The sequence below is a fragment of the Conger conger genome, chromosome 16 (genome assembly GCF_963514075.1).
Source record: "Conger conger chromosome 16, fConCon1.1, whole genome shotgun sequence".
Lineage (NCBI taxonomy): Eukaryota > Metazoa > Chordata > Actinopteri > Anguilliformes > Congridae > Conger > Conger conger.
The window spans coordinates 3,558,582-3,702,760 of NC_083775.1; the positions used below are offsets into that span (position 1 = coordinate 3,558,582).

At 42.4% G+C, this 144,179-nt stretch overlaps 7 protein-coding genes across 7 annotated transcripts in view; all 7 read right to left on the minus strand.

The window, feature by feature from the left end:
• Positions 1-3,711, minus strand: part of LOC133114958 (uncharacterized) — a 4,012-nt gene extending 301 nt beyond the window's left edge. Inside the window, exons 1-3 of the mRNA XM_061224658.1 lie at positions 3,158-3,711; positions 1,894-1,977; positions 1-639 (exon numbers count right to left, since the gene is read on the minus strand). The exon at positions 1-639 is cut by the window's left edge and continues 301 nt beyond it. Of these exons, the coding sequence (XP_061080642.1) occupies positions 1-639; positions 1,894-1,977; positions 3,158-3,711 (1,277 nt within the window). The remainder of the gene's footprint in view (positions 640-1,893; positions 1,978-3,157) is intronic.
• A 9,121-nt stretch (positions 3,712-12,832) lies between these two features.
• Positions 12,833-21,843, minus strand: LOC133114959 (uncharacterized). The gene is made up of 5 exons (XM_061224659.1): positions 20,997-21,843; positions 17,528-18,127; positions 17,287-17,322; positions 16,690-16,785; positions 12,833-13,781 (listed from the first exon to the last, which is right to left on the minus strand). The coding sequence occupies exons 1-5, from the start codon at positions 21,824-21,826 to the stop codon at positions 12,833-12,835; spliced, it is 2,511 nt and encodes an 836-aa protein (XP_061080643.1). The 5' UTR covers positions 21,827-21,843.
• A 13,132-nt stretch (positions 21,844-34,975) lies between these two features.
• On the minus strand, positions 34,976-78,744 carry LOC133114960 (uncharacterized). Its single transcript, XM_061224660.1, has 8 exons — positions 78,331-78,744; positions 74,543-75,422; positions 58,414-58,526; positions 50,262-50,858; positions 45,731-46,645; positions 39,660-40,259; positions 38,822-38,917; positions 34,976-35,900 (listed from the first exon to the last, which is right to left on the minus strand). The coding sequence occupies exons 1-8, from the start codon at positions 78,363-78,365 to the stop codon at positions 34,976-34,978; spliced, it is 4,161 nt and encodes a 1,386-aa protein (XP_061080644.1). The 5' UTR covers positions 78,366-78,744.
• A 179-nt stretch (positions 78,745-78,923) lies between these two features.
• LOC133114962 (uncharacterized) lies at positions 78,924-80,554 on the minus strand. The gene is made up of 4 exons (XM_061224662.1): positions 80,537-80,554; positions 80,122-80,220; positions 79,169-79,768; positions 78,924-78,963 (listed from the first exon to the last, which is right to left on the minus strand). Exons 2-4 carry the CDS (start codon positions 80,133-80,135, stop codon positions 78,924-78,926), a joined length of 654 nt encoding a protein of 217 aa, XP_061080646.1. The 5' UTR covers positions 80,136-80,220; positions 80,537-80,554.
• LOC133114963 (apolipoprotein L3-like) lies at positions 80,138-83,465 on the minus strand. Its single transcript, XM_061224663.1, has 2 exons — positions 82,679-83,465; positions 80,138-80,256 (listed from the first exon to the last, which is right to left on the minus strand). The coding sequence occupies exons 1-2, from the start codon at positions 83,463-83,465 to the stop codon at positions 80,138-80,140; spliced, it is 906 nt and encodes a 301-aa protein (XP_061080647.1).
• A 13,067-nt stretch (positions 83,466-96,532) lies between these two features.
• LOC133114965 (uncharacterized) lies at positions 96,533-108,072 on the minus strand. The gene is made up of 3 exons (XM_061224667.1): positions 108,002-108,072; positions 101,098-101,694; positions 96,533-97,490 (listed from the first exon to the last, which is right to left on the minus strand). The coding sequence occupies exons 1-3, from the start codon at positions 108,070-108,072 to the stop codon at positions 96,533-96,535; spliced, it is 1,626 nt and encodes a 541-aa protein (XP_061080651.1).
• Positions 108,073-114,467: 6,395 nt separating this feature from the next.
• LOC133114966 (apolipoprotein L3-like) lies at positions 114,468-120,895 on the minus strand. Its single transcript, XM_061224668.1, has 3 exons — positions 120,882-120,895; positions 119,406-120,002; positions 114,468-115,425 (listed from the first exon to the last, which is right to left on the minus strand). The coding sequence occupies exons 1-3, from the start codon at positions 120,893-120,895 to the stop codon at positions 114,468-114,470; spliced, it is 1,569 nt and encodes a 522-aa protein (XP_061080652.1).
• Positions 120,896-144,179: the final 23,284 nt, after the last annotated feature.

The window sequence follows — 144,179 nt, forward strand, 5'->3', positions numbered from 1 at the left end:
GCCGCCATGTTGGGGACGTTTCGGGCAGCTTTGACTTCCTGAGTCACCACCTTGACTGCACTCGAGGCCACCTCTTCGGCTCTGACCACCTTTACGGCAGAAGCACAATCCACTAAGACGTCTATCCCTTTAGCCACGCCACCCATGGTTTTGGAAAAATTCACAACATCTGTCGCAACATCCAGCCCATCTGGCCCCATGTTGGGTACAGTGCACCTGGCCGCTTGCTCCAGACACTCCAGCATAGTCTCCACATCTTCAAAGTAGCTCTGGAAGATTTCATTGATCTTCTTCCCATGGTGAGTGTTGACCGATAATTCGGTGATACCTGTAGTTAAGCTGTTCACGCCACTGGTGACCCCCAGCCCAATGCCAACCAGCATGAGGGCCAGCGATGCCCCCGCCGTGACAGGGGCCAGAGCCAGGCCCACGATGGACACAATGCCTCCTGCGAGGCCTACACTGCTGCCTGCCATGCTGGAGATGCTGGCCCCCATCTTCATCCTGTCCAGCTGCACAGCTTCTTCCTCCAGAGCCTCCAGGAACTGCTGCATCCTGGAGCAGCGCTGGCTGAACAGGCCGATGAACCGCTGGGCTGATCCCCTGAACAGGTAGGTCATCCTGAAGTGCCGGTCTAATCTGAAGGGGAGAGGTTTCACTATGACCCAGGGCTCCAAGACATTTTACTTTTCACAACAGATCACTGGGTAATTTCTCCCTCACTCCCTTCTTGTGAACAAGAGTACTTCCCTTTGTATTACATTTATTAGCATCATATAATAAAAATAAGTTCACAATCTTTAATTACATAGAATGCAGTCTGTAAGTATTTGGACAGTGACAAAGATGACCATCAAGAGAAGACTTTGTAGTGATCTGGAACTAAGTGTTATGGAATGCTATGTTATGAAAGAAGACTGTGGGGAGAAAAAAAGGAACAGCTCAAGATCCGAAAGCCCACCACCTGATCTGTCAAACATGGTGCAGGTATTATGGCTTGGGCATGTATGGCTGCCACTGGAACTCGCTCACTGACACCACTGCTGAAGTATACAGAGACTTGTCTGCTCAGATCCAAGCAAATGCATCAAAACTGATTGGACAATGTTTCATCATGCAGCAGGACAATGTGCCAAAACATACAGCCAAAGCAACCAAGGCCAAGTCAATCACCTACTCTCAACCCATTTGAGCACATATTTAATTTGCTGAAGATCAGACTGAAGGCAAATCGGCCCCAAAACAAGCAGGAGCTGAAGAGGGCTGCAGTACAGGCCTGGCAGAGCATTACCAGGGTAGATACCAGCACCTGGTGATGTCTGGGTCATAGACTTCAGGCAGTCATTGATTACAAAGAATTTGTAACAAAATATTGAATATGATGACTTTATTTCAGCTTGTGCTAATTTGTCCAATTACTTTTGGTCTCCTAAAAATGGGGGAACTATGTGTAAAAAGGGCTGTGATAGCTACACCGTTAACCCAATATGGATGTAAAAACCCTGAGATTAAAGCTTTGCTTTTATTTCAACTGTTTGTCCAAGTACAGAGTACTCACAGACATCAAAAGCATTGAGATTAACGATAGGTCTATTACAAATATGCCAAGACTGCTCCACGACTTCCGCCAATATGTTCTGTGACAAACACACAGCCTTACTTATAAGTTATAACGAGACTATGGATCAATGCCAGGATGGTTGGAGTTAATGGACTTTGCCATGAGGAAAAGTATAAATGCAAACAGTTACACTTGAACTCACTACATCAGGAACAAGCCGTTATCAAACAAACAAATCACCTGTGATAACTGCACCTATATCACACACAATGAGTTTACTGTAAAATGTCTCTGTCGACATTAAACCTCAGTCAGGATCAGGATGTACTTACCTGATGCTCCTCAGATGAGTCAAATGTTCATACATGTTCTTAATGGCTTTGTTGGTCAAATTGGGGCATGGGGCTTTCTTTGTCCTAGGAAGAATGAGAAAAATCTGGCACTGTATGAGACGAATGAATGAATTTAAGCGTGTTTGGTGAGTATAATGGATTCAAAAATAATGTTTGATTTTATAGTATTATGGATATTAGTGTTACATTAAATACTGCATGTGCAATGTCTTAAGAATGTAAAACTGATAACTGATCTGGTCTGTATGCATTGAGATGCAGAACACAATATCTATCCACCTATGCACAGGGGAAAGGCTTCAACTGGTGAATTTAATGAGGGAAATATTTCTGCTTACCTATAATTCATTCCAAGAAATGATATACTTCCTGAACTGGAGAAAAGGAGAAAATATCAGCTGTGAAAGTTGTGTCCTGTCCAGCTAAACCGATTTCCTTCAGTGATTCTAGAGTCAGTCAGCACTCTACAAATGCCAACACCATTATCTACCTCTGTCTTGGTAGATAATGGTGAGATATAGATCACCTGACAATTGAAGCTTCATACTCCATTTTGTTTTTCTGGTAGAGCCATTTAAAATTTGCCTGTGTGACGATGAAAAATGCATCACTGCACAAACTGAGAACAAAACCGTTGTAAGGAAAAAAAAAAATATATATAGATATATTTGGAAATTTGTATTTTGAGGTAATTTCATATGTAGAATTCTTATCTGGTCTCAGAACAAATGCATCGACTTTTGTATCCCTTCCTTAGGGACCAATTGTGGTAGGTATATCTCAAAAATTAAATTGTATTTTTAGTGCAATTTCATTTCTTAATAAGAGGAATCTGAGAGGACTTTCTCATTCTGTAAAGATAAAACACATTACTAATAACATTAGCTGGGACATAATGCATGGACATTTTTAATTTGACCTGCCCGGAAACTAATGTCATAAATTTCATCTGACCCTCCACTTTGACCAATTCAAGTCGACTCCTTCAACTCAGTCAATTTTTCTAGAAATTTTTAGCTGGTACTCAGTAGATTTTGTTTATACACCACTTGCAGAATGGGACAGCTCACGATTTTTTCTCATAATCAACATTTAATTTGGCATTTAATGCTTAATAAATGAATAAATAATCAAATAAATATAAAACATTTTAATGACATTGTGGCTAGGTAAAAGTGGAAAGTATCAATGATCTGCTGGGGAATCAAGGAGTATGTTGATATGATTGAAACATTAAAAATACCTTTTCTGGAGCATCTCACACAGCTCCTGGGATACTCTCAAGTATTTGTCCAGCTGGAAAGTCAGCAGGTCCACGTTCACCAGGCTGGGCCGAAAGAATTCTCCGTCGTCTCTCTTGAAATGGATCAAAAGCGGACAGGCTCGCCTGGCGGCGGTGATGACTGAACGAACGGCATCAGCGCTCACCCCCTCGGGGAGCTGGCACACCGGATTCTCCTCCTCGAAGAAGGAGAGCGACGTGACAGCCAGCATCTCCACAGCCTCCAGGAACAGGGTCAGCTTCTCAAGCCCCTTCAAGGTGTCTTGGAGCAGGCATCCCAGCTCCTTCTCCAGGTTCTGGGCCCTGCTCTCCGCGGTTAACTGGGTCACCTTGTTCCACATATACTCCCAGACGGCCTTCATCTTGTTTTTTGATTTTAGGAAGTGGTCAGTTGTGAGGTTGATCATCTCCGCTCTGTCAGTGATGTCTCGCATCATCTCCAGCTCTGTCTTTCTCTGTTGGAGCCATTTTGAGTGTCTGTCGCAGAACTCCTGCACCGTGTGAATACAGCTCATGGTGTCTGAAATGTAGCCAGCAGTCAGCTGATCCAGTTCCTCTCTGCAAGGCAATAAGAACTTACATTGTTGATTCACATCAACACTCTTTCAGTCATATTGGCCAGTTCCCCTACCTCCAACCAGTGTTTCGGAGAGCACTATTTCAACTTTAGGCTGTATTTAAACAATTATTCGGTGTAATGATTAAATTTGTGTCCTTGTATTCAGCTGTACTTCAGTCCAGACATGGGAAGCTGCCTGAGAATTGCAAGTCTTGGTCCGGACGTATTCCAGAGCTAAACTTGAGGTGGAGAAGTTGTGGTCAGCTTCTGTGAATCCTTTTTAGTTTACTATTTATTTACATTTCTGGTGTTTTTCATTGATCCCAGATCTGGTACAGATCTCGTTTCATTCTGAAACACAGAGCACAAAAGGATGAGTTAACTGGGAATATTGGACACCTTTACTTATCTCACCGTATATGGGCCATGATTATTGTCTGGAGCTCTTGTCCAGCGCTGTCCAAACTCGAACTTCAGCAAAGTTGAGCAGCCTCGTCTGACTGGAATCTTGTTCTGCCACCTTCCGTAATAAAATATGAGCGAGTGCAGAGGAAGTTTAATGTCGTTGACAAGAAAAAGAGCATGAAAATGAAACCTGGATGCAACAAAACATGATCCGTTCACTGAAATAACATTATACTACAGTGGCAAAAACACAAAAACATTTAATGTCATATTCAACTGAAGACCAAGAGCAACAGTGATATCTATTATTTATTATATTATTATTGTACACCACACTACTTTGTCTTCTGTGCTGTAGGCTATATGTATTACAAGAGCGGCCTGTAGCGTAGTGGTTAAGGTAAATGCCTGGGACCCACAAGGTCGGTGGTTCAATCCGCAGTGTCACCACAATAAGATCCGCACAGCCGTTGGGCCCTTGAGCAAGGCCCTTAACCCTGCATTGCTCCAGGGGGGGATTGTCTCCTGCTTAGTCTAATCAACTGTACATCGCATCTGCCAAATGCTAATAATGTAATGTAATGTAAGTTTCCTCGACTGCACACAAATCTGAGATGAACTTACTTCTCCACAGCTGTGGTAGCAGTTTCGGTCCCCTACAAGTCCGCTGTCTGAAAGTTCAGGCAATTACTTTCCTTTCATTCCTCTTCTTGTATTCAAATGAAAAGTTGAAAAGCAACAAAATCTCCTATAGGTTACTGATACTTCTTATGTTACACTGCACTATTGTAGAATAAACATTGTCTCCTATGCAAAACATTGACTGTCCCATGTAAGATATTGGAAGAAAGTTTCCTCGCACAATCTCGTATATGATACTGCAACTTTGGGCTGCAATTTCCGAGAAACTGTGCTGAAAATCTTGACTCTCATCCAGACCCAGCCTTTTCCTTCCTTCAGTGACGCCTGGAAGGCAGCTTCTGTAGGGTGTGTGTGTGTCCCCTTTGTCCCCTTTGTCCCCTGGAGCAATGCAGGGTTAAGGGCCTTGCTCAAGGGCCCAATGGCGGTGCAGATCTTATTGTGGCTACACTGGGATTAGAACCACCGACCTTATGTGTCCCAGTCATGTACCTTAACCACTACACTACAGGCCACCCAGCCGTGCCAATAGCCACAATAAATGGAATGTTCACACATCTTTTAATATTACTCCGTGTGTGTAGATCACATTCATCTACTTAACATTATCATCTCGCTGCTAATAGCCTGCCAAAGTAATGCAATCACCTATATGATACTGCTACTTTACGCTGACCTCTGAAAGTGAAACTTGTATTTCTGTTATTGACTTTTTTAGGTTTTGATTTCCGAGAAACTCTGCTGTTACCAGAAAACCGCTAATGTTAATTATCCTCCAGACCCAGCCCTTTCCTTCCTTTCGTGATGCCAGGAATGCAGCTGCTGTCCCTAACACTGCAAACAGCCGGTCGGCCAGCGGGTTCAGCTCAGCCAGCCGCAGATCATCTGTATATACCTCTTTGCAGGCCGTTCTTCTTTAATGTATTTGAATTAAATCTGTATCTACGTCACTGAGCTTTGTTCGTTTGCGAATCTGGTGCATACCAACCCATTTTTGTAATCATAACACTTATTCTCCATACACAAAGACGAGGCAGACGTGAGCAGTGTAATCATTAATCATCAAATCAGGTATTTGCTATATAAAGTCAGTATGTACATTCTCCTTGTAGGGTGTGTTGGGGAGGAGAAGGGATTAGAAACTGTGAGATGGTCTATGGGTTAGGGGCGGGGGGTGAGGTTATGGGTGCAGGATAACCAGTTAGCCGGATATTAATTTGAGGGTCTTTAAGGGTTCTTACTTCTCCCCTTGGGCCAGGCTTCTTTCCAACCATGAACTCCCCAGTGGGGGGAGCAGTTCAGCACAGACCCGCTGGGTCTGCCAATGGGTTGATGAGTATGGCGGTTTACATTTCCAGTTTACTTAGCTATATTCTGTTGTTCATTGTGTTACTTATGTTTCCTCCTGAGTGATCGGACCGATCCATATAATTTTATTTCACCTGTGGGTTAGCAAAATGAGTAGCCATGCCACTCTTTCTACATTGCTTTAATATTGTATTTTCAGGGGGTGTCTCGGTGGCGCAGCCTGTATAGCACTGACCCCATGCTCATTGTGAGCCGCGACGTTGGCGGTTCGAATCCGACCGTCCGACCGTCCGACATTTGACGCATGTCTTCCCCTCTCTCTCGCTCCCATTCTTCCTGTCTCTCTATACTATATACTGTCCAATAAAGCTGAAAAAGGCCAAAAAATATATATTTTTTTCTTCATGGTCATATTGTCAATAATAATAATAAGAATTCACTGCAACTCACCCATTGCTTACAATCTCAACGAAAGGTATTTATATTTAATTATACAAGGGATAGGTCGCGTTCCAGTCGTGCCAATATCCATGATATACGCACAGCTAAATGGAATCTTCCTACATCTTTTAATATTAATCCGCCTTTGTAAATCACCGTTGTCTACTTTGTAACCGAAATTAACCTAACGTTGTCATTATTTTGCCGCTAGTAGCCTAGCAATTAAAACAAAATGAGTGATTTTAAAGTGTCCTATGACCTACTCTGAGATTTGGAAAGGAGTAAGAAAGGTACAAGATAAATAACTCAGCAAACATCCACAGATCGAAATACCAGCAAGACCACCAAACCTCGGCAAAGAAAATGATGACCCATAACGACTCTATGAGTTATTTCATTAACTGCACGTTATGTGACAGTGCCCAGATAAACGTCTACAATAAAGACAAATTACTTGTGTGTCAATGTGTAGGGGAAAATTCACAGAACGAAAGATCTCCCTCCTAAAAGCATGATAACCAATCACAAGTCAAAATCAGACTCCGCCTTAGTGAGCAGGCTGGTTCCTCCAAAACTCTCGACGATGTGTGCTAAAAGTTTATCAATATATCTGTATTAAAGTATGATATGTACCCTGTATAGTTTCAAACTGATTAACTGCTAAATTGTGCTAGGATTACACAGTGAGCCCAGCCAGCTGGCAGGGGGGGGCCGTCTTGAACTGTGTAGACCAAACTGTCAAGAACACGGATATGACTGTACAGCTGATTTCTCCAGGACTCTCGATGTTTTATGCCAGGAGTGTATCTATTTGACCTAGAACATTAATTATAGCTGAGCTTATGAAAACGCAAGAAACCACAGTGAAAACTGTTGAAATGAGAGCAAAGAATGCTACGTACATTTACTCCCTTAGAAGAGAATAATTAATCAAATGTTTAGTATGTCTGTAGATTAGAAAAGTATATTAGAAGTGAATATTAATGAAATGTTTAGTTTGTCTGTATATTTTCAATGATTCCTGCTGCTTAGTTCGTCTTATAAAAGCGAAAGATACAGAGTGACGTGTATGGATGACGTGTTAGAGGGAGGGCATCCAGAACTTTCTGAGGTCTGGTAGTTGGCCAAGAGCAGGTGCGGGGTGAAGTGAGGACACGTAGTTGTTAGAATGCCCTGAACTTTGTACAGAGTTGGCAGAGCATAAGGACCGTTGGCAATTTGCCACAATGACGTTGTGGGAGGAGCGTTGGGAGGAGTTACGATAAGAAGAGTGTGGGTGATTTGCCAGAATGAGGTTTGAGGAGGAGTTGTAGGTGGAGTAACTGTGTATAAAATGGGTGTACAAATGCCAGTCGGGGTTCAGTTCTGGAGAGCTGATCCGGCTTTATGCACGTGTGCTAATAAAGTCTGATTTTCCTGAAGATCTTGCTGCCTGGTGTCGTCTTTTCCCTCGCGAAGATGTTTTTCGACAAATTGAAGATTTGGACTCTGTCGTTTCCTAGACACGACAAATGTCGTCAGGTGTAACGTAAACTAGCAAGCTAGCTAGCTAACGTCTGTGCGGTGGGGATACATTATTTCAATGGCGTTGCTTAGCTAACGTTAGTGCAGTGGGGATTGCTAGTAAGTTACCTGAGGTTAATACCTTGCTTAGCTAGTGGAGTGGGGATACATTATTGCGAGCTAACGTTAGCAATACCGTTGCTTAGCAACTGTCCGGTTCCCCAAAGATGACAAGAGTTAGTCCAAATTCCCTCTTTCTTATAATCAGGAGTCTGGCAGCAAGGTGCTGAATAATAGGCTTTTATTCCATGAGATATAATCAAGTTACAAAAGCCGTGGTGTCTGCAGAACAACCCAACAATCCACCCGGCACACTGTCATTATATATGATTGTGAGGCCTCTGCTCCTCCTTTCTTCAAGGCGTGGTCTCGTCCTATCCTGGTGCACCACAGTTGTTTACTTGCTTCTGATTGGTCTCTGGTCACATCCCCTTCTGCTGTGATTGGCTTACACATTCTCATAGACTTATTAGGAAATACTTGTGGCTACATACTTGTGGCGCAACCTGACTTTTCCATTACGTATTCATCTTTTGGCTAACCACTCCCCCTAATACTTTGAGCTTAAGAAAATATTGGTAGTTACAGTGCTCAGTGAGCATATATGAAAAATAATAGGCAAGGCAAGTTTATTTATAGAGCATATTTCATAGTGCTTTACAGAGAGCATACAAATACAGAACAAAAAAATAAAAGTGTATAAAAAATAAGAATAAAAATAAGTGTATATATAACACAATGAGAATAAAAATAAGAATAAAATCATAAAAATAAGATATAAAAAGTAAAAGAGTAAATCAGAGTCATTCGGTGTTCACTCATAGATACTGCAGGACATGAACGTTTTTAGCCTAGTTTTGAGGCCTGTTTGAGTTCTACAGGGAGTTTATTTGAGATGCACGAGGCAGAATGACTAAAAGCTACCTCACTGTGTTTTGTTTTCACTCTTGGAGTGCTTAATACAGTGGTTCTCACACTTTTTTTGTCAGGCCCCCCATCGAAACTACAAAGATTTTCAGCCCCCCCCCCCATCATAATGCAACCCTCTTTCTATGAATGCTAATCAATAATATTGTAAAATGTTTGCACTTAACGATGTTGAATAATGGAACACAAGGTAGTTTAAAATTTTATACAGAAAAACAACACTAAGAAAAACATTAATTTCATTTTTTCTTTCAGCTTTATATCTTTGTTTCAGTTTAATAGTGAAAAAAAAACAGAAGTTAAACTTTTTAGAATAAAAAACCACAGTGACTGTGAATTGATACAGCGCACAAGCAGTTAACAAGCAGTCAGTCCTTGTTGCTGTCAGCGGCCTCATCCACTTGCCGTGCGAAGCATTTCTTTTATTTAGTCAATGAGCTGTTCTTCCAAGTCATTTGATTTGTCATGTCTACGTCTGGACTTGGCGTCATTGGATGGCGGAATAGCCTTTAATTTCACTGCACTTGCCTCATCGAGCATAGTTCACGCCATATCTAATGCAGCGGGGAAGTATCAACGAACAGATCTTCTTTTTTTAAAAACATATTTTTAAATGAATGAACTGAGCCGAGGCTTTTCATTTGGCTCTCTCCCCAAATGCTAAGATCAGCCCGCCCCCTTAGCCAAAGACAGTGCTTTTACTGACTTGCAGTGTCAGGACAGCATTCTGTGATTAAGCTGATAGGCTTACCGAAATGCCAATCAAACAACCACATATGAACGAGCGTACGTACCTACGTCAGCGAGCCGTGGAGCCACTGAGCCGGTGAACTAGTTTGTGAACGAAGAGCCATTGATTGAGTGAGTCAAAAGAGCCATTGAATGACTGAACGAATGAGTGAGCCAAAGAGCCATTGAATGAGTGAGTCAAAAGAGCCATTGAATGACTGAACGAACGAGTGAGCCAAAAGAGCCATTGAATGACTGAACGAACGAGTGAGCCAAAAGAGCCATTGAACGAACGAACGAACGAGCCATGAGCTGGTGTTGAACTGAAAGTACAACACAGTTGAGCCGTAGGGCGTAACGTTAATGCCGTCAGCAGACATTCTGTGGACCAGCTGGATAGTTATGATATCACAGATAATATTTCGCTAAATCATGTTGTCTTTTAATTTTCTGTAATATAGTCTGCTAGGCTATGCAATAAAAGTGATGAATGGTTTTGAAAAGACCACAACGTACCATCTGATACACAGGTTTCTGCCCGTATCTCTGCTTGCCTGAGTGACATCCAGAGCTGGATAGATAACCACTATCTAAAGCTCAACCCAGGCAAGACTGAAATGATATTCATCCCTGCTAATACCTCTCCCCACCTGGATCTCTCCATTTCCCTCGGGGATACCACACTCACGCCATCACCCAGTGCAAGGAACCTCGGCGTGGTCATGGACAGCAGACTGTCCCTTTCCGAGAACATTGCGGCGGTGACCCGGTCATGCAGGTTCTTCCTATACAACATATGGAGAATCTGCCCCTTTCTCACCCCCTACTCGACCCAGCTCCTGGTCCAAGCGATGGTTCTGTCCCACCTGGACTACTGCAATTCCCTCTTGGTTGGCTTCCCAGCGTCCGCCATCAGACCCCGCCAACTTATCCAGAATGCAGCAGCTCGTCTGGTCTTCAACCTTCCCAAATACTCACACGTCACCCCCCTGCTTACTTCCCTCCACTGGCTGCCTGTCATGGCTCGCATCAAATTCAAAACATTGGTGCTAGCCTTCCAAGCAGTTAAGGTGTCTTCCCCAGCTTACCTACAAAAAATCATCAGACCCTACACCCCTGCCAGACCTCTTCGTTCAGCCTACACAGGCCGCTTGGCACCAACCCCTCTCCGAACCTCCACCTCACGCTCACGACTACTGTCTGTTCTGGCTCCACGGTGGTGGAATGAACTCCCCGTTGAGGTCAGAACTGTACAATCTCTCCCCACCTTCAAGCGCAAACTGAAGACGCACCTCTTCAAGCAGCACCTCTCCCCATCCCTCCCTACCTCCCTGTGATCCTTAATTGTTGTCTTTGTGATTTACGTAGTGTTTCGGTATTTTTAGTTGGCTAGGTAAGCAGTATTTGAATAGTTAAGTTTGGTCACTCTTGCTTTGTTTGTTTATTTGTTGTTTAAAAAAATAAAAAAAATAGGCCCTGGTCCTTATCTTTGTTGTACGGGTAGCAATTGAAATTGTACTTCCCTCTAGGGTCTTTCAGCGCACTTAGCCCTGGTTATGGGAATGCACTTTGTTGTACGTCGCTCTGGATAAGAGCGTCTGCCAAATGCCAATAATGTAATGTAATGTACATCATGTCATTTTATTTTTGTAGGTAGTATAGGCTGCAATAATAGGCTATATTTCAGGTGTTGTCTTAATTGCATTAAAGTTTAATTTTAGGTAATGTTACATTATATACAATTGTAATTGTAGCCTATGTAATTTAACTTTAACATCAATGTCGCATAGCTTACAATTTCTTAAGAAACCTGAAATGAAGCTTTGGAAGATGTTTATTAATGCTATTCAAAAAACCTGCTGATGTATTATTTTGGCTACTAAGCAGATGGATTTTTTGCACTAGGCTATCATCCATACTGCATAGCATAATTAAACAGATCAATGTACTGACCAGCTGCCCACATAGCAAGTGTAGCCGGACCGGATCTGTGCCGGTACCAACTTACTTTGGGCCAGATCCAATCGCTTACTGTCTGGGTGCAATCCAAAAAGTAAAAATATTGCGTTAGTTTTATTTTCCTCGGATTAATAGGCAATGCTACAACAGGGCAACAAGTGGCGTCAACAAATGCTGTCTAAAAGAGGGGAAATGATTCTGGTTATTTCACCAGTTACACTTTGGTGGCAGTTTACACATTATACTAAATTAATATTAAAAGGGGAATGAACAAATCTTTTGAACGAACGTAGCCAAATGATCCAGCTCTCCTAAATGAACGAACGTTCCCATCACTAATTGTCTCTATTGGTCAGTTTGCATTCCAGCCGTGTCAATATCCATGATATGCACAGGGCTAAATCGAATATTCACACATCTTTTCATATTACATATATTAAATTCCACATTACAAATGTGAATGTGTTTTACCCCATCTTGTGCATTTTCCTCCACATTGCATTTTCTATTGCCAAAATACTATTCTTAAAGCAAATATGCAGCACCTCAGTAAAACCAGCAGGCAATTAACTTCATTCATTCATTCATTATCCTAACCCGCTTGTCCTGAACAGCATCACAGGGGGGCTGGAGCCTATCCCAGAATACATTGGGCAATAGGCAGGAATACACCCTGGACAGGTCGCCAGTCCATCGCAGGGCACACAAACCATTCACTCACACACTCATACCTACAGGCAATTTAGACTCTCCAATCAGCCTAACCTGCATGTCTTTAGACTGTGGGAGGAAACCAGAGTACCCAGAGGGGGCCCACATGCAAACTCCGCACAGAGAGGCCCCGGCCAACAGGGATTCAAACCCAGGACCTCCTTGCTCTGAGGCGGCAGTGCTACCCACTGCACCATCCGTGCCGCCTGGCAATTAACTTGCCTCTCATAAAAACTTTACATTGATGTATTTATGAATTCATCTCAAAGTTGGATTTCAGAAATAACTACTCACTCATCGTTTTCTGCAGAAGCCACAATTTAAGATACAATTTGATCGTAACATTGTTATGAAAATGAGGCCCCAGGTGTCAAAACAGTTGCAGTTGTTACAGCCTAACAGGATTCTTCATGCGAGGTATAAAATGGCCTCTGTAGGACCTCCTCACTCGTTCCGAAGCTCGATAACCCAGTGGACAGAGAGCCAGAGATCTTCTTCCATGCATCCAGCTCGGTCTTACACAGACTGGCCCTCCCGCGGATGACCTTTGACACATCGCTCGTGTCCTTTTTGTCCACATCGCTCTTGCACAAATTTGCCAGGGTCTTTCCTTCTTTGCAGATTAAATAGAGGTCCATCCCCATGCAGCAGACATTGCTGCCGATGATCCACACAAGTTCACATGTGCTTAGTGCGGAGGGAGTGCCCTTAGCCAACTGCCTGATATCGGTGAGATTGGCTGCCATGTTGGTGATGTTTCGGGCAGCTTTGACCTCCTGAGTCACCACCTTGACTGTACTCGAGGCCACCCCTTCGGTTCCGAGGGTGGAAGCATCCGCGATGACATCTATAGCTTTAATCAGGGAATACGTAGTTTTGGCGGCCTTCAGAGCAGTAGCTACAACATCCAGCACATCTGGCACCGTGCTGCGTATAATGGGACCGGCTGCTTTCTCCAGACACTCCAGCATAGTCTCCACATCTTTAGAGTAGTCCTCAAAGGTTTTTTTGATCTTGTTGCCATGGCAAATGTTGACACAGATTTCGGTGATACATGTAACTATGCCGATTATGCCACCGGCGATCCCCAGCCATGAGCCGACATTCAACAATAACACAATGGTCACAACAGACACAACGGACAAAATGCCTCCCACAAAGCCCAGAACACTGCCCAAAATGCGGAAGATGCTGGCCCCCATCTTCATCCTGTCCAGCTGCACTGCTTCTTTCTCCAGAGCCTTCAGGAACTTCCGCACCCCGGAGCAGTGCTGCTTGAACAGGTCGGTGAATGGCTGGGCTGATTCCCTGAACAGGTAGGTCATTCTGAAGTGCAGGTCTACTCTGAGGGGGAGAGGTTTCACTATGAGCCAGGGCTCCAAAACGGTTTACTTTACACAACAGATCCCTGGGTAATTTCTCCCGCACTCCCTTCTTGTGAGCAAGAGGGCTTCCATTTGTATTACATTTATTAGCATCATATAATAAAAATCACAAGTTCACAATCTTTTCTTACATAGAATGCAGTCTGTAAGTACTTGGACAGTGACAAAGACGACCATCAAGAGAAGACTTTGTCAACATAATGTCAGAGGGCTCACCACAAGATGCAACCCCTGGCAAGCCTCAGAAATAGACATTAATAAAAAAGCCTGTGGAGACCAATAAGACTGGGGAGAAAAAAAGGAACAGCTCATGATCTATACCATACCACCTCATCTGTCAAACATGGTGGAGGTGTTATGGCTTGGGCACTGGAACTGCTGTGGCAGTCATACATGCCCAGCAGTGGTGATGTCACTGCTGATAGCAGCAGCAAGACAAATACTGACATATACAGAGACATCTTGTCTGCGCAGATCCAAGCAAATGCATTGGACATCGCTTCATCATGTAGCAGGACAATGATCCAAAACATATAGCCAAAGCAACCAAGGCAAAGTCAATCACCTAATCTCAACCCAATTGAGCATGCATTTCACTTGCTGAAGACCAGACTGAAGCCCCAAGAACAAGCAGGAGCTGAAGAGGGCTGCAGTACAGGCCTGTCGGAGCATCACCAGGGTAGATAGCATCAGGTGATGTCTATGGCTCATAGGCTTCAGGCAGTCATTGATTACAAAGAATTTGAAACAAAATATTCCATATGAACACCAGTGTTGATACCCAGTGGTCCTTCCCTTGTTACAGTAACATCTGGCACTCCATCAAAGACTCAAACCTCACAATATAGAAAATATTTTTCCAAAACAAACTTGAAAAAAATGGACAAAACGCAGTATGTTTTATTTTGTAAATTGAGCAGGCACTTTGGGCAGCCTCTAACCTAGTGGCTAAGGTACTGGGACCCGGAAGGTTGATGGTTCAAGCCCCGGTGTAGCCACAATAAGATCCACGCAGCTGTTGGGCTGTTGAGCGCATTAATTAGTCTGATCAACCGCTTGTAATAACTCTCTTCTTTCTTTTCCCAGAACAACTTTCTAGACCCCCATCAGTCCGGCTTCAGACCTGGACACTTGACTGAGACCACTCCTCTCCGTCAGTGAATCACTCCATGCCGTGCAAGCAGCCTCCCTCTCCTCTGTCCTCATTCTTCTAGATCTCTCTGCTGCCTTTGAGACTGTGGATCTCTCCATCCCCCTGTCCTCCCTGTCAGCAACAGGGATCTGTGGCACCACCCTGAACAGAAACTCTCTGGTCGCTCCTTCCAGTTTGTCTGGGCTGGTACAGTATCGACACCTCGGCCCCTTGCCACAGGAGTTCCCCAGGGCCCGGTCCTAGGCCCGCTTCTTTTCTCCTTTTACACTAGATCCCTTGGCCCTGTTATTACTGCTCATGGTCTGTCCTACCACTGCTACGCTGATGATACTCAACTCTTCTTCTCATTCCCACCATCTGACACACAGGTTTCAGCCCACATCTCTGCTTGCCTGAGTGACATCCAGAGCTGGAAGGACAACCACCATCTAAAGCCCAGTTTAAGACTGATATTATCTTCATTCCTGCTCTAACCTTTCCCCATCTGGATCTCTCCATTTCCATAAGGGACACCTCAGTGACGCCATCACCCTGAGCAAGGAACCTTGGCGTGGTGATGGACAGCAGACTGTCCCTCTTTTGACCCGCCTGGACTACTGCAACTCTCTCTTGGCTGGCCTTCAAGCATCTGCCATCATTCGTGCTAGATTTCCAAGCAGTTAAGGGGTCAGCCCCAACTTACCTGCAAAATATCATCAGACCCTAAGCGCCTGCCAGACCTTTGATTGGGCACTACAGGACGCCAAGTGCCTCCCCCTCTCGAAACTTCCACCTCCCACTCACGACTACTGTCTCTTCTGGCTCCACAGTGGTGGAATGAACTCCGAGTGGAGGTCAGAACAGCAGAATCTTTTACCACCTTCAAGCGCAGACTGAAGACGCTCCTCTTAAAGCTGCACCTCTCCCCTGCCCCTCCCTAGCTCCCTGTAAACCTTAAATGCTGTTGTTTTCTTTACTTGTGTAAGTATGATACCTTTGCTAATTTTGTTTGGCTAGGTAAGCTGTTTATTGTTCATATATTTGCGTGGTGCGGTGTATACATTTTTTATTTATTATTTAGTTATTATTTATATAATCCATTAATCAAATAGGCCCTAGACCTTATCTTTGTTGTACTGTAAGCAGTTGAAATTGTACTTCCCTCTAGGGTCTTTCAGCGCACTTATCCCTGTTTATGGGTATGCACTTTCCACTTTGTTGTATGTCGCTCTGGATAAGAACGTCTGCCAAATGCCATTAATGTAATGTAACTGTAAGTCGCTTTGGATAAAAGCATCAGCTAAATTACACATTACTATTATTATTATTATTATTATTATTATTATTATTATTATATTATTACTCTATTTAGAGAAACATTCTGTTAAATTAAAGGTGAAAACTCATGTGCTTTCTTAAATTTTTCTGTGCTGTTCAACAAATTTGCTGTGACTGTTCCACGTCTTCAGCCAGTATTTTTGTGAAAAACACACAGCCTGACTTCTAATTAATCATGAGGCTATGGATCTGTGCCAGGGTGCTTGGAGTTAATAGACTTTGCCATTACGAAAAGTATAAATGCAAACAGTTACACTTGAACTCACTACATCAGGAACAAGCTGTTATCAAAGCAAACAAATCACCTGTGATAACTGCACCTGTATCACACACAATGAATTTACTGTAAAATGTCTCTGTCGACATTAAACCTCAGTATGGATCAGGATGTACTTACCTGATGTGCCTCAGGTCAGTCAAATGGTCAAACATGTTCTGAATGGCTTCGTTGGTCAAAATGGGGCATGGGTCATTCTCAGAGGCATTCTCTGCCCTTGGAAGAATGAGAAAAATCCGACAATGAATTTAATGGAGTGAGTGAGTGAGTATAATGGATTAAAAAGATAATGTTTGATTTGAGAAGTATTATGTACACTCAGTGAGCACTTTATTAGGTATTTATTAGACTTATTTTTTTAGACTTCTACTGCTGTAGCCTATCCATTTAGAGTTATGATGCATTGCATGTTCAGAGATGCTCTTCTGCATACCACTGTTGTATTGTGTGGTCATTTTGTGCTACTGTCACCTTCCTGTCAGCTTTGACCAGTCTGGACATTCTCCTCTGACGTCTCTCATTAACAAGGCGTTTCTGTCTGCAGAACTGCTGCTCATTAGATTTTCTTTCATTCTTTGAACTCTAGAGACTAGTGTACATGAAAATCCCAGGTCTGTATACATTAAGAGATGCAAAAAATATACATAATCACACAAGCAGAAACACTGAGGAAAGGCTTCAACTAGTGAATTTATTGGGGGAAATATTTCTGCTTACCTATAATTAATTCCATGAAATGGTATACTTCCTGAACTGGAAAAAAAGACAAAATATCAGCTGTGAAACCAGCTATTCTGCACTCTACAAATGCCAAAGGGCCATGCCATGTCAGCTCCATGAGGTTTAAATAATCAAATATATAACATTTTAATGACGTTGTGAAGTGGCTAGGTAAAAGTGGAAGGTATCTGCTGGGGAATCAAGGAGTATGTTGATATGATTGAAACATTAAAAATACCTTTCCTGGAGCATCTCATACAACTTCTGGGAAACCCTCAAGTATTTGTCCAGCTGGAAAGCCAGCAGGTCCATGTTCACCAGGCTGGTCTGAAAGAATTCGCTGTTGTCTCTCTGGAAATGGATCAAAAGCGGACAGGCTCGCCTGGCGGCGGCGATGACTGAACGAACGGCATCAGCGCTCACCCCCTCAGGGAGCTGGCACACCGGATTCTCCTCCTCGAAGACGGAGAGCGACGTGACCGCCAGCATCTCCACAGCCTCCAGGAACGGGGTCAGCTTCTTAAGCCCCTTCAAGGTGTCTTCGAGCAGGCATCCCAGCTCCTCCTCCAGCTCCTGGGTCCTTCCCTCTGCAGTTACCTCAGTCACCTTGCTGCACATATACTCCCCGAAGGCCTTCATCTTGTCCTCTGAATTTAGGCAGTGGTTAGCTGTGGGGTTGATCTTCTTCGCTCTGTCCATGATGACGTCTTGCATCCTCTTCAGCTCAGACTTTCTATGTAGGAGCCACATTGAGTGTATGATGCAGAACTCCTGCACCGTGTGAATATAGCTCATGGTGTCTGAAATGTAGCCAGCGGCCAGCTGATCCAGTTCCTCCCTGCAAGGCAATAAGAACTTACATTGTTGATTCGCATCAACACTCTTTCAGTCATATTGGCCAGTTCCCCTACCTCCAGCCACTGTGTCGGAGAGCACTACTTCAACTTAATTATTTGGTGTAATGATTCAATTTGTGTCATTGTATTCATCTGTACTTTAGTGCAGACACGTGAAGCTGCCTGAGAATTCCAGTATTTTATTATTTCCAATGAAGTTTCCTTTTTAGAAGCATATTTACAGTCATATTTATCCCAGATCTGGTACATGCCTGTTTCATTGTCAAACACAGAGCACAAAAGGAAGACACTGTATGAGTTAATGGGGAATATTGGACACCTTTACTTATCTCACCATGTATGGTCCATATGATTATTGTCTGGAGCTCTTGTCCAGCGCTGTCCGAATTCGAACTTCAGCAAAGTTGAGCAGCCTCCTCTGACTGGAATCTTGTTCTGCCACAGTGAAGTGCAAGTTCAAGTTTATTATCACTGACAAGAAAAAGAGCATGAAAATGAAACCTAGGTGCGACAAAACATTATCCGTTAACTGAAATAACATGAAACTATAGTTGCAAAAACACAAAAATATTCAATGTCACATTCAATTGAAGACCAAGAGCAACACATTTTCCTATAGGGTAGTGATATCTATTATTTTATGCCACACAAAATTTTATTTCATGCTGTAGGCTACATACAATATATTATTTCATTAAATACATAATTGGAAGAGTTTCATCGACTGCACGCAAATCTGAGATGAACTTACTTCTCCGACGGCTCTCTCGGCAACAACACGGCTGTGGTAGCGGGTTTGGTCTTTTGCGCAACCTCAGCTGAAACCCAAGTTTAATTTCCTGCTAATCTGTTCATCCACATCTCTGCTTACCGCCCACTTGCAGTTGTGGTTTCTCATGCAGTAGCCGACATCCTGTTGAAACAGAAGACAGCACATTCCTCCCCAGCAACTGAGAGGTTTTTTCGGGCCAAATCTCAATCCAATTGAATATGATTACTTGATTTCATCTTGTGCTAGTTGGTCCAATTACTACGGAGATCAAAATTTTGGTTCTTGTCAGCTGCTGTAACCAGATGTTTGACGACTCCCTGACACCAGTGTTGATACACAGTGGTCCTTCCCTTGTTACGGTAACAACAGTGACAACTGGCACTCCATCAAAGACTCAAACCTTACCAAAGACAAACTTACATTTTACATTTACATTTTTGTCATTTGGCAGAGGCTTTTAATCCAAAGCGTGTGTCTAGGTTCTTCCACAAGTTAAAGCATCACATCCATAACTAGTAAAATACACATGAAGTGTTGTTCTAAACATACAGTCATCACAAGTACAATTTGTTAAATTGCCCTTATCTTCCACAGGACGGCAGGCAGCGATCCATGCCATCCTTTTCCCGTCTCTTTGATTGCTGCCGTACTTTTTATTGTCCGGTTCAGTCGTTCCACCATTTCTGGTCCTTCCATCCGCTTGCTTCTATCCCAGAGCGCAAACGTATGTCAGTTCTCCCACCCAGAACCGTAGGTGGAAAATCTGGCAGCCGAAGGGCTGGTGCTTGAGACAACTGCTCTTTTAATCCAGTGAAGGCCTCTTCCTCTTCAGGCCCCCACTCCAATTTTTCACTTCCTGGTTTCCCTCCTTTCAGCATCCTCTGCAACGGCGACACCAGCTCCCCCAAAGTCTTGTACAGATGATCTGTAGTAATTGGCTAGGCCCATAACCTGTCTCAGTCCAGTTACTGTAGTACTGCAGTTACTGCAGGGCGGCCTGTAGCGTAGTGGTTAAGGTACATGACTGGGACCCGCATGGTCGGTGGTTTGATCCCCGGTGTAGACACAATAAGATCAGCACAGCCGTTGGGCGCTTAACCCTGCATTGCTCCGGGGGAAGAATGTCTCCTGCTTAGTCTAATCAACTGTACGTCGCTCTGGATAAGAGGCTCTGTATTTGTCTTGCACATCAGCTGAGGGAGTCACTCCGTAACCGGACTATCCTCTGTTTATTGGGACACCAGTAACCGGACTATCCTCTGTTTATTGGGACACCAGTAACCGGACTATCCTGTTTATTGGGATACCGGTAACCGGACTATCCTGTTTATTGGGATACCGGTAACCGGACTATCCTCTGTTTATTGGGACACCAGTAACCAGACTATCCTCCGTATCAGAGTAAAAAGTCCCAATAGTTATGTGAAATGAACATACATTTGTAATAAATGAAAAATAACAAAACACTTAAATCAAATAAATATTAAGTAGGTTAAACATTTTCGTTAACATTTTCTTTAAGCACTAAAATATATATGGTAATCAGCTCAATGGTTTTATCAGTCCTTTATTCACGGCCCCTCACTAATCACTAAACTACTAAAAACTATGCAAAACGTAACTATCTGCATCATAAAATTGCATATTTGTAAGTTGTGCATGACGGAGATAACGTTGTTTTCATGATAATTAGACTAGCTAGCTTGCTCGCGAGTACCGAGGCTAGTAATGACGAAATTAGAGCATGAAGGTCGCAACTGGCAAGACCTCGTGAGCTACTACATAGTTTTCTAACTGATATATAATATCAAATTCACCGTAAGCAAACTGTGGCTGGCTGGGGACGTGGGGCTTTTAAGTTGTATTTGGAAGTTGTATGTCGGACGATGATTGACTGAAACTGACAAAACCATATGGGGGGGTTGGACAGCGGAGAACTAATTTAATACAGTGTATATTTATGTGGATACTACTACACATTTCCCTCTTTATATTTGATAGACTTTCAATAACAAATGAATGAAAAATAAAATACAACTAATACCAGCCAAAGAAAGCCAAGTAACTTTAAAGTGTGCCTTTTTTGTGCCTGGTAAAATGGCATCCGTAGGACCTCCTCACTCCTTTCGAAGCTCAATCTCCCGATGCACAGAGAGTGATAGATCTTCTCCCATGCATCCAGCTCGGTCTTCCACAGACTGGCCCTCCTGCGGATGACCTTTGACACATCGCTCTTGTCCCCATTGGCCAGGCTGATGCTGTCTTTGTAGATGAAGAAGATGTCCACGCCAATGAAGAAGGCGTTGAGGGCAATGAACCCCGCCCTGGCAGACTTGCTTAGGGTGAGGGGAGTGCCCTTAGCCAACTGCCCGAGATCGTCCGCCATGTTGGGAATCTTTCGGGCAGCATTTGACTTTGAGGCCAACTCTTTGGCTCTGAGCACCTTTTTGGCGGAAGCACAATCCACTAAGCCATCTATCCCTTTAGACACGGAATGTGTGGTTTTGGCTAAAGTCACAACACGTGTCGCAACATCCAGCCCATCTGGCACCGTGTTGGGTATAATGCACCTGGCCACTTGCTCCAGACACTTCTGCATAGTCTTCACATCTTCAGAGAATCTCTGGAAGATTTCATTGATCTTCTTCCTGTGGTGAGTGTTGACCGATAATTCGGTGATACCTGTAGCTAAGCTGCTCAAGCCACTGGTGACCCCCAGCCCAACGCCGACCATCATGAGGGTCAGCGATGCCCCCGCCGTGAAAGGGGCCAGAGCCAGGCCCGCGATGGATGCAATGCCTCCCACGAGGCTCACACTGCTGCCCGCCACACTGGAGATGCTGGCCCCCATCTTCATCCTGTCCAGCTTCACAGCTTCTTCCTCCAGAGCCACCAGGAACTGCTGCATCCTGGAGCGGCGCTGGCTGAACAGGCCGATGAACCGCTGGGCTGATCCCCTGAACAGGTAGGTCATCCTGAAGTGCCGGTCTGATCTGAGGAGGAGAGGTTTCACGATGAGCCAGGGCTCCAAAACATTTTACTTTACACAATAGATCTCTGGGTAATTTGTCCACTCCCTTCTTGTATTACATTTGTATTACATTTATTTCCACAATATGATAAAAATACATCCACAATTTTTATTGACATACAATGCAGTCTGTAAGTACATGGACAGTGATGAAGACGACCATCAATGTCAACATAACGTCAGAGGGCTCACCACAAGATGCAAACCCCTGGCAAGCCTCAAAAATAGTATGGCCAGGTTACAGTTTGCAAAAACGTACATTAAAAAACCTGTAAAGATCTGGAACAAAGTGTTATGAATAGATGAGACAAAGATTAAACAAAAAAACTAAACTTTCTTTCTATAATGGACTTCATTAATTAAGATAAGCTAAGCTAAGATTAATTAAGCTTGAGACTAAATGCAACAGGCTGTCAATGTATTTGTTCCAACCAGCCAGAAACTGACCAAAAAAGTTATTTCAATCATTTCCCACTGCTGCACAGTGATTTATTAAAATCACTTTTTAGTTTTTCAGTGATTTTCCACGACTTCAGCCAATATTTTCTGTGACAAACACACAGCCTTATTTATAAGTAATCACGAGGCTATGGATCTGTGCCAGGGTGGTTGAAGTTAATGGACTTTGCCATTAGGAAAAGTATAAATGCAAACAGTTACACTTGAACTCCCATTTTCTGCTGCCCTGCTTCTGCTCTTTTCCAATTTTACCACTTTTACCATCCATAACCATTACGTTAATGGCATTTGGCAGACGCTCTTATCCAGAGAGACATACAGTTGATTTTAGACTAAGCAGGAGACAATCCTCCCCAGGAGCAATGCAGGGATAAGGGCCTTGCCCAAGGGCCCAACGGCTGTGCAGATCTTGTTGTGGCTACACCGGGATTAGAACCATTACATTACATTACATTACATTACATTATTGGCATTTGGCAGACGCTCCTATCCAGAGCGACATACAGTTGAGTAGACTAAGCAGGCGACAATCCTCCCCTGGAGCAATGCAGGGATAAGGGCCTTGCTCAAGGGCCCAACGGCTGTGCGGATCTTATTGTGGCTACACCGGGATTAGAACCACCGACCTTGCGTGTCCCAGTCATGTACCTTAACCACTACGCTACAGACCGCCCTCACTACATCAGGGACAAGCCGTTATCAAAGCAAACAAAACACCTGTTATAACTGCACCTATATCACACGCAATGAATTTACTGTAAAATGTCTCTGTCGACATTAAACCTCAGTCAGGATCAGGATGTACTTACCTGATGCTCCTCAGATGAGTCAAATGTTCATACATGTTCTGAATGGCTTTGTTGGTCAAATTTGGGCATGGGGCTTTCTTTGTCCTAGGAAGAATGAGAAAAATCCGGCAATGAATTTAAACGTGTTTGGTGAGTATAATGGATTCAAAAATAATGCCACCAACAATCATTCCACGGTCAAAGTCACATAGATCACATTTTATCCCCGTTCTCATGGTTGATGTGAACATTAACTGAAGTTCCTGACCCATATCTACATGAATGTATGCATTGCACTGCTGCCACACAAATGGCTGAATATTATACCAACTTATTCATGTGACATTTTTGTGATTAAAAATGTTCCAAATAAAGTGTTCAGTGAGTGTATATTAGTACTGTATGTATAATGTGTCATGAATGTAAAACTAATAACTGATACGGTCTGTATACATTAAGAGATTCAAAACACAATATATATTCACACATGCAGAAACACAGGGGAAAGGCTTCAACGGGTGAATGTATTGGGGGAAATATTTCTCCTTACCTATAATTCATTCCAAGAATTGATATACTTCCTGAACTGGAAAAAAACAGAAAATATCAGCTGTGAAAATTGTGTCCAGTCTTCCAAAACCGATTTCCATCACTGATTCTAGAGTCTGTCTGCACTCTACAAATGCAAAAGGGCCATTCCATGTCAACTCCTCGAGGTAGCACCACTCTTTTTCTTGATAATGTAAGGGAGCGGGATCCGAGGTCCAAACGCGACCAAGTTGGGTTCTACAAGTCACAAGACGTGAGATAACCGCTGAGTGTTTTCTGGGGACGTCCCAAGAGACCAGGGACGCCCCCAGAGGAGGACGGGGTAAACCATAAAGGGACTCCCCGGCAATTTCGGCAATGAAGAGAACAACCTATAAGAACCGGTGGACAATTTTAATCTAAGACCTTTGAGGGAAAACTTATGACAGAGGTAGCCTACGCAAACTGTGCCAGGGAGGAAAACTACGCAGGCTCCCAACAGCAATAAAGCATACCTAAAACCTGGGAATGGCAAAGTGAACACGAGACAAACGAGACATCCCGTCTCCTAATCCACTGACAGAGTGGGAACACTGGCCCTAATACTAGAATACACAGAATTCAATTTGACTGAGGAAGCAGTCTTACCAACATCCATCCATTATCTGAACCCGCTTATCCTGAACAGGGTCGCAGGGGGGCTGGAGCCTATCCCAGCATACATTGGGCAAAGGCAGGAATATACCCTGGACAGGTCACCAGTCCTTCACAGGGCACACACACCATTCACTCACACACTCATACCCACAGGCAATTTAGACTCTCCAATCAGCCTAATCTGCATGTCTTTGGACTGTGGGAGGAAACTGGAGTACCAGGAGGCAACTCACGTGACTACAAGGAGAACATGCAAACTCCGCACAGGCAGACGGGGATTCAAACCCAGGACCTCCTTGCTGTGAGGCGGCAGTGCTACCCACTGCACCATCCGTGCTGCCCAGTCTTACCAACATTTACAATTTAATTTTACTGAGGAATCAGTCTACCAACATTGTTCTGCCATTATTTTCACAATTTATGATGTTTTAAGTCATTAATGTTGTATTAGAGTATTTGCATCACACACACTCAGTCAGTAACAGTTCTACGGAGAACCGGACATTTATTTTGAAGTGTGATAGCGGGTTGCATGTTTGTTTATATCCCTAGTAATGGTAGCTACTGCAGCAGAAAGATATGGTCGCTCACACGGTGAACATTGTCAACTTTCTCACGCTCACAAAAGCAATGGCTGTAAGTTTCACAGTGTGTTTCATGATATAAACAAACATGCATACGTAGCATAAACTTGTATAAGGTAAAGTTTGATGGTTTATTCTACTGGATAGTTAATCAGTTATTGTAATGTGTGGACTCGCGTGTACATGCTAGCAATTGATAGCAGGCTAGTCTATTGTTTATGTGAATGGGCTCATTTTCAGCGCGTAGTTTACGTTCATATATCAATAGCTGGATGCAATGCCGATTATTAGTATCGTAATTTGATGTACAAGACAACTGAGTTTCTGTATTATTTCTGTTACAGTTTCACTCTTGGTGTTTCACCCTACACTGAGAAAAATAAAGGAGCAAGGCGCTCATATCCTGGCTCAAGGGAAAATACCTGAGTTTGGCTTGCTGTTTAACTGTGCTAACGTAGACTAGGCTACATAACACATAGGGAGAACAGTACAAATATTTACAACTTAATTTGACCGAGGAAGCAGTCTTACCGACATACATTTTAATAAACGACAATATTTACAATTTAATTCTCCTGACGACACAGGGTTACTTTTAAAAAGGAGACGGGAATACATGAAACACATTAACCCACTAATTTAACAGGAATACTAACACAGAGGTAGGAAGTGTACACAAAACAGTGACGGGGACCTCAAGTCATGGAACCCCAAGCTTATCGGTGAGTTCGCAAAGCTCTCCTCTGAGAGGGGTGATACTCCCAACAACCATGCACACCACTTGAATTTAGGAAAGTCAGCAACCACAGAGATTCACCAGACGGTCAACTAGATTCAACAGACCGTGCAGGAGACTTACGAGGAAGCGAGCTAAAAACATGAGCAGCACCAAGGGTCTCCCGCACGGAGCCCTGGGCTAACGGGGGTTCACAAAGCTCTCCGCTGAGAGGGGTGAACACTCCAGAACACGTGTCATTAACCTTAGTGTGACGCATAACAGATCGGCACTAAGAAGGAAACGAGAAAGCAAAAGCCACCCGGGTATGAGGTTCAAGCGAACGTAACCCGACTACACCATCCGCCACCGGTTACAAACAGCGACTTAGTGCTGTATATCCAGTGACCGACAAAGACGACACAACCACGAAAACAATGCATTGCGACAAAACGCAATACCTCCCTATACTAAAGTAAATGTCAGATGGCTGCCAAATGCATAAAAAATTCCATCTAGTGGTGCAGAAAGGTAATGTCGAGCCAAATCCCTACCAGAACCATGACAGATAATGCTGAGACATAGACCTCCTGAGAATTGAAGCTTCATACTCCATTTTGTTTAGCCATTTAAAACTTGCTGGTGTGACGATGAAAGACATGTCATTACAAAAAATGAGGTCCAAAATTTAAGAAATTTGTATTTACAGGTAATCTAATATTTAAAATTCATATCTAGCCTACATCTACTTTTGTATTGGAGATATTTGGTTACTGGTGACCATTTTGCTAGGTCATATCTCCAAAAGTAAACAGTATTTTTAGTGTAATTTTATTTCTAAGTCATCGGAGAGGACTTTCTCACCGTGTAAGGATAAACACATTACTAATAATATTAGCTGAGATATGACCCATGGAAAACATTTATTTGGCCATTTCTGGCTCATTTAGAGCTGACCAATGTCAGAAATTTCATCCGACCCTCCAAATTAATTGAAGTTACATCCTTCATCTTTCATATGTAATACCCAACGCTAACCCAACGACGGAATTTAGCGAGGGCTGAAGGTATCAGCGTGCTCGTCCTTCTGGTGTTGCTGAAAGAATACTAATAGGGTTAAAAATTAGTGGCCCCTATGCAGACAGTCTAGATCAGCCAATAAACAAACCACGATACAAAGGCAGTAGTACCACTCTGCCTTCCGCTCTTTACTGGTCCGGGCTGACCCAGAATCTCCACAATAGGGCCAATAGATTCACCTTCGTTTATCTGACTCCATTTTAGAATAATAATTTAGATTAGTTATCCACATTAGTGGATGTCGTATTTATAATTTTGACTTGATCGCTAAAGAAATCCTGTACTGAGATTTACTCTCCGAACAGTCCTCTGCTGGTACCACCGCATGTCAAATCGGGCGTACTGTGCACGTCTCACGAACTGACTAGCTATCTGTAGTCATCAGAGGTCGCAGGAATAGCTACTCTTGGGTATATCTGTTTACAGCCTAGGGACCCAAGCAGACCAACCTAGCTACGGCTGTGCTCGACATGAATGAACTACCACGCGGAGGCGAGGGATTTACCAACATAGGTCTACGGGTGCTATATGCCGTGATACATTAAGTGGAAATATTCATCCTCCAGTTCGAGCGGGTAAACCACGCATTCCCTGTATAACTTTGAGTGTCAGTAAGCGAAACCAAACAGATCAAGTTTTAACAATTTATTTTACCAGGCAGGTTACATACACGTAATTACATTCTAGTTCCAAATCAAAAAACATCACAACGGAAACCAAATTTTAATATTACTCCGTGTGTGTAGATCACATTCATCTACTTAACATTATCATCTCGCTGCTAATAGCCTGCCAAAGTAATGCAATCACCTATATGATACTGCTACTTTACGCTGACCTCTGAAAATGAAACTTGTATTTCTGTTATTGACTTTTTTAGGTTTTGATTTCCGAGAAACTCTGCTGTTACCAGAAAACCGCTAATGTTAATTATCCTCCAGACCCAGCCCTTTCCTTCCTTTCGTGATGCCAGGAATGCAGCTGCTGTCCCTAACACTGCAAACAGCCGGTCGGCCAGCGGGTTCAGCTCAGCCAACCACAGATCATCTGTACATACCTCTTTGCAGGCCGTTCTTCTTTAATGTATTTGAATTAAATCTGTATCTACGTCACTGAGCTTTGTTCGTTTGCGAATCTGGTGCATACCAACCCATTTTTGTAATCATAACACTTATTCTCCATACACAAAGACGAGGCAGACGTGAGCAGTGTAATCATTAATCATCAAATCAGGTATTTGCTATATAAAGTCAGTATGTACATTCTCCTTGTAGGGTGTGTTGGGGAGGAGAAGGGATTAGAAACTGTGAGATGGTCTATGGGTTAGGGGCGGGGGGTGAGGTTATGGGTGCAGGATAACCAGTTAGCCGGATATTAATTTGAGGGTCTTTAAGGGTTCTTACTTCTCCCCTTGGGCCAGGCTTCTTTCCAACCATGAACTCCCCAGTGGGGGGAGCAGTTCAGCACAGACCCGCTGGGTCTGCCAATGGGTTGATGAGTATGGCGGTTTACATTTCCAGTTTACTTAGCTATATTCTGTTGTTCATTGTGTTACTTATGTTTCCTCCTGAGTGATCGGACCGATCCATATAATTTTATTTCACCTGTGGGTTAGCAAAATGAGTAGCCATGCCACTCTTTCTACATTGCTTTAATATTGTATTTTCAGGGGGTGTCTCGGTGGCGCAGCCTGTAGAGCACTGACCCCATGCTCATTGTGAGCCGCGACGTTGGCGGTTCGAATCCGACCGTCCGACCGTCCGACATTTGACGCATGTCTTCCCCTCTCTCTCGCTCCCATTCTTCCTGTCTCTCTATACTATATACTGTCCAATAAAGCTGAAAAAGGCCAAAAAATATATATTTTTTTCTTCATGGTCATATTGTCAATAATAATAATAAGAATTCACTGCAACTCACCCATTGCTTACAATCTCAACGAAAGGTATTTATATTTAATTATACAAGGGATAGGTCGCGTTCCAGTCGTGCCAATATCCATGATATACGCACAGCTAAATGGAATCTTCCTACATCTTTTAATATTAATCCGCCTTTGTAAATCACCGTTGTCTACTTTGTAACCGAAATTAACCTAACGTTGTCATTATTTTGCCGCTAGTAGCCTAGCAATTAAAACAAAATGAGTGATTTTAAAGTGTCCTATGACCTACTCTGAGATTTGGAAAGGAGTAAGAAAGGTACAAGATAAATAACTCAGCAAACATCCACAGATCGAAATACCAGCAAGACCACCAAACCTCGGCAAAGAAAATGATGACCCATAACGACTCTATGAGTTATTTCATTAACTGCACGTTATGTGACAGTGCCCAGATAAACGTCTACAATAAAGACAAATTACTTGTGTGTCAATGTGTAGGGGAAAATTCACAGAACGAAAGATCTCCCTCCTAAAAGCATGATAACCAATCACAAGTCAAAATCAGACTCCGCCTTAGTGAGCAGGCTGGTTCCTCCAAAACTCTCGACGATGTGTGCTAAAAGTTTATCAATATATCTGTATTAAAGTATGATATGTACCCTGTATAGTTTCAAACTGATTAACTGCTAAATTGTGCTAGGATTACACAGTGAGCCCAGCCAGCTGGCAGGGGGGGGCCGTCTTGAACTGTGTAGACCAAACTGTCAAGAACACGGATATGACTGTACAGCTGATTTCTCCAGGACTCTCGATGTTTTATGCCAGGAGTGTATCTATTTGACCTAGAACATTAATTATAGCTGAGCTTATGAAAACGCAAGAAACCACAGTGAAAACTGTTGAAATGAGAGCAAAGAATGCTACGTACATTTACTCCCTTAGAAGAGAATAATTAATCAAATGTTTAGTATGTCTGTAGATTAGAAAAGTATATTAGAAGTGAATATTAATGAAATGTTTAGTTTGTCTGTATATTTTCAATGATTCCTGCTGCTTAGTTCGTCTTATAAAAGCGAAAGATACAGAGTGACGTGTATGGATGACGTGTTAGAGGGAGGGCATCCAGAACTTTCTGAGGTCTGGTAGTTGGCCAAGAGCAGGTGCGGGGTGAAGTGAGGACACGTAGTTGTTAGAATGCCCTGAACTTTGTACAGAGTTGGCAGAGCATAAGGACCGTTGGCAATTTGCCACAATGACGTTGTGGGAGGAGCGTTGGGAGGAGTTACGATAAGAAGAGTGTGGGTGATTTGCCAGAATGAGGTTTGAGGAGGAGTTGTAGGTGGAGTAACTGTGTATAAAATGGGTGTACAAATGCCAGTCGGGGTTCAGTTCTGGAGAGCTGATCCGGCTTTATGCACGTGTGCTAATAAAGTCTGATTTTCCTGAAGATCTTGCTGCCTGGTGTCGTCTTTTCCCTCGCGAAGATGTTTTTCGACAAATTGAAGATTTGGACTCTGTCGTTTCCTAGACACGACAAATGTCGTCAGGTGTAACGTAAACTAGCAAGCTAGCTAGCTAACGTCTGTGCGGTGGGGATACATTATTTCAATGGCGTTGCTTAGCTAACGTTAGTGCAGTGGGGATTGCTAGTAAGTTACCTGAGGTTAATACCTTGCTTAGCTAGTGGAGTGGGGATACATTATTGCGAGCTAACGTTAGCAATACCGTTGCTTAGCAACTGTCCGGTTCCCCAAAGATGACAAGAGTTAGTCCAAATTCCCTCTTTCTTATAATCAGGAGTCTGGCAGCAAAGTGCTGAATAATGGGCTTTTATTCCATGAGATATAATCAAGTTACAAAAGCCGTGGTGTCTGCAGAACAACCCAACGATCCACCCGGCACACTGTCATTATATATGATTGTGAGGCCTCTGCTCCTCCTTTCTTCAAGGCGTGGTCTCGTCCTATCCTGGTGCACCACAGTTGTTTACTTGCTTCTGATTGGTCTCTGGTCACATCCCCTTCTGCTGTGATTGGCTTACACATTCTCATAGACTTATTAGGAAATACTTGTGGCTACATACTTGTGGCGCAACCTGACTTTTCCATTACGTATTCATCTTTTGGCTAACCACTCCCCCTAATACTTTGAGCTTAAGAAAATATTGGTAGTTACAGTGCTCAGTGAGCATATATGAAAAATAATAGGCAAGGCAAGTTTATTTATAGAGCATATTTCATACAGCAATGACAATTCAAAGTGCTTTACAGAGAGCATACAAATACAGAACAAAAAAATAAAAGTGTATAAAAAATAAGAATAAAAATAAGTGTATATATAACACAATGAGAATAAAAATAAGAATAAAATCATAAAAATAAGATATAAAAAGTAAAAGAGTAAATCAGAGTCATTCGGTGTTCACTCATAGATACTGCAGGACATGAACGTTTTTAGCCTAGTTTTGAGGCCTGTTTGAGTTCTACAGGGAGTTTATTTGAGATGCACGAGGCAGAATGACTAAAAGCTACCTCACTGTGTTTTGTTTTCACTCTTGGAGTGCTTAATACAGTGGTTCTCACACTTTTTTTGTCAGGCCCCCCATCGAAACTACAAAGATTTTCAGCCCCCCCCCATCATAATGCAACCCTCTTTCTATGAATGCTAATCAATAATATTGTAAAATGTTTGCACTTAACGATGTTGAATAATGGAACACAAGGTAGTTTAAAATTTTATACAGAAAAACAACACTAAGAAAAACATTAATTTCATTTTTTCTTTCAGCTTTATGTCTTTGTTTCAGTTTAATAGTGAAAAAAAAACAGAAGTTAAACTTTTTAGAATAAAAAACCACAGTGACTGTGAATTGATACAGCGCACAAGCAGTTAACAAGCAGTCAGTCCTTGTTGCTGTCAGCGGCCTCATCCACTTGCCGTGCGAAGCATTTCTTTTATTTAGTCAATGAGCTGTTCTTCCAAGTCATTTGATTTGTCATGTCTACGTCTGGACTTGGCGTCATTGGATGGCGGAATAGCCTTTAATTTCACTGCACTTGCCTCATCGAGCATAGTTCACGCCATATCTAATGCAGCGGGGAAGTATCAACGAACAGATATTTATATTTTTAAATGAATGAACTGAGCCGAGGCTTTTCATTTGGCTCTCTCCCCAAATGCTAAGATCAGCCCGCCCCCTTAGCCAAAGACAGTGCTTTTACTGACTTGCAGTGTCAGGACAGCATTCTGTGATTAAGCTGATAGGCTTACCGAAATGCCAATCAAACAACCACATATGAACGAGCGTACGTACCTACGTCAGCGAGCCGTGGAGCCACTGAGCCGGTGAACTAGTTTGTGAACGAAGAGCCATTGATTGAGTGAGTCAAAAGAGCCATTGAATGACTGAACGAATGAGTGAGCCAAAGAGCCATTGAATGAGTGAGTCAAAAGAGCCATTGAATGACTGAACGAACGAGTGAGCCAAAAGAGCCATTGAATGACTGAACGAACGAGTGAGCCAAAAGAGCCATTGAACGAACGAACGAACGAGCCATGAGCTGGTGTTGAACTGAAAGTACAACACAGTTGAGCCGTAGGGCGTAACGTTAATGCCGTCAGCAGACATTCTGTGGACCAGCTGGATAGTTATGATATCACAGATAATATTTAGCTAAATCATGTTGTCTTTTAATTTTCTGTAATATAGTCTGCTAGGCTATGCAATAAAAGTGATGAATGGTTTTGAAAAGACCACAACGTACCATCTGATACACAGGTTTCTGCCCGTATCTCTGCTTGCCTGAGTGACATCCAGAGCTGGATAGATAACCACTATCTAAAGCTCAACCCAGGCAAGACTGAAATGATATTCATCCCTGCTAATACCTCTCCCCACCTGGATCTCTCCATTTCCCTCGGGGATACCACACTCACGCCATCACCCAGTGCAAGGAACCTCGGCGTGGTCATGGACAGCAGACTGTCCCTTTCCGAGAACATTGCGGCGGTGACCCGGTCATGCAGGTTCTTCCTATACAACATATGGAGAATCCGCCCCTTTCTCACCCCCTACTCGACCCAGCTCCTGGTCCAAGCGATGGTTCTGTCCCACCTGGACTACTGCAATTCCCTCTTGGTTGGCTTCCCAGCGTCCGCCATCAGACCCCGCCAACTTATCCAGAATGCAGCAGCTCGTCTGGTCTTCAACCTTCCCAAATACTCACACGTCACCCCCCTGCTTACTTCCCTCCACTGGCTGCCTGTCATGGCTCGCATCAAATTCAAAACATTGGTGCTAGCCTTCCAAGCAGTTAAGGTGTCTTCCCCAGCTTACCTACAAAAAATCATCAGACCCTACACCCCTGCCAGACCTCTTCGTTCAGCCTCCACAGGCCGCTTGGCACCAACCCCTCTCCGAACCTCCACCTCACGCTCACGACTACTGTCTGTTCTGGCTCCACGGTGGTGGAATGAACTCCCCGTTGAGGTCAGAACTGTACAATCTCTCCCCACCTTCAAGCGCAAACTGAAGACGCACCTCTTCAAGCAGCACCTCTCCCCATCCCTCCCTACCTCCCTGTGATCCTTAATTGTTGTCTTTGTGATTTACGTAGTGTTTCGGTATTTTTAGTTGGCTAGGTAAGCAGTATTTGAATAGTTAAGTTTGGTCACTCTTGCTTTGTTTGTTTATTTGTTGTTTAAAAAAATTAAAAAAATAGGCCCTGGTCCTTATCTTTGTTGTACGGGTAGCAATTGAAATTGTACTTCCCTCTAGGGTCTTTCAGCGCACTTAGCCCTGGTTATGGGAATGCACTTTGTTGTACGTCGCTCTGGATAAGAGCGTCTGCCAAATGCCAATAATGTAATGTAATGTACATCATGTCATTTTATTTTTGTAGGTAGTATAGGCTGCAATAATAGGCTATATTTCAGGTGTTGTCTTAATTGCATTAAAGTTTAATTTTAGGTAATGTTACATTATATACAATTGTAATTGTAGCCTATGTAATTTAACTTTAACATCAATGTCGCATAGCTTACAATTTCTTAAGAAACCTGAAATGAAGCTTTGGAAGATGTTTATTAATGCTATTCAAAAAACCTGCTGATGTATTATTTTGGCTACTAAGCAGATGGATTTTTTGCACTAGGCTATCATCCATACTGCATAGCATAATTAAACAGATCAATGTACTGACCAGCTGCCCACATAGCAAGTGTAGCCGGACCGGATCTGTGCCGGTACCAACTTACTTTGGGCCAGATCCAATCGCTTACTGTCTGGGTGCAATCCAAAAAGTAAAAATATTGCGTTAGTTTTATTTTCCTCGGATTAATAGGCAATGCTACAACAGGGCAACAAGTGGCGTCAACAAATGCTGTCTAAAAGAGGGGAAATGATTCTGGTTATTTCACCAGTTACACTTTGGTGGCAGTTTACACATTATACTAAATTAATATTAAAAGGGGAATGAACAAATCTTTTGAACGAACGTAGCCAAATGATCCAGCTCTCCTAAATGAACGAACGTTCCCATCACTAATTGTCTCTATTGGTCAGTTTGCATTCCAGCCGTGTCAATATCCATGATATGCACAGGGCTAAATCGAATATTCACACATCTTTTCATATTACATATATTAAATTCCACATTACAAATGTGAATGTGTTTTACCCCATCTTGTGCATTTTCCTCCACATTGCATTTTCTATTGCCAAAATACTATTCTTAAAGCAAATATGCAGCACCTCAGTAAAACCAGCAGGCAATTAACTTCATTCATTCATTCATTATCCTAACCCGCTTGTCCTGAACAGCATCACAAGGGGGCTGGAGCCTATCCCAGAATACATTGGGCGAAAGGCAGGAATACACCCTGGACAGGTCGCCAGTCCATCGCAGGGCACACACACCATTCACTCACACACTCATACCTACAGGCAATTTAGACTCTCCAATCAGCCTAACCTGCATGTCTTTAGACTGTGGGAGGAAACCGGAGTACCCAGAGGGGGCCCACACAAACACGGGGAGAACATGCAAACTCCGCACAGAGAGGCCCCAGCTGACGGGGATTCAAACCCAGGACCTCCTTGCTCTGAGGCGGCAGTGCTACCCACTGCACCATCCGTGCCGCCTGGCAATTAACTTGCCTCTCATAAAAACTTTACATTGATGTATTTATGAATTCATCTCAAAGTCGGATTTCAGAAATAACTACTCACTCATCGTTTTCTGCATAAGCCACAATTTAAGATACAATTTGATCGTAACATTGTTATGAAAATGAGGCCCCAGGTGTCAAAACAGTTGCAGTTGTTACAGCCTAACTGGATTCTTCATGCAAGGTGTAAAATGGCCTCTGTAGGACCTCCTCACTCGTTTCGAAGCTCGATAACCCAGTGGACAGAGAGTGAGAGATCTTCTCCCACGCATCCAGCTCGGTCTTCCACAGACTGGCCCTCCTGCAGATGACCTTTGACACATCGCTCTTGTCCCCATTGGCCAGGGTCTTTATTTCTTTGCAGATGAAAAAGATGTCCATGCCCATGCAGAAGAGATTGCTGCCGATGATCCACACAAGGTCACATGTGCTTCGTGCGGAGGGAGTGCCCTTAGCCAACTGCCTGATATCGGTGAGATTGGCTGCCATGTTGGTGATGTTTCGGGCAGCTTTGACCTCCTGAGTCACTACCTTGACTGTACTCGAGGCCACCTCTTCGACTCCGAGGGTGGAAGCATCCGCGATGATATCTATAACTTTAATCAGGGAATACGTAGTTTTGGCGGCCTTCAGAACAGTAGCTATAACATTCAGCACATCTGGCACCGTGCTGCGTATAATGGGACTGGCTGCTTTCTCCAGACACTCCAGCATAATCTTCACATCTTTAGAGTAGTTTTCAAATTTTTTTTTAATCTTTTTGCCTCGCCAAAAGTTGAAACCGATTTCGAAGCAACATATCAATATGCCGATTATGGCGCCAGCGATCCCCAGGCATGAGCCGACATTCAGCAATAACACAATGGACATAGTGGACAGAATGGACAAAGTGCCTCCCACTAAGCCCAGAACACTGCCCAAAATGCGGAAGATGCTGGCCCCCATCTTCATCCTGTCCAGCTGCACTGCTTCTTTCTCCAGATCCTCCAGGAACTGCTGCATCTTGGAGAAGCTCTGGCTGAACTGGTCGATGAACTGCTGTGCTGATCCCCTGGACAGGTAGGTCATTCTGAAGTGCTGGTCTAATCTGAGGGGGAGAGGTTTCACTATGAGCCAGGGCTCCAAAATGGTTTACTTTACACAACAGATCCCTGGGTAATTTCTCCCGCACTCCCTTCTTGTGAGCAAGAGGGCTTCCATTTGTATTACATTTATTAGCATCATATAATAAAAATCACAAGTTCACAATCTTTTCTTACATAGAATGCAGTCTGTAAGTACTTGGACAGTGACAAAGACGACCATCAAGAGAAGACTTTGTCAACATAATGTCAGAGGGCTCACCACAAGATGCAACCCCTGGCAAGCCTCAGAAATAGACATTAATAAAAAAGCCTGTGGAGACCAATAAGACTGGGGAGAAAAAAAGGAACAGCTCATGATCTATACCATACCACCTCATCTGTCAAACATGGTGGAGGTGTTATGGCTTGGGCACTGGAACTGCTGTGGCAGTCATACATGCCCAGCAGTGGTGATGTCACTGCTGATAGCAGCAGCAAGACAAATACTGACATATACAGAGACATCTTGTCTGCTCAGATCCAAGCAAATGCATCAAAACTGATTGGACATCGCTTCATCATGTAGCAGGACAATGATCCAAAACATATAGCCAAAGCAACCAAGGCAAAGTCAATCACCTAATCTCAACCCAATTGAGCATGCATTTCACTTGCTGAAGACCAGACTGAAGCCCCAAGAACAAGCAGGAGCTGAAGAGGGCTGCAGTACAGGCCTGTCGGAGCATCACCAGGGTAGATAGCATCAGGTGATGTCTATGGCTCATAGGCTTCAGGCAGTCATTGATTACAAAGAATTTGAAACAAAATATTCCATATGAACACCAGTGTTGATACCCAGTGGTCCTTCCCTTGTTACAGTAACATCTGGCACTCCATCAAAGACTCAAACCTCACAATATAGAAAATATTTTTCCAAAACAAACTTGAAAAAAATGGACAAAACGCAGCATGTTTTATTTTGTAAATTGAGCATGCACTTTGGGCAGCCTCTAACCTAGTGGCTAAGGTACTGGGACCCGGAAGGTTGATGGTTCAAGCCCCGGTGTAGCCACAATAAGATCCACGCAGCTGTTGGGCTGTTGAGCGCATTAATTAGTCTGATCAACCGCTTGTAATAACTCTCTTCTTTCTTTTCCCAGAACAACTTGCTAGACCCCCATCAGTCCGGCTTCAGACCTGGACACTTGACTGAGACCACTCCTCTCCGTCAGTGAATCACTCCATGCCGTGCAAGCAGCCTCCCTCTCCTCTGTCCTCATTCTTCTAGATCTCTCTGCTGCCTTTGAGACTGTGGATCTCTCCATCCCCCTGTCCTCCCTGTCAGCAACAGGGATCTGTGGCACCACCCTGAACAGAAACTCTCTGGTCGCTCCTTCCAGTTTGTCTGGGCTGGTACAGTATCGACACCTCGGCCCCTTGCCACAGGAGTTCCCCAGGGCCCGGTCCTAGGCCCGCTTCTTTTCTCCTTTTACACTAGATCCCTTGGCCCTGTTATTACTGCTCATGGTCTGTCCTACCACTGCTACGCTGATGATACTCAACTCTTCTTCTCATTCCCACCATCTGACACACAGGTTTCAGCCCACATCTCTGCTTGCCTGAGTGACATCCAGAGCTGGAAGGACAACCACCATCTAAAGCCCAGTTTAAGACTGATATTATCTTCATTCCTGCTCTAACCTTTCCCCATCTGGATCTCTCCATTTCCATAAGGGACACCTCAGTGACGCCATCACCCTGAGCAAGGAACCTTGGCGTGGTGATGGACAGCAGACTGTCCCTCTTTTGACCCGCCTGGACTACTGCAACTCTCTCTTGGCTGGCCTTCAAGCCTCTGCCATCATTCGTGCTAGATTTCCAAGCAGTTAAGGGGTCAGCCCCAACTTACCTGCAAAATATCATCAGACCCTAAGCGCCTGCCAGACCTTTGATTGGGCACTACAGGACGCCAAGTGCCTCCCCCTCTCAAAACTTCCACCTCCCACTCACGACTACTGTCTCTTCTGGCTCCACAGTGGTGGAATGAACTCTGAGTGGAGGTCAGAACAGCAGAATCTTTTACCACCTTCAAGCGCAGACTGAAGACGCTCCTCTTAAAGCTGCACCTCTCCCCTGCCCCTCCCTAGCTCCCTGTAAACCTTAAATGCTGTTGTTTTCTTTACTTGTGTAAGTATGATACCTTTGCTAATTTTGTTTGGCTAGGTAAGCTGTTTATTGTTCATATATTTGCGTGGTGCGGTGTATACATTTTTTATTTATTATTTAGTTATTATTTATATAATCCATTAATCAAATAGGCCCTAGACCTTATCTTTGTTGTACTGTAAGCAGTTGAAATTGTACTTCCCTCTAGGGTCTTTCAGCGCACTTATCCCTGTTTATGGGTATGCACTTTCCACTTTGTTGTATGTCGCTCTGGATAAGAACGTCTGCCAAATGCCATTAATGTAATGTAACTGTAAGTCGCTTTGGATAAAAGCATCAGCTAAATTACACATTACTATTATTATTATTATTATTATTATTATTATTATTATTATTATATTATTACTCTATTTAGAGAAACATTCTGTTAAATTAAAGGTGAAAACTCATGCGCTTTCTTAAATTTTTCTGTGCTGTTCAACAAATTTGCTGTGACTGTTCCACGTCTTCAGCCAGTATTTTTGTGAAAAACACACAGCCTGACTTCTAATTAATCATGAGGCTATGGATCTGTGCCAGGGTGCTTGGAGTTAATAGACTTTGCCATTACGAAAAGTATAAATGCAAACAGTTACACTTGAACTCACTACATCAGGAACAAGCTGTTATCAAAGCAAACAAATGACCTGTGATAACTGCACCTGTATCACACACAATGAATTTACTGTAAAATGTCTCTGTCGACATTAAACCTCAGTATGGATCAGGATGTACTTACCTGATGTGCCTCAGGTCAGTCAAATTGTCAAACATGTTCTGAATGGCTTCGTTGGTCAAAATGGGGCATGGGTCATTCTCAGAGGCATTCGCTGCCCTTGGAAGAATGAGAAAAATCCGACAATGAATTTAATGGAGTGAGTGAGTGAGTATAATGGATTAAAAAGATAATGTTTGATTTGAGAAGTATTATGTACACTCAGTGAGCACTTTATTAGGTATTTATTAGACTTATTTTTTTAGACTTCTACTGCTGTAGCCTATCCATTTAGAGTTATGATGCATTGCATGTTCAGAGATGCTCTTCTGCATACCACTGTTGTATTGTGTGGTCATTTTGTGCTACTGTCACCTTCCTGTCAGCTTTGACCAGTCTGGACATTCTCCTCTGACGTCTCTCATTAACAAGGCGTTTCTGTCTGCAGAACTGCTGCTCATTAGATTTTCTTTCATTCTTTGAACTCTAGAGACTAGTGTACATGAAAATCCCAGGTCTGTATACATTAAGAGATGCAAAAAATATACATAATCACACAAGCAGAAACACTGAGGAAAGGCTTCAACTAGTGAATTTATTGGGGGAAATATTTCTGCTTACCTATAATTAATTCCATGAAATGGTATACTTCCTGAACTGGAAAAAAAGACAAAATATCAGCTGTGAAACCAGCTATTCTGCACTCTACAAATGCCAAAGGGCCATGCCATGTCAGCTCCATGAGGTTTAAATAATCAAATATATAACATTTTAATGACGTTGTGAAGTGGCTAGGTAAAAGTGGAAGGTATCTGCTGGGGAATCAAGGAGTATGTTGATATGATTGAAACATTAAAAATACCTTTCCTGGAGCATCTCATACAACTTCTGGGAAACCCTCAAGTATTTGTCCAGCTGGAAAGCCAGCAGGTCCATGTTCACCAGGCTGGTCTGAAAGAATTCGCTGTTGTCTCTCTGGAAATGGATCAAAAGCGGACAGGCTCCCCTGGCGGCGGTGATGACTGAACGAACGGCATCAGCGCTCACCCCCTCAGGGAGCTGGCACACCGGATTCTCCTCCTCGAAGACAGAGAGCGACGTGACCGCCAGCTTCTCCACAGCATCCAGGAACGGGGTCAGCTTCTTAAGCCCCTTCAAGGTGTCTTCGAGCAGGCATCCCAGCTCCTCCTCCAGCTCCTGGGTCCTTCCCTCTGCAGTTACCTCAGTCACCTTGCTGCACATATACTCCCCGAAGGCCTTCATCTTGTCCTCTGAATTTAGGCAGTGGTTAGCTGTGGGGTTGATCTTCTTCACTCTGTCCATGATGACGTCTTGCATCCTCTTCAGCTCAGACTTTCTATGTAGGAGCCACATTGAGTGTATGATGCAGAACTCCTGCACCGTGTGAATATAGCTCATGGTGTCTGAAATGTAGCCAGCGGCCAGCTGATCCAGTTCCTCCCTGCAAGGCAATAAGAACTTACATTGTTGATTCGCATCAACACTCTTTCAGTCATATTGGCCAGTTCCCCTACCTCCAGCCACTGTGTCGGAGAGCACCACTTCAACTTAATTATTTGGTGTAATGATTCAATTTGTGTCATTGTATTCATCTGTACTTTAGTGCAGACACGTGAAGCTGCCTGAGAATTCCAGTATTTTATTATTTCCAATGAAGTTTCCTTTTTAGAAGCATATTTACATTCATATTTATCCCAGATCTGGTACATGCCCGTTTCATTGTCAAACACAGAGCACAAAAGGAAGACACTGTATGAGTTAATGGGGAATATTGGACACCTTTACTTATCTCACCGTGTATGGTCCATGATTATTGTCTGGAGCTCTTGTCCAGCGCTGTCCGAATTCGAACTTCAGCAAAGTTGAGCAGCCTCCTCTGACTGGAATCTTGTTCTGCCACAGTCAAGTGCAAGTTCAAGTTTATTATCACTGACAAGAAAAAGAGCATGAAAATGAAACCTAGGTGCGACAAAACATTATCCGTTAACTGAAATAACATGAAACTACAGTTGCAAAAACACAAAAATATTCAATGTCACATTCAATTGAAGACCAAGAGCAACACATTTTCCTATAGGGTAGTGATATCTATTATTTTACGCCACACAAAATTTTATTTCATGCTGTAGGCTACATACAATATATTATTTCATTAAATATATAATTGGAAGTGTTTCATCGACTGCACGCAAATCTGAGATGAACTTACTTCTCTGACGGCTCTCTCGGCAACAACACGGCTGTGGTAGCGGGTTTGGTCTTTTGCGCAACCTCAGCTGAAACCCAAGTTTAATTTCCTGCTAATCTGTTCATCCACATCTCTGCTTACCGCCCACTCGCAGTTGTGGTTTCTCATGGAGTAGCTGACATCCTGTTGAAACAAGACAGCACATTCCTCCCCAGCAACTGAGAGGTTTTTTCGGGCCAAATCTCAATCCAATTGAATATGATTACTTGATTTCATCTTGTGCTAGTTGGTCCAATTACTTTTGAACTACGGAGATCAAAATTTTGGTTCTTGTCAGCTGCTGTAACCAGATGTTTGACAACTCCCTGACACCAATGTTGATACACAGTGGTCCTTCCCTTGTTACGGTAACAACAGTGAAAACTGGCACTCCATCAAAAACTCAAACCTTACCAAAGACAAACTTACATTTTACATTTACATTTTTGTCATTTGGCAGAGGCTTTTAATCCAAAGCGACTTACAAGTGTCTAGGTTCTTCCACAAGTTAAAGCATCACATCCATAACTAGTAAAATACACATGAAGTGTTGTTCTAAACATACAGTCATCATAAGTGCAATTGTTTTTTGTTTTTTTTGACAAGAGGGATAGGGATATCAGAAAGGGGGGCGGGGGAAATCAGGAGGTAGGACTAAGGTACAGTTTGAAAAGGTGTGTTTTTAGTCTGCGTTGAAAAAGGGGGAGGGATTCTGCTGTCCTGACAGTGGTAGGCAAGTCATTCCACCACAGAGGTACCAGAACCGAAAACAGGCGTGAACGTGCAGCTCGACCGCCAGGTGCTCGTAGTGAGGGAACCATAAGGCGACCAGAGCTGGCAGACCGGAGTGGTCTAGCTGGGGAGTAGGGAGTGATTAAGGATTGTATGTAAGGTGGGGCAGTCCGCTTAGCAGCCTGAAATGCCAACACTAGGGCCTTGAATCAGATGCGTGCGGCAATAGGAAGCCAGTGGAGGCCACTAAGGAGCGGGGTGATATGAGCCGACCTGTGCTGACTGGTGATCAGGCGGGCTGCAGCATTTGGGACCAGCTGGAGGGGCTTGATGGCACACGCTGGGAGACCGGCTTGAAAGATATAAAAACAGACACGTTTTATTTTACTTTTTCTTGTTTTTCTTGTCTCTCTCTTGGTAGATAATGGTGAGATATAGACACCCTTACATTTGAAGCTTCATACTCACCAGTGTAAATGGTAAATGGCAGGCATTTATATAGCGCCTTTATCCAAAGCGCTGTACAACTGATGCTTCTCCATTCACCCATTCATACACACACTCTCACACACCGACGGCGATTGGCTGCCATGCAAGACCCCGACCAGCTCGTCAGGAGCATCTGGGGGTTAGGTCTCTTGCTCAGGGACACTTCGACACAGCCCAGGCAGGGGATCAAACCGGCAACCCTCTGACTGCCAGACGACCAGTGTGATGCCAGGAAGGCAGCTGCTGCCTCCAACACTGCAAACAGCCGGTCGGCCAGCGGGTTCAGCTCAGCCAGCCGCAGATCATCTGTACATTCCTCTTTGCAGGCCGTTCTTCTTTAATGTATTTGAATTTAATCTGTATCTACGTCACTGAGCTTTGGTAGATCGCAAATCTGGTGGAATTTTTCACGTTCTACAAGTTGCCACCTTCCAGGCGTCTCTGAGACAAGGAACGTCCTGAGCCACTCCCACATATCAAACATACTTCTCATGCGCAGTAATGCAGTTGACTTTACAATGTTACCGGCCTTCTCTTTTTTCTAAGGTTTTTAATCTCCTCTCCCTGTCTGTTCTTTCCTATAGGTCTACAGACCGTTCGTTCTCTATATACGCCAGATTAGCAGGCTGTAACAAGAACATTTTAGAACTTCTTACACGTGTTGAGAAAATGAAAGGAAAACATAGGTAAATAACTTGAAGGGATTAAGAAAAATCCAGGCGTTCTCAAAAAACTGCACATCGACATTTCAGATTACCATTTTATTACATTCAGCATTTGACTGACTCATTTTTAATAAATTTAAAACAAAAAAAAAACATGTTTTCACTTTATTGAGTGTAATAATATTACAGCAATTTAGAAAGAGTAGTATGGGTACTGATTTTGCTTACCCAGCCAATCCAAATAAACTACATTCTTAACAAATTAAATGCAGAAATTAACGTTCCAGTACACAATATATTTCTCTGAAAGACAGTCAAATAATTTCATACTTATTACATTGGACTTTATTTTCTGACTTGAGTGGATATGACAGGCACTGTAAATATGTTGGCAGAAACATTCATGAGAAAAAACATTCATAGGAATATACTGCATATGATTTCACTAAAGAATACACTTGAAGATTTTTCCAAGAAAAGAGATTAAATGGTTTAATTATATTATCTTTTTGTTGAGAAATAGTACAAGCTAGCACATTTACAAACATTAAATTGCCACATTGCAAATGTGAATGTTTTACCCCATCTTGTGCATTTTCCTCCACATTGTATTTTCCATTGCACTTTTCATGTCTGAAATTGATTACCAATTGCCAAAATGCTATTATTATTATTATTATTATTTTAAAAAATAGATTTTGGATGTTTCCCTTTTTCTCCCAATTTGGTAGCCAACTGTACCCTTTCTAATCCAAATAGTGTCTAATCCAAATAGATCCGCTAACCGTGACAAGTCCCTTTGGAGGGATTTGATTGAGGGTTTTAAATTTATTAAAGAGATTAACAAAGTCAGGTTGAAGCACGAGAGGACACAAATGGCAATTGGCAAAGTAGAAATTCCGCTTGATACGTGTTAGATTCTATCTAGCTTTGAGGCAAATTAGGCAGTAGGCACTTTTCGGGGTAGGAAAAGGCGAACTTTACCTTATGTTATGTTACGTTATGTTTCTTAACCCACTTATCAGTAGGTCAAGCTAAATTCCTGAAGAATTACTCATTGCCAAGGAAATAGCACACAATATAGGGTTAACCATAGATAATGAATATAAGCATCTGTCATTCATTTTAGCTTACATTTACATTTTTGTCATTTGGCAGACGCTTTGAATCCAAAGCGACTTACCAGTGCATAGGTTCTTCCACAAGTTAAAGCATCACATCCATAACTAGTAAAATACACATGAAGTGTTGTTCTAAACATACAGTCATCATAAGTACAATTTGTTAAATTGCCCTTATCTTCCACAGGACGGCAGGCAGCGATCCATGCCATCCTTTTCCCGTCTCTTTGATTGCTGCCGTACTTTTTATTGTCCGGTTCAGTCGTTCCACCATTTCTGGTCCTTCCATCCGCTTGCTTTTAGCCCAGAGCGCAAACGTATGTCAGTTCTCCCACCCAGAACCGTAGGTGGAAAAGCTTTTCTGCATCTGGCAGGCGAAGGGCTGGTGCTTGAGACAACTGCTCTTTTAATCCAGTGAAGGCCTCTTCCTCTTCAGGCCCCCACTCCAATTTTCCACTTCCTGGTTTCCCTCCTTTCAGCATCCTCTGCAATGGCGACACCAGCTCCCCCAAAGTCTTGTACAGATGATCTGTAGTAATTGGCTAGGCCTATAACCTGTCTCAGTCCAGTTACTGTAGTACTGCAGTTACTGCAGGGCGGCCTGTAGCGTAGTGGTTAAGGTACATGACTGGGACCCGCATGGTCGGTGGTTTGATCCCCGGTGTAGACACAATAAGATCAGCACAGCCGTTGGGCGCCTAACCCTGCATTGCTCCGGGGGAAGAATGTCTCCTGCTTAGTCTAATCAACTGTACGTCGCTCTGGATAAGAGGCTCTGTATTTGTCTTGCACATCAGCTGAGGGAGTCACTCTGTAACCGGACTATCCTCTGTTTATTGGGACACCAGTAACCGGACTATCCTCTGTTTATTGGGACACCAGTAACCGGACTATCCTGTTTATTGGGATACCGGTAACCGGACTATCCTGTTTATTGGGATACCTGTAACCGGACTATCCTCTGTTTATTGGGACACCAGTAACCGGACTATCCTCCGTATCAGAGTAAAAAGTCCCAATAGTTATGTGAAATGAACATACATTTGTAACAAATGAAAAATAACAAAACACTTAAATCAAAGAAATATTTTGTTGGTTAAACATTTTGGTTAACATTTTCTTTAAGCACTAAAATATATATGGTAATTAGCTCAATGGTTTTATCAGTCCTTTATTCAAGGTCCCTCACTAATCACTAAACTACCAAAAACTATGCAAAATGTAACTATCTGCATCATAAAATTGCATATTTGTAAGTTGTGCATGACGTAGATAATGTTGTTTTCATGATAATTAGACTAGCTTGCTTGCTCGCGAGTACTGAGGCTAGTAATGACGAAATTACAGCATGAAGGTTGCAACTGGCAAGACCTCGTGAGCCACTACATAGTTTTCTAACTGATATATAACATAAAATTCACCGTAAGCGAACTGTGGCTGGGGACGTGGGGCTTTTAAGTTGTATTTGGAAGTTGTATGTCGGACGATGATGGACTGAAACTGGCAAAACCATATGGGGGGGTTGGACAGCGGAGTATTAATTTAATACAGTGTATTTTTATGTGGATACTACTATACATTTCCCTCTTTATATTTGATAGACTTTCAATAACAAATAAATAAAAAATAAAATACAACTAATACCAGCCAAAGAAAGCCAAGTAACTTTAAAGTGTGCCTTTTTTGTGCCTGGTAAAATGGCATCCGTAGGACCTCCTCACTCCTTTCGAAGCTCAATCTCCCGATGCACAGAGAGTGATAGATCTTCTCCCATGCATCCAGCTCGGTCTTCCACAGACTGGCCCTCCTGCGGATGACCTTTGACACTTCGCTCTTGTCCCCATTGGCCAGGCTGATGCTGTCTTTGTAGATGAAGAAGATGTCCACGCCAATGAAGAAGGCGTTGAGGGCGATGAACCCCGCCCAGGCAGACTTGCTTAGGGCGAGGGGAGTGCCCTTAGCCAACTGCCCGAGATCGTCCGCCATGTTGGGAATCTTTCGGGCAGCATTTGACTTTGAGGCCAACTCTTTGGCTCTGAGCACCTTTTTGGCGGAAGCACAATCCACTAAGCCATCTATCCCTTTAGACACAGAATGTGTGGTTTTGGCTAAAGTCACAACACGTGTCGCAACATCCAGCCCATCTGGCACCGTGTTGGGTATAATGCACCTGGCCACTTGCTCCAGACACTTCTGCATAGTCTTCACATCTTCAGAGAATCTCTGGAAGATTTCATTGATCTTCTTCCTGCGGTGAGTGTTGACCGATAATTCGGTGATACCTGTAGCTAAGCTGCTCAAGCCACTGGTGACCCCCAGCCCAACGCCGACCATCATGAGGGTCAGCGATGCCCCCGCCGTGAAAGGGGCCAGAGCCAGGCCCGCGATGGATGCAATGCCTCCCACGAGGCTCACACTGCTGCCCGCCACACTGGAGATGCTGGCCCCCATCTTCATCCTGTCCAGCTTCACAGCTTCTTCCTCCAGAGCCACCAGGAACTGCTGCATCCTGGAGCGGCGCTGGCTGAACAGGCCGATGAACCGCTGGGCTGATCCCCTGAACAGGTAGGTCATCCTGAAGTGCCGGTCTGATCTGAGGAGGAGAGGTTTCACGATGAGCCAGGGCTCCAAAACATTTTACTTTACACAATAGATCTCTGGGTAATTTGTCCACTCCCTTCTTGTATTACATTTGTATTACATTTATTTCCACAATATAATTCAAATACATCCACAATTTTTATTGACATACAATGCAGTCTGTAAGTACATGGACAGTGATGAAGACGACCATCAATGTCAACATAACGTCAGAGGGCTCACCACAAGATGCAAACCCCTGGCAAGCCTCAAAAATAGTATGGCCAGGTTACAGTTTGCAAAAACGTACATTAAAAAACCTGTAAAGATCTGGAACAAAGTGTTATGAATAGATGAGACAAAGATTAACCGAAAAAACTAAACTTTCTTTCTATAATGGACTTCATTAATTAAGATAAGCTAAGCTAAGATTAATTAAGCTTGAGACTAAATGCAACAGGCTGTCAATGTATTTGTTCCAACCAGCCAGAAACTGACCAAAAAAGTTATTTCAAACATTTCCCACTGCTGCACAGTGATTTATTAAAATCACTTTTTAGTTTTTCAGTGATTTTCCACGACTTCAGCCAATATTTTCTGTGACAAACACACAGCCTTATTTATAAGTAATCACGAGGCTATGGATCTGTGCCAGGGTGGTTGAAGTTAATGGACTTTGCCATTAGGAAAAGTATAAATGCAAACAGTTACACTTGAACTCCCATTTTCTGCTGCCCTGCTTCTGCTCTTTTCCAATTTTACCACTTTTACCATCCATAACCATTACGTTAATGGCATTTGGCAGACGCTCTTATCCAGAGAGACATACAGTTGATTTTAGACTAAGCAGGAGACAATCCTCCCCAGGAGCAATGCAGGGATAAGGGCCTTGCCCAAGGGCCCAACGGCTGTGCAGATCTTGTTGTGGCTACACCGGGATTAGAACCATTACATTACATTACATTATTGGCATTTGGCAGACGCTCCTATCCAGAGCGACGTACAGTTGAGTAGACTAAGCAGGCGACAATCCTCCCCTGGAGCAATGCAGGGATAAGGGCCTTGCTCAAGGGCCCAACGGCTGTGCGGATCTTATTGTGGCTACACCGGGATTAGAACCACCGACCTTGCGTGTCCCAGTCATGTACCTTAACCACTACGCTACAGACCGCCCTCACTACATCAGGGACAAGCCGTTATCAAAGCAAACACCTGTTATAACTGCACCTATATCACACGCAATGAATTTACTGTAAAATGTCTCTGTCGACATTAAACCTCAGTCAGGATCAGGATGTACTTACCTGATGCTCCTCAGATGAGTCAAATGTTCATACATGTTCTGAATGGCTTTGTTGGTCAAATTTGGGCATGGGGCTTTCTTTGTCCTAGGAAGAATGAGAAAAATCCGGCAATGAATTTAAACGTGTTTGGTGAGTATAATGGATTCAAAAATAATGCCACCAACAATCATTCCACGGTCAAAGTCACATAGATCACATTTTATCCCCGTTCTGATGGTTGATGTGAACATTAACTGAAGTTCCTGACCCATATCTACATGAATGTATGCATTGCACTGCTGCCACACAAATGGCTGAATATTATACCAACTTATTCATGTGATTATCTAAAGTAAAAATGTTCCAAATAAAGTGTTCAGTGAGTGTATATTAGTACTATATGTATAATGTGTCATGAATGTAAAACTAATAACTGATACGGTCTGTATACATTAAGAGATTCAAAACACAATATATATTCACACATGCAGAAACACAGGGGAAAGGCTTCAACGGGTGAATGTATTGGGGGAAATATTTCTCCTTACCTATAATTCATTCCAAGAAATGATATACTTCCTGAACTGGAAAAAAACAGAAAATATCAGCTGTGAAAATTGTCTGTCTGCACCCTACAAATGCTAAAGGGCCATTCCATGTCAACTCCTCGAGGTAGCACCACTCTTCTTCTTAATCATGTAAGGGAGCGGGATCCGAGGACCAAACGGGACCAAGTTGGGTTCTACAAGTCACAAGACGTGAGATAACCACTGAGTTTTTTCTGGGGACGTCCCAAGAGACCAGGGACGCCCCCAGAGGAGGACAGGGTAAACCATAAAGGGACTCCCCGGCAATTTAGGCAATGAAGAGAACGACCTATAAGAACCGGTCGACAATTTTAATCTAAGACCTTTGAGGAAAAACTTATGACATAGGTAGCCTACGCAAACTGCGCCAGGGAGGAAAACTATGCAGGCTCCTACGTGTCATTAACCTTAGTGTAACACATAACAGATCGGCACTAAGAAGGAAACGAAAAAGCATAAGCCACCCGGGTATGAGGTTCATGCGAACGTAACCCGACTACACCAGTGACCGACAAAGACGACACAACCACGAAAACAATGCATTGTGACAAAACGCAATACCTCCCTATTCTAAAGTAAACGTCAGATTGCTACCAAACTGGGAAACCGCACTCTACTGAAAAGACACATAATGGCACCAAGACCAATATCCACCTACAGATAGAGGAAATATTGACCTCCCCTGACACTTGATCAAAACTGTAGGCAGTCTGAACCAATCTTAATTACCAGCGGGTCTCAGTATTCCTGGGTCCACTTCAAGTTAGCCTAAAGCTCCTTACTTCCCAAAGGTAGCTATTAAACAAGACGAAGCTGCGACCGGGGTCTCAAACTCCCAGAGGAATCCCATCTTCCTACGGTCTCTAACATTCGTGCACCAAAATAAACGTGAAAGTGAAGACTATCCTCGTTACCCTAAGTTGACAGAGAATTGCTACGTGTTTAGCTCCCAGAGACTCCATCATAATAGGTCATAAAGAATCGTCAGTCACACCTCACATAATGCACAAATGAAAATAAAATAACATGCTATGGTGAATGCAACAAACAAAGAGAAACAGGACTTAAAGCACGCAGCTAACCTTGATCAGTAATCAGATCCTACGCAATTATAACCATTTATCAGCGCGAGGACATTGATTACCTAATTGCCATTCATTGCCAAAGTGACATTAATTACCAAAAAAGGCCGGAATGCGTCAAGGATTCCATCAAGGTGTGATGCTTTGACTTCTGGTAGAACCTATGCACTTGTAAGTCGCTTTGGATTAAAAGCGTCTGCCAAATGACTAAAATGTAAATGTAAAAATGTGCAGAAAGGTAATGTCTGGAAAAACTAGCCAAATCCCTACCACAACCATGACAGATAATGCTGAGACATAGACCTCCTGAGAATTGAAGCTTCATACTCCATTTTGTTTAGTCATTTAAAATTTGCTGGTGTGACGATGAAAGACATGTCATTACAAAAAATTTGTATTTACAGGTAATCTAATATGTAAAATTCATATCTAACCTTCATCTACTTTTGTATTGGAGATATTTGGTTACTGGTGACCATTTTGCTAGGTCATATCTCCAAAAGTAAACAGTATTTTTAGTGTAATTTTATTTCTAAATTAGAGTCATCTGAGAGGACTTTCTCACTGTGTAAGGATAAACACATGACTAATAACATTAGCTGAGATATGACCCATGGAAAACATTTATTTGGCCATTTTTGGCTCATTTAGAGCTATGATTGAAACATTAAAAATACCTTTCCTGGAGCTTCTCACACAGCTCCTGGGAAACTGTTAAGTATTTGTCCAGCTGGAAAGTCAGCAGGTCCACGTTCACCAGGCTGGGCATAAAGAATTTGCCATCGTCTCTCTTGAAATGGAGCAAAAGCGGACAGGCTCCCCTGGCGGCGGTGATGACTGAACGAACGGCATCAGCGCTCACCCCCTCAGGGAGCTGGCACACCGGATTCTCCTCCTCGAAGACGGAGAGCGACGTGACCGCCAGCATCTCCACAGCCTGCAGGAACGGGGTCAGCTTCTCAAGCCCCTTCAGGGTGTCTTGGAGCAGGCATTCCAGCTCCTCCTCCAGCTCCTGGGCCCTGCTCTCCGCGGTTACCTGGGTCACCTTGCTCCACATAAACTCCCCGAAGGCCTTCTTCTTGTCCTCTGAATTTTGGAAGTGGTCAGTTGTGAGGTTGATCATCTCCGCTCTGTTCATGATGTCTTGCATCCTCTTCAGCTCAGACTCTCTCTGTAGGAGCCATTGTGAGTGTATGATGCAGAACTCCTGCACCGTGTGAATAAAGCTCATGGTGTCTGAAATGTAGCCAGCAGCCAGCTGATCCAGTTCCTCCCTGCAAGGCAATAAGAACTTAGATCTTCGATTTCACATTGACACTGTTTCAGTTACATTGGCCAGTCCTCATAACTTCAACCACTGTATTAACTTGTGTATTCTCCCGTTGGTATTGACTCTGTATTGGATGATGGAACTCTCCATCAGTAACAAGGACCAAACAAGACATATTGGTAATTTTACACTTTATTCATTGAACAAACAGTTAGTAGCTTCAGTAGCGTTTGGAAGAACCATACGCAGTTACAACAGCCTGGCACCTCAATACCAACGAGAGAATACACTGTTTGACATTGGCAGGGAAATTAGGTACATTTAACTTGGGACCCCACCCACATAATCAGCTGTGTTGCTCATCCCACAAATGCATGATCCTAACAAATGGGACATTATTGTAAAGGCCAATTAACTGGCTTTCCAAGTACATATGATACAAAGCTAATAATACAGTGACAACAGAAATATGATCGACCAAACACAAATTTCCAAACATATTTTTTTGTTTTGTTTATTTATCCCAGATCTGGTAAATGCAATGTATTCTCAAACGCAAAGAGCACAAAAGGAAGACCCTGTGTGATTAAACTGGGAATATTGGACCCCTTTACTTATCTCACTATGTATGGGCCATGATTATTGTCTGGAGCTCTTGTCCAGCGCTGTCCGAACTCGAACTTCAGCAAAAGTGAGCGGCCTGGTCTGACTGGAATCTACTACCTTCCCTAATAAAATATGAGCGAGTGCAGAGGAAGTTTAATATCGCTGCCTTAACTGAAATAAACATTAAACTACTAGTGGCAAAAACAAAAACACATTCAATGTCACATTCAAATGCCTCTGCCATGCCACTCTTTCTACATTGCTTTAATATTGTATTTTCTTCATGGTCATATTGTCAATAATAATAATTCATATTAATTGCAACTAACCCATTGCTTACAATCTCAAAAAAAGGTATTTATATTTAATGATACAACATTACATTATTGGTATTTGGCAGAGGCTCTTATCCAGAGCAACATACAGTTGATTAGACTAAGCAGGAGACAATCCTCCCCTGGAGCAATGCAGAGTTAAGGGCCTTGCTCAAGGGCCCAATGGCGGTGTGGATCTTATTGTGGCTACACTAGGATTAGAACCACCGACCTTGTGTGTCCCAGTCATTTACGTTAACCACTACACTACAGGCCACCCCAAGGGATAGGTCCGGTCCATTGTCTCTATTGCTCAGTTTGCGTTCCAGCCGTGCCGATATCCACAATATACGCACGGCTAAATGGAATGTTCACACATCTTTTAATATCACTCTGTGTGTGTAGATCACTGTTATCTACATAACATTATCATAATCTTGCTGCTACTAGCATACCAAAGTAATGCAAGCACCTGTATGATACTGCTACTTTGGGCTGGGCTATGAAAGTGAAACTTGTACTTCTGTTTTTGACTTTTTTAGGTTTTGATTTCCAATAAACTCTGCTGTTACCAGAAAACCGCTAATGTCCCAATAACCCAGCCCTTTCCTTCCTTTCGTGATGCCAGGAAGGCAGCTGCTGCCCCCAACACTGCAAACAGCCGGTTTCGACACAGTCCGGGCGCGGATTGAGGTGCCAACCCTCCGGCAGCCAGATGACTGCTCGCAGCACCTGAGCCACTGTCACCCCAACAAAGTTAGCGGCCTTGTCTTTTAGTTGCAGAACAAGACTACTCTAAGGGTAATTTTCTAAATTGATTCTTAATTGACAATGTGTGTTAACATAAAGACAATCACGTGATTACAAATAACCTTTTAGTGATAATCCTTATTACTATTAGATCACTTTCTGAATTAAGTGCTTACTATGAGTCTTTCTCTGTCTCTCTCCACCAGACAGACAACCTTTCACCTTAATGTCTCTGCTTCTCAGCTAGCACATTCTGGTCTTACAGCAAGGTCAACAAGGGGTATTCAGAAGACAAAATACTGATAAATGTTAGTGGCCAGCTTCATGTCCTTTTGTTTTGGTAAAGCCCCCCCTTCAGGAAAAGTGTGTATAAGAGTCTTACTATGTCTGATTCAAATCAGAAAGCCGGTAAGCTTTCTCATTTCTGTCATTTCTTTGCAAATAAATACGAAAGTTAAACTCAGAGAATAGCTATTGTTGTGTTTTTACTGGATCTGTTTCATCAGATGATGCTCACCTGTGATATCTTATTTGTGCATGTTAATTAAGAAGGGAATTTTTCCCTGCACAGTTTGGCGACGAGGATGGGATCGCTAATGTGGTTCTTCCCTATACAGAACAGTCTCGGAGTCTGTGACACAGACAGACAGTGTACACTGCCAGTCCCTTGAACTGAAAAACCCACCCCACGAAGGGATTGTAAGCAATCACCTATGGGGAAGGATGATGGTATCCGGTCCAGTTCTGAGACATTTATGTGTGGGGTAACCAATACCCGATCCTAAAAAAAAAAGAACACTCAGGTGAGGCCATAGTAAATCACTAAAAGGTACCACGTTTGACTTGGGGCTGACGAGAGTGATTCAAACACGAGAGCCTGTATGGCATCTCCTGAGCCGGCGTGCTCTTACTAACACTCTAGGGACTGGGTCCCAAGCACTGAGAGTATTAGAGAGTGATTAGTAGTAATACTAACACTCTGGGACTGGGTCCCAAGCGCAGATAGATGGAGTAGTTGTAATTGTAATAATAGAGAGGCCTTATGAGTAAATACGTATAAAAAAAAAAAAGAACTGAGCTCGAAAGTAAATTGCCTTGTTGTGTAATATGGTATGTTTTGTTGTCCATGAGAGTGCAAGCTGAAAACAGGCCAGTGTGATAGAGGCGTTGTGTAGCGGGTCTGTGTGTGTGTGCGCGCATGTGTGAAAGTGTCGACATTGGAGACAAATTGTCTTCTAGACTCTCATTAGATCAGGTGCACCTGAAAAAAAAGAAAAGAAAAAAGAAGCTAATTAAGTTAATTAAGTTAAAAAATAAAACATTTAAATAAAACTTGCGCGTTAAAATAAGTAAAAAGGAAAATTATTAATAACAAGGTACAGACTGGTAGTGGGGTGAGGTAATAACCATGAGCTCAAAGAGTTCAAAGAGGCAAGACCCAGAATTTACGGGTCCTATGAAAATAATGCATGACACAACACAGGGGAGTGTTGTCAGTGTGTTATCAGCACTGGAGAAGTGCTATCTGCAGGAGATCACTTCCTTTTAACAAAATTAGTATTCAAATCAACATCCTTGCATCGAAATACTAGCAAGACCACCAAACCCCGGCGAAGCAAATTATGACTCATAACAATGTTATGAGTTATTTCAAGAACTGCACTTTCATATATCAACAACAAAGCTAGCTAACGTTAGTGCAGTGGGGATACATTATTGCTAGTAACGTTAGCTAACGTTAGTACCATTGCTTATACAACGGATAGGTCCGGTCCAGTCTCTCTATTGGTCCGTTTGCGTTCCAGCCGTGCCAATATCCACGATATAAGCAGGGCTAAATGGAATGTTCACACATCTTTTAATATGACATATATTAAATTGCCACATAACAAATGTGAATGTGTTTTACCCGGTCTTGTGTATTTTCCTCCACATTGCATTTTCTATTGCCAAAATGCCTATTCTTGAAGAAAATATGCAGCACCTCAAAGAAACCAGCAGGTGTCCGATGTAATCCGATTTCCATCACTGATTCTAGAGTCTGTCTGCACTCTACAAATGCAGAAAGGCTATTCCATGTCAGCTTCATGAGTTTGCTCCACAGCAACTCTTGTTTTTTTGTTTAGTTTTTTTCTCTGTCTTGGTAGATAATGGTGAGATATAGACCTCCTGACAATTGAAGCTTCATACTCCATGGGGCGACATGGCTCAGGCAGTAAGAGCAGTCGTCTGGCAGTCGGAGGATCGATTGCCGGTTCGATCCCCTGCCCGGGCTGTGTCAAAGTGTCCCTGAGCAAGACACCTAACCCCCAAATTCTCCTGACGAGCTGGTCGGGGCCTTGCATGGCAGCCAATCACCATCGGTGTATGAATGGGTGAATGGAGAAGCATCAATTGTACAGCGCTTTGGATAAAGGCGCTATATAAATGCCTGCCATTTACCTTTTTTTTTTATTTTTTTGCCGGTAGAGCCAAAGGGTTCTTACTTCTTCCCTTGGGTCAAGCTTCTTCCCAACCATGAACTCCCGAGTGGGAGGGTAGGTGTTAACAAACTAGCAACCCTCCAACTGCCAGACGACCGCTCCCATGGCAACACTGATTTCTGCATGAGCCACTATTTCACTACATCTACACTCTCATTTGGAGAGTGAGCATACATTCTACAAACATTCAACAACAATCAAAACTATACATTCTGGGGACATTCACCTCACAGAGCTTCTAGGTGATGGTTAGTAACAATTTGTTGGTGCACAATGAAGGCAGTAGGCAGACATTGTTCTAATGAGACAGACAGTATATACACAAGACAGTACTATTCACACCTGGTTAAACATTTGCAATGAAAGTACACTACGTGGCAGTTTTTAAATTCTTGTTCTGGGTTTTGTGATGGTGGTTGTAAAAATGAAAATACAGGTACCTCCATAAAATTACATTTGCTAGTTTTGTTTGGCCAGGTAAGCAGTTTATTCATACATTTGCATGTTGCAGTATTATAAAAACAATATTAATTAATTTATTAGAAAATCAGATGATCAAATAGGCCCAAATCCTTATCTTTGTTGTACATCGCTCTGGAGAAGAGTGTCTGCCAAATGCCATTAATGTAAAATCATAAAAACAGACTATTACTCAAACGAACACCCTTATCTAATCAAAACACTTATTCTCCATACACAAAGACGAGGCAGACGTGAGCAGTGTAATCATTAATCATCAAATCAGGTATTTGCTGTATAATGTCAGTATGTGCATTCTCCTTGTAGGGTGTGTTGGGTAGGAGAAGGGATTAGAAACTGTGAGATGGTCTATGGGTTAGGGGCGGGGGGTGAGGTTATGGGTGCATGATAACCAGTTAGCCGGATATTAATTTGAGGATCTTTTAGGGTTCTTACTTCTTCCCTTGGGCCAGGCTTCTTCCCAACCATGAACTCCCCAGTGGGGGGAGCAGTTCAGCACAGACCCTCTGGGTCTGTCAATGGGTTGGTGAGTATGGCGGTTTACGTTTCCAGTTTACTTAGCTATATTCTGTTGTTCATTGTGTTACTTACGTTTCCTCCTGAGTGACCGGACCGGATAATTTTATTTCACCTGTGGGTAAGCAAAATGAGTAGCCATGCCACTCTTTCTACATTGCTTTAATATTGTATTTTCTTCATGGTCATATTGTCAATAATAATAATTCATATTAATTGCAACTCACCCATTGCTTACAATCTCAACAAAAGGTATTTATATTTCATGATACAACATTAAATTAATGGCATTTGGCAGAGGCTCTTATCCAGAGCGACATACAGTTGATTAGACTAAGCAGGAGACAATCCTCCCCTGGAGCAATGCAGAGTTAAGGGTCTTGCTCAAGGGCACAATGGCAGTGCGGATCTTATTATGGCTACACTGGGATTAGAACCACCGACCTTGTGTGTCCCAGTCATTTACCTTAACCACTACACTACAGGCCACCCCAAGGGATAGGTCCGGTCCATTGTCTCTATTGCTCAGTTTGCGTTCCAGCCGTGCCGATATCCACAATATACGCACGGCTAAATGGAATGTTCACACATCTTTTAATATCATTCTGTGTGTGTAGATCACTGTTATCTACATAACATTATCATCATATCGCTGCTAGGAGCCTACCAAAGTAACGCAATCACCTATAAGATACTGCTACTTTGGGCTGGTCTCTGAAAGTGAAACTTGTATTTCTGTTTTTGACTTTTTTAGGTTTTGACTCTGCTGTTACCAGAAAACCGCGAATGTCCCAATAGCCCAGCCCTTTCCTTCCTTTCGTGATGCCAGGTAGGCAGCTGCTGCCCCCAACACTGCAAACAGCCGGTTTCGACACAGTCCGGGCGCGGATTGAAGCGGCAACCCTCCTGCAGCCAGATGACTGCTCCCAGCACCTGAGCCACTGTCACCCCAACAAAGTTAGCGGCCTTGTCTTTTAGTTGCAGAACAAGACTACACAGGGGAGTGTTGTCAGTGTGTTATCCGCGCTGGAGAAGTGCTATCTGCAGGAGATCACTTCCGTTTTACAAAATTAGTATTCAAATCAACATCCTCGCATCAAAATACTAGCAAGACCACCAAACCCCGGCGAAGCAAATTATTATTAACGCTGTTATGAGTTATTTCAATAACTGCACTTTCATATATCAAAAACAAAGCTAGCTACAGTTAGTGCAGTGGGGGATATATTATTGCTAGTAACGTTAGCTAACGTTAGTACCGTTGCTTATTCAACGGATAGGTCCGGTCCAGTCGCTCTATTAGTCCGTTTGCGTTCCAGCCGTGCCAATATCCACGATAGACGCAGGGCTAAATGGAATGTTCACACATCTTTTAATATGACATATATTAAATTGCCACATTACAAATGTGAATGTGTTTTACCCGGTCTTGTGCATTTTCCTCCACATTGCATTTTCTATTGCCAAAATGCCTATTCTTGAAGAAAATATGCAGCACCTCAATGAAAGCAGCAGGTGTCCAATGTAATCCGATTTCAATCACTGATTCCAGAGTCTGTCTGCACTCCACAAATGCAAAAAGCCCATTCCGTGTCAGCTCCATGAGTTTGCTCCACAGCAACTCTTGTTTTTTTGTTTTGTTTTTTTCTCTGTCTTCGTAGATAATGGTGAGATATAGACCTCCTGACAATTGAAGCTTCATACACCATGGGGCGACTGTGGTTCAGGCAGTAAGAGCAGTCGTCTGGCAATCGGAGGGTTGCCGGTTCGATCCCCTGCCTGGGCTGTGTCAAAGTGTCCCTGAGCAAGACACCTAACCCCCAAATTCTCCTGACGAGCTGGTCGGGGCCTTGCATGGCAGCCAATCACCGTCGGTGTATGAATGGGTGAATGGAGAAGCATCAATTGTACAGTGCTTTGGATAAAGGCGCTATATAACTGCCTGCCATTTACCATTTTTCTTATTTTTTTGCCGGTAGAGCCATTTAAAATGTGCCCATGTGACAATGAAAAAATGCATCACTGCACAAAATGAGAACCAAAACGTTGTAAGGAAAAACCATATATCTTTGGAAATTTGTATTTTGGGGTAATTGCATGTGTAGAATTCATATCTGGTCTCAGAAAACATGCATCTATTTTTGTATTGGAGATATTCGGTTACTAAGGACCAATTTTGGTAGGTATATCTCCAAAAGTAAACATAGTATTTTTAGTGCAATTTTATTTCTAAATAAGAGTAATCCGAGATGACTTTCTCATTCTGTAAAGATAAAACACATTACGAATAACATTAGCTGAGATATGACCCATGGACATTTTTAATTTGGCATATTTAGGCCCGCCCGTAAACCAGAGTCAGAATCAAGGAGTATGTAACGCTGTGATTTGATTGAAACATTAAAAATACCTTTTCTGGAGCTTCTCACACAACTCCTGGGAAACCCTCAAGTATTTGTCCAGCTGGAAAGCCAGCAGGTCCACGTTCACCAGGCTGGGCATAAAGAATTTGCCGTCGTCTCTCTGGAAATGGACCAAAAGGGGACAGGATCGCCTGGCGGCGGTGATGACTGAACGAACGGCATCAGCGCTCACCCCCTCAGGGAGCTGGCACACCGGATTCACCTCCTCGAAGACGGAGAGCGAAGTTATTATTAGTATTATTATAATTATTATTATTATTATTATTATTATTATTATATTTTATTTTTTTCAATAAAGACTCCTTTTCAGAAGCATTTTTACACACACAGACACACACACACGAAAAAAAGCGCGAAAATGAAACCATAGGTGCGACAAAACAAACATTATCCGTTACAAACATTAAACTACAGTGGCAAAAACACGAAAACTTTCAATTTTACAATCGAAGACCAAGAACAGCATATTTTCCTATAGGGTAGTGGTTTCTATTGCTACAGCAAGACACTACATTGTCTTGCTGTAGTCTACATTTTTTATTTTATAAAATATATCATTGGAAGAGTTTCCTCGACTGCACGCAAATCTGAGATGAACTTACTTCTCCGAAGGCACTCTCGTCAACAACACGACTTTCGGTTTATTACAAATTCGCTGTCTGAAAGTTTAGGCACTTACTTTCTTTTCATTCCTCTTCTTGTATTCAAATGAAAAGTTGAAAATCAACCAAATCTCCTATAGGTTACTGATACTTCTTATGTTACACTGCACTATAGTAGAATAAACATTGTCTCCTATGCAAAACATTGACTGTCCCATGTAAGATATTGGAAGAAAGTTTCCTACATCAATCTTAGATTTCGGTTTCAAACTTTTATACTGTTGGGTATTTTACATAAGTGCGCCTCTCCGCAGACCCCCAAAAGGAAACAGAGTGTGTTTAACATTGTTGACGCAGGGTCAGCAAGATTTGATGAAAAGACAGTGCTCGTATTCTGCCACCTCAGTGGAATGCTCCCAAAACTGTTGTTTCATTGTGCGACCTATGTCATGTTATGAAATGATATAGAATGAATATGTTCAATGTTATTTTTGTGATGATCGTTTTACCAGTTTAAGTGCCCTTCATGAGCAGTCAGAAGCAGGGTTGGGGTAAGGAGTGCCACTCCCTAATGGGATCAGATCCAGAATCATTGAAAGCTGAATGGGCAACACGCTACGGTCATCTTTTTTGACACAATCCTGCACAAAAACGAACAGATGAAATCAGTGCTTCTGCTTATTCTAAACTAAAAAAAAAAAGGTTTTCCTTTCAGTCCAGAAAGGGGCATCAACATTACCCGCCCTCTTGTGTGTGTCAGAGCGTAGCACCGACTATGCCACTCCGTGTTCATCATGGGAATTTGAAGTTTTGTTTTTCTAGTGTAACGGGAACCCAGGCAGCAAAGGAGACAAAATTCTGCCTAAATGGTTTTTTTTATTTTTTATTAATTGCCCTTATGGGACCACTCGTAGATTTCATATACAAAGGAACAAAGCAAGCTTCTCTCCTATTTGTATTAGATGTTGTTTCATGTTGAAAAATACCTTTTCAGGGTATTCATTTATTTGATCAAGAAATTAAATGCTCATTTAATTTTGGCAAACGAAAAAAAAATTGGCAGACAACCATCTTTGTAAGACATGAAAAACAATTAAAATTAGCATTGGAATGTCTTGATAGTCTTTATTATCAGGACTTATCATTAACATAAAACATGTGAATTATTTGCTTTAAAAGACAAACCTAGTGGTATGGTAGAATTGCGCAAAGATCAAATCTCATGTTTAGGAATTAAACCCCTAGTATATGAGTAAAAACATGCGATGTAACTCATATCGCCAAGGTTAAATGTATTTTTGTCCAATGGATTCAGAATTATATTAGATCAAAATACAAATCATGGTACTTGGTACAGGGTACATCCTAGAATTGCCAATGATGTTGGTGCCATATAATGTTTTCCTGGTACCGATTTTGATGTTACAGTCCCTATGAAGTTATTCGATTTTCATAAACAAGCACTGTTGTCTTGGTTAATCGTGTATATCCGCAATCTTCCCCTTCATAGATGTTTAATTCGGTATAACAAAGATATATCTATATAAAATAACATTTTATTTTGATAATTAGGTTAAGAATGTCATGTTATTGGTAACACAATTGATTCATAACAATGGCCATTTATTTAGTACTTATTCAGAAATTATAGAAATACAAAAGTCCAGTACCTATTAAAGAATATGCAATTGCATATGATGCTATGCCATCGGGACTTATTAAATTCTTGGGAAATAATGGCATCTTTGATTTAAAGCCAAATTGCGATTTAAGATTCACAAGACGAAACATGTTTTGATAATTCCCTTTGCAAAAATGTGCCAAAACCCTACAACACATATGGTAAAGAGTTTTTGGAATTCACATAATAAAAATATAGGCTACATTGGAAAGACGTTTCATAAAATGTATCTTGTGTTACCAATAAGGTCCGAGAAAATTATTAATCGCATTTATCCTGTAAACCAGATAATTGCAAGGTTTGGGAAGGATTTGTTATACTTTATGATGGAAAAAGATATGGAAATATAACATTTGCTACATTGTGAATGTATTAATAATTTATGGGAAATTACATATTCATATATATAAATCATTATATATAAATTCGTTAAAGACGAAACCAAACTTTAAATAATTCAAAAAGGAAATGTGATACAATTCATACTTTAAATTCTAAAGCAAAACAGATTGGATCATCGTGAAGCCTTAAATCGAAATCTCAATTAAATTTTTATGTAAACTATGTATTTTAAAAAATACCTTTGGAATGTGCCCCATGTACACAGTCATTTTTTCATTTTTTCTTTTTATACAATATAAGATAGATGCATGCAGAACTATGTCAAAATATATACGTTACAAATATTTTTATAGTTTCATACTGCTGAGATTGAGAACGGTTCACAGATTGCAAATAACACTACGATATTGAGAAAAGTATCACCTGGCAGCTATTTTACAGCCAACCAAATCAGATACCCCTAAAAGAAAACGGTAATTACACAACAGCGACGGCGATCTCGGAGATCCTATGTACAGGGATGGCAAAGCGCATAAGTGCAGTACTGGCCAATACAATAATATAAAAATGCAATGCTGTGCCTATGCACAAGCTAGGTAAGAAACACTATGTAACTTATTATATCACGCCTAGCTACTATGGGGGACGTATACGATTAGCCTACCATTGTAGGGACCAATTAGCTCAACTGTAGAGTGAATTCTCTAAAAGTAGGCCTGGATTTACCTGGAAAAGGGTGTATCCCCGAGTTTAAGCAGCACAAATGGGCATTTTAACAAAACAGCGTAATACAAATATATACCAACACCATGATGTTCATGGGATAACTGACAGTTGATATACTGACGTATTGTTTCACAATCTGGATGTTGAATAATTACATTTTAAAGAACGGGACAAAAAACGATTAAAGGACGTTTTATTTGGTATCAAGAAAGAGCTATTCCAATGCACTCTTCTTTAGAAGTTCTTCATACGTTTTTAAATAAATCTCTTATTAATAGTGCCATGCCATATATAGGACCGTAAGAGATGTCGGCAGGATAAATTACAAGTTTAATTTAAGTTGTCAAGTTAAAGTTAAAGTTAAAACCGATGCAACCCGTGCAATTTATATAGGATAATTAAAATGGATAGCAATAAAGTATTTAATAATGCAACGACTATAAACAAATAAACGCAATAAATGAGATCATGACATGCCGAAATGTTTAATTTAAATTAGTTAAACCATTTTCTTATCATCTCGATGGCATATTAGCCATACACGCTGTCGTAACTTTCTTCCAGGCGCACCTTAAAAAAGCTTAAGCATGCGCACTGAATCATACGGATCTCCAACTAGCAATATGATGGTGAGGTCAAAATAAATTATTAAAAACATCATATCTTTGTCTATGTGATAGAAATAGCCACCTCGAAAAAACAATACGTGATTTTTACTTTAAATTGGTACAATTCGCAGAATTAACAACAATATATGAGTCGAAGTATTTTCGATTTGCTGTCAAAAATGAGTGGGGGATGCATATATTAGCAGAGGGTGACTTTTACCGTCTTGGTGATGAGGCAGATTTATAGATTGTTCTAACTCGAACCATACACCTGCATTAGTTCCACCCAAGACGAAATGCCCCTAAAATGCGAACGTGAGTGGGTCGCCAGGTGAGCGTCTTCTGTGGTTCTGTCCGTCGCCTCTCCCGCTCTCAGTCCGTCGGTGACAACGGAAAAGTGGTTCTCATTAAAGGGGAATCAGCTCCCTCTAGTGGCCAAGGGGCGGTATATCGTCCCTATCTGTTGATACTTTTGAGCACCGGTGTGGACGCAGGCTTTTGTTCCAACCAAGCAGTTACACACCCAATTCTACTAGTCAACCATTAGAGCAGGGGTCAGCAACCCAGGTCCTTGAGAGCCACAGGGTGTGCTGGCTTTCGTTGTTACTTGGCATTAATTCATCAATGAAAGCCGTTGATTACACAGTTAACTCACCTCACCTGGTTTCTTGGGTCTGAATCGGTTGCTAATTTTAAGGTGGAGGCGAACGCCAGCACACCCTGCGGCTCTCCAGGACCAGGGTTGCCGACCCCTGCATTAGAGGCTCTGCTAAGGACCTTGATCAGTAGAAACAGGTGAGGAACTTCTTGGTTGGAACAAAAGCGTGCACCCACACTGGTGAGATTGAGTATCAGTTCAATTTCATTTGTATAGCGCTTTTTACATTAAAAGATTGTCACAAAGCAGCTTTACAAAGAGCCCAGGCCTAAGACCCCCTCAGAGCAAGACTACGGCAACAGTGGCAAGGAGAAACTCCCCGACTAACAGGAAGAAACCTTGAGCAGAACCAAGCTCAGAGGGGGAGCCCATCTGCTTCTGACCAGCACTGGGCAAACAGTGAGTTTGACAGTAGTGTTATATGCAGTATATAAATAAATTAAATTAATATATTAAATTAATAATTATACAAATAATAATTATGCTCCAGTTCGGAGCTCAAAGCAGTGGGAGGAGGGCAGAAACAGAACAATGATTAGTGGATGGTTAGTGGATGAAGGTCAATGACTGGGAACCAGAAGGTCGGTGGTTCGAATCCCGGTGTAGCCACAATAAGATCCGCACAGCCGCTGGGCCCTTGAGCAAGGCCTTTAACCCTGCATAGCTCCAGGGGAGGATTGTCGCCTGCTTAGTCTACTCAACTGTACGTCACTCTGGATAAGAGCGTCTGCCAAATGCCAATAATGTAATGTCATGGTTCGATCCCTGGTGTAGCCACAAAAAGATCTGCACAGCCGTTGGGTCCTTGGGCAAAGCCCTTATCCCTGCATTGCTCCAGGGGAGGATTGTCTCCTACTTATTCTAATCAACTGTACGTCGCTCTGGATAAGAGCGTCTGCCAAATGCCATTAACGTTATGGTTATGGATGGTAAAAGTGGTAAAATTGGAAAAGAGCAGAAGCCGGGCAGCAGAAAATGGGGGAAAGAGATACCAGTGTGTGATAAAGAAGTAACACTGGCAGTTCCTTTCACTTCAATCCGTGTCTCAGATTTATGAGGATTCTGGGTTTTACCAGCTAACTCCGTAATCCTGCTTTGTGAAACAGAGTGAACAGTGGTGTTATGAACTACAGGAAAACCAATGTTCCATTGGTTTTAATTTAGTAATTTCAGGGCGTAATTTCAGGGTGTAATTTCATGGCGTAATTTCAAGGCGTAATTTCAAGGCGTAATTTCAAGGCGTAATTTCAAGGCGTAATTTCAGAGTAAGACTAACTCCTATGCTAACGGGGCCAGTCATATAGGGCCAGTTTCACCTAATTTTATTTTAAAAGGAGATTCTCCATACAAAACTGAATTAAATCCGGGATTACGGCTAATCTTTCTCTGTGAAACCAACCCATTGGTTTTAAAGGCCCACACGCATATTTTACATGGGGTTTTTTTGGCCCTGGTTTTTAAGGGTTGCTTTATTTTCCAGTCGTCCTTTTATTTTATTCCTTTTACATTCTAGAAGGGATTACCCTTAGTTGCTCTTGGCTCTCCGCCAGTCCCCGACACTAGAACATCGACATTTCAGATTACCATTTTATTACATTCTGCATTTGACTGACTTTTTTAATAACTAAATTTTTTAAACTAAAAAAAAAATGTTTTCACTTTATTGAGTGTAAGAATATTGCAGCAATTTCGAAAGAGTAGCATGGCTACTGATTTTGCTTACCCAGTCGGTGAAATCCAAATAAACTACATTCTTAACAGTCTAAAATTAAATACAGAAATTAACGTTCCAGTACACAATATATTTCTCTGAAAGACAGGCAAATCATTTCATACTTATTACATTATATTGGACTTTATTTTCTGACTTCAGTGGATATGTCAAGCACTGTAAATATGTAGGCAGAAACATTCATGAGAAAAAATATTCATAGGAATATATTCCATATGATTTTACTAAAGAATCACCCTATTGATTTCCAAAACAAAAAAGTATTTTATTACATACACTTTGCTTTGTAGGCTGTTTCTTCTAACAAACTGGAATCATTAACATGGGAAACATGTAAAACAGGGTGCTATTCACTATATAGTGTTTTCCAGAACTTTCTATGACCTATAGATCATTTTTGGTACTTTTTGCAGCATAATAATCATTTTTGGTACTTTCTTCATATTAATTATTTTACTCAACTTTAGATTACACATGGGTCACTTATGCACTTCTAACACAAACTTATAAGCAGAAAATCGTTGAAAATATACAGATATAATAAACATTTGATTAATATTCTCTTCTAATATTATTTTCTAATATACAGACATACTAAACATTTGATTAATATTCTCTTTTAAGTGAGTAAATGTACATTGCATTCTTTGCTTTCATTTCAACAGTTTTCACTGTGGTTTCTTGCGTTTTCATTAGCTCAGCTGTAATTAATGTTCTAGGTTCATTTGATTGGATAACATGTGATATATTGATTATAAGCCACTTACATATAGACTTCTGGCATGAATCATTAAGAGTTTTGGAGAAACCAGCTGTACCAGCATATCAGACACCCAATGTCCTTGACTTTATTATAAGTCCAAGGAAGTTATACTCACCTAACCTACTCCTGTTAGACCATACTTGGAGTACTGTGTGCAGTTCTTGGGACCACACTATAAGAAGGACATAGAGGCAAAGGATAAATTCCACACAGATATTAGTTTTTTTTCACACAGCGAGTGGTCAATGTGTGGAATAGCTTGCCAGTGCATGTAGTGGAGGCAGAAACACTGGGGGAGGTAAGAAATATGGTAATTAGCTCAATGGTTTTATTAAGTCCTTTGTGCACGGCCCCTCAGTCCCCCCTCCCAGCAAACACAATGTGCAGCTGGGCAGAGGTGGGCTCCCAGTTGTCATGCTCAGGTGGAAAGGGGAAAGGGGTGTCTTCACCAGGTGTCTGAGGACACATGCGCATGGACGACCTTTTGTCGTACCACGCCCGTACCGGTCTTATCCTGAGGACGACTACACCCTGGACCGGCTCGCCCCAAGGACAGAAAACAAAAACAAACTAAATACAACGTATTACTGCATTTCTAGGGAGTTCACTAAATGCTGATTGAATTGGCTCCACTTGCCCCCTTTCATTTGCTTAGGCGATTATGACATGCAGCCTTTCGGAGGAGTCATCATCCTCGACTTGGAGCATGGCCCGGCACAGCTGAGCCTTCAGTTGCAGCGCACATTGTCGGTGCGGGGTCGCTTGCAAAGAAGAAGAAATAGGTTCGGTTAAAATCGCCCTTCTGAGACCTAGTTCTGCGACCACGATCAGGAAAGCCAGGAATACTGCAGACACGAGGCCCACGGCCACTCTGGCGCCTTGCCGCTGCTTTTCTTGTTGTTTGGCCTTGGTCACGGCCCCCAGCTCTCTCTGCTGTTTGTGGATCCTGTCTCACTTGTCTCCTGGAACAGTGAAAAGAAGTGAAAGCACATAACCCCACCTAATGAACAGGTTTTAGCTGAGACAAGTGTCTCCACCTGTCACCCCCCGCTATCTTCCATCCAATGTGGAGGGGCGTCTCCTGGCAAGGTCATAGCCCTCCCTATCATTAACTCAAAAGCGGTGACTTGTGTCACTTTATTGGGCAATTTTTCACGTTCTACAAGCTGCCACCTTCCAGGCGTCTCTGAGACAAGGAAAGCCCTGAGTCACTCCCACATATCAAACATACTTCTCGAGCACAGTAATGCAGTTGACTTTACAATGTTAACGGCCTTGTCTTTTAGTTGCAAAACAAGACTACGCGGGGGAGTGTTATCAGTGTGTTATCAGCGGGTGCTCGCTTCCTTTTAACACAATTTCTAATAAAATCCACAAAGGTTCGTGCCCCGCTGATTGTGTGGCAGATGCGTGCCACATCAGAAAAGCATGCATATACCTGCCCGCATGCTGCAAAAGACAGACAAGGCAAAATATAACATAAGTATCTTCACATTTCCATGTATGCATTATGCCCATGCATCTTATTATGAACGTGTATTTCTTGGTTGTTTTACTTTCACGACATCTACACTCTCATTTGGTGAGTGAGCATACAATTTAAACACATTCAACAACAATCAAAATAAATCTACTCACAACAGGTATTACACATACAGAGCTTCTAGGTGATGGTTGGTAACAATTTGTTGGTACACACTGAAGGCAGGAGGCATACATTGTTCTAATAATACAGAAAATACAGACAGTATTATACAGAAGACAGTACTATTCACACCTGGTTAAACATTTGCAATGAAAGTAGCTGCACTACGTGCCAGTTTTTAAATTCTTGTTCTGTGTTTTGTGATCGGCATTGCAGAAGACCACCAAACCTCGGCGAAGAAAATGATGACCCATAACGACTCTATGAGTTATTTAATTAACTGCACGTTATCTGACAGTGCCTAGATAAACATCTACAACAAAGACAAATTGTGTCAGTGTCGTCAGGGGTAACGTAAACTAGCAAGCTAGCTAGCTAACGTTAGTGCAGTGGGGGTACATTATTGCAATAGCATTGCTAAGCTAACGTTAGTGTGGTGGGGATTGCTAGTAAGTTACCTAAGGTTAATACCTTGCTTAGCTAGTGGAGTGGGGATACATTATTGCGAGCTAACGTTAGCAATACCGTTGCTTAGCAACCGTCGTGGTTCCCCAAAGATGACAACCACCGCCCCCCTCACTGTGCCCTTCCCCCCCTCTAGGCCCATCCCTTCCTTTTCCACTTTCTCCCCCCTTACAGACTCTGATGTTTCTCAACTCCTGCTCTCCCACTGCCCTACAACCTGTGCCCTTGACCCTATCCCCTCTTCTCTTCTCCAAACTATCACACCTGACATTCTCCCATTTGTCACCTCCCTTGTCAACTCCTCCCTGTCTTACGGCTGTTTTCCGGCATCTTCCAAGAGGGCCCACATCACTCCGCTGCTAAAAAAGCCTACTCTGGATCTCTCCACCATCCAGAACTACTGCCCGGTATATCTTCTTCCGAGCCGCTTCTACTCAACTTTCTTCTTTCTTTTCTAACAACAACCTGCTAGACCCCCATCAGTCTGGCTTCAGATCGGGCCACTCGACAGAGACTGCGCTCCTCTCCGTCAGTGAGTCACTCCATGCCGCACGAGCAGCCTCCCTCTCCTCTGTCCTCATTTTTCTAGATCTCTCTGCTGCCTTCGACACTGTGGATCACTCCATCCTCCTGTCTGCCCTGTCAGCAACGGGCATCTGTGGCACAGCCCTGGACTGGATTGAGTCCTACCTCTCTGGTCGCTCCTTCCAGGTTGCCTGGGCTGGTTCGGTATCGACACCTCGGCCCCTCGCCACAGGAGTTCCCCAGGGCTCAGTCCTAGGCCCGCTTCTTTTTTCTCTTTACACTCGCTCCCTTGGCCCTATGATCACTGCACATGGGCTATCCTACCACTGCTACGCGGACGATACCCAACTCTTCGTCTCGTTCCCGCCGTCTGATACGCAGGTTTCAGCCCGTATCTCTGCTTGCCTGAGGGACATCCAGAGCTGGATGGACAACCACCATCTAAAGCTCAACCCAGGCAAGACTGAAATGATATTCATCCCTGCTAATACCTCTCCTCATCTGGATCTCTCCATTTCCCTCGGGGATACCACACTCACACCGTCACTCAGTGCAAGGAACCTCGGCGTGGTGATGGACAGCAGACTGTCCCTTTCCGATAACATTGCGGCAGTGATCCGGTCTTGCAGGTTCTTCCTATACAACATACGGAGAATCCGCCCCTTTCTCACCCCCTACTCGACCCAGCTCCTGGTCCAAGCGATTGTTCTATCCCGCCTGGACTACTGCAATTCCCTCTTGGCTGGCCTCCCAGCGTCCGCCATCAGACCCCTCCAACTTATCCAGAATGCAGCAGCTCGTCTGGTCTTCAACCTTCCCAAATACTCACACGTCACCCCCCTGCTTACTTCCCTCCACTGGCTGCCTGTCATGGCTCGCTTCAAATTCAAAACATTGGTGCTAGCCTTCCAAGCAGTTAAGGTGTCTTCCCCAGCTTATCTACAAAAAATCATCAGACCCTACACCCCTGCCAGACCTCTTCGTTCAGCCTCCACAGGCCGCTTGGCACCTCCCCCTCTCCGAACCTCCACCTCACGCTCACGACTACTGTCTGTTCTGGCTCCACAGTGGTGGAACGAACTCGCCGTTGAGGTCAGAACTGTAGAATCTCTCCCCACCTTCAAGCGCAAGCTGAAGACACACCTCTTCAAGCAGCACCTCTCCCCATCCCTCCCTACCTCCCTGTGAACCTTAATTGTTGTCTCTGTGACTTGCTTTGTGTATTGGTATTTTTAGTTGGCTGGGTAAGCAGTGTTTGGATAGTTAACTTTGGTCACTTTTGCTCTGTTGTTTGTTTCTTTGTTCTTTGTTATCTTTGTTGTACAGGTAGCAGTTGAAATTGTACTTCCCTCTAGGGTCTTTCAGCGAACTTACCCCTGGTTATGGGTATGCACTTTGTTGTACGTCGCTCTGGATAAGAGCGTCTGCCAAATGCCAATAATGTAATAATGTAAATGACAAGAGTTTGTCCAAATTCCCTCTATCGTATAATCAGGAGTCTGGCAGCAAAGTGCTGAATAATGGGCTTTTATTCCATGAGATATAATCAAGTTACAAAAGCCGTGGTGTCTGCAGAACAACCCAATGATCCACCCGGCACACTGTCATTATATATGCTTGTGAGGCCTCTGCTCCTCCTTTCTTCAAGGCGTGGTCTCGTCCCATCCTGGGGCGCCACAGTTGTTTACTTGCTTCTGATTGGTCTCTGGTCACATCCCCTTCTGCTGTGATTGGCTTACACATTCTCATAGACTTATTAGGAAATACTTGTGGCTACATACTTGTGGCTACATACTTGTGGCGCGACCTGACTTTTCCATTACGTATTCATCTTTTGGCTAACCACTCCCCCTAATACTTTGAGCTTAAGAAAATATTGGTAGTTACAGTGCTCAGTGAGCATATATAAAAAATAATAGGCAAGGCAAGTTTATTTATAGAGCATATTTCATACAGCACTGACAATTCAAAGTGCTTTACAGAGAGCATACAAATACAGAACAAAAAAATAAAAGTGTATAAAAAATAAGAATAAAAATAAGTGTATATATAACACAATGAGAATAAAAATAAGAATAAAATCATAAAAATAAGATATAAAAAGTAAAAGAGTAAATCAGAGTCATTCGGTGTTCACTCATAGATACTGCAGGACATTTTTTGCCTAGTTTTGAGGCCTGTTTGAGTTCTACAGGGAGTTTATTTGAGATGCACGAGGCAGAATGACTAAAAGCTACCTCATTGTGTTTTGTTTTCACTCTTGGAGTGCTTAATACAGTGGTTCTCACACTTTTTTTGTCAGGCCCCCCATCGAAACTACAAAGATTTTCAGCCCCCCCATCATAATGCAACCCTCTTTCTATGAATGCTAATCTATAATATTGTAAAATGTTTGCACTTAACGATGTTGAATAATGGAAAACAAGGTAGTTTAAAATTTTATACAGAAAAACAACACTAAGAAAAACATTAATTTCATTTTTTCTTTCAGCTTTATATCTTTGTTTCAGTTTAATAGTGAAAAAAAAACAGAAGTTAAACTTTTTAGAATAAAAAACCACAGTGACTGAATTGATACAGCGCACAAGCAGTTAACAAGCAGTCAGTCCTTGTGGCTGTCAGTGGCCTCATCCACCTGCCGTGCGAAGCATTTCTTTTATTTAGTCAATGAGCTGTTCTTCCAAGTCATTTGATTTGTCATGTCTACATCTGGAATTGGATAGCGGAATAGCCTTTAATTTCGCTGCACTTGCCTCATCGAGCATAGTTCACACCATATCTAATGCAGCGGGGAAGTATCAACGAACAAATCTTTTTTCAAACAAATATTTTTAAATGAACGAACTAGGCCAAGGCTTTTCATTTGGCTCTCTCCCCAAATGCTGAGATCAGCCCGCCCCCTTAGCCAAAGACAGTGCTTTTAGAGACTTGCAGTGTCCAATGGGTATCAGGACAGCATTCTGTGATTAAGCCGATAGGCTTACCGAAATGCCAATCAAACAACCACAAATGAACGAGCGTACGTACCTACATCAGCGAGCCGTGGAGCCATACTGAGCCGGTGAACTAGTTTGTGAACGAAGAGCCGAAGAGCCATTGATTGAGTGAGTCAAAAGAGCCATTGGATGACTGAACGAATGAGTGAGCCGAAAGAGCCATTGGATGACTGAACGAATGAGTGAGCCAAAAGAGCCATTGAATGACTGAACGACCGAGTGAGCCGAAAGAGCCATTGAACGAATGAACGAATGAGTGAGCCAAAAGATCCATTGAATGACTGAACGAAAGAGTGAGCCAAAAGAGCCATTGAACGAATGAATGAACGAGCCATGAGCTGGTGTTGAACTGAAAGTACAACACAGTTGAGCCGTAGGGCGTAACGTTAATGCCATCAGCATTCTGTGGACCAGCTGGATAGTTATATCACAGATAATATTTAGCTAAATCATGTTGTCTTTTAATTTTCTGTAATATGGTCTGCTAGGCTATGCAATAAAAGTGATGAATGGTTTTGAAAAGACCACAACGTACCATCTGATACACAGGTTTCTGCCCGTATCTCTGCTTGCCTGAGTGACATCCAGAGCTGGATAGATAACCACTATCTAAAGCTCAACCCAGGCAAGACTGAAATGATATTCATCCCTGCTAATACCTCTCCCCACCTGGATCTCTCCATTTCCCTCGGGGATACCACACTCACGCCATCACCCAGTGCAAGGAACCTCGGCGTGGTCATGGACAGCAGACTGTCCCTTTCCGAGAACATTGCAGTGGTGACCCGGTCATGCAGGTTCTTCCTATACAACATATGGAGAATCCGCCCCTTTCTCACCCCCTACTCGACCCAGCTCCTGGTCCAAGCGATGGTTCTGTCCCACCTGGACTACTGCAATTCCCTCTTGGCTGGCTTCCCAGCGTCCGGCATCAGACCCCGCCAACTTATCCAGAATGCAGCAGCTCGTCTGGTCTTCAACCTTGCCAAATACTCACACGTCACCCCCCTGCTTACTTCCCTCCACTGGCTGCCTGTCATGGCTCGCATCAAATTCAAAACATTGGTGCTAGCCTTCCAAGCAGTTAAGGGGTCTTCCCCAGCTTACCTACAAAAAATCATCAGACCCTACACCCCTGCCAGACCTCTTCGTTCAGCCTCCACAGGCCGCTTGGCACCTCCCCCTCTCCGAACCTCCACCTCACGCTCACGACTACTGTCTGTTCTGGCTCCACGGTGGTGGAATGAACTCCCCGTTGAGGTCAGAACTGTACAATCTCTCCCCACCTTCAAGCGCAAACTGAAGACGCACCTCTTCAAGCAGCACCTCTCCCCATCCCTCCCTACCTCCCTGTGATCCTTAATTGTTGTCTTTGTGATTTACGTAGTGTTTCGGTATTTTTAGTTGGCTAGGTAAGCAGTATTTGGATAGTTAAGTTTGGTCACTCTTGCTTTGTTTGTTTATTTGTTGTTTAAAAAAAAATTAAAAAAATAGGCCCTGGTCCTTATCTTTGTTGTACGGGTAGCAATTGTACTTCCCTCTAGGGTCTTTCAGCGCACTTAGCCCTGGTTATGGGTATGCACTTTGTTGTACGTCGCTCTGGATAAGACCGTCTGCCAAATGCCAATAATGTAATGTAATGCAATGTACATGATGTCATTTTATTTTTGTTGGTAGTATAGGCTGCAATAATAGGCTATATTTCAGGTGTTGTCTTAATTGCATTAAAGTTTAATTTACATTATATACAATTGTAATTGTAGCCTATGTAATTTAACTTTAACATCAATGTCGCATAGCTTACAATTTCTTAAGAAACCTGAAATGAAGCTTTGGAAGATGTTTATTAATGCTATCCAAAAAACCTGCTGATGTATTATTTTGGCTACTAAGCAGATGGATTTTTTGCACTAGGCTATCATCCATACTGCATAGCATAATTAAACAGATCAATGTATTGACCAGCTGCCCACATAGGAAGTGTAGCCGGACCGGATCTGTGCCCGTACCAACTTACTTTGGGCCAGATCCAATCACTTACTGTCTGGGTGCAATCCAAAAAGTAAAAATATTTGTGTAAATTACACTTTGGTGGCAGTTTACACATTATCCATCCATCCATTATCTGAACCCGCTTATCCTGAACAGGGTCGCAGGGGGGCTGGAGCCTATCCCAGCATACATTGGGCGAAAGGCAGGAATACACCCTGGACAGGTCGCCAGTCCATCGCAGGGCACACACACCATTCACTCACACACTCATACCTACGGGCAATTTAGACTCTCCAATCAGCCTAACCTGCATGTCTTTGGACTGTGGGAGGAAACCGGAGTACCCGGAGGAAACCCACGCAGACACATGCAAACTCCGCACAGAGAGGCCCCGGCCGACGGGGATTCGAACCCAGGACCTCCTTGCTGTGAGGCGAGTTTACACATTATACTAAATTAATAGTAAAAGGGGAATGAACAAATCTTTTGAACGAACGTAGCCAAATGATCCAGCTCTCCGAAATGAACGAACGTTCCCATTACTAATTGTCTCTATTGGTCAGTTTGCATTCCAGCCGTGTCAATATCCATGATATGCACAGGGCTAAATCGAATCTTTCCATATTACATATATTAAATTCCACATTACAAATGTGAATGTGTTTTACCCCATCTTGTGCATTTTCCTCCACATTGCATTTTCTATTGCCAAAATACTATTCTTAAAGCAAATATGCAGCACCTCAGTAAAACCAGCAGGCAATTAACTTCATTCATTCATTCATTCATTCATTCATTCATTATCCTAACCCGCTTATCCTGAACAGCATCACAAGGGGGCTGGAGCCTATCCCAGAATACATTGGGCGAAAGGCAGGAATACACCCTGGACAGGTCGCCAGTCCATCGCAGGGCACACACACCATTCACTCACACACTCATACCTACAGGCAATTTAGACTCTCCAATCAGCCTAACCTGCATGTCTTTAGACTGTGGGAGAAAACCGGAGTACCCAGAGGGGGCCCACACAAACACGGGGAGAACATGCAAACTCCGCACAGAGAGGCCCCAGCTGACGGGGATTCAAACCCAGGACCTCCTTGCTCTGAGGCAGCAGTGCTACCCACTGCACCATCCGTGCCGCCTGGCAATTAACTTGCCTCTCATAAAAACTTTACATTGATGTATTTATGAATTCATCTCTAAGTCGGATTTCAGAAATAACTACTCACTCATCGTTTTCTGCATAAGCCACAATTTAAGATACAATTTGATCATAACATTGTTATGAAAATGAGGCCCCAGGTGTCAAAACAGTTGCAGTTGTTACAGCCTAACTGGATTCTTCATGCAAGGTGTAAAATGGCCTCTGTAGGACCTCCTCACTCGTTTCGAAGCTCGATAACCCAGTGCACAGAGAGTGATGGATCTTCTCCCATGCATCCAGCTCGGTCTTCAACAGACTGGCCCTCCTGCGGATGACCTTTGACACATCGCTCTTGTCCCCATTGGCCAGGGTCTTTATTTCTTTGTAGATGAAATAGAGGTCCATGCCCATGCAGAAGACATTGCTGCCGATGATCAACACAAGGTCACATGTGCTTCGTGCGGGGGGAGTGCCCTTAGCCAACTGCCTGATATCGGTGAGATTGGCTGCCATGTTGGTGATGTTTCGGGCAGCTTTGACCTCCTGAGTCACTACCTTGACTGTACTCGAGGCCACCTCTTCGGCTCCGAGGGTGGAAGCATCCGCGATGATATCTATAACTTTAATCAGGGAATACGTAATTTTGGCGGCCTTCAGAACAGTAGCTATAACATTCAGCACATCTGGCACCGTGCTGCGTATAATGGGACTGGCTGCTTTCTCCAGACACTCCAGCATAATCTTCACATCTTTAGAGTAGTTTTCAAAGATTTTTTTTATCTTTTTGCCATGGCAAAAGTTGAAACCGATTTCGATGCAACATATCAATATGCCGATTATGGCACCGGCGATCCCCAGGCATGAGCCGACATTCAGCAATAACACAATGGACACAACAGACACAACGGACAAAATGCCTCCCACAAAGCCCAGAACACTGCACAAAATGCGGAAGATGCTGGCCCCCATCTTCATCCTGTCCAGCTGCACTGCTTCTTTCTCCAGAGCCTCCAGGAACTGCTGCATCTTGGAGAAGCTCTGGCTGAACTGGTCGATGAACTGCTGTGCTGATCCCCTGGACAGGTAGGTCATTCTGAAGTGCTGGTCTAATCTGAGGGGGAGAGGTTTCACTATGAGCCAGGGCTCCAAAACGGTTTACTTTACACAACAGATCCCTGGGTAATTTCTCCCGCACTCCCTTCTTGTGAGCAAGAGGGCTTCCATTTGTATTACATTTATTAGCATCATAGAATAAAAATCACAAGTTCACAATCTTTTCTTACATAGAATGCAGTCTGTAAGTACTTGGACAGTGACAAAGACGACCATCAAGAGAAGACTTTGTCAACATAATGTCAGAGGGCTCACCACAAGATGCAACCCCTGGCAAGCCTCAGAAATAGACATTAATAAAAAAGCCTGTGGAGACCAATAAGACTGGGGAGAAAAAAAGGAACAGCTCATGATCTATACCATACCACCTCATCTGTCAAACATGGTGGAGGTGTTATGGCTTGGGCACTGGAACTGCTGTGGCAGTCATACATGCCCAGCAGTGGTGATGTCACTGCTGATAGCAGCAGCAAGACAAATACTGACATATACAGAGACATCTTGTCTGCGCAGATCCAAGCAAATGCATTGGACATCGCTTCATCATGTAGCAGGACAATGATCCAAAACATATAGCCAAAGCAACCAAGGCAAAGTCAATCACCTAATCTCAACCCAATTGAGCATGCATTTCACTTGCTGAAGACCAGACTGAAGCCCCAAGAACAAGCAGGAGCTGAAGAGGGCTGCAGTACAGGCCTGTCGGAGCATCACCAGGGTAGATAGCATCAGGTGATGTCTATGGCTCATAGGCTTCAGGCAGTCATTGATTACAAAGAATTTGAAACAAAATATTCCATATGAACACCAGTGTTGATACCCAGTGGTCCTTCCCTTGTTACAGTAACATCTGGCACTCCATCAAAGACTCAAACCTCACAATATAGAAAATATTTTTCCAAAACAAACTTGAAAAAAATGGACAAAACGCAGTATGTTTTATTTTGTAAATTGAGCATGCACTTTGGGCAGCCTCTAACCTAGTGGCTAAGGTACTGGGACCCGGAAGGTTGATGGTTCAAGCCCCGGTGTAGCCACAATAAGATCCACGCAGCTGTTGGGCTGTTGAGCGCATTAATTAGTCTGATCAACCGCTTGTAATAACTCTCTTCTTTCTTTTCCCAGAACAACTTTCTAGACCCCCATCAGTCCGGCTTCAGACCTGGACACTTGACTGAGACCACTCCTCTCCGTCAGTGAATCACTCCATGCCGTGCAAGCAGCCTCCCTCTCCTCTGTCCTCATTCTTCTAGATCTCTCTGCTGCCTTTGAGACTGTGGATCTCTCCATCCCCCTGTCCTCCCTGTCAGCAACAGGGATCTGTGGCACCACCCTGAACAGAAACTCTCTGGTCGCTCCTTCCAGTTTGTCTGGGCTGGTACAGTATCGACACCTCGGCCCCTTGCCACAGGAGTTCCCCAGGGCCCGGTCCTAGGCCCGCTTCTTTTCTCCTTTTACACTAGATCCCTTGGCCCTGTTATTACTGCTCATGGTCTGTCCTACCACTGCTACGCTGATGATACTCAACTCTTCTTCTCATTCCCACCATCTGACACACAGGTTTCAGCCCACATCTCTGCTTGCCTGAGTGACATCCAGAGCTGGAAGGACAACCACCATCTAAAGCCCAGTTTAAGACTGATATTATCTTCATTCCTGCTCTAACCTTTCCCCATCTGGATCTCTCCATTTCCATAAGGGACACCTCAGTGACGCCATCACCCTGAGCAAGGAACCTTGGCGTGGTGATGGACAGCAGACTGTCCCTCTTTTGACCCGCCTGGACTACTGCAACTCTCTCTTGGCTGGCCTTCAAGCATCTGCCATCATTCGTGCTAGATTTCCAAGCAGTTAAGGGGTCAGCCCCAACTTACCTGCAAAATATCATCAGACCCTAAGCGCCTGCCAGACCTTTGATTGGGCACTACAGGACGCCAAGTGCCTCCCCCTCTCGAAACTTCCACCTCCCACTCACGACTACTGTCTCTTCTGGCTCCACAGTGGTGGAATGAACTCCGAGTGGAGGTCAGAACAGCAGAATCTTTTACCACCTTCAAGCGCAGACTGAAGACGCTCCTCTTAAAGCTGCACCTCTCCCCTGCCCCTCCCTAGCTCCCTGTAAACCTTAAATGCTGTTGTTTTCTTTACTTGTGTAAGTATGATACCTTTGCTAATTTTGTTTGGCTAGGTAAGCTGTTTATTGTTCATATATTTGCGTGGTGCGGTGTATACATTTTTTATTTATTATTTAGTTATTATTTATATAATCCATTAATCAAATAGGCCCTAGACCTTATCTTTGTTGTACTGTAAGCAGTTGAAATTGTACTTCCCTCTAGGGTCTTTCAGCGCACTTATCCCTGTTTATGGGTATGCACTTTCCACTTTGTTGTATGTCGCTCTGGATAAGAACGTCTGCCAAATGCCATTAATGTAATGTAACTGTAAGTCGCTTTGGATAAAAGCATCAGCTAAATTACACATTACTATTATTATTATTATTATTATTATTATTATTATTATTATATTATTACTCTATTTAGAGAAACATTCTGTTAAATTAAAGGTGAAAACTCATGTGCTTTCTTAAATTTTTCTGTGCTGTTCAACAAATTTGCTGTGACTGTTCCACGTCTTCAGCCAGTATTTTTGTGAAAAACACACAGCCTGACTTCTAATTAATCATGAGGCTATGGATCTGTGCCAGGGTGCTTGGAGTTAATAGACTTTGCCATTACGAAAAGTATAAATGCAAACAGTTACACTTGAACTCACTACATCAGGAACAAGCTGTTATCAAAGCAAACAAATCACCTGTGATAACTGCACCTGTATCACACACAATGAATTTACTGTAAAATGTCTCTGTCGACATTAAACCTCAGTATGGATCAGGATGTACTTACCTGATGTGCCTCAGGTCAGTCAAATGGTCAAACATGTTCTGAATGGCTTCGTTGGTCAAAATGGGGCATGGGTCATTCTCAGAGGCATTCTCTGCCCTTGGAAGAATGAGAAAAATCCGACAATGAATTTAATGGAGTGAGTGAGTGAGTATAATGGATTAAAAAGATAATGTTTGATTTGAGAAGTATTATGTACACTCAGTGAGCACTTTATTAGGTATTTATTAGACTTATTTTTTTAGACTTCTACTGCTGTAGCCTATCCATTTAGAGTTATGATGCATTGCATGTTCAGAGATGCTCTTCTGCATACCACTGTTGTATTGTGTGGTCATTTTGTGCTACTGTCACCTTCCTGTCAGCTTTGACCAGTCTGGACATTCTCCTCTGACGTCTCTCATTAACAAGGCGTTTCTGTCTGCAGAACTGCTGCTCATTAGATTTTCTTTCATTCTTTGAACTCTAGAGACTAGTGTACATGAAAATCCCAGGTCTGTATACATTAAGAGATGCAAAAAATATACATAATCACACAAGCAGAAACACTGAGGAAAGGCTTCAACTAGTGAATTTATTGGGGGAAATATTTCTGCTTACCTATAATTAATTCCATGAAATGGTATACTTCCTGAACTGGAAAAAAAGACAAAATATCAGCTGTGAAACCAGCTATTCTGCACTCTACAAATGCCAAAGGGCCATGCCATGTCAGCTCCATGAGGTTTAAATAATCAAATATATAACATTTTAATGACGTTGTGAAGTGGCTAGGTAAAAGTGGAAGGTATCTGCTGGGGAATCAAGGAGTATGTTGATATGATTGAAACATTAAAAATACCTTTCCTGGAGCATCTCATACAACTTCTGGGAAACCCTCAAGTATTTGTCCAGCTGGAAAGCCAGCAGGTCCATGTTCACCAGGCTGGTCTGAAAGAATTCGCTGTTGTCTCTCTGGAAATGGATCAAAAGCGGACAGGCTCGCCTGGCGGCGGCGATGACTGAACGAACGGCATCAGCGCTCACCCCCTCAGGGAGCTGGCACACCGGATTCTCCTCCTCGAAGACGGAGAGCGACGTGACCGCCAGCATCTCCACAGCCTCCAGGAACGGGGTCAGCTTCTTAAGCCCCTTCAAGGTGTCTTCGAGCAGGCATCCCAGCTCCTCCTCCAGCTCCTGGGTCCTTCCCTCTGCAGTTACCTCAGTCACCTTGCTGCACATATACTCCCCGAAGGCCTTCATCTTGTCCTCTGAATTTAGGCAGTGGTTAGCTGTGGGGTTGATCTTCTTCGCTCTGTCCATGATGACGTCTTGCATCCTCTTCAGCTCAGACTTTCTATGTAGGAGCCACATTGAGTGTATGATGCAGAACTCCTGCACCGTGTGAATATAGCTCATGGTGTCTGAAATGTAGCCAGCGGCCAGCTGATCCAGTTCCTCCCTGCAAGGCAATAAGAACTTACATTGTTGATTCGCATCAACACTCTTTCAGTCATATTGGCCAGTTCCCCTACCTCCAGCCACTGTGTCGGAGAGCACTACTTCAACTTAATTATTTGGTGTAATGATTCAATTTGTGTCATTGTATTCATCTGTACTTTAGTGCAGACACGTGAAGCTGCCTGAGAATTCCAGTATTTTATTATTTCCAATGAAGTTTCCTTTTTAGAAGCATATTTACAGTCATATTTATCCCAGATCTGGTACATGCCTGTTTCATTGTCAAACACAGAGCACAAAAGGAAGACACTGTATGAGTTAATGGGGAATATTGGACACCTTTACTTATCTCACCATGTATGGTCCATGATTATTGTCTGGAGCTCTTGTCCAGCGCTGTCCGAATTCGAACTTCAGCAAAGTTGAGCAGCCTCCTCTGACTGGAATCTTGTTCTGCCACAGTGAAGTGCAAGTTCAAGTTTATTATCACTGACAAGAAAAAGAGCATGAAAATGAAACCTAGGTGCGACAAAACATTATCCGTTAACTGAAATAACATGAAACTATAGTTGCAAAAACACAAAAATATTCAATGTCACATTCAATTGAAGACCAAGAGCAACACATTTTCCTATAGGGTAGTGATATCTATTATTTTATGCCACACAAAATTTTATTTCATGCTGTAGGCTACATACAATATATTATTTCATTAAATACATAATTGGAAGAGTTTCATCGACTGCACGCAAATCTGAGATGAACTTACTTCTCCGACGGCTCTCTCGGCAACAACACGGCTGTGGTAGCGGGTTTGGTCTTTTGCGCAACCTCAGCTGAAACCCAAGTTTAATTTCCTGCTAATCTGTTCATCCACATCTCTGCTTACCGCCCACTTGCAGTTGTGGTTTCTCATGCAGTAGCCGACATCCTGTTGAAACAGAAGACAGCACATTCCTCCCCAGCAACTGAGAGGTTTTTTCGGGCCAAATCTCAATCCAATTGAATATGATTACTTGATTTCATCTTGTGCTAGTTGGTCCAATTACTACGGAGATCAAAATTTTGGTTCTTGTCAGCTGCTGTAACCAGATGTTTGACGACTCCCTGACACCAGTGTTGATACACAGTGGTCCTTCCCTTGTTACGGTAACAACAGTGACAACTGGCACTCCATCAAAGACTCAAACCTTACCAAAGACAAACTTACATTTTACATTTACATTTTTGTCATTTGGCAGAGGCTTTTAATCCAAAGCGTGTGTCTAGGTTCTTCCACAAGTTAAAGCATCACATCCATAACTAGTAAAATACACATGAAGTGTTGTTCTAAACATACAGTCATCACAAGTACAATTTGTTAAATTGCCCTTATCTTCCACAGGACGGCAGGCAGCGATCCATGCCATCCTTTTCCCGTCTCTTTGATTGCTGCCGTACTTTTTATTGTCCGGTTCAGTCGTTCCACCATTTCTGGTCCTTCCATCCGCTTGCTTCTATCCCAGAGCGCAAACGTATGTCAGTTCTCCCACCCAGAACCGTAGGTGGAAAATCTGGCAGCCGAAGGGCTGGTGCTTGAGACAACTGCTCTTTTAATCCAGTGAAGGCCTCTTCCTCTTCAGGCCCCCACTCCAATTTTTCACTTCCTGGTTTCCCTCCTTTCAGCATCCTCTGCAACGGCGACACCAGCTCCCCCAAAGTCTTGTACAGATGATCTGTAGTAATTGGCTAGGCCCATAACCTGTCTCAGTCCAGTTACTGTAGTACTGCAGTTACTGCAGGGCGGCCTGTAGCGTAGTGGTTAAGGTACATGACTGGGACCCGCATGGTCGGTGGTTTGATCCCCGGTGTAGACACAATAAGATCAGCACAGCCGTTGGGCGCTTAACCCTGCATTGCTCCGGGGGAAGAATGTCTCCTGCTTAGTCTAATCAACTGTACGTCGCTCTGGATAAGAGGCTCTGTATTTGTCTTGCACATCAGCTGAGGGAGTCACTCCGTAACCGGACTATCCTCTGTTTATTGGGACACCAGTAACCGGACTATCCTCTGTTTATTGGGACACCAGTAACCGGACTATCCTGTTTATTGGGATACCGGTAACCGGACTATCCTGTTTATTGGGATACCGGTAACCGGACTATCCTCTGTTTATTGGGACACCAGTAACCAGACTATCCTCCGTATCAGAGTAAAAAGTCCCAATAGTTATGTGAAATGAACATACATTTGTAATAAATGAAAAATAACAAAACACTTAAATCAAATAAATATTAAGTAGGTTAAACATTTTCGTTAACATTTTCTTTAAGCACTAAAATATATATGGTAATCAGCTCAATGGTTTTATCAGTCCTTTATTCACGGCCCCTCACTAATCACTAAACTACTAAAAACTATGCAAAACGTAACTATCTGCATCATAAAATTGCATATTTGTAAGTTGTGCATGACGGAGATAACGTTGTTTTCATGATAATTAGACTAGCTAGCTTGCTCGCGAGTACCGAGGCTAGTAATGACGAAATTAGAGCATGAAGGTCGCAACTGGCAAGACCTCGTGAGCTACTACATAGTTTTCTAACTGATATATAATATCAAATTCACCGTAAGCAAACTGTGGCTGGCTGGGGACGTGGGGCTTTTAAGTTGTATTTGGAAGTTGTATGTCGGACGATGATTGACTGAAACTGACAAAACCATATGGGGGGGTTGGACAGCGGAGAACTAATTTAATACAGTGTATTTTTATGTGGATACTACTACACATTTCCCTCTTTATATTTGATAGACTTTCAATAACAAATGAATGAAAAATAAAATACAACTAATACCAGCCAAAGAAAGCCAAGTAACTTTAAAGTGTGCCTTTTTTGTGCCTGGTAAAATGGCATCCGTAGGACCTCCTCACTCCTTTCGAAGCTCAATCTCCCGATGCACAGAGAGTGATAGATCTTCTCCCATGCATCCAGCTCGGTCTTCCACAGACTGGCCCTCCTGCGGATGACCTTTGACACATCACTCTTGTCCCCATTGGCCAGGCTGATGCTGTCTTTGTAGATGAAGAAGATGTCCACGCCAATGAAGAAGGCGTTGAGGGCAATGAACCCCGCCCTGGCAGACTTGCTTAGGGCGAGGGGAGTGCCCTTAGCCAACTGCCCGAGATCGTCCGCCATGTTTGGAATCTTTCGGGCAGCATTTGACTTTGAGGCCAACTCTTTGGCTCTGAGCACCTTTTTGGCGGAAGCACAATCCACTAAGCCATCTATCCCTTTAGACACGGAATGTGTGGTTTTGGCTAAAGTCACAACACGTGTCGCAACATCCAGCCCATCTGGCACCGTGTTGGGTATAATGCACCTGGCCACTTGCTCCAGACACTTCTGCATAGTCTTCACATCTTCAGAGAATCTCTGGAAGATTTCATTGATCTTCTTCCTGCGGTGAGTGTTGACCGATAATTCGGTGATACCTGTAGCTAAGCTGCCCAAGCCACTGGTGACCCCCAGCCCAACGCCGACCATCATGAGGGTCAGCGATGCCCCCACCGTGAAAGGGGCCAGAGCCAGGCCCGCGATGGATGCAATGCCTCCCACGAGGCTCACACTGCTGCCCGCCACACTGGAGATGCTGGCCCCCATCTTCATCCTGTCCAGCTTCACAGCTTCTTCCTCCAGAGCCACCAGGAACTGCTGCATCCTGGAGCGGCGCTGGCTGAACAGGCCGATGAACCGCTGGGCTGATCCCCTGAACAGGTAGGTCATCCTGAAGTGCCGGTCTGATCTGAGGAGGAGAGGTTTCACGATGAGCCAGGGCTCCAAAACATTTTACTTTACACAATAGATCTCTGGGTAATTTGTCCACTCCCTTCTTGTATTACATTTGTATTACATTTATTTCCACAATATAATTCAAATACATCCACAATTTTTATTGACATACAATGCAGTCTGTAAGTACATGGACAGTGATGAAGACGACCATCAATGTCAACATAACGTCAGAGGGCTCACCACAAGATGCAAACCCCTGGCAAGCCTCAAAAATAGTATGGCCAGGTTACAGTTTGCAAAAACGTACATTAAAAAACCTGTAAAGATCTGGAACAAAGTGTTATGAATAGATGAGACAAAGATTAACCGAAAAAACTAAACTTTCTTTCTATAATGGACTTCATTAATCAAGATAAGCTAAGCTAAGATTAATTAAGCTTGAGACTAAATGCAACAGGCTGTCAATGTATTTGTTCCAACCAGCCAGAAACTGACCAAAAAAGTTATTTCAAACATTTCCCACTGCTGCACAGTGATTTATTAAAATCACTTTTTAGTTTTTCAGTGATTTTCCACGACTTCAGCCAATATTTTCTGTGACAAACACACAGCCTTATTTATAAGTAATCACGAGGCTATGGATCTGTGCCAGGGTGGTTGAAGTTAATGGACTTTGCCATTAGGAAAAGTATAAATGCAAACAGTTACACTTGAACTCCCATTTTCTGCTGCCCTGCTTCTGCTCTTTTCCAATTTTACCACTTTTACCATCCATAACCATTACGTTAATGGCATTTGGCAGACGCTCTTATCCAGAGAGACATACAGTTGATTTTAGACTAAGCAGGAGACAATCCTCCCCAGGAGCAATGCAGGGATAAGGGCCTTGCCCAAGGGCCCAACGGCTGTGCAGATCTTGTTGTGGCTACACCGGGATTAGAACCATTACATTACATTACATTATTGGCATTTGGCAGACGCTCCTATCCAGAGCGACGTACAGTTGAGTAGACTAAGCAGGCGACAATCCTCCCCTGGAGCAATGCAGGGATAAGGGCCTTGCTCAAGGGCCCAACGGCTGTGCGGATCTTATTGTGGCTACACCGGGATTAGAACCACCGACCTTGCGTGTCCCAGTCATGTACCTTAACCACTACGCTACAGACCGCCCTCACTACATCAGGGACAAGCCGTTATCAAAGCAAACAAAACACCTGTTATAACTGCACCTATATCACACGCAATGAATTTACTGTAAAATGTCTCTGTCGACATTAAACCTCAGTCAGGATCAGGATGTACTTACCTGATGCTCCTCAGATGAGTCAAATGTTCATACATGTTCTGAATGGCTTTGTTGGTCAAATTTGGGCATGGGGCTTTCTTTGTCCTAGGAAGAATGAGAAAAATCCGGCAATGAATTTAAACGTGTTTGGTGAGTATAATGGATTCAAAAATAATGCCACCAACAATCATTCCACGGTCAAAGTCACATAGATCACATTTTATCCCCGTTCTGATGGTTGATGTGAACATTAACTGAAGTTCCTGACCCATATCTACATGAATGTATGCATTGCACTGCTGCCACACAAATGGCTGAATATTATACCAACTTATTCATGTGACATTTTTGTGATTAAAAATGTTCCAAATAAAGTGTTCAGTGAGTGTATATTAGTACTGTGTGTATAATGTGTCATGAATGTAAAACTAATAACTGATACGGTCTGTATACATTAAGAGATTCAAAACACAATATGTATTCACACATGCAGAAACACAGGGGAAAGGCTTCAACGGGTGAATGTCTTGGGGGAAATATTTCTCCTTACCTATAATTCATTCCAAGAAATGATATACTTCCTGAACTGGAAAAAAACAGAAAATATCAGCTGTGAAAATTGTGTCCAGTCTTCCTAAACCGATTTCCATCACTGATTCTAGAGTCTGTCTGCACTCTACAAATGCTAAAGGGCCATTCCATGTCAACTCCTCGAGGTAGCACCACTCTTGTTTGTGACTTTTTTAGGCTTCACTTTCCCAGAAACTCTGCTGTTATCAGAAAGCTGCTCCTCCAGAGCCAGGGCCCTTCCTTCCCTCAGTGATGCGTGGAAGGCAGCTGTGTCTGCACATGCACACAAGTATCTTCACATTTCCATGTATACATTATGCCCATGCGTCTTATTATGAACGTGTATTTACTGGTTGTTTTAATTTCACTACATCTACACTCTCATTTGAAGAGTGAGCATACATTTTCCAAACATTCAACAACAATCAAAATGATACATTCTGGGGAAAATCTACTCACAACAGGTATTACACATACAGAGCTTCTAGGTGATGGTTGGTAACAATTTGTAAGTACACACTGAAGGCAGTAGGCATATATTGTTCTAATAATACAGACAATCCAGACAGTATTATACACAAGACAGAACTATTCACACCTGGTTAAACATTTACAATGAAAGTACACTACGTGGCAGTTTTTAAATTCTTGTTCTGTGTTTTGTGATGGGTGTTGCAGAAATGAAAATACAGGTAAATCCATTAATCATAAAAACAGACTATTACTCAAACGAACACACTTTTGTAATCATAACACTTATTGTCCATACACAATGACAAGGCAGATGTGAGCAGTGTAATCATTAATCATCAAATCAGGTATTTGCTATATAATGTCAGTATGTACATTCTCCTTGTAGGGTGTGTTGGGTAGGAGAAGGGATTAGAAACTGTGAGATGGTCTACGGGTTAGGGGCGGGGGGTGAGGTTATGGGTGCATGAAAACCAGTTAGCCGGATATTAATTTGAGGGTCTGTAAGGGTTCTTACTTCTTTCCTTGGGCCAGGCTTCTTCCCAACCATGAGCTCCCCAGTGGGGGGAGCAGTTGAGCCACCGGCTGAGCGCCACTGTGTTGCAGTTCCACCCGGGGAACGAGAGGGTTGCCTCTCTGCGACTACGTGTCGCTGGGGGGAAAGCTCTGACTGTCATTTGTGCTCATGCACCAAACGGCAGTTGAGAGTATCCGGCCTTGTTGGAGTCACTGGGCGGCATCCTGGAAAGGGTGCCACCCGGAGACTCCATAGTTCTGCTGGGCGACTTCAACGCTCATCGCAGAACTCCTGCACCGTGTGAATACAGTTGAAATGTAGCCAGCTGATCCAGTTCCTGTCTGCAAGGAAATAAGAACTTAGATCTTCGTTTTCACATTGACACTGTTTCAGTTACATTGGCCAGTTCTCATACCTTCAACCACTGTATTAACTTTAGGCTGTATTTAAATAATTATATGGCAAACTGATTCACAATTTGTGTCATTCAGCTGTACTTAGTACAGACATGTGAAGCTGTCTGAGAATGGCAAGTCTTGGCCCGTACGTTAAACCTTAAAAACGTTGAGAGGCTGCGGTCAGCTTCTGCGAATACTTCTCAGTTAACTATTCAGTTACGTTTCTGTTGTTTTTCATTGGAAGGCATTTATAAATACTTAAATATTTTTAAAGTACATATGCAATGAAATAATAGTTAATCTCTGGAATTTGTATTCAAATTGCTTTGAAAAACGATGTTTTAATTAGCCTGCTCACAAATGGTATTTAAATAGTCTTTAATAATGAGTCTTTAATTTTTTAATAATGGATACATTCAATAATAATAATAATAATAATAATAATTATTATTATTATTATTATTATTATTATTATTGTTGTTGTTTTTCAATAAAGACTCCTTTTCAGAAGCATTTTTGCACACACACACACACACACACACACACACACACACGAAAAAAAAGCGCGAAAATGAAACCATAGGTGCGACAAAACAAATATTATCCGTTATCCGTTTCCGCAACACGACATTGTCTTGCTGTAGCCTACATTCATTATTTTATAAAATATATCATTGGAAGAGTTTCCTCGACTACACGCAAATCTGAGATGAACTTACTTCTCCGACGGCACTCTCGGCAACAACACGGCTGTGGTAGCAGTTTCGGTCCATTCGCGGTCTGAAAGTTTAGGCACTTACTTTCCTTTCATTCCTCTTCTTGTATTCAAATGAAAAGTTGAAAAGCAATCAAATCTCCTAGAGGTTACTGATGTTATTACTTATTACTTATGTCACACTGCACGATTGTAGAATAAGCATTGTCTCCTATGCAAAACATTGACTGTCCCATGTAAGATATTGGAAGAAAGTTTCCTCGCACAATTGGACTGTACATCAATCTTAGATTTCGGTTTCTAACTTTTATACTGTTGGGTATTTTACATAAGTGCGCCTCTCCGCAGACCCCCAAAAGGAAACAGAGTGTGTTTAACATTGTTGACGCAGGGTCAGCAAGATTTGATGTAAAGACAGTGCTCGTAAATACAGGACTATTGCTCCCACCATTGCCCTGTCTCTGCGCAATTCTGCCACCTCAGTGGAATGCTCCCAAAACTGTTGTTTCATTGTGCGACCTATGTCATGTTATAAGATGATATAGAATTAATATGTTCAATGTTATTTTTGTTATGATCTTTTTACCAGTTTAACTGCCCTTCATGAGCAGTCAGAAGCAGGGTTAGGGTTAGGAGTGCCACTCCCTAATAGAATTCAGACCCAGAATCATTGAAAGCTGAATGGGCAACACACTACGGTCATCTTTTTTGACACAATCCTACACAGATGAAATCAGTACTTCTGCTTATACCAAACTAAAAAAAAAAAGTTTTTCCTTTCAGTCCAGAAAGGGGCATCAACATTGCCCGCCCTCTTGTGTGTGTCAGAGCGTAGCACCGACTATGCCACCCCGTGTTCATCATGGGAATTTGAAATTTTGTTTTTCTAGTGCACCGGTAACCCAGGCAGCAAAGGAGACAAAATTCAACCAAAATGTTTGTTTGTTTTTTTTCAAATAATGGATGCTACGTTCCATTAATTGACCTTATGGGACCACTCGTAGATTTCATATGCAAAGGTACAAAGCTAGCTTCTCTCCTATTTGTATTAGTTATGCCAGCGATGTTGCTTCATGTGGAAAAATACCTTTTCAGGGTATTCATTTATTTGATCAAGAAATGAAATGCTCATTTAATTTTGGCAAACGAAAAAAAATTGGCAGACGACACAACCATCTTTGTAAGACATGAAAATTTTTTTAATATCAGGACTTATTATTAAGATAAAACATGTGAATTATTTGCTTTAAAAGAGAAACCTAGTGGTGTTTTAGAATTGCACAACCTTCCAATCAAAGATCAAATCTCATGTTTAGGAATTAAAATAAGTAAAACTTCAGATAGAAATTATTCATTTCTATTGTCTTCCTTTAACTGAGAAAATGCAATTAACCACACATGAGAAAGGTTTGTTTGTGCTTAATGAAGGATCTGCAGGGTCTTTGAATGGAAGGGTTTTACCGTCAAAGTACGTCCTAGAATTTATTGCCACTGATGTTGGTGCCATATAATGTTTTCCTGGTACCCTATAAAGTCCCTATAAAGTTATCCGATTTTCATAAACAAGCACTGTTGTCTTGGTTAATCGTGTATATCTTCCCCTTCATAGATGTTTAATTCGGTATAACAAAGATATATCTACATAAAATAACATTTTATTTTGATAATTAGGTTAAGAATGTCATCTTATTGGTAACACAATTGACTCATAACAATGGCCATTTATTTAGTACTTATTCAGAAATCATATGGAAATAATGGCATCTTTGATTCAAAGCCAAATTGCGATTTAAAGATTTACGAGACGAAACATGTTTTGATCATTTTCTTTCTAAAAATGTGCCAAAACCCTACAACACATATGGTAAAGAGTTTTTGGAATTCACATAATAAAAATATAGGCTACATTGGAAAGACGTTTCATAAAAAGTCTATTGTGTTACCAATAAGGTCCGAGAAAATTATTAATTGCATTTATCCTGTGAACCAGGGAATTGCAAGGTTTGGGAAGGATTTGCTATCCTTTATGATGGCAAAAAATATGGAAATATAACATTTGGTACATTGTGAATGTATGAATAATTTATGGGAAATGACATATTCATATATATAAATCCTATAAATCGTTAAAGACGAAACCAAACTTTAAATAATTCAAAAAGGAAATACTAGATACTATTCATACTGTATTAACAGTTCTAAATTCTAAAGCAAAACAGATTGGATTATCGTGAAGCCTTAAATCGAAATCTCAATTGCATTTTTATGTAAACTATGTATTTTAAAAATACCTTTGGAATGTACACCATTTCTTTTTTCTCTCTTTTTCCCAGTCATTTTTTCTTTTTTCTTTTTATACAATATAAGATAGACTACATTCAGAACTATGTAAAAATATATATATATGTTACAATTTTTATTTATTTATAAAAAAAGTTTCATACTGCTGAGACTGAGAACGGTTCACAGATTGCAAATAACACTACGATATTGAGAAAAGTATCATCTGACAGCTATTTTACAGCCAACCAAATCAGATACCCCAAGAAGAAAACGGTAATTACACAACAGCCACGGCGATCTCGGAGATCCTATGTTTGGCCTGGGCGGTGACGAAGTACAGAGGCTCACACATACACATACACAAAGACACACGCACACACACCCTTGGATTCAACGCCTTAGTCTTTCCCTGTCATAGAGCAGTCTGCTGGGGAGTTGAGCGTTGCGCCATGGGCTGCGCGCTCCCCCTAGTGTCTGAGCTGTGACACCTCCCCTCCCTGAGACCTTTCCCAATAACAAAATGTGCATGTCTCGGGTTTCTTGTTGTGATGTTTAATTGTTTGCTTATGTGCCGAGGTTTTTTTTCCTAATCCTACACTGGGCCCCCCTAAAGGAGCTCAGTTTGGGGAGTTTTTTTCCCTCATCTCCCCCCATTGCTTCTTTCTTATCTAATGATAGTTCTCCTGCTCCTGTCTCCCTCCCCATGTTGGCCACGAAATGGCCACTGTATGTTTCTTGGACGGGATGAAACTGTCAACTGCAATTTCGTTGCTCTGTACTGTGCAATGACAATAAAGCTATTCTATTCTATTCTATACAGGGATGGCAAAGCGCAAAAGTGCAGTATTGGCCAATACAATAATATAAAAATGCTATGTTTTGCCTATGCACAAGCTAGGTAAGAAACACTATGTAATTTATTATATCACGCCTAGCTACTATGGTATACTATTAGCCTACCATTGTAGGGACCAATTAGCTCAACTGTAGAGTGAATTCTCTAAAAGTAGGCCTGGATTTACCAGGAAAAGGGTGTATCCCCGAGTTTAAGCAGCACAAATGGGCATTTTAACAAAATAGCGGAATAAAAATATATACCAACACCATGATGTTCATGGGATAACTGACAGTTGATATACTGCCGTATTGTTTCCCAATCTGGATGTTGAATAATTACATTTAAAAGAACGGGACAAATTTGGTATCAAGAAAGAGCTATTCCAATGCACTCTTCTTTAGAAGTTCTTCATACGTTTTTAAATAAATCTCTTATTAATAGTGCCATGCCATATATAGGACCGTAAGAGATGTTGGCAGGATAAATTACAAGTTGTCAAGTTAAAGTCAAATTTAAAACCAATGCACCCGTTCAATTTATATAGGATAATTAAAATGGATAGAAATAAAGTATTTAATAATGCAATAACTATAAACAAATAAACGCAATAAATGAGATCATGACATGTCGAAATGTTTAATTTAAATTAGTTCATCCATTTTTTTATCATCTCGATGGCATATTAGCCATACACGCTGTCGTAACTTTCTTCCAGGCGCACCTTAAAAACGCTTAAGCATGCGCACTGAATCATACGGATTTCCAACTAGCAATATGATGATGAGGTCAAAATAAATGATTAAAATCATCAAATCTTTGTCTAAGTGATAAGAAGGAAATAGTCACCTCGAAAAAACAATAAGTGATTTTTACTTTAACTTTTCTATAATTCGCATTTCGTCTTGGGTTCCACCCAAGACGAAATGCCCCTAAAATGCGAACGTGAGTGGGTCGCCAGGTGAGATTCTTCTGTGGTTCTGTCCGTCGTCCCTCCCGCTCTCAGTCCGTCGGTGACAACGGACAGTGGTTCTCATTAAAGGGCAATCAGCTCCCTCTAGTGGCCAAGGGGCTGTATATCGTCTCTACCTGAGCACCGGTGCGGACGCAGGCTTTTGTTCCAACAAGCAGTTACACACCCAGTTCTACTTGTCAACCATTAGAGGCTCTGCTAAGGACCTTGATCAGTAGAAGCAGGTGAGGAACTGCTTGGTTGGAACAAAAGCCTGCACCCACACTGGCACTGGGTGAGATTGAGTATCAATTCAATTTCATTTGTATAGCGCTTTTTACAATAAAAGATTGTCACAAAGCAGCTTTACAAAGAGCCCAGGCCTAAAACCCCCTCAGAGCAAGACTACGGCAACAGTGGCAAGGAGAAACTCCCCGACTAACAGGAAGAAACCTTGAGCAGAAGTCCATCTGCTTCTGGCCTGCACTGGGCAAACAGTGATTTTGACAGTAGTGTTATATGCAATATATAAATAAATTAAATTAATATATTAAATTAATAATTATACAAATAATAATAGCGGGAGGAGCTATGGGGACCAGCTAACTCCGTAATCCTGCTCTGTGAAACAGGGCCCAGTTATCCAGCTAACTCCGTAATCCTGCTTTGTGAAACAGGGCCCAGTTATCCAGCTAACTCCGTAATCCTGCTCTGTGAAACAGGGCCCAGTTATCCAGCTAACTCCGTAATCCTGCTTTGTGAATCAGGGCCCAGTTATCCAGCTAACTCCGTAATCCTGCTTTGTGAAACAGATTTCAGGGTGTAATTTCAGGGTGTAATTTCAGGGTGTAATTTCAGGGCGTAATTTCAGAGTAAGACTGACTTCTACGCTGAGTAATGGGGCCAGTCATATAGGGCCAGTTTCACCTAATTTTATTTTCAAAGGAGATTCTCCATACAAAACTGAATTAAATCCGAGATTAAGGCTACTCTTTCTCTGTGAAACTGACCCAGTGGTTTTAAATGCCCACACGCATATAATTAACTTGCCTGTAGAATAAACTTTACATAGAGATAAATTCATATCTACATTTCATGAATAAATACTTACTCATGATTTTCTGCATAAGCCACTATTTCAGATACAATTTGATCATAACATTGTTATAGAAATGAGGCCCCAGGTTTCACAAGATTGAGTATAGGGTTTAGAACACTGCAGTTGTTACAGTCTAAGGTGCTCTTCAGCTTGAGGTAAAATGCAAGGCCGTGCGCAGACATTTTGGGGGGCAGGGGCTCAAGCAAAAAATAGGGCACTCACCCCACCGACGCACACTATTCCCACCCCAATGTTGCCACACCACCGCCAACCATAATCACACACTATGCTCATAACATGGGACCTGTTTAAACTATACTGATCAATCCATTCCATAATCACACACTAGGTTCATAACATGGGACCTGTTTAAATTTTACTGAAACGCATTATTCCATGAAGAAACCACAGATTTGATGTAGACCTACTCTGACATGCTTGATACATGAGCCCCCTGAATTTTGTGGCTTCAAAACTTTTTCTGTTTTCATGTTCTGTATCATTCTGTTACTCTGCATATATTTTCTAAATGAGACGGTAAAACTACTGAACAACAATTAGATATTAGTAACGTTTTTGAACATCACACTAAGAGGAAACAAAACCACAGTATTATATTCAAAAGCACGCGTGCGCACACACACACACACACACACACACACACACACATTTTTATATGTATGCATATGGCTGAAAAACTGATCCAGTGTCAGGGAGGGGAGAAGTATTTTGCCTTTCATTGGAGACAGATGTATTTGCCTTATCTAGCAGTGTTTATGCTGCTTCTTATTTCCCAATCAAAATTGATTGATTGAAACTTTTATTTTAACAGGGAAAACACACTGTGACATGCCCAAACAATAATATAGTAGTTTTTTTCATTGCAATACTATTCTGGTCCAGAAGAGCAATGCACAAGACAAAGCTAAAAATCTATTGCTCATACAAATCAAATACAAGTTTTACGACTAAATGTAAAGTTCTACACATGGGAAATAAAAAATATTAGGCAGGATTACTTCACAGGGGGTACAAAATTATGTGGGGGGTCATAGTTGACCAAAGCCTTTCAGGTTCTAGTCAATGTGCGGTAGCAGGAAAAAAATACCAATAGGATGCTAGGATACATAGCCAGGAGTATTTATTATAAGTCCAAGGAAGTTATACTCACCTAACCTACTCCTGTTAGACCACACTTGGAGTACTGTGTACAGTTCTTGGGACCACACTATAAGAAGGACATAGAGGCACTGGAAAAGGTTCAGAGAAGGGCAACCAGATTGATTCCATGTGTAAATATAAGAGTCACGAGGATAGACTTAGGATGCTTAATCTCTTTAAGCTTAGTGAAATGAGGCTTTGGAGGGATTTGATTGAGGGTTTTAAATTTATTAAAGAGATTAACAAAGTCAGGTTGAAGCACGAGAGGGCACAAATGGAAATTGGCAAAGTAGAAATTCCGTACAGGTAATAGGAAGTTTTTTTTCACACAGCGAGTGGTCAATGTGTGGAATAGCTTGCCAGTGCATGTAGTGGACGCAGAAACACTGGGGGTTTTCAAGACCAGGCTTGATACATGTTAGATTCTATCTAGCTTTTAGGCAAATTAGGCAGTAGGCACTTTTCGGGGTAGGAAAAGGCGACCTTTACCTTATGTTATGTTACGTTATGTTTCTTAACCCACTTATCAGTAGGTCAAGCTAAATTCCTGAAGAATGACTCATTGCCAAGGAAATAGCACACAATATAGGGTTAACCATAGATAATTAATATAAGCATGTGTCATTCATTTTAGCTTACATTTACATTTTTGTCATTTGACTTTTTGAAAGCGATTTACAAGTAAATGGTAAATGGCAGGCATTTATATAGCGCCTTTATCCAAAGCGCTGTACAATTGATGCTTCTCCATACACCCATTCATACACGACAGCGATTGGCTGCCATGCAAGGCCCTGACCAGCTCGTCAGGAGCATTTGGGGGTTAGGTGTCTTGCTCAGGGACACTTCGACACAGCCCGGGCGGGGGATCGAACCAACAACCCTCCGTCTGCCAGACGACTGCTGTTACTGCCTGAGCCATGTCGCCCCCCAGGTTCTTTCACAAGTTTTTTTTTTTTTTTTTCGGGGGGTTAGACAAGAGGGATAGGGATATCAGAAAGGGGGGGCGGGGGACATCAGGAGGTAAGAAATATGGTAATTAGCTCAATGGTTTTATTAAGTCCTTTGTGCACGGCCCCTCAGTCCCCCCTCCCAGCAAACACAATGTGCAGCTGGGCAGAGGTGGGCTCCCTGTTGTCATGCTCAGGTGGAAAGGGGAAAGGGGTGTCTTCACCAGGTGTCTGAGGACACACATGCGCATGGAGGACCTTTTGTCGTACCACGCCCGTACTGTTCTTATCCTGAGGACGACTACACCCTGGACCGGCTCGCCCCAAGGACAGAAAACAAAAACAAACTAAATACAACGTATTACTGCATTTCTAGGGAGTTCACTAAATGCTTATTAAATTGGCTCCACTTGCCCCCTTCCCTTTGCTTAGGCGATAATGACAGGCGACAATGACAGGCGAAGGGCTGGTGCTTGAGACAATTGCTCTTTTAATCCAGTGAAGGCCTCTTCCTCTTCAGGCCCCCACTCCAATTTTTCACTTCCTGGTTTCCCTCCTTTCAGCATCCTCTGCAACGGCGACACCAGCTCCCCCAAAGTCTTGTACAGATGATCTGTAGTAATTGGCTAGGCCCATAACCTGTCTCAGTCCAGTTACTGTCGTACTGCAGTTACTGCAGGGAGGCCTGTAGAGCAGTGGTTAAGGTACATGACTGGGACCTGCATGATCAGTGGTTTGATCCCCGGTGTAGCCACAATAAGATCAGCACAGCCATTGGGCCCTTAACCCTGCATTGCTCCGGGGGAGGATTGTCTCCTGCTTAGTCTAATCAACTGTATGTCGCTCTGGATAAGAGGCTCTGTATTTGTCTTGCACATCAGCTGAGGGAGTCACTCCGGACCATGTACTGCTCTTAAGTCTGACACCGCATTATTACCACCTCAAATGTTTATTGGGATACCAGTAACCGGACTATCCTCTGTTTATTGGGATACCAGTAACCAGACTATCCTCTGTTTATTGGGATACCAGTAACCGGACTATCCTCTGTTTATTGGGATACCAGTAACTGGACTATCCTCCGTATCAGAGTAAAAAGTCCCAATAGTTACGTGAAATGAACATACATCTGTAACAAATGAAAAATAACAAAACACTTAAATCAAATAAATATTTTGTAGGTTAAACATTTTGGTTAACATTTTCTTTCAGCACTAAAATATATATGGTAATCAGCTCAATGGTTTTATCAGTCCTTTATTTACGGCCCCTCACTAATCACTAAACTACCAAAAACTATGCAAAACGTAACTATCTGCATCATAAAATGACGGAGATAACGTTGTTTTCATGATAATTAGACTAGCTAGCTTGCATGCGAGTACTGAGGCTAGTAATGACGAAATTACAGCATGAAGGTTGCAACTGGCAAGACCTAGTGAGCTACTACAGAGTTTTCTCACTGATATATAACATAAAATTCACTGTAAGCGAACTGTGGCTGGGGACGTGGTGCTTGTAAGTTGTATTTGGAAGTTGTATATCGGACGATGATTGACTGAAACTGACAAAACTATAGTGGGGGGGGTGGGGGGGGGGGGGGAGGTTGCACAGCGGAGTATTAATTTGATATAGTGTATTTTTATGTGGATATTACTATACATTTCCCTCTTTATATTTGACAGACTTTCAATAACAAATTAATAAAAAATCAAATACAACTAATACCACCCAAAAAAAGCCACTTTTGTGACTTTTAAGTGTGCCTTTTTTGTGCCTGGTAAAATGGCCTCTGTAGGACCTCCTCATTCCTTTCGAAGCTCAATCTCCCAGTGCACAGAGAGTGATAGATCTTCTCCCATGCATCCAGCTCGGTCTTCCACAGACTGGCCCTCCTGCGGATGACCTTTGACACATCGCTCTTGCCCCCATTGGCCAGGCTGATGCTGTCCTTGCAGATGAAGAAGAGGTCCACGCCCATGAAGATGGAGTTGAGGGCGATGAACCCCGCCCTGGCAGACTTGCTTAGGGCGAGGGGAGTGCCCTTAGCCAACTGCCCGATATCGGTGAGATCGGCCGCCATGTTAGGGGCGTTTCGGGCAGCTTTGACTTCCTGAGACACCACCTTGACTGTACTCAAGGCCACCTCTTCGGCTGCAATCACCTTTACGGCAGAAGCACAATCCACTAAGACATCTATCCCTTTAGCCACGCCACCCATGGTTTTGATGACAGTCCCAACACCTGTCGCAAAATCCAGCCCATCTGGCATCGTGTTGGGTATAATGTAACTGGCCGCTTGCTCCAGACACTCCAGAATAGTCTCCACGTCTTTAATGTAGCTCTGGAAGATTTCCTTGATCTTCTTCCCATGGTGAATGTTGACCGATAATTCGGTGATACCTGTCGCTAAGTTGTTCACGCCACTGGTGACCCCCAGCCCAACGCCGACCATCGTGAGGGTCAGCGATGCCCCCGCCGTGAAAGGGGCCAGAGCCAGGCCCACGATGGACACAATGCCTCCCACAAAGCCTACACTGCTGCCCGCCACGCTAGAGATGCTGGCCCCCATCTTCATCCTGTCTAGCTGCACAGCTCCTTCCTCCAGAGCCTCCAGGAACTGCTGCATCCTGGAGCGGCGCAGGCTGAACAGGCCGATGAACCGCTGGGCTGATCCCCTGAACAGGTAGGTCATCCTGAAGTGCCGGTCTGATCTGAGGGGGAAAGGTTTCACTCTGAGCCAGGGCTCCAAAACAGTTGGATCCCTGGATAATTTGACTCCCCTTTGTAATATTTATTTAGTGACAAAGATGACCATCAAGAGAAGACTTTGTCAATATAATGTCAGAGGTCTCACCACAAGATACAACCCCTGGCAACCCTCAAAAATAGAATGGCCAGGTTACAGTTAAAAACATACATTAAAATGTAAAACCCCACGCTAACCCAACGACGGAATTTAGCGAGGGCCGAAGGTATCAGCGTGCTCGTCCTTCTGGTGTTGCTGAAAGAATATTAGTAGGGTTTAATATTAGTGACCCCTATGCGGAGAGTCTAGATCAGCCAATAAATAAACCACGATACAAAGACAGTAGTACCACTCTGCCTTCCGCTCTTTACTGGTCCGGGCTGACCCAGAATCTCCACAATAGGGCCAATACATTTACCTTTGTTTATCTGACTCCATTTTTTAATAATAATTTAGATTAGTTATCCACATTTGGTGGATGTCTCAGTTATAATTTTGACTTGATCGCTATAGAAATCCTGTACTGAGATTTACTCTCTGAACAGTCCTCTGCTGGTCCCACCGCATGTCACATCGCGCGTTATGTGCACGTCTCATGAGGTGGCTAGATATCTGCAGTCATTACAGAGGTCGCAGGAATAGCTACTTTTGGGTATATCTGTTTACAGCCTAGGGACCCAAGAAGACCAACATAGCTACGGCTGTTCTCGACATGAATGAACAACCATGCGGAGGCGAGTGATTTACCATCATAGGTCTACGGGTGCTATACGCCGTGATACATTAAGCGTAAATTTACATCCTCCCTAGACCAACTCGAGGGGGTAACCAAACATTCCCTGTGTAACATTGAGTGTCAGTAAGCGAAACCACACAGATCAAGTTTTAACAATTTATTTTACCAGGCAGGTTACATACATAATTACACTAGTTCCTAAATAAAATATACTACAAAGGAAACCAAATTACGGAGTCTTAAAAGTCATACCTGGTAATAAAAACTACATACGGGAGTCTGGCTACAGACACCCTGATTGCTTGGTTTGGTCTCCTTAAATCCAAAATCCAGGCCTTTGTTCTTGACCCTAAAAATGGGTCCGCAATGAACCAATGAACCATCTGGCGTTTCATAACCATTTGGAATTTGGAGCCAGGCCTCCCCAGGAAACGAGATTTGATCAGGGGGGTTGAGGCACATGGCTTTCACTGGGGCAGAGCTCCACACAGTTTCTCCTTGGTTCCTGGTTGGTTATGATTTCCAAGGTTTGCTGTTGCAGAAATGAGACCATTGCACCAGTCACACTGAAATAATCAGAATAATACCAAACGTGAATATTATCTAAACTGACTTTATCATGAAACATCCAATGCTTTATCCATACTTTCAGGGAAACTGAGGAATGAGGGAGATGTGAGAGGGAGGGAGTAAGGAAGGGGGGTTGAAGAGAACATTGGGCCCAACAGGCCGTGCTTTCTGAAACCTTCTGGCGCCGTAAAAGATGCCGCACCCTGATAGAAGGGGGATTTATGGGGGTTCAGGAAGACAGCTGTTTTTGGAACAATGCATGAGTTTTTCCCCCACAGGGTCCTGCCTGTATGGGTGCGGAGACGATGGGGGCTAATGGTGTATGCTCCTGGGGTTAAATTACTTTACAGCCACATATTGCCACCAGACCAGAGGAAGCCAGCAAGCTGACCAGTGCACTGAGTGACAATGCCAGATTTGAATAATTTCCGCCTTACAAAAAAACCTGTAGAGATCTGGAACAAAGTGTTATGAATAGATGAGACAAAGATTAACCGAAAAAACTCTTTCTTTCTATAATTAAGCTAAGCTAAGCTTAATTAAACTTAAGACTAAATGCAACAGGCTATCAATGTATTTGTTCCAACCAGCCAGAAACTGACCAAAAACGTTGTGCAAGTTATTTCAATAATTTTCCAATGCTGCACAGTGATTTATTAAAAACACTTTTTAGTTTTTCTGTGATTTGCTGTGACTGCTCCACGACTTCAGCCAATATTTTCTGTGACAAACACACAGCCTTATTTATAAGTAATCACGAGGCTATGGATCTGTGCCAGGGTGGTTGAAGTTAATGGACTTTGCCATTAGGAAAAGTATAAATGCAAACAGTTACACTTGAACTCACTACATCAGGAACAAGCCGTTATCAAAGCGAACAAATCACCTGTGATAACTGCACCAATATCACACACAATGAATTTACTCTAAAATGTCTCTGTCGACATTAAACCTCATTAAGGATCAGGATGTACTTACCTGATGCTCCTCAGATGAGTCAAATGTTCATACATGTTCTGAATGGCTTCGTTGGTCAAATTGGGGCATGGGGCTTTCTTTGTCCTTGGAAGAATGAGAAAAATCTGGCACTGTATGAGATGTCTCAAATGAATTTAGGTGTGTTTGGTGACTATAATGGATTCAAAAATAATGCTTGATTTGAGAAGAATTATGTATATTAGTGTGACATTAAATATTGCATGTACAATGTCTTAAGAATGTAAAACTGATAACTGATATAGTCTGTATACACTGAGATGCAGAACACAATATCTATCCACATATGCAGAGGGGAAAGGCTTCAACTGGTGAATTTAATGAGGGAAATATTTCTGCTTACCTTTTATTAATTCCAAGAAATGATATACTTCCTGAACTGGAAAAAAAGAGAAAATATCAGCTGTGAAAATTGGGTCCTGCCCAGCTAAACCAATTTCCTTCACTGATTCTAGAGTCAGTCTGCACTGCAAAAGGGCCATTCCATGCCAACACCATTATCTACCTCTGTCTTGGTAGATAATTGTGAGATATAAACCTCCTGACAATTGAAGCTTCATACTCCATTTTGTTTTGCCGGTAGAGCCGTTCAAAATTTGCCTGTGTGACAATGAAAAATGCATCACTGCACAAACTGAGAACAAAACCGTTGTAAGGAAAAACCATATATCTTTGGAAATTTGAATTTTTAGATACTTTCATATGTAGACTTCTTGTCTGGTCTCAGAAAACATGCATCTATTTTTGTATCCTTTCCTTCGGGACCAATCTTGGTAGGTATATCTCCAAAATTAAACATTATTTTTAGTGCAATTTTATTTCAAAATAAGAGTAATCTGAGAGCACTTTCTCATTTTGTAAAGATAAAACACATTACGAATAACATTAGCTGAGATATGACCCATGGACATTTTTAATTTGGCACTTTTAGGCCCGCCGTAAGCCAAAGTCAGAAATTTCATCTGACCCTCCACTTATATGTTGAACTTACATCCTTCAACTCAGTCAACTTTTCTAGAAACATTTAACTGGTACTCAGTGGATTTTGTTTATACACCACTTGCAGAATGGGACAGCTAACGATTTTTTCTCATAATCAACATTTAATTTGGCATTCTATGCTTAATAAATGAATAAATAAATAATCAAGTAAATATAAAACATTGTAATGACATTGTGAAGTGGCTAAGTAAAATTGGAAGGTATCAATGATTTGCTAGGGAATCAAGGAGTATGTTACGCTGTGATTTGATTGAAACATTAAAAATACCTTTTCTGGAGCTTCTCACACAGCTCCTGGGAAACCCTCAAGTATTTATCCAGTTGGAAAGCCAGCAGGTCCACGTTCACCAGGCTGGGCAGAAAGAATTCTCCGTTGTCTCTCTTGAAATGGACCAAAAGTGGACAGGCTCCCCTGGCGGCGGTGATGACTGAACGAACGGCATCAGCGCTCACCCCCTCAGGGAGCTGGCACACCGGATTCTCCTCCTCGAAGACGGAGAGCGACGTGACCGCCAGCTTCTCCACAGCCTCCAGGAACGGGGTCAGCTTCTCAAGCCCCTTCAAGGTGTCTTGGAGCAGGCATCCCAGCTCCTTCTCCAGCTCCTGGGCCCTGCTCTCCGCTGTTACCTGGGTCACCTTGCTCCACAGATACTCCCCGAAGGCCTTCTTCTTGTTTTTTGATTTTAGGAAGTGGTCAGTTGTGAGGTTGATCTTCTCCGCTCTGTCCCTGATGTCTTGCATCCTCTCCAGCTCTGTCTCTCTCTGTTGGAGCCATTCTGAGTGTCTGTCGCAGAACTCCTGCACTGTGTGAATACAGCTCATGGTGTCTGAAATGTAGCCAGCAGCCAGCTGATCCAGTTCCTCTCTGCAAGGCAATAAGAACTTGCATTGTTGATTCACATCAACGCTGATTCAGTCACATTGGCCAGTGCTCCTACCCTCAACCAGTGTGTCAGAGAGCACTATTTCAACTTTAGGCTGTATTTAAATAATTATTTGGTGTAATGATTCAATTTGTGTCCTTGTATTCAGCTGTACTTTAGTGCAGACAAGGGAAGCTGCCTGAGAATTGTAAGTCTTGGTCCGGACGTGTTCCAGAGCTAAACTTGAGGTTGAGAAGTTGTGGTCAGCTTCTGTGAATCCTTCCTAGTTCAATGTTGTTTTTCTTTGTAAGACATTACACCTATAAATACTTTAATATTTGTAAAATACACATGCAATGAAATAATAGTTCATTAATAGTTAATAGTTCATGGTTGTTCATTCATTACTTTGAAAAACAATTCATCTCACGGGTTTTATAATTAATGTTTTTAATTAGTCTGCTCCCAAATACATTCCATTATGATAAGTTTTTCCAATAAAGTTTTCTTTTCAGAAGCATATTTACATTCATAAACTCTTCAAAAAAGGTATTTGAGTTTGGTTGATCATATCTCCCTTGTCACTGTATAATTACCTTTGTATCATATGTAATTGGAAAGCCTGTTCATTTCCCTTTACAGTGATATCCCATTTGTCAGGATCATGCATTTGTGGGATGAGCAGCACAGCTGATTATGTGGGTGAGGTCCCAAGTGAAATGTGCCAAATTTCCATGCCAATGTCGAACAGTGTATGATCGACCAAACACAAACTTTTTTTGAGGAGTTTATTCATCCCAGATCTGGTAGATACCCATTTCATTCTCAAACCCAAGAGCACAAAAAAAACTGGGAATATTGGACACCTTTACTTATCTCACCGTGTATGGACCATGATTATTGTCTGGAGCTCTTGTTCAGCGCTGTCTGAACTCGCACTTCAGCAAAATTGAGCAGCCTCGTCTGACTGGAATCTTGTTCTGCCACCTACCGTAATAAAATATGAGCGAGTGCAGAGGAAGTACAGTGTCGTTGACAAGAAAAAGAGCATGAAAATGAAACCTAGGTGCGATAAAACATTATCCATTAACTGAAATAAACATTAAACTACAGTGGCAAAAACACAAAAACATTCAATGTCACATTCAATCGAAGACCAAGAGCAACACATTTTCCTATAGGGTAGTGATATCTATTATTTTACACCACTACTTTGTCTTCTGTGCTGTAGGCTGCATGTATGCAGGCCGTGGTAGCAGTTTTGGTCCACTACAAATCCGCTGTCTGAAAGTTTAGACAATTACTTTCCTTTCACTCATCTTGTTGTATTCAAATGAAAAGTTGAAAAGCAACCCAATCTCCTATATGATACTGCTACCTTGGGCTGGTCTCTGAAAGTGAATCTTGTATTTCTGTATCTGACTTTTATAGGCTTCAATTTCTGAGAAACTCTGCAAATCTTAACTCTCATCCAGGTCCAGCCCTTTCCTTCCTTCAGTGACGCCTGGAAGGCAGCTTCTGTAGGGTGTGTGTGTGTGTGTGTGAGAGGTTATGGGTGCATGAAAACCAGTTAGCCAGACATTAATTTGAGGGTCTTTAAGGGTTTTTACTTCTTCCCTTGGGCCAGGCTTCTTCCCAACCATGAACTCCCCAGGGTTAGGTGTCTTGCTCAGAGACACTTTGACACAGCCAGGGTGGGATTGAGCTAGCAACCCTCCAACTGCCAGACGACTGCTCCCATGGCAACACTGTTTTCTGCATGAGCCACTATTATTCGACACTCTCATTTGGAGAGTGAGCATACATTTTACAAACATCCAACAACAATCAAAACTATACATTCTGGGACATTCACCTCTCAACAGGTATTACACAGAGCTTCTAGGTGATGGTTGGTAACAATTTGTTAGTATGCACTGAACGCAGTAGGCATACATTGTTCTCATAATACAGACAAAACAGACAGTATTATACACAAGACAGTACTATTCACACCTGGCTAAACATTTGCAATGAAAGTACACTACGTGGCAGTTTTTAAATTCTTGTTCTGGGTTTTGTGATGGTGGTTGTAAAAATAAAAATACAGGTACCTCCATAAAATTATATTTGCTAGTTTTGTTTGGCTAGGTAAGCAGTTCAGTCATACATTTGCGTGTTGCTGTATTCTAAATTATTCTAATTAATTAGAAAATCAGATGATCAAATAGGCCCAATCCTATTTGGGCCTAAAATCATAAAAACAGACTATTTCTCAAACAAACACCCTTATCTAATCACAACACTTGTTCCCCATACACAATGACAAGGCAGACGTGAGCAGTGTAATCATTAATCATCAAATCAGGTATTTGCTATATAATGTCAGTATGTACATTCTCCTTGTAGGGTGTGTTGGGTAGGAGAAGGGATTAGAAACTGTGAGATGGTCTACGGGTTAGGGGCGGGGGGTGAGGTTATGGGTGCATGAAAACCAGTTAGCCGGATATTAATTTGAGGGTCTGTAAGGGTTCTTACTTCTTTCCTTGGGCCAGGCTTCTTCCCAACCATGAGCTCCCCAGTGGGGGGAGCAGTTGAGCCACCGGCTGAGCGCCACTGTGTTGCAGTTCCACCCGGGGAACGAGAGGGTTGTCTCTCTGCGACTACGTGTCGCTGGGGGGAAAGCTCTGACTGTCATTTGTGCTCATGCACCAAACGGCAGTTGAGAGTATCCGGCCTTGTTGGAGTCACTGGGCGGCATCCTGGAAAGGGTGCCACCCGGAGACTCCATAGTTCTGCTGGGCGACTTCAACGCTCATCGCAGAACTCCTGCACCGTGTGAATACAGTTGAAATGTAGCCAGCTGATCCAGTTCCTGTCTGCAAGGAAATAAGAACTTAGATCTTCGTTTTCACATTGACACTGTTTCAGTTACATTGGCCAGTTCTCATACCTTCAACCACTGTATTAACTTTAGGCTGTATTTAAATAATTATATGGCAAACTGATTCACAATTTGTGTCATTCAGCTGTGTCATTCAGTACAGACATGTGAAGCTGTCTGAGAATGGCAAGTCTTGGCCCGTACGTTAAACCTTAAAAACGTTGAGAGGCTGCGGTCAGCTTCTGCGAATACTTCTCAGTTAACTATTCAGTTACGTTTCTGTTGTTTTTCATTGGAAGGCATTTATAAATACTTAAATATTTTTAAAGTACATATGCAATGAAATAATAGTTAATCTCTGGAATTTGTATTCAAATTGCTTTGAAAAACGATGTTTTAATTAGCCTGCTCACAAATGGTATTTAAATAGTCTTTAATAATGAGTCTTTAATTTTTTAATAATGGATACATTCAATAATAATAATAATAATAATTATTATTATAATAATTATAATTATTATTATTATTATTATTATTGTTGTTGTTTTTCAATAAAGACTCCTTTTCAGAAGCATTTTTGCACACACACACACACACACACACACACACACACACACACACGAAAAAAAAGCGCGAAAATGAAACCATAGGTGCGACAAAACAAATATTATCCGTTACAAACATTAAACTACAGTTGCAAAAACACGAAAACTTTCAATGTCACATTCAATCGAAGACCATGACCAACATATTTTCCTATAGGGTAGTGCTATCTATTGCTACAGCAAGAAACTACATTGTCTTGCTGTAGCCTACATTCATTATTTTATAAAATATATAATTGGAAGAGTTTCCTCGACTACACGCAAATCTGAGATGAACTTACTTCTCCGACGGCACTCTCGGCAACAACACGGCTGTGGTAGCAGTTTCGGTCCATTCGCGGTCTGAAAGTTTAGGCACTTACTTTCCTTTCATTCCTCTTCTTGTATTCAAATGAAAAGTTGAAAAGCAATCAAATCTCCTAGAGGTTACTGATGTTATTACTTATTACTTATGTCACACTGCACGATTGTAGAATAAGCATTGTCTCCTATGCAAAACATTGACTGTCCCATGTAAGATATTGGAAGAAAGTTTCCTCGCACAATTGGACTGTACATCAATCTTAGATTTCGGTTTCTAACTTTTATACTGTTGGGTATTTTACATAAGTGCGCCTCTCCGCAGACCCCCAAAAGGAAACAGAGTGTGTTTAACATTGTTGACGCAGGGTCAGCAAGATTTGATGTAAAGACAGTGCTCGTAAATACAGGACTATTGCTCCCACCATTGCCCTGTCTCTGCGCAATTCTGCCACCTCAGTGGAATGCTCCCAAAACTGTTGTTTCATTGTGCGACCTATGTCATGTTATAAGATGATATAGAATTAATATGTTCAATGTTATTTTTGTTATGATCTTTTTACCAGTTTAACTGCCCTTCATGAGCAGTCAGAAGCAGGGTTAGGGTTAGGAGTGCCACTCCCTAATAGAATTCAGACCCAGAATCATTGAAAGCTGAATGGGCAACACACTACGGTCATCTTTTTTGACACAATCCTACACAGATGAAATCAGTACTTCTGCTTATACCAAACTAAAAAAAAAAAGTTTTTCCTTTCAGTCCAGAAAGGGGCATCAACATTGCCCGCCCTCTTGTGTGTGTCAGAGCGTAGCACCGACTATGCCACCCCGTGTTCATCATGGGAATTTGAAATTTTGTTTTTCTAGTGCACCGGTAACCCAGGCAGCAAAGGAGACAAAATTCAACCAAAATGTTTGTTTGTTTTTTTTCAAATAATGGATGCTACGTTCCATTAATTGACCTTATGGGACCACTCGTAGATTTCATATGCAAAGGTACAAAGCTAGCTTCTCTCCTATTTGTATTAGTTATGCCAGCGATGTTGCTTCATGTGGAAAAATACCTTTTCAGGGTATTCATTTATTTGATCAAGAAATGAAATGCTCATTTAATTTTGGCAAACGAAAAAAAATTGGCAGACGACACAACCATCTTTGTAAGACATGAAAATTTTTTTAATATCAGGACTTATTATTAAGATAAAACATGTTAATTATTTGCTTTAAAAGAGAAACCTAGTGGTGTTTTAGAATTGCACAACCTTCCAATCAAAGATCAAATCTCATGTTTAGGAATTAAAATAAGTAAAACTTCAGATAGAAATTATTCATTTCTATTGTCTTCCTTTAACTGAGAAAATGCAATTAACCACACATGAGAAAGGTTTGTTTGTGCTTAATGAAGGATCTGCAGGGTCTTTGAATGGAAGGGTTTTACCGTCAAAGTACGTCCTAGAATTTATTGCCACTGATGTTGGTGCCATATAATGTTTTCCTGGTACCCTATAAAGTCCCTATAAAGTTATCCGATTTTCATAAACAAGCACTGTTGTCTTGGTTAATCGTGTATATCTTCCCCTTCATAGATGTTTAATTCGGTATAACAAAGATATATCTACATAAAATAACATTTTATTTTGATAATTAGGTTAAGAATGTCATCTTATTGGTAACACAATTGACTCATAACAATGGCCATTTATTTAGTACTTATTCAGAAATCATATGGAAATAATGGCATCTTTGATTCAAAGCCAAATTGCGATTTAAAGATTTACGAGACGAAACATGTTTTGATAATTTTCTTTCTAAAAATGTGCCAAAACCCTACAACACATATGGTAAAGAGTTTTTGGAATTCACATAATAAAAATATAGGCTACATTGGAAAGACGTTTCATAAAAAGTCTATTGTGTTACCAATAAGGTCCGAGAAAATTATTAATTGCATTTATCCTGTGAACCAGGGAATTGCAAGGTTTGGGAAGGATTTGCTATCCTTTATGATGGCAAAAAATATGGAAATATAACATTTGGTACATTGTGAATGTATGAATAATTTATGGGAAATGACATATTCATATATATAAATCCTATAAATCGTTAAAGACGAAACCAAACTTTAAATAATTCAAAAAGGAAATACTAGATACTATTCATACTGTATTAACAGTTCTAAATTCTAAAGCAAAACAGATTGGATTATCGTGAAGTCTTAAATCGAAATCTCAATTGCATTTTTATGTAAACTATGTATTTTAAAAATACCTTTGGAATGTACACCATTTCTTTTTTCTCTCTTTTTCCCAGTCATTTTTTCTTTTTTCTTTTTATACAATATAAGATAGACTACATTCAGAACTATGTAAAAATATATATATATGTTACAATTTTTATTTATTTATAAAAAAAGTTTCATACTGCTGAGACTGAGAACGGTTCACAGATTGCAAATAACACTACGATATTGAGAAAAGTATCATCTGACAGCTATTTTACAGCCAACCAAATCAGATACCCCAAGAAGAAAACGGTAATTACACAACAGCCACGGCGATCTCGGAGATCCTATGTTTGGCCTGGGCGGTGACGAAGTACAGAGGCTCACACATACACATACACAAAGACACACGCACACACACCCTTGGATTCAACGCCTTAGTCTTTCCCTGTCATAGAGCAGTCTGCTGGGGAGTTGAGCGTTGCGCCATGGGCTGCGCGCTCCCCCTAGTGTCTGAGCTGTGACACCTCCCCTCCCTGAGACCTTTCCCAATAACAAAATGTGCATGTCTCGGGTTTCTTGTTGTGATGTTTAATTGTTTGCTTATGTGCCGAGGTTTTTTTTCCTAATCCTACACTGGGCCCCCCTAAAGGAGCTCAGTTTGGGGAGTTTTTTTCCCTCATCTCCCCCCATTGCTTCTTTCTTATCTAATGATAGTTCTCCTGCTCCTGTCTCCCTCCCCATGTTGGCCACGAAATGGCCACTGTATGTTTCTTGGACGGGATGAAACTGTCAACTGCAATTTCGTTGCTCTGTACTGTGCAATGACAATAAAGCTATTCTATTCTATTCTATACAGGGATGGCAAAGCGCAAAAGTGCAGTATTGGCCAATACAATAATATAAAAATGCTATGTTTTGCCTATGCACAAGCTAGGTAAGAAACACTATGTAATTTATTATATCACGCCTAGCTACTATGGTATACTATTAGCCTACCATTGTAGGGACCAATTAGCTCAACTGTAGAGTGAATTCTCTAAAAGTAGGCCTGGATTTACCAGGAAAAGGGTGTATCCCCGAGTTTAAGCAGCACAAATGGGCATTTTAACAAAATAGCGGAATAAAAATATATACCAACACCATGATGTTCATGGGATAACTGACAGTTGATATACTGCCGTATTGTTTCCCAATCTGGATGTTGAATAATTACATTTAAAAGAACGGGACAAATTTGGTATCAAGAAAGAGCTATTCCAATGCACTCTTCTTTAGAAGTTCTTCATACGTTTTTAAATAAATCTCTTATTAATAGTGCCATGCCATATATAGGACCGTAAGAGATGTTGGCAGGATAAATTACAAGTTGTCAAGTTAAAGTCAAATTTAAAACCAATGCACCCGTTCAATTTATATAGGATAATTAAAATGGATAGAAATAAAGTATTTAATAATGCAATAACTATAAACAAATAAACGCAATAAATGAGATCATGACATGTCGAAATGTTTAATTTAAATTAGTTCATCCATTTTTTTATCATCTCGATGGCATATTAGCCATACACGCTGTCGTAACTTTCTTCCAGGCGCACCTTAAAAACGCTTAAGCATGCGCACTGAATCATACGGATTTCCAACTAGCAATATGATGATGAGGTCAAAATAAATGATTAAAATCATCAAATCTTTGTCTAAGTGATAAGAAGGAAATAGTCACCTCGAAAAAACAATAAGTGATTTTTACTTTAACTTTTCTATAATTCGCATTTCGTCTTGGGTTCCACCCAAGACGAAATGCCCCTAAAATGCGAACGTGAGTGGGTCGCCAGGTGAGATTCTTCTGTGGTTCTGTCCGTCGTCCCTCCCGCTCTCAGTCCGTCGGTGACAACGGACAGTGGTTCTCATTAAAGGGCAATCAGCTCCCTCTAGTGGCCAAGGGGCTGTATATCGTCTCTACCTGAGCACCGGTGCGGACGCAGGCTTTTGTTCCAACAAGCAGTTACACACCCAGTTCTACTTGTCAACCATTAGAGGCTCTGCTAAGGACCTTGATCAGTAGAAGCAGGTGAGGAACTGCTTGGTTGGAACAAAAGCCTGCACCCACACTGGCACTGGGTGAGATTGAGTATCAATTCAATTTCATTTGTATAGCGCTTTTTACAATAAAAGATTGTCACAAAGCAGCTTTACAAAGAGCCCAGGCCTAAAACCCCCTCAGAGCAAGACTACGGCAACAGTGGCAAGGAGAAACTCCCCGACTAACAGGAAGAAACCTTGAGCAGAAGTCCATCTGCTTCTGGCCTGCACTGGGCAAACAGTGATTTTGACAGTAGTGTTATATGCAATATATAAATAAATTAAATTAATATATTAAATTAATAATTATACAAATAATAATAGCGGGAGGAGCTATGGGGACCAGCTAACTCCGTAATCCTGCTCTGTGAAACAGGGCCCAGTTATCCAGCTAACTCCGTAATCCTGCTTTGTGAAACAGGGCCCAGTTATCCAGCTAACTCCGTAATCCTGCTCTGTGAAACAGGGCCCAGTTATCCAGCTAACTCCGTAATCCTGCTTTGTGAATCAGGGCCCAGTTATCCAGCTAACTCCGTAATCCTGCTTTGTGAAACAGATTTCAGGGTGTAATTTCAGGGTGTAATTTCAGGGTGTAATTTCAGGGCGTAATTTCAGAGTAAGACTGACTTCTACGCTGAGTAATGGGGCCAGTCATATAGGGCCAGTTTCACCTAATTTTATTTTCAAAGGAGATTCTCCATACAAAACTGAATTAAATCCGAGATTAAGGCTACTCTTTCTCTGTGAAACTGACCCAGTGGTTTTAAATGCCCACACGCATATAATTAACTTGCCTGTAGAATAAACTTTACATAGAGATAAATTCATATCTACATTTCATGAATAAATACTTACTCATGATTTTCTGCATAAGCCACTATTTCAGATACAATTTGATCATAACATTGTTATAGAAATGAGGCCCCAGGTTTCACAAGATTGAGTATAGGGTTTAGAACACTGCAGTTGTTACAGTCTAAGGTGCTCTTCAGCTTGAGGTAAAATGCAAGGCCGTGCGCAGACATTTTGGGGGGCAGGGGCTCAAGCAAAAAATAGGGCACTCACCCCACCGACGCACACTATTCCCACCCCAATGTTGCCACACCACCGCCAACCATAATCACACACTATGCTCATAACATGGGACCTGTTTAAACTATACTGATCAATCCATTCCATAATCACACACTAGGTTCATAACATGGGACCTGTTTAAATTTTACTGAAACGCATTATTCCATGAAGAAACCACAGATTTGATGTAGACCTACTCTGACATGCTTGATACATGAGCCCCCTGAATTTTGTGGCTTCAAAACTTTTTCTGTTTTCATGTTCTGTATCATTCTGTTACTCTGCATATATTTTCTAAATGAGACGGTAAAACTACTGAACAACAATTAGATATTAGTAACGTTTTTGAACATCACACTAAGAGGAAACAAAACCACAGTATTATATTCAAAAGCACGCGTGCGCACACACACACACACACACACACACACACACATTTTTATATGTATGCATATGGCTGAAAAACTGATCCAGTGTCAGGGAGGGGAGAAGTATTTTGCCTTTCATTGGAGACAGATGTATTTGCCTTATCTAGCAGTGTTTATGCTGCTTCTTATTTCCCAATCAAAATTGATTGATTGAAACTTTTATTTTAACAGGGAAAACACACTGTGACATGCCCAAACAATAATATAGTAGCTTTTTTCATTGCAATACTATTCTGGTCCAGAAGAGCAATGCACAAGACAAAGCTAAAAATCTATTGCTCATACAAATCAAATACAAGTTTTACGACTAAATGTAAAGTTCTACACATGGGAAATAAAAAATATTAGGCAGGATTACTTCACAGGGGGTACAAAATTATGTGGGGGGTCATAGTTGACCAAAGCCTTTCAGGTTCTAGTCAATGTGCAGTAGCAGGAAAAAAATACCAATAGGATGCTAGGATACATAGCCAGGAGTATTTATTATAAGTCCAAGGAAGTTATACTCACCTAACCTACTCCTGTTAGACCACACTTGGAGTACTGTGTACAGTTCTTGGGACCACACTATAAGAAGGACATAGAGGCACTGGAAAAGGTTCAGAGAAGGGCAACCAGATTGATTCCATGTGTAAATATAAGAGTCACGAGGATAGACTTAGGATGCTTAATCTCTTTAAGCTTAGTGAAATGAGGCTTTGGAGGGATTTGATTGAGGGTTTTAAATTTATTAAAGAGATTAACAAAGTCAGGTTGAAGCACGAGAGGGCACAAATGGAAATTGGCAAAGTAGAAATTCCGTACAGGTAATAGGAAGTTTTTTTTCACACAGCGAGTGGTCAATGTGTGGAATAGCTTGCCAGTGCATGTAGTGGACGCAGAAACACTGGGGGTTTTCAAGACCAGGCTTGATACATGTTAGATTCTATCTAGCTTTTAGGCAAATTAGGCAGTAGGCACTTTTCGGGGTAGGAAAAGGCGACCTTTACCTTATGTTATGTTACGTTATGTTTCTTAACCCACTTATCAGTAGGTCAAGCTAAATTCCTGAAGAATGACTCATTGCCAAGGAAATAGCACACAATATAGGGTTAACCATAGATAATTAATATAAGCATGTGTCATTCATTTTAGCTTACATTTACATTTTTGTCATTTGACTCTTTGAAAGCGATTTACAAGTAAATGGTAAATGGCAGGCATTTATATAGCGCCTTTATCCAAAGCGCTGTACAATTGATGCTTCTCCATTCACCCATTCATACACGACAGCGATTGGCTGCCATGCAAGGCCCTGACCAGCTCTTCAGGAGCATTTGGGGGTTAGGTGTCTTGCTCAGGGACACTTCGACACAGCCCGAGCGGGGGATCGAACCAACAACCCTCCGACTGCCAGACGACTGCTGTTACTGCCTGAGCCATGTCACCCCCCAGGTTCTTTCACAAGTTTTTTTTTTTTTTTTTTGGGGGGTTAGACAAGAGGGATAGGGATATCAGAAAGGGGGGGCGGGGGACATCAGGAGGTAAGAAATATGGTAATTAGCTCAATGGTTTTATTAAGTCCTTTGTGCACGGCCCCTCAGTCCCCCCTCCCAGCAAACACAATGTGCAGCTGGGCAGAGGTGGGCTCCCTGTTGTCATGCTCAGGTGGAAAGGGGAAAGGGGTGTCTTCACCAGGTGTCTGAGGACACACATGCGCATGGAGGACCTTTTGTCGTACCACGCCCGTACCGGTCTTATCCTGAGGACGACTACACCCTGGACCGGCTCGCCCCAAGGACAGAAAACAAAAACAAACTAAATACAACGTATTACTGCATTTCTAGGGAGTTCATTAAATGCTTATTAAATTGGCTCCACTTGCCCCCTTCCCTTTGCTTAGGCGATAATGACAGGCGACAATGACAGGCGAAGGGCTGGTGCTTGAGACAATTGCTCTTTTAATCCAGTGAAGGCCTCTTCCTCTTCAGGCCCCCACTCCAATTTTTCACTTCCTGGTTTCCCTCCTTTCAGCATCCTCTGCAACGGCGACACCAGCTCCCCCAAAGTCTTGTACAGATGATCTGTAGTAATTGGCTAGGCCCATAACCTGTCTCAGTCCAGTTACTGTAGTACTGCAGTTACTGCAGGGCGGCCTGTAGAGCAGTGGTTAAGGTACATGACTGGGACCTGCATGATCAGTGGTTTGATCCCCGGTGTAGCCACAATAAGATCAGCACAGCCATTGGGCCCTTAACCCTGCATTGCTCCGGGGGAGGATTGTCTCCTGCTTAGTCTAATCAACTGTATGTCGCTCTGGATAAGAGGCTCTGTATTTGTCTTGCACATCAGCTGAGGGAGTCACTCCGGACCATGTACTGCTCTTAAGTCTGACACCGCATTATTACCACCTCAAATGTTTATTGGGATACCAGTAACCGGACTATCCTCTGTTTATTGGGATACCAGTAACCAGACTATCCTCTGTTTATTGGGATACCAGTAACCGGACTATCCTCTGTTTATTGGGATACCAGTAACTGGACTATCCTCCGTATCAGAGTAAAAAGTCCCAATAGTTACGTGAAATGAACATACATCTGTAACAAATGAAAAATAACAAAACACTTAAATCAAATAAATATTTTGTAGGTTAAACATTTTGGTTAACATTTTCTTTCAGCACTAAAATATATATGGTAATCAGCTCAATGGTTTTATCAGTCCTTTATTTACGGCCCCTCACTAATCACTAAACTACCAAAAACTATGCAAAACGTAACTATCTGCATCATAAAATGACGGAGATAACGTTGTTTTCATGATAATTAGACTAGCTAGCTTGCATGCGAGTACTGAGGCTAGTAATGACGAAATTACAGCATGAAGGTTGCAACTGGCAAGACCTAGTGAGCTACTACAGAGTTTTCTCACTGATATATAACATAAAATTCACTGTAAGCGAACTGTGGCTGGGGACGTGGTGCTTGTAAGTTGTATTTGGAAGTTGTATATCGGACGATGATTGACTGAAACTGACAAAACTATAGTGGGGGGGGGGGGGGGGGGGAGGTTGCACAGCGGAGTATTAATTTGATATAGTGTATTTTTATGTGGATATTACTATACATTTCCCTCTTTATATTTGACAGACTTTCAATAACAAATTAATAAAAAATCAAATACAACTAATACCACCCAAAAAAAGCCACTTTTGTGACTTTTAAGTGTGCCTTTTTTGTGCCTGGTAAAATGGCCTCTGTAGGACCTCCTCATTCCTTTCGAAGCTCAATCTCCCAGTGCACAGAGAGTGATAGATCTTCTCCCATGCATCCAGCTCGGTCTTCCACAGACTGGCCCTCCTGCGGATGACCTTTGACACATCGCTCTTGCCCCCATTGGCCAGGCTGATGCTGTCCTTGCAGATGAAGAAGAGGTCCACGCCCATGAAGATGGAGTTGAGGGCGATGAACCCCGCCCTGGCAGACTTGCTTAGGGCGAGGGGAGTGCCCTTAGCCAACTGCCCGATATCGGTGAGATCGGCCGCCATGTTAGGGGCGTTTCGGGCAGCTTTGACTTCCTGAGACACCACCTTGACTGTACTCAAGGCCACCTCTTCGGCTGCAATCACCTTTACGGCAGAAGCACAATCCACTAAGACATCTATCCCTTTAGCCACGCCACCCATGGTTTTGATGACAGTCCCAACACCTGTCGCAAAATCCAGCCCATCTGGCATCGTGTTGGGTATAATGTAACTGGCCGCTTGCTCCAGACACTCCAGAATAGTCTCCACGTCTTTAATGTAGCTCTGGAAGATTTCCTTGATCTTCTTCCCATGGTGAATGTTGACCGATAATTCGGTGATACCTGTCGCTAAGTTGTTCACGCCACTGGTGACCCCCAGCCCAACGCCGACCATCGTGAGGGTCAGCGATGCCCCCGCCGTGAAAGGGGCCAGAGCCAGGCCCACGATGGACACAATGCCTCCCACAAAGCCTACACTGCTGCCCGCCACACTGGAGATGCTGGCCCCCATCTTCATCCTGTCTAGCTGCACAGCTCCTTCCTCCAGAGCCTCCAGGAACTGCTGCATCCTGGAGCAGCGCTGGCTGAACAGGCCGATGAACCGCTGGGCTGATCCCCTGAACAGGTAGGTCATCCTGAAGTGCCGGTCTAATCTGAGGGGGAAAGGTTTCACTCTGAGCCAGGGCTCCAAAACAGTTGGATCCCTGGATAATTTGACTCCCCTTTGTAATATTTATTTAGTGACAAAGATGACCATCAAGAGAAGACTTTGTCAATATAATGTCAGAGGTCTCACCACAAGATACAACCCCTGGCAACCCTCAAAAATAGAATGGCCAGGTTACAGTTAAAAACATACATTAAAATGTAAAACCCCACGCTAACCCAACGACGGAATTTAGCGAGGGCCGAAGGTATCAGCGTGCTCGTCCTTCTGGTGTTGCTGAAAGAATATTAGTAGGGTTTAATATTAGTGACCCCTATGCGGAGAGTCTAGATCAGCCAATAAATAAACCACGATACAAAGACAGTAGTACCACTCTGCCTTCCGCTCTTTACTGGTCCGGGCTGACCCAGAATCTCCACAATAGGGCCAATACATTTACCTTTGTTTATCTGACTCCATTTTTTAATAATAATTTAGATTAGTTATCCACATTTGGTGGATGTCTCAGTTATAATTTTGACTTGATCGCTATAGAAATCCTGTACTGAGATTTACTCTCTGAACAGTCCTCTGCTGGTCCCACCGCATGTCACATCGCGCGTTATGTGCACGTCTCATGAGGTGGCTAGATATCTGCAGTCATTACAGAGGTCGCAGGAATAGCTACTTTTGGGTATATCTGTTTACAGCCTAGGGACCCAAGAAGACCAACATAGCTACGGCTGTTCTCGACATGAATGAACAACCATGCGGAGGCGAGTGATTTACCATCATAGGTCTACGGGTGCTATACGCCGTGATACATTAAGCGTAAATTTACATCCTCCCTAGACCAACTCGAGGGGGTAACCAAACATTCCCTGTGTAACATTGAGTGTCAGTAAGCGAAACCACACAGATCAAGTTTTAACAATTTATTTTACCAGGCAGGTTACATACATAATTACACTAGTTCCTAAATAAAATATACTACAAAGGAAACCAAATTACGGAGTCTTAAAAGTCATACCTGGTAATAAAAACTACATACGGGAGTCTGGCTACAGACACCCTGATTGCTTGGTTTGGTCTCCTTAAATCCAAAATCCAGGCCTTTGTTCTTGACCCTAAAAATGGGTCCGCAATGAACCAATGAACCATCTGGCGTTTCATAACCATTTGGAATTTGGAGCCAGGCCTCCCCAGGAAACGAGATTTGATCAGGGGGGTTGAGGCACATGGCTTTCACTGGGGCAGAGCTCCACACAGTTTCTCCTTGGTTCCTGGTTGGTTATGATTTCCAAGGTTTGCTGTTGCAGAAATGAGACCATTGCACCAGTCACACTGAAATAATCAGAATAATACCAAACGTGAATATTATCTAAACTGACTTTATCATGAAACATCCAATGCTTTATCCATACTTTCAGGGAAACTGAGGAATGAGGGAGATGTGAGAGGGAGGGAGTAAGGAAGGGGGGTTGAAGAGAACATTGGGCCCAACAGGCCGTGCTTTCTGAAACCTTCTGGCGCCGTAAAAGATGCCGCACCCTGATAGAAGGGGGATTTATGGGGGTTCAGGAAGACAGCTGTTTTTGGAACAATGCATGAGTTTTTCCCCCACAGGGTCCTGCCCGTATGGGTGCGGAGACGATGGGGGCTAATGGTGTATGCTCCTGGGGTTAAATTACTTTACAGCCACATATTGCCACCAGACCAGAGGAAGCCAGCAAGCTGACCAGTGCACTGAGTGACAATGCCAGATTTGAATAATTTCCGCCTTACAAAAAAACCTGTAGAGATCTGGAACAAAGTGTTATGAATAGATGAGACAAAGATTAACCGAAAAAACTCTTTCTTTCTATAATTAAGCTAAGCTAAGCTTAATTAAACTTAAGACTAAATGCAACAGGCTATCAATGTATTTGTTCCAACCAGCCAGAAACTGACCAAAAACGTTGTGCAAGTTATTTCAATAATTTTCCAATGCTGCACAGTGATTTATTAAAAACACTTTTTAGTTTTTCTGTGATTTGCTGTGACTGCTCCACGACTTCAGCCAATATTTTCTGTGACAAACACACAGCCTTATTTATAAGTAATCACGAGGCTATGGATCTGTGCCAGGGTGGTTGAAGTTAATGGACTTTGCCATTAGGAAAAGTATAAATGCAAACAGTTACACTTGAACTCACTACATCAGGAACAAGCCGTTATCAAAGCGAACAAATCACCTGTGATAACTGCACCAATATCACACACAATGAATTTACTCTAAAATGTCTCTGTCGACATTAAACCTCATTAAGGATCAGGATGTACTTACCTGATGCTCCTCAGATGAGTCAAATGTTCATACATGTTCTGAATGGCTTCGTTGGTCAAATTGGGGCATGGGGCTTTCTTTGTCCTTGGAAGAATGAGAAAAATCTGGCACTGTATGAGATGTCTCAAATGAATTTAGGTGTGTTTGGTGACTATAATGGATTCAAAAATAATGCTTGATTTGAGAAGAATTATGTATATTAGTGTGACATTAAATATTGCATGTACAATGTCTTAAGAATGTAAAACTGATAACTGATATAGTCTGTATACACTGAGATGCAGAACACAATATCTATCCACATATGCAGAGGGGAAAGGCTTCAACTGGTGAATTTAATGAGGGAAATATTTCTGCTTACCTTTTATTAATTCCAAGAAATGATATACTTCCTGAACTGGAAAAAAAGAGAAAATATCAGCTGTGAAAATTGGGTCCTGCCCAGCTAAACCAATTTCCTTCACTGATTCTAGAGTCAGTCTGCACTGCAAAAGGGCCATTCCATGCCAACACCATTATCTACCTCTGTCTTGGTAGATAATTGTGAGATATAAACCTCCTGACAATTGAAGCTTCATACTCCATTTTGTTTTGCCGGTAGAGCCATTCAAAATTTGCCTGTGTGACAATGAAAAATGCATCACTGCACAAACTGAGAACAAAACCGTTGTAAGGAAAAACCATATATCTTTGGAAATTTGAATTTTGAGATACTTTCATATGTAGACTTCATGTCTGGTCTCAGAAAACATGCATCTATTTTTGTATCCTTTCCTTCGGGACCAATCTTGGTAGGTATATCTCCAAAATTAAACATTATTTTTAGTGCAATTTTATTTCAAAATAAGAGTAATCTGAGAGCACTTTCTCATTTTGTAAAGATAAAAAAAATTACGAATAACATTAGCTGAGATATGACCCATGGACATGTTTAATTTGGCACATTTAGGCCCGCCGTAAGCCATCTATCCATCCATTATCTTAACCCGCTTATCCTGAACAGGGTCACAGGGGGGCTGGAGCCTATCCCAGCATACATTGGGCGAAAGGCAGGAATACACCCTGGACAGGTCGCCAGTCCATCGCAGGGCACACACACCATTCACTCACACACTCATACCTACGGGCAATTTAGACTCTCCAATCAACCTAACCTGCATGTCTTTGGACTGTGGGAGGAAACCGGAGTACCCGGAGGAAACCCACGCAGACACGGGGAGAACATGCAAACTCCACACAGAGAGGCCCCCGGCCGACAGGGATTCGAACCCAGGACCTCCTTGCTGTGAGGCGGCGGTGCTACCCACTGCACCACCCGTGCCGCCCGCCGTAAGCCAGAGTCAGAAATTTCATCTGACCCTCCACTTATATGTTGAACTTACATACTTCAACTCAGTCAACTTTTCTAGAAACATTTAACTGGTACTCAGTGGATTTTGTTTATACACCACTTGCAGAATGGGACAGCTAACGATTTTTTCTCATAATCAACATTTAATTTGGCATTCTATGCTTAATAAATGAATAAATAAATAATCAAGTAAATATAAAACATTGTAATGACATTGTGAAGTGGCTAAGTAAAATTGGAAGGTATCAATGATTTGCTAGGGAATCAAGGAGTATGTTACGCTGTGATTTGATTGAAACATTAAAAATACCTTTTCTGAAACTTCTCACACAGCTCCTGGGAAACCCTCAAGTATTTATCCAGCTGGAAAGCCAGCAGGTCCACGTTCACCAGGCTGGTCTGAAAGAATTCTCCGGCGTCTCTCTTGAAATGGATCAAAAGCGGACAGGCTCGCCTGGCGGCGGTGATGACTGAACGAACGGCATCAGCGCTCACCCCCTCAGGGAGCTGGCACACCGGATTCTCCTCCTCGAAGACGGAGAGCGACGTGACCGCCAGCATCTCCACAGCCTCCAGGAACGGGGTCAGCTTCTCAAGCCCCTTCAAGGTGTCTTGGAGCAGGCATCCCAGCTCCTTCTCCAGCTCCTGGGCCCTGCTCTCCGCTGTTACCTGGGTCACCTTGCTCCACATATACTCCCCGAAGGCCTTCTTCTTGTTTTTTGATTTTTTGTAGTGGTCAGTTGTGAGGTTGATCTTCTCCGCTCTGTCCCTGATGTCTCGCATCCTCTCCAGCTCTGTCTCTCTCTGTAGGAGCCATATTGAGTGTCTGTCGCAGAACTCCTGCACTGTGTGAATACAGCTCATGGTGTCTGAAATGTAGCCAGCAGCCAGCTGATCCAGTTTCTCCCTGCAAGGCAATAAGAACTTGCATTGTTGATTCACATCAACGCTGATTCAGTCACATTGGCCAGTGCTCCTACCCTCAACCAGTGTGTCAGAGAGCACTATTTCAACTTTAGGCTGTATTTAAATAATTATTTGGTGTAATGATTCAATTTGTGTCCTTGAATTCAGCTGTACTTCAGTGCAGACAAGGGAAGCTGCCTGAGAATTGTAAGTCTTGGTCCGGACGTGTTCCAGAGCTAAACTTGAGGTTGAGAAGTTGTGGTCAGCTTCTGTGAATCCTTCCTAGTTCAATGTTGTTTTTCTTTGTAAGACATTACACCTATAAATACTTTAATATTTGTAAAATACACATGCAATGAAATAATAGTTCATTAATAGTTAATAGTTCATGGTTGTTCATTCATTACTTTGAAAAACAATTCATCTCAGGGGTTTTATAATTAATGTTTTTAATTAGTCTGCTCCCAAATACATTCCATTATGATAAGTTTTTCCAATAAAGTTTTCTTTTCAGAAGCATATTTACATTCATAAACTCTTCAAAAAAGGTATTTGAGTTTGGTTGATCATATCTCCCTTGTCACTGTATAATTACCTTTGTATCATATGTAATTGGAAAGCCTGTTCATTTCCCTTTACAGTGATATCCCATTTGTCAGGATCATGCATTTGTGGGATGAGCAGCACAGCTGATTATGTGGGTGAGGTCCCAAGTGAAATGTGCCAAATTTCCATGCCAATGTCGAACAGTGTATGATCGACCAAACACAAACTTTTTTTGAGGAGTTTATTCATCCCAGATCTGGTAGATACCCATTTCATTCTCAAACCCAAGAGGACAAAAAAAACTGTGAATATTGGACACCTTTACTTATCTCACCGTATATGGGCCATGATTATTGTCTGGAGCTCTTGTTCAGCGCTGTCTGAACTCGCACTTCAGCAAAGTTGAGCAGCCTCGTCTGACTGGAATCTTGTTCAGCAACCTTCCGTAATAAAATATGAGCGAGTGCAGAGGAAGTTTAATATCGTTGACAAGAAAAAAGAGCATGAAAATGAAACCTAGGTGCGATAAAACATTATCCATTAACTGAAATAAACATTAAACTACAGTGGCAAAAACACAAAAACATTCAATGTCACATTCAATTGAAGACCAAGAGCAACACATTTTCCCATAGGGTAGTGATATCTATTATTTTACACCACTACTTTGTCTTCTGTGCTGTAGGCTGCATTATTTTTAAGTTTCCTCAACTGCACACAAACCTGAGATGAACTTACTTCTCCACAGCTGTGGTAGCAGTTTCGGTCTATTACAAATCCGCTGTCTGAAAGTTCAGGCACTTACTTTCCTTTCACTCATCTTGTTGTATTCAAATGAAAAGTTGAAAAGCAACCCAATCTCCTATATGATACTGCTACCTTGGGCTGGTCTCTGAAAGTGAATCTTGTATTTCTGTATCTGACTTTTATAGGCTTCAATTTCTGAGAAACTCTGCAAATCTTAACTCTCATCCAGGTCCAGCCCTTTCCTTCCTTCAGTGACGCCTGGAAGGCAGCTTCTGTAGGGTGTGTGTGTGTGTGTGTGTGTGTGTGAGGTTATGGGTGCATGAAAACCAGTTAGCCAGACATTAATTTGAGGGTCTTTAAGGGTTTTTACTTCTTCCCTTGGGCCAGGCTTCTTCCCAACCATGAACTCCCCAGGGTTAGGTGTCTTGCTCAGAGACATTTTGACACAGCCAGGGTGGGATTGAACTAGCAACCCTCCAACTGCCAGACGACTGCTCCCATGGCAACACTGTTTTCTGCATGAGCCACTATTTCACTACATCGACACTCTCATTTGGAGAGTGAGCATACATTTTACAAACATCCAACAACAATCAAAACTATACATTCTGGGACATTCACCTCTCAACAGGTATTACACAGAGCTTCTAGGTGATGGTTGGTAACAATTTGTTAGTATGCACTGAACGCAGTAGGCATACATTGTTCTCATAATACAGACAAAACAGACAGTATTATACACAAGACAGTACCAGTACACTACTTGGCAGTTTTTAAATTCTTGTTCTGGGTTTTGTGATGGTGGTTGTAAAAATAAAAATACAGGTACCTCCATAAAATTATATTTGCTAGTTTTGTTTGGCTAGGTAAGCAGTTCAGTCATACATTTGCGTGTTGCTGTATTCTAAATTATTCTAATTAATTAGAAAATCAGATGATCAAATAGGCCCAATCCTATTTGGGCCTAAAATCATAAAAACAGACTATTTCTCAAACAAACACCCTTATCTAATCACAACACTTGTTCCCCATACACAATGACAAGGCAGACGTGAGCAGTGTAATTATTAATCATCAAATCAGGTATTTGCTATATAATGTCAGTATGTGCATTCTCCTAGTAGGGTGTGTTGGGGAGGAGAAGGGATTAGAAACTGTGAGATGGTCTACGGGTTAGGGGCAGGGGGTGAGGTTATGGTGCATGAAAACCAGTGAGCTGGATATTAATTTGAGGGTCTTTAAGGGTTCTTACTTCTCCCCTTGGGCCAGGCTTCTTCCCAACCATGAACTCCCCAGTGGGGGGAGCAGTTCAGCACAGCCCCACCAGGTCTGTCAATGGGTTGGTGAGTATGGCTGTTTACATCTCCAGTTTACTTAGCTATGTTCTGTTGTTCATTGTGTTACTTATGTTTCCTCCTGAGTGACCGGACCGATCCATATCATTTTATTTTACCTGTGGGTAAACAAAATGAGTAGCCATGCCACTCTTTCTACATTGCTTTAATATTGTATTTTCATCATGGTCATATTGTCAATAATAATAATAATTCATATTAATTGCAACAGGCTCTTATCCACAGCAACAGACAGTTGGAATGGAATGTTCACACATCTTTTAATATTACTCCGTGTGTGTAGATCACCATTATCTACTTAACATTATCATAAGTTTGCAGCTTGTAGCCTACTAAAGTAACCCAATCTCCTATATGATACTGCAACTTTGGGCTCGCCTCTGAAAGTGAAACTTGTATTTCTGTTATTGACTTTTTTAGGTTTTAATTTCTGAGAAACTCTGTTATCAGAGAGCCGCTCCTCCAGAGCCAGCCCAAGGTACTTTCCTTCCCTCAGTGACGGCTAGAAGGCAGCTGCTGCCCCCGACACTGCAAACAGCCGGTCGGCCAGCGGGTTCAGCTCAGCCAACCACAGATCATCTGTACATACCTCTTTGCATGCCGTGTAATGTATTTGAATCCATTTTTATTGTTCTAAAAGCCACCACCTTCCAGGTGTCTCTGTGAGGAGGAAAGCCCAGAGTCACTCCCACATATCAAACATACTTCTCATGCACAGTAATGCAGTTGACTTTAAATGGCAAATGGAAAATGGTTGACATTTTATCCAAAGCGCTGTGTGTGTGTGCCTGTGTCTGCACAAGTGCACACGGATCTTCACATTTCCATGTATACATTATGCCTATGCATCTTATTATGAACGTGTATTTACTGGTTGTTTTACTTTCACTACATCTACACTCATTTGGAGAGTGAGCATACATTTTTCAAACATTCAGCAACAATCAAAATGATACATTCTGGGGAAAATCTACTCACAACAGGTATTACACATACAGAGCTTCTAGGTGATGGTTGGTAACAATTTGTTAGTACACACTGAAGGCAGTAGGCATATATTGTTCTAATAATACAGACAATACACACAGTATTATACACAAGACAGTACTATTCACACCTGGTTAAACATTTGCAATGAAAATACACTACGTGGCAGTTTTTAAATTCTTGCTCTGTGTTTTGTGATGGGCGCTGCAAAAATGAAAATACAGGTACACCCATTAATCATAAAAACAGACTGTTACTCAAACAAACACCCTTTTGTAACCATAACACTTATTGTCCATATACAAAGACAAGGCAGACGAGAGCAGTGTAATCATTAATCATCAAATCAGGTATTTGCTATATAATGTCAGTGTGACAGGATGAACGGCGGCGGAGTGGACAGAAGAGGCCAAGTGATTTTCACAAGTGTTATTTTTATATTTTTCCAATTTTGTGCAAATATTTACAGTGTAAAAACATTCAAAAATGCAAAATCAAAAACTGACCGAGAATGAAAATAAACAGGCATATAAAATCACCAGGCTATATCTCCTTAGACCCTGTGTGACAACAATTTTCCTCCATGCTACCTTGTCCACCTCTCCCTCAAAACTCCCGGTCATGGGGCCTAATACAGCCTAGGAATGGCTGTAGCCCCACCCACTGGACAGCACCACTGTCTAACATAAATCAATTATTTTCCTAATCAAATCTCTATAACAAAATAATAATTCAACGAAACAAACACAAAATAAACAAAAGCCCAAAACCATTTCCTTTCCTCAAAATAACTTTTAAACAAGCACAAACCCCATTCATCCAAAGAATATCAAAACACCCCTTGCAAAATAGGCAAACCCAACAACACCCTGGGAAACCCCTCTACTTTTACCCCCAGTGGTACAGTCCCTCGGTTTCCCAACCCGGAAGTAAAGTGCGAGGCGGTACGGTGGTGAGTAAAGTGAATATGGTGATGTAATTGTAAAGTTTAACCAATAAATGAGAATGTTTTCAACAGCCAGTGTGTACAGTTGGGTTTCTTGAAAGTAGATAGTGAATGCAGATGAGATATGGAAATAAGTGAATTTGGAACGAACGTTTTTAACGGAATATAAATTACAACCTTTGCCGGTAAATGGCTGCCTGTGCGCTATGCGCTGCGTAAGCATCACGGCTCAGTCTGTGACATTTCCCCCCTCTTCTGGAGATGCCACCTGTGGCATCCTTGATAGAAAATCAGCAGTACAGTTCATTTTCCCCACTCGATATAATATTGCAAAATCAAATGGCTGAATTGCCAAGAACCATCTTGTGATCCTGGCGTTAGAGTCCCTCATTCGCCCCAGCCTCGCCCCAGCCTAAAGTAAACCTGCGCCCCAGCAAATAATATTTAAAAGAGTCCAGTGCCTACTTGATGGCTAGGCATTCCTTCTCCACCGTAGAGTAGTTGCGCTCCCAACTCCCAACTTACGGCTGATGTAAGCCACTGGTCGGAGCTGTCCATTGTCCCCTTGCAAAAGGACAGCACCCAGACCATGCTCAGAAGCATCAGTCTGAACCGTAAAAGGCTTTTCAAAGTCTGGGCTGAGGAGCACAGGCTCCTGGCATAAGGAGTCCTTCAAGTCTTTAAAAGCACTCCACAGTCCATTCCACCTTGTTTGGCTGGCATTTGCGGGTCAGCTCGGTCAGTACAGCAGCCTTCTCGGAGAAGTTCTGAATAAAGCGTCTGTACCAACCGAACAGCCCTAAAAATGAGCGTACCTGCTTCTTGGTGGTAGGGTCCTCGGCGGCCATGATGGCCTCCACCTTCCCCACCTGTGGGCGGATGACACCTCGGCCCAGCACATAGCCAAGGTATGAGGTCTCCTCCTTGGCCAAAGCACACTTGTCTGGGTGGATGGTGAGGCCCGCCTCCTTCACCAAGGATAGGACCTGCTGTAGATGCTGCAAATGTGCCTCCCAGCTGGAACTGTAAATGACTATGTCATCAAGGTAGGCGGCAGCAAAGTCCTCAGTCCCCCTGAGGACTCTGTCCATTAGCCTTTGGAAACTTGCCGGTGCACCATGCAAGTGAACTGGAAGTGCCCAAAAGGTGTCCTTAAGGCAGTCAGTTCCTTACTGCCCTCAGCCAATGGCACCTGCCAATAGCCTTCACAAAGGTCGAGGGTGCGCAGGTACTTGGCCTTACCCAAGCGCTCGACCAGGTCATCGACCCTTGGCATAGGGTATGGGTCGAACTTTGCCTGGGTGTTGACCTTCCTGAAGTCCAGGCAGAATCGCAGGCTGCCATCCTTTTTGGGGACCAGTATGATGGGGCTGCTCCACTCGCTGAAGGATGGGTCAATGGCCCCCAGCTCCAGCATCATGTCCAGATCCTCCTTTAGGACAGGCAGCAGGCGCTCTGGAACTCTGTAGGATGGCTGTCTCACTGGCCCCTCATCCTTCAGCACAATCCGGTGCTCCACCAGCTCAGTTCGTCCTGGTCGCTCCGTGAAGAGGCCCTCTGGCAGGATGTGGCAGAGCTCACGCTGACGATCCTCTGGCAGATGACTCAGGTCCAGCTTGCTCTCCCCTTCACGACCAGGTAAGTACTGCTCGCTGTACTCCTCCTCGACCGCTCGGATCAGCATTGCAGACACGTCCAGCTGCGGCTGCCATTGTGGCTCCGGCCTCTCACTCCACTTTTTCAGCATGTTGACATGGAACACCTGGTGCTTCTTGCGGCAGTCTGGCATGTGCACCTCATACGTCACCTGTCCCATCTTCCGGGTCACAGTGTAGGGCCCCTGCCATTTTGCCAGCAGTTTGTTGTCCGAGCTGGGTAACAACAGCAGGACCTTGTCACCGGGTTGGAAACAGAGTTCACGGGCGGATCGGTCATACCATGCCTTCTGCTTTTCTTGGGCTTTCTGGAGGTTCTCCTGAGCCATGGCGGTTGCAGCTGCCGGCTTCTCCCTCATCTTCAGGACGTAGGAGATGATATCCGTCTTGCCTGAGGTCTCTCCTTCCCAGGTCTCCTTCAGAACATCCAGTGGGCCACGGACCGGATGTGCATACAGCAGCTCGAAGGGTGAGAATCCTGTTGACGCCTGGGGGACCTCTCTGTATGCAAACAACAGGTAGGGTAGCCACTGGACCCAATCCTTTCCAGTGTCAGTCACAGACTTCCTGAGCATGGTCATTAGGGTCTGATTGAAACACTCGACAAGTCCATCAGTCTGTGGGTGGTAAGGAGTGGTTCTGATTCTCCTGATACCTAACAGATCATAGACCTGCCTAAGGGTTTTACTCATGAAGGTGGGGCCCTGATCTGTTAATACTTCATGAGGAATCCCGACCCTAGAGAAGAGTTGTAACATAGCAGTGGCAACCTGTTTCACTGTGACTATTCTTAGGGGGAAGGCTTCAGGGTACCTGGTGGCATAATCACAAATTACCAAAATAAACCTGTTCCCTGATTTGCTCCTTTCCAGGGGACCAACTATATCTACCCCAATCCTCTTAAAGGGGGTGTCAACAACAGGTAAGGGAATCAAAGGTGCGAGGCGGTACGGTGGTGAGTAAAGTGAATATGGTGATGTAATTGTAAAGTTTAACCAATAAATGAGAATGTTTTCAACAGCCAGTGTGAACAGTTGGGTTTCTTGAAAGTAGATAGTGAATGAGATATGGAAATAAGTGAATTTGGAACGAACGTTTTGAATGGAATATAAATTACAACCTTTGCCGGTAAACGGCTGCCTGTGCGCTATGCGCTGCGTAAGCATCACCGCTCAGTCTGTGACAGTCAGTATGCGCATTCTCCTTGTAGGGTGTGTTGGGGAGGAGAAGGGATTAGAAACTGTGAGATGGTCTACGGGTTAGGGGCGGGGGGTGAGGTTATGGTGCATGAAAACCAGTTAGCCCGATATTAGTTTGAGGGTCTTTAAGGGTTCTTACTTCTTCCCTTGGGCCAGGCTTCTTCCCAACCATGAGCTCCCCAGTGGGGGGAGCAGTTCAGCACAGCCCCACCAGGTCTGTCAATGGGTTGGTGAGTATGGCTGTTTACATCTCCAGTTTGCTTAGCTATGTTCTGTTGTTCATTGTGTTACTTATGTTTCCTTCTGAGTGGCCGGACCGATCCGTTGTATAATTGTATCTCACCTGTGGGTAAGCAAAATGAGTAGCCATGCCACTCTTTCTACATTGGTCAGTTTGCGTTCCAGCCGTGCCAATGTCCATGATATACGCACGGCCAAATGGAATCTTCCCACATCTTTTAGTATTAATCCGCCTTTGTAGATTGTTGTGAATTCTTCATGTTCATTACTTTTATTCTGAAATTAAAGCTTATATTTGGACTATTCGGTTTGTTTCCGTTAATTAGTTTCAGGGGTCCAATCCCCAAAATAGATCATTCTCTACTTTGTAACCAAAATGAACCTCACGTTGCCATTATTTTGCTGTTAGTAGCCTAGCAAAGTCAAACAAAATGAGTGATTTTAAAGTGACCTATGACCTTCTCAGGGATTTGTAAAGGAGTAGGAAAGGAACAAAATAAATAACTAAGGCAACATCCACATATCGAAATACCAGCAAGACCACCAAACCTTGGCGAAAATGATGACCCATAACGACTCTATGAGTTATTTCATTAACTGCACGTTATCTGACAGTGCCCAGATAAACGTCTACAACAAAGACAAATTACTTGTGTGTCAGTGTCGTCAGGTGTAACGTAAACTAGCAAGCTAGCTAGCTAACATTAGTGCAGTGGGGAAATATTATTGCAATAGCATTGCTAAGCTAATGTTTGTTCAGTGGGGATTGCTAGTAAGTTACCTAAGGTTAATACCTTGCTTAGCTAGTGGAGTGGGGATACATTATTGCTAGCTAACGTTAGCAATACCGTTGCGTAGCAACTGTCATGGTTCCCCAAAGATGACAAGAGTAAGTCCAAATTCCCTTCAAAATCTTATAATCAAGAGTCTGGCAGCAAAGTTTTGAATAATGGGATTTCATTCCATGAGATATAATCAAGTTACAAAAGCCGTGGTGTCTGCAGAACAACCCAACGATCCACCCGGCACACTGTCATTATATATGCTTGTGAGGCCTCTGCGTCTCCTTTCTTCAAGGCGTGGTCTCGTCCCATCCTGGTGCGCCATAGTTGTTTACTTGCTTCTGATTGGTCTCTGGTCACTTCCCCTTCTGCTGTGATTGGCTTACACATTCTCATAGACTTATTAGGAAATATTTGTGGCGCGACTTCTAATAAGTAACCTGACTTTTCATTACATATTCATCTTTTGGCTAACCACTCCCCCTAATACTTTGAGCTTGAGAAAATATTGGTAGTTAAAGTGCTCAGTGAGCAACTCTCAACAGGTATTACACAGACAGAGCTTCTAGGTGATGGTTGGTAACAATTTGTTAGTATGCACTGAATGCAGTGATGGTGGTTGTAAAAATAAAAATACAGGTGCCTCCATAAAATTACATTTGCTAGTTTTGTTTGGCTAGGTAAGCAGTTCAGTCATACATTTGCGTGTTGCAGTATTCTAAATTATTCTAATTAATTCGAAAATCAGATGATCAAATAGGCCCAATCCTATAAAATCATAAAAACAATGAGATAGTCTACGGGTTAGGGGCGGGGGGTGAGGTTATGGTGCATGAAAACCAGTTTGCCGGATATTAGTTTTTAGTCTTTAAGGTTCTTACTTCTTCTCTTGGGCCAAGCTTCTTCCCAACCATGAACTCAGCAGTTCAGCACAGCCCCACCAGGTCTGTCAATGGGTTAGTGAGTATGGCTGTTTACATCTCCAGTTTACTTAGTTATGTTCTGTTGCTCATTGTGTTACTTATGTTTCCTCCTGAGTGACCGGACCGATCCATATCATTTTATTTTACCTGTGGGTAAACAAAATGAGTAGCCATGCCACTCTTTCTACATTGCTTTAATATTGTATTTTCATCATGGTCATGTTGTCAATAATAATAATAATTCATATTAATTGCAACAGGCTCTTATCCACAGCAACAGACTGTTGATTAAACTTAGCAGGAGACAATCCTCCCCTGGAACAATGCAGGGTTAAGGGCCTTGCTCAAGGGCCCAATGGCGGTGCGGAACTTTTTGTGGCTACACCGGGATTAGAACCACCGACCTGGTGCGTTCCAGTCATTTACCTTAACCACTACGCTACAGGCCGCCCCAATGGAAATGTCCGGTCCATTGTCTCTATTGCTCAGTTTGCGTTCCAGCCGTGCCGATATCCAAAATATACGCACGGCTAAATGGAATGTTCACACATCTTTTAATATCACTCTGTGTGTGTAGATCACCGTTATATACTTAACATTATCATCATCTCGCTGCTAGGAGCCTACTAAAGTAACGCAATCACCTATATGATACTGCTACTTTGGGCTGGTCTCTGAAAGTGAAACTTGTATTTCTGTTATTTACTTTTTTACGTTTTAATTTCTGAGAAACTCTGCTGTTATCAGAGAGCCGCTCCTCCAGAGCCAGCCCAAGGTACTTTCCTTCCCTCAGTGACGGCTAGAAGGCAGCTGCTGCCCCCAACACTGCAAACAGTCGGTCGGCCAGCGGGTTCAGCTCAGCCAACCACAGATCATCTGTACATACCTCTTTGCAGGCCGTGTAATGTATTTGAATTCATTTTCATTGTTCTAAAAGCCACCACCTTCCAGGCGTCTCTGTGAGGAGGAAAGCCCAGAGTCACTCCCACATATCAAACATACTTCTCATGCACAGTAATGCAGTTGACTTTAAATGGCAAATGGAAAATGGTTGACATTTATATAGCGCCTTTATCCAAAGCGCTGTGTGTGTGTGCCTGTGTCTGCACAAGTGCACACGGATCTTCACATTTCCATGTATACATTATGCCTATGCATCTTATTATGAACGTGTATTTACTGGTTGTTTTACTTTCACTACATCTACACTCATTTGGAGAGTGAGCATACATTTTTCAAACATTCAGCAACAATCAAAATGATACATTCTGGGGAAAATCTACTCACAACAGGTATTACACATACAGTGCTTCTAGGTGATGGTTGGTAACAATTTGTTAGTACACACTGAAGGCAGTAGGCATATATTGTTCTAATAATACAGACAATACACACAGTATTATACACAAGACAGTACTATTCACACCTGGTTAAACATTTGCAATGAAAATACACTACGTGGCAGTTTTTAAATTCTTGCTCTGTGTTTTGTGATGGGCGCTGCAAAAATGAAAATACAGGTACACCCATTAATCATAAAAACAGACTGTTACTCAAACAAACACCCTTTTGTAACCATAACACTTATTGTCCATATACAAAGACAAGGCAGACGAGAGCAGTGTAATCATTAATCATCAAATCAGGTATTTGCTATATAATGTCAGTGTGACAGGATGAACGGCGGCGGAGTGGACAGAAGAGGCCAAGTGATTTTCACAAGTGTTATTTTTATATTTTTCCAATTTTGTGCAAATATTTACAGTGTAAAAACATTCAAAAATGCAAAATCAAAAACTGACCGAGAATGAAAATAAACAGGCATATAAAATCACCAGGCTATATCTCCTTAGACCCTGTGTGACAACAATTTTCCTCCATGCTACCTTGTCCACCTCTCCCTCAAAACTCCCGGTCATGGGGCCTAATACAGCCTAGGAATGGCTGTAGCCCCACCCACTGGACAGCACCACTGTCTAACATAAATCAATTATTTTCCTAATCAAATCTCTATAACAAAATAATAATTCAACGAAACAAACACAAAATAAACAAAAGCCCAAAACCATTTCCTTTCCTCAAAATAACTTTTAAACAAGCACAAACCCCATTCATCCAAAGAATATCAAAACACCCCTTGCAAAATAGGCAAACCCAACATCACCCCGGGAAACCCCTCTACTTTTACCCCCAGTGGTACAGTCCCTCGGTTTCCCAACCCGGAAGTAAAGTGCGAGGCGGTACGGTGGTGAGTAAAGTGAATATGGTGATGTAATTGTAAAGTTTAACCAATAAATGAGAATGTTTTCAACAGCCAGTGTGTACAGTTGGGTTTCTTGAAAGTAGATAGTGAATGCAGATGAGATATGGAAATAAGTGAATTTGGAACGAACGTTTTTAACGGAATATAAATTACAACCTTTGCCGGTAAATGGCTGCCTGTGCGCTATGCGCTGCGTAAGCATCACCGCTCAGTCTGTGACATTTCCCCCCTCTTCTGGAGATGCCACCTGTGGCATCCTTGATAGAAAATCAGCAGTACAGTTAATTTTCCCCACTCGATATAATATTGCAAAATCAAATGGCTGAATTGCCAAGAACCATCTTGTGATCCTGGCGTTAGAGTCCCTCATTCGCCCCAGCCAAGACAAAGCCCTGTGATCAGTCTCTAAAGTAAACCTGCGCCCCAGCAAATAATATTTAAAAGAGTCCAGTGCCTACTTGATGGCTAGGCATTCCTTCTCCACCGTAGAGTAGTTGCGCTCCCAACTCCCAACTTACGGCTGATGTAAGCCACTGGTCGGAGCTGTCCATTGTCCCCTTGCAAAAGGACAGCACCCAGACCATGCTCAGAAGCATCAGTCTGAACCGTAAAAGGCTTTTCAAAGTCTGGGCTGAGGAGCACAGGCTCCTGGCATAAGGAGTCCTTCAAGTCTTTAAAAGCACTCCACAGTCCATTCCACCTTGTTTGGCTGGCATTTGCGGGTCAGCTCGGTCAGTACAGCAGCCTTCTCGGAGAAGTTCTGAATAAAGCGTCTGTACCAACCGAACAGCCCTAAAAATGAGCGTCCCTGCTTCTTGGTGGTAGGGTGCTCGGCGGCCATGATGGCCTCCACCTTCCCCACCTGTGGGCGGATGACACCTCGGCCCAGCACATAGCCAAGGTATGAGGTCTCCTCCTTGGCCAAAGCACACTTGTCTGGGTGGATGGTGAGGCCCGCCTCCTTCACCAAGGATAGGACCTGCTGTAGATGCTGCAAATGTGCCTCCCAGCTGGAACTGTAAATGACTATGTCATCAAGGTAGGCGGCAGAAAAGTCCTCAGTCCCCCTGAGGACTCTGTCCATTAGCCTTTGGAAACTCGCCGGTGCCCCATGCAAGTGAACTGGAAGTGCCCAAAAGGTGTCCTTAAGGCAGTCAGTTCCTTACTGCCCTCAGCCAATGGCACCTGCCAATAGCCTTTACAAAGGTCGAGGGTGCGCAGGTACTTGGCCTTACCCAAGCGCTCGACCAGGTCATCGACCCTTGGCATAGGGTATGGGTCGAACTTTGCCTGGGTGTTGACCTTCCTGAAGTCCAGGCAGAATCGCAGGCTGCCATCCTTTTTGGGGACCAGTATGATGGGGCTGCTCCACTCGCTGAAGGATGGGTCAATGGCCCCCAGCTCCAGCATCATGTCCAGATCCTCCTTTAGGACAGGCAGCAGGCGCTCTGGAACTCTGTAGGATGGCTGTCTCACTGGCCCCTCATCCTTCAGCACAATCCGGTGCTCCACCAGCTCAGTTCGTCCTGGTCGCTCCGTGAAGAGGCCCTCTGGCAGGATGTGGCAGAGCTCACGCTGACGATCCTCTGGCAGATGACTCAGGTCAAGCTTGCTCTCCCCTTCACGACCAGGTAAGTACTGCTCGCTGTACTCCTCCTCGACCGCTCGGATCAGCATTGCAGACACGTCCAGCTGCGGCTGCCATTGTGGCTCCGGCCTCTCACTCCACTTTTTCAGCATGTTGACATGGAACACCTGGTGCTTCTTGCGGCAGTCTGGCATGTGCACCTCATACGTCACCTGTCCCATCTTCCGGGTCACAGTGTAGGGCCCCTGCCATTTTGCCAGCAGTTTGTTGTCCGAGCTGGGTAACAACAGCAGGACCTTGTCACCGGGTTGGAAACAGAGTGCACGGGCGGATCGGTCATACCATGCCTTCTGCTTTTCTTGGGCTTTCTGGAGGTTCTCCTGAGCCATGGCGGTTGCAGCTTCCGGCTTCTCCCTCATCTTCAGGACGTAGGAGATGATATCCGTCTTGCCTGAGGTCTCTCCTTCCCAGGTCTCCTTCAGAACATCCAGTGGGCCACGGACCGGATGTGCATACAGCAGCTCGAAGGGTGAGAATCCTGTTGACGCCTGGGGGACCTCTCTGTATGCAAACAACAGGTAGGGTAGCCACTGGACCCAATCCTTTCCAGTGTCAGTCACAGACTTCCTGAGCATGGTCATTAGGGTCTGATTGAAACACTCGACAAGTCCATCAGTCTGTGGGTGGTAAGGAGTGGTTCTGATTCTCCTGATACCTAACAGATCATAGACCTGCCTAAGGGTTTTACTCATGAAGGTGGGGCCCTGATCTGTTAATACTTCATGAGGAATCCCGACCCTAGAGAAGAGTTGTAACATAGCAGTGGCAACCTGTTTCACTGTGACTATTCTTAGCGGGAAGGCTTCAGGGTACCTGGTGGCATAATCACAAATTACCAAAATAAACCTGTTCCCTGATTTGCTCCTTTCCAGGGGACCAACTATATCTACCCCAATCCTCTTAAAGGGGGTGTCAACAACAGGTAAGGGAATCAATGGTGCGAGGCGGTACGGTGGTGAGTAAAGTGAATATGGTGATGTAATTGTAAAGTTTAACCAATAAATGAGAATGTTTTCAACAGCCAGTGTGAACAGTTGGGTTTCTTGAAAGTAGATAGTGAATGAGATATGGAAATAAGTGAATTTGGAACGAACGTTTTGAATGGAATATAAATTACAACCTTTGCCGGTAAACGGCTGCCTGTGCGCTATGCGCTGCGTAAGCATCACCGCTCAGTCTGTGACAGTCAGTATGCGCATTCTCCTTGTAGGGTGTGTTGGGGAGGAGAAGGGATTAGAAACTGTGAGATGGTCTACGGGTTAGGGGCGGGGGGTGAGGTTATGGTGCATGAAAACCAGTTAGCCCGATATTAGTTTGAGGGTCTTTAAGGGTTCTTACTTCTTCCCTTGGGCCAGGCTTCTTCCCAACCATGAGCTCCCCAGTGGGGGGAGCAGTTCAGCACAGCCCCACCAGGTCTGTCAATGGGTTGGTGAGTATGGCTGTTTACATCTCCAGTTTGCTTAGCTATGTTCTGTTGTTCATTGTGTTACTTATGTTTCCTTCTGAGTGGCCGGACCGATCCGTTGTATAATTGTATCTCACCTGTGGGTAAGCAAAATGAGTAGCCATGCCACTCTTTCTACATTGGTCAGTTTGCGTTCCAGCCGTGCCAATGTCCATGATATACGCACGGCCAAATGGAATCTTCCCACATCTTTTAGTATTAATCCGCCTTTGTAGATTGTTGTGAATTCTTCATGTTCATTACTTTTATTCTGAAATTAAAGCTTATATTTGGACTATTCGGTTTGTTTCCGTTAATTAGTTTCAGGGGTCCAATCCCCAAAATAGATCATTCTCTACTTTGTAACCAAAATGAACCTCACGTTGCCATTATTTTGCTGTTAGTAGCCTAGCAAAGTCAAACAAAATGAGTGATTTTAAAGTGACCTATGACCTTCTCAGGGATTTGTAAAGGAGTAGGAAAGGAACAAAATAAATAACTAAGGCAACATCCACATATCGAAATACCAGCAAGACCACCAAACCTTGGCGAAAATGATGACCCATAACGACTCTATGAGTTATTTCATTAACTGCACGTTATCTGACAGTGCCCAGATAAACGTCTACAACAAAGACAAATTACTTGTGTGTCAGTGTCGTCAGGTGTAACGTAAACTAGCAAGCTAGCTAGCTAACATTAGTGCAGTGGGGAAATATTATTGCAATAGCATTGCTAAGCTAATGTTTGTTCAGTGGGGATTGCTAGTAAGTTACCTAAGGTTAATACCTTGCTTAGCTAGTGGAGTGGGGATACATTATTGCTAGCTAACGTTAGCAATACCGTTGCGTAGCAACTGTCATGGTTCCCCAAAGATGACAAGAGTAAGTCCAAATTCCCTTCAAAATCTTATAATCAAGAGTCTGGCAGCAAAGTTTTGAATAATGGGATTTCATTCCATGAGATATAATCAAGTTACAAAAGCCGTGGTGTCTGCAGAACAACCCAACGATCCACCCGGCACACTGTCATTATATATGCTTGTGAGGCCTCTGCGTCTCCTTTCTTCAAGGCGTGGTCTCGTCCCATCCTGGTGCGCCATAGTTGTTTACTTGCTTCTGATTGGTCTCTGGTCACTTCCCCTTCTGCTGTGATTGGCTTACACATTCTCATAGACTTATTAGGAAATATTTGTGGCGCGACTTCTAATAAGTAACCTGACTTTTCATTACATATTCATCTTTTGGCTAACCACTCCCCCTAATACTTTGAGCTTGAGAAAATATTGGTAGTTAAAGTGCTCAGTGAGCAACTCTCAACAGGTATTACACAGACAGAGCTTCTAGGTGATGGTTGGTAACAATTTGTTAGTATGCACTGAATGCAGTGATGGTGGTTGTAAAAATAAAAATACAGGTGCCTCCATAAAATTACATTTGCTAGTTTTGTTTGGCTAGGTAAGCAGTTCAGTCATACATTTGCGTGTTGCAGTATTCTAAATTATTCTAATTAATTCGAAAATCAGATGATCAAATAGGCCCAATCCTATAAAATCATAAAAACAATGAGATAGTCTACGGGTTAGGGGCGGGGGGTGAGGTTATGGTGCATGAAAACCAGTTTGCCGGATATTAGTTTTTAGTCTTTAAGGTTCTTACTTCTTCTCTTGGGCCAAGCTTCTTCCCAACCATGAACTCAGCAGTTCAGCACAGCCCCACCAGGTCTGTCAATGGGTTAGTGAGTATGGCTGTTTACATCTCCAGTTTACTTAGTTATGTTCTGTTGCTCATTGTGTTACTTATGTTTCCTCCTGAGTGACCGGACCGATCCATATCATTTTATTTTACCTGTGGGTAAACAAAATGAGTAGCCATGCCACTCTTTCTACATTGCTTTAATATTGTATTTTCATCATGGTCATGTTGTCAATAATAATAATAATTCATATTAATTGCAACAGGCTCTTATCCACAGCAACAGACTGTTGATTAAACTTAGCAGGAGACAATCCTCCCCTGGAACAATGCAGGGTTAAGGGCCTTGCTCAAGGGCCCAATGGCGGTGCGGAACTTTTTGTGGCTACACCGGGATTAGAACCACCGACCTGGTGCGTTCCAGTCATTTACCTTAACCACTACGCTACAGGCCGCCCCAATGGAAATGTCCGGTCCATTGTCTCTATTGCTCAGTTTGCGTTCCAGCCGTGCCGATATCCAAAATATACGCACGGCTAAATGGAATGTTCACACATCTTTTAATATCACTCTGTGTGTGTAGATCACCGTTATATACTTAACATTATCATCATCTCGCTGCTAGGAGCCTACCAAAGTAACGCAATCACCTATATGATACTGCTACTTTGGGCTGGTCTCTGAAAGTGAAACTTGTATTTCTGTTATTTACTTTTTTAGGTTTTAATTTCTGAGAAACTCTGTTATCAGAGAGCCGCTCCTCCAGAGCCAGCCCAAGGTACTTTCCTTCCCTCAGTGACGGCTAGAAGGCAGCTGCTGCCCCCAAAACTGCAAACAGCCGGTCGGCCAGCGAGTTCAGCTCAGCCAACCACAGATCATCTGTGCATACCTCTTTGCAGGCCGTGTAATGTATTTGAATTCATTTTTATTGTTCTAAAAGCCACCACCTTCCAGGCGTCTCTGTGAGGAGGAAAGCCCAGAGTCACTCCCACATATCAAACATACTTCTCATGCACAGTAATGCAGTTGACTTTAAATGGTAAATGGAAAATGGTTGGCATTTATATAGCGCCTTTATCCAAAGCGCTGTGTGTATGCCTGTGTCTGCACAAGCGCACACGGATCTTCACATTTCCATGTATACATTATGCCTATGCATCTTATTATGAACGTGTATTTACTGGTTGTTTTACTTTCACTACATCTACACTCTCATTTGGAGAGTGAGCATACATTTTTCAAACATTGAGCAACAATCAAAATGATACATTCTGGGGAAAATCTACTCACAACAGGTAGAGCTTTTAGGTGATGGTTGGTAACAATTTGTTAGTACACACTGAAGGCAGTAGGTATACCTTGTTCTCATAATACAGACAATCCAGACAGTATTATACACACGACGATACTATTCACACCTGGTTAAACATTTACAATGAAAGTACACTACGTGGCAGTTTTTAAATTCTTGTTCTGTGTTTTGTGATGGGTGTTGCAGAAATGAAAATACAGGTAAATCCATTAATCATAAAAACAGACTATTGCTCAGACGAACACACTTATGTAATCATAACACTTATTCTCCATACACAAAGACAAGGCAGACGTGAGCAGTGTAATCATTAATCATCAAATCAGGTATTTGCTATATAATGTCAGTATGTACATTCTCCTTGTAGGGTGTGTTGGGTAGGAGAAGGGATTAGAAACTGTGAGATGGTCTACGGGTTAGGGGCGGGGGGTGGGGTTATGGTGCATGAAAACCAGTTAGCCGGATATTAATTTGAGGGTCTGTAAGGGTTCTTACTTCTTTCCTTGGGCCAGGCTTCTTCCCAACCATGAGCTCCCCAGTGGGGGGAGTAGTTGAGCCACCGGCTGAGCGCCACTGTGTTGCAGTTCCACCCGGGGAACGAGAGGGTTGCCTCTCTGCGACTACGTGTCGCTGGGGGGAAAGCTCTGACTGTCATTTGTGCTCATGCACCAAACGGCAGTTGAGAGTATCCGGCCTTGTTGGAGTCACTGGGCGGCATCCTGGAAAGGGTGCCACCCGGAGACTCCATAGTTCTGCTGGGCGACTTCAACGCTCATCGCAGAACTCCTGCACCGTGTGAATACAGCTGAAATGTAGCCAGCTGATCCAGTTCCTGTCTGCAAGGAAATAAGAACTTAGATCTTCGTTTTCACATTGACACTGTTTCAGTTACATTGGCCAGTTCTCATACCTTCAACCACTGTATTAACTTTAGGCTGTATTTAAATAATTATATGGCAAACTGATTCACAATTTGTGTCATTCAGCTGTACTTTAGTACAGACATGTGAAGCTGCCTGAGAATGGCAAGTCTTGGCCCGTACGTTAAACCTTAAACACGTTGAGAGGCTGCGGTCAGCTTCTGCGAATACTTCTCAGTTAACTATTCAGTTACGTTTCTGTTGTTTTTCATTGGAAGGCATTTATAAATACTTAAATATTTTTAAAGTACAAATGCAATGAAATAATAGTTAATCTCTGGAATTTGTATTCAAATTGCTTTGAAAAACGATGTATTAATTAGCCTGCTCACAAATGGTATTTAAATAGTCTTTAATAATGAGTCTTTAATTTTTTAATAATGGATACATTCAATTATTATTATTATTATTATTATTATTGTAGTTGTTTTTCAATAAAGACTCCTTTTCAGAAGCATTTTTACACACACACACACACACACACACACACACACACACACACACACACACACACACACACACGAAAAAAAAGAAAATGAAACCATAGGTGCGACAAAACAAACATTATCCGTTACAAACATTAAACTACAGTTGCAAAAACACGAAAACTTTCAATGTCACATTCAATCGAAGACCATTACCAACATATTTTCCTGAAGGGTAGTGCTATCTCTTATTTTCTGCCACACGACATTGTCTTGCTGTAGCCTACATTCATTATTTTATAAAATATATAATTGGAAGAGTTTCCTCGACTACACGCAAATCTGAGATGAACTTACTTCTCCGACGGCACTCTCGGCAACAACACGGCTGTGGTAGCAGTTTCGGTCCATTCGCGGTCTGAAAGTTTAGGCACTTACTTTCCTTTCATTCCTCTTCTTGTATTCAAATGAAAAGTTGAAAAGCAATCAAATCTCCTAGAGGTTACTGATGTTATTACTTATTACTTATGTCACACTGCACTATTGTAGAATAAGCATTGTCTCCTATGCAAAACATTGACTGTCCCATGTAAGATATTGGAAGAAAGTTTCCTCGCACAATTGGACTGTACATCAATCTTAGATTTCGGTTTCTAACTTTTATACTGTTGGGTATTTTACATAAGTGCGCCTCTCCGCAGACCCCCAAAAGGAAACAGAGTGTGTTTAACATTGTTGACGCAGGGTCAGCAAGATTTGATGAAAAGACAGTGCTCGTATTCTGCCACCTCAGTGGAATGCTCCCAAAACTGTTGTTTCATTGTGCGACCTATGTCATGTTATGAAATGATATAGAATTAATATGTTCAATGTTATTTTTGTGATGATCGTTTTACCAGTTTAAGTGCCCTTCATAAGCAGTCAGAAGCAGGGTTAGGGTTAGGAGTGCCACTCCCTAATGGGATCAGATCCAGAATCATTGAAAGCTGAATGGGCAACACGCTACGGTCATCTTTTTTGACACAATCCTGCACAAAAACTAACAGATGAAATCAGTGCTTCTGCTTATTCCAAACTAAAAAAAAAAAAGGTTTTCCTTTCAGTCCAGAAAGGGGCATCAACATTACCCGCCCTCTTGTGTGTGTCAGAGCGTAGCACCGACTATGCCACCCCGTGTTCATCATGGGAATTTGAAGTTTTGTTTTTCTAGTGTAACGGGAACCCAGGCAGCAAAGGAGACAAAATTCTGCCTAAATGGTTTTTTTAATTTTTTATTAATTGCCCTTATGGGACCACTCGTAGATTTCATATACAAAGGAACAAAGCAAGCTTCTCTCCTATTTGTATTAGATGTTGTTTCATGTTGAAAAATACCTTTTCAGGGTATTCATTTATTTGATCAAGAAATTAAATGCTCATTTAATTTTGGCAAACGAAAAAAAAATTGGCAGACAACCATCTTTGTAAGACATGAAAAACAATTAAAATTAGCATTGGAATGTCTTGATAGTCTTTATTATCAAGACTTATCATTAACATAAAACATGTGAATTATTTGCTTTAAAAGACAAACCTAGTGGTATGGTAGAATTGCGCAAAGATCAAATCTCATGTTTAGGAATTAAACCCCTAGTATATGAGTAAAAACATGCGATGTAACTCATATCGCCAAGGTTAAATGTATTTTTGTCCAATGGATTCAGAATTATATTAGATCAAAATACAAATCATGGTACTTGGTACAGGGTACATCCTAGAATTGCCAATGATGTTGGTGCCATATAATGTTTTCCTGGTACCGATTTTGATGTTACAGTCCCTATGAAGTTATTCGATTTTCATAAACAAGCACTGTTGTCTTGGTTAATCGTGTATATCCGCAATCTTCCCCTTCATAGATGTTTAATTCGGTATAACAAAGATATATCTATATAAAATAACATTTTATTTTGATAATTCGGTTAAGAATGTCATGTTATTGGTAACACAATTGATTCATAACAATGGCCATTTATTTAGTACTTATTCAGAAATTATAGAAATACAAAAGTCCAGTACCTATTAAAGAATATGCAATTGCATATGATGCTATGCCATCGGGACTTATTAAATTCTTGGGAAATAATGGCATCTTTGATTTAAAGCCAAATTGCGATTTAAGATTCACAAGACGAAACATGTTTTGATAATTCCCTTTGCAAAAATGTGCCAAAACCCTACAACACATATGGTAAAGAGTTTTTGGAATTCACATAATAAAAATATAGGCTACATTGGAAAGACGTTTCATAAAATGTATCTTGTGTTACCAATAAGGTCCGAGAAAATTATTAATCGCATTTATCCTGTAAACCAGATAATTGCAAGGTTTGGGAAGGATTTGTTATACTTTATGATGGAAAAAGATATGGAAATATAACATTTGGTACATTGTGAATGTATTAATAATTTATGGGAAATTACATATTCATATATATAAATCATATCAATCGTTAAAGACGAAACCAAACTTTAAATAATTCAAAAAGGAAATGTGATACAATTCATACTTTAAATTCTAAAGCAAAACAGATTGGATCATCGTGAAGCCTTAAATCGAAATCTCAATAAAATTTTTATGTAAACTATGTATTTTAAAAAATACCTTTGGAATGTGCCCCATGTACACAGTCATTTTTTCATTTTTTCTTTTTATACAATATAAGATAGATGCATGCAGAACTATGTCAAAATATATACGTTACAAATATTTTTATAGTTTCATACTGCTGAGATTGAGAACGGTTCACAGATTGCAAATAACACTCCGATATTGAGAAAAGTATCACCTGGCAGCTATTTTACAGCCAACCAAATCAGATACCCCTAAAAGAAAACGGTAATTACACAACAGCGACGGCGATCTCGGAGATCCTATGTACAGGGATGGCAAAGCGCATAAGTGCAGTACTGGCCAATACAATAATATAAAAATGCAATGCTGTGCCTATGCACAAGCTAGGTAAGAAACACTATGTAACTTATTATATCACCCCTCGCTACTATGGGGGACGTATACGATTAGCCTACCATTGTAGGGACCAATTAGCTCAACTGTAGAGTGAATTCTCTAAAAGTAGGCCTGGACTTACCTGGAAAAGGGTGTATCCCCGAGTTTAAGCAGCACAAATGGGCATTTTAACAAAACAGCGTAATACAAATATATACCAACACCATGATGTTCATGGGATAACTGACAGTTGATATACTGACGTATTGTTTCACAATCTGGATGTTGAATAATTACATTTCAAAGAACGGGACAAAAAACGATTAAAGGACGTTTTATTTGGTATCAAGAAAGAGCTATTCCAATGCACTCTTCTTTAGAAGTTCTTCATACGTTTTTAAATAAATCTCTTATTAATAGTGCCATGCCATATATAGGACCGTAAGAGATGTCGGCAGGATAAATTACAAGTTTAATTTAAGTTGTCAAGTTAAAGTTAAAGTTAAAACCGATGCAACCCGTGCAATTTATATAGGATAATTAAAATGGATAGCAATAAAGTATTTAATAATGCAACGACTATAAACAAATAAACGCAATAAATGAGATCATGACATGCCGAAATGTTTAATTTAAATTAGTTAAACCATTTTCTTATCATCTCGATGGCATATTAGCCATACACGCTGTCGTAACTTTCTTCCGGGCGCACCTTAAAAAAGCTTAAGCATGCGCACTGAATCATACGGATCTCCAACTAGCAATATGATGATGAGGTCAAAATAAATTATTAAAAACATCAAATCTTTGTCTATGTGATAGAAATAGCCACCTCGAAAAACCAATACGTGATTTTTACTTTAAATTGGTACAATTCGCAGAATTAACAACAATATATGAGTCGAAGTATTTTCGATTTGCTGTCAAAAATGAGTGGGGGATGCATATATTAGCAGAGGGTGACTTTTACCGTCTTGGTGATGAGGCAGATTTATAGATTGTTCTAACTCGAACCATACACCTGCATTAGTTCCACCCAAGACGAAATGCCCCTAAAATGCGAACGTGAGTGGGTCGCCAGGTGAGCGTCTTCTGTGGTTCTGTCCGTCGCCTCTCCCGCTCTCAGTCCGTCGGTGACAACGGAAAAGTGGTTCTCATTAAAGGGGAATCAGCTCCCTCTAGTGGCCAAGGGGCGGTATATCGTCCCTATCTGTTGATACTTTTGAGCACCGGTGTGGACGCAGGCTTTTGTTCCAACCAAGCAGTTACACACCCAATTCTACTAGTCAACCATTAGAGCAGGGGTCAGCAACCCAGGTCCTTGAGAGCCACAGGGTGTGCTGGCTTTCGTTGTTACTTGGCATTAATTCATCAATGAAAGCCGTTGATTACACAGTTAACTCACCTCACCTGGTTTCTTGGGTCTGAATCGGTTGCTAATTTTAAGGTGGAGGCGAACGCCAGCACACCCTGTGGCTCTCCAGGACCAGGGTTGCCGACCCCTGCATTAGAGGCTCTGCTAAGGACCTTGATCAGTAGAAACAGGTGAGGAACTTCTTGGTTGGAACAAAAGCGTGCACCCACACTGGTGAGATTGAGTATCAGTTCAATTTCATTTGTATAGCGCTTTTTACATTAAAAGATTGTCACAAAGCAGTTTTACAAAGAGCCCAGGCCTAAAACCCCCCTTAGAGCAAGACTACGGTGACAGTGGCAAGGAGAAACTCCCCGACTAACAGGAAGAAACCTTGAGCAGAACCAAGCTCAGAGGGGGAGCCCATCTGCTTCTGGCCAGCACTGGGCAAACAGTGAGTTTGACAGTAATGTTATATGCAGTATATAAATAAATTAAATTAATATATTAAATTAATAATTATACAAATAATAATTATGCTCCAGTTCGGAGCTCAAAGCAGTGGGAGGAGGGCAGAAACAGAACAATGATTAGTGGATGGTTAGTGGATGAAGGTCAATGACTGGGAACCAGAAGGTCGGTGGTTCGAATCCCGGTGTAGCCACAATAAGATCCGCACAGCCGCTGGGCCCTTGAGCAAGGCCTTTAACCCTGCATAGCTCCAGGGGAGGATTGTCGCCTGCTTAGTC

What these genes read in the sequence shown, in the direction of transcription:
- LOC133114959 (XM_061224659.1), bottom strand. Translation starts at nt 21,826, where the DNA reads ATGCAGCAGTTCCTGGTGGCTCTGGAGGAAGAAGCTGTGAAGCTGGAC. An exon ending in TTTTACCAGGCACAAAAAAG is followed by an intron (nt 18,128 to 20,996) that starts GCACACTTTAAA and finishes ATTGCCTTGCAG; the next exon opens with GGAGGAACTGGATCAGCTGG. An exon ending in TATGAGATGCTCCAGGAAAG is followed by an intron (nt 17,323 to 17,527) that starts GTATTTTTAATG and finishes CTTTTTTTCCAG; the next exon opens with TTCAGGAAGTATACCATTTC.
- LOC133114960 (XM_061224660.1), bottom strand. Translation starts at nt 78,365, where the DNA reads ATGTTTGACCATTTGACTGACCTGAGGCACATCAG. An exon ending in TGTGAGAAGCTCCAGAAAAG is followed by an intron (nt 50,859 to 58,413) that starts GTATTTTTAATG and finishes ATTGCCTTGCAG; the next exon opens with GGAGGAACTGGATCAGCTGG. An exon ending in TGTGAGAAGCTCCAGGAAAG is followed by an intron (nt 46,646 to 50,261) that starts GTATTTTTAATG and finishes TCTCCTCCTCAG; the next exon opens with ATCAGACCGGCACTTCAGGA.
- LOC133114962 (XM_061224662.1), bottom strand. An exon ending in TATGAGATGCTCCAGGAAAG is followed by an intron (nt 78,964 to 79,168) that starts GTATTTTTAATG and finishes CTTTTTTTCCAG; the next exon opens with TTCAGGAAGTATACCATTTC.
- LOC133114963 (XM_061224663.1), bottom strand. Translation starts at nt 83,465, where the DNA reads ATGCAGCAGTTCCTGGTGGCTCTGGAGGAAGAAGCTGTGAAGCTGGAC. An exon ending in GAGATTGAGCTTCGAAAGGA is followed by an intron (nt 80,257 to 82,678) that starts GTGAGGAGGTCC and finishes TTTTCTTGTCAG; the next exon opens with TGATAATAAACTTGAACTTG.
- LOC133114965 (XM_061224667.1), bottom strand. Translation starts at nt 108,072, where the DNA reads ATGTGTGAGCCTCTGTACTTCGTCACCGCCCAGGCCAAACATAGGATC. An exon ending in GAGATCGCCGTGGCTGTTGT is followed by an intron (nt 101,695 to 108,001) that starts GTAATTACCGTT and finishes ATTGCCTTGCAG; the next exon opens with AGAGGAACTGGATCAGCTGG. An exon ending in TGTGAGAAGCTCCAGAAAAG is followed by an intron (nt 97,491 to 101,097) that starts GTATTTTTAATG and finishes TTTCCCCCTCAG; the next exon opens with ATCAGACCGGCACTTCAGGA.
- LOC133114966 (XM_061224668.1), bottom strand. An exon ending in TGTGAGAAGTTTCAGAAAAG is followed by an intron (nt 115,426 to 119,405) that starts GTATTTTTAATG and finishes TTTCCCCCTCAG; the next exon opens with ATTAGACCGGCACTTCAGGA.